Source organism: Rhinopithecus roxellana, chromosome 2, assembly GCF_007565055.1.
Source record: "Rhinopithecus roxellana isolate Shanxi Qingling chromosome 2, ASM756505v1, whole genome shotgun sequence".
In the NCBI taxonomy this organism is placed as follows: domain Eukaryota; kingdom Metazoa; phylum Chordata; class Mammalia; order Primates; family Cercopithecidae; genus Rhinopithecus; species Rhinopithecus roxellana.
Genome location: NC_044550.1, coordinates 169,751,693 through 169,881,073, shown reverse-complemented (window position 1 = coordinate 169,881,073; position 129,381 = coordinate 169,751,693). Strand labels below are relative to the sequence as shown.

At 39.9% G+C, this 129,381-nt stretch overlaps 2 protein-coding genes and 1 long non-coding RNA gene across 6 annotated transcripts; 2 read left to right on the top strand and 1 right to left on the bottom strand.

Moving 5' to 3' along the window:
• The first annotated feature begins 16,198 nt into the window (after nucleotides 1–16,198).
• ZCCHC4 (zinc finger CCHC-type containing 4) lies at nucleotides 16,199–73,184 on the top strand. The gene is made up of 13 exons (XM_010362980.2): nucleotides 16,199–16,359; nucleotides 17,449–17,567; nucleotides 18,718–18,800; nucleotides 36,234–36,509; nucleotides 37,032–37,112; nucleotides 48,400–48,472; nucleotides 52,374–52,524; nucleotides 54,145–54,245; nucleotides 65,321–65,442; nucleotides 65,690–65,765; nucleotides 67,921–67,972; nucleotides 68,486–68,630; nucleotides 72,179–73,184. Exons 1-13 carry the CDS (start codon nucleotides 16,233–16,235, stop codon nucleotides 72,312–72,314), a joined length of 1,542 nt encoding a protein of 513 aa, XP_010361282.2. The 5' UTR covers nucleotides 16,199–16,232; the 3' UTR covers nucleotides 72,315–73,184.
• On the bottom strand, nucleotides 40,217–79,322 carry LOC115894955. The gene is made up of 3 exons (XR_004055171.1): nucleotides 79,262–79,322; nucleotides 78,198–78,273; nucleotides 40,217–41,121 (listed from the first exon to the last, which is right to left on the bottom strand). It is a non-coding gene; the product is annotated as an uncharacterized LOC115894955 (long non-coding RNA).
• A 121-nt stretch (nucleotides 79,323–79,443) lies between these two features.
• On the top strand, nucleotides 79,444–121,088 carry ANAPC4 (anaphase promoting complex subunit 4). Of its 4 annotated transcripts, none has more exons than XM_030924123.1 (29): nucleotides 79,453–79,638; nucleotides 79,728–79,866; nucleotides 82,981–83,086; nucleotides 85,849–85,981; nucleotides 91,162–91,236; nucleotides 91,377–91,403; nucleotides 91,499–91,543; nucleotides 92,617–92,701; nucleotides 93,386–93,490; nucleotides 94,818–94,901; nucleotides 96,304–96,390; nucleotides 96,804–96,868; nucleotides 97,159–97,201; nucleotides 97,316–97,392; nucleotides 99,152–99,252; nucleotides 99,337–99,388; nucleotides 105,694–105,749; nucleotides 108,126–108,175; nucleotides 109,388–109,444; nucleotides 109,754–109,810; nucleotides 112,280–112,373; nucleotides 116,231–116,328; nucleotides 116,910–116,971; nucleotides 117,052–117,090; nucleotides 117,184–117,285; nucleotides 118,066–118,140; nucleotides 119,008–119,181; nucleotides 120,191–120,314; nucleotides 120,735–121,088. In XM_030924123.1, exons 2-29 carry the CDS (start codon nucleotides 79,738–79,740, stop codon nucleotides 120,960–120,962), a joined length of 2,430 nt encoding a protein of 809 aa, XP_030779983.1. In that variant the 5' UTR covers nucleotides 79,453–79,638; nucleotides 79,728–79,737; the 3' UTR covers nucleotides 120,963–121,088. The 4 variants fall into 4 exon arrangements, with proteins under 4 accessions (XP_030779994.1, XP_030779983.1, XP_010361281.1 ...); XM_010362979.2 differs by having other exon boundaries at nucleotides 79,454–79,654; nucleotides 108,126–108,172; XM_010362978.2 differs by having other exon boundaries at nucleotides 79,454–79,654.
• The last annotated feature ends 8,293 nt before the right edge of the window (nucleotides 121,089–129,381 follow it).

Sequence of the window (129,381 nt, the reverse complement as noted above, 5' to 3'; positions counted from 1 at the left end):
ATTTTTGTATTTTAAGTAGAGACAGGGTTTCACCATGTTGGTCAGGCTGCTCTTGAACTCCTGACCTCAGGCGATCCACCCGCCTTGGCCTCCCAAAGTGCTGGGATTACAGCCGTGAGCCACCGCGCCTGGCCATTAAGCTTTTACCATATGCATTAGCTCACTTTTGTGTGTGTGTGTGTGTGTGGTGAGAACATTTAAAATCCACTCCCTTAGCAATTTGCTTTTTGATCTTTTCTTTGTTTTTTTTTTTTTTTTTTTTTTTTTTTTTTTTTTCAAAGACAAGGTCTAGCTCTGCAGCCCAGGCCAGAGTGCAGTGGCGAGATCCTGGTTCACTGCAGACTTGACCTCCTGAGATCAAGGGATACTTTTACTTCAGCCTCCTGACTACCTGAGACTACAAGTGCACGTCACCATGCCCAGCTAATTTTTATTTTTTTAAAAAATAAAGATGGGATCTTTCTGTGTTGTTCAGGCTGGTCTTGAATTGCTGGCCTCAGGTAATCCTCCCACTCCGGCCTCCCAAAGTGCTGGGATCATAGGTGTGAGCCACTGTGCCAGGCTGAGCAATTTTCAAGTATACAATAGAGTATTGCTGGGTATAGTGGCTTGTACCTGTAATTCTAGCACTTTAAGAGTCCAGATGGGGCCGGGTGCGGTGGCTCAAGCCTGTAATCCCAGCACTTTGGGAGGCCGAGACGGGCGGATCACGAGGTCAGGAGATCGAGACCATCCTGGCTAACACGGTGAAACCCTGTCTCTACTAAAAAATACAAAAAACTAGCCGGGCGAGGTGGCGGGCGCCTGTAGTCCCAGCTACTGGGGAGGCTGAGGCAGGAGAATGGCGTGAACCCGGGAGGCGGAGCTTGCAGTGAGCTGAGATCTGGCCACTGCACTCCAGCCTGGGCAACAGAGCGAGACTCCGTCTCAAAAAAAAAAAAAAAAAAAAAAAAAAGAGTCCAGATGGGCAGATAGCTTGAGCCCAGGAGTTTGAGACCAGCCTGGGGAACATGGTGAAACCTCGTCTCCAAAACATTTTTTAAAATACAAAAGTTAGCTGGGCGCAGTGGCACATGCCTGCAGTCCCAGCTACTCAGGAGGCTGAGATGGGAGGATCACTTGAGTCAAGGAGGTCGAGGTTGCAGTGGGCTAGGATCACACCACTGTACTCCAGCCTGGGTGACAGAACAAGACCCTGTTTCAAAACAGAACAGAACAGAACAGAAGAAACAAACAAAAACCAAACAACATAGTATATAACCTGCAGTTACAAGATGTGCAGTAGACCTTTTGAACTTATTCCTCCTATCTAACTGAAATTTTGTGTCCTTTGACTGACGTCTCCCCCCAGCCAGTGCTAACTACTGTTTTTCTTTTTGTTTTTATGAGATCAATTTTTTTTTTTACATTCCACATGTAAGTGGGATTATGCCGTATTTGTCTTTTTGTGCCTGACATATTTCAGTTAGTATGACGTTCTCCAGGTTCATTCACGTCACAAATGACAGGATTTTCTTCTTTCTTGAGACTGAATGGCATTTCATTGTGTATTATGCCACCTTTTCTTTATTCATCTTCCATTGATGGACACTAGGGTTGATTCCATACCTTGGCTATTATGAATAGTTCTGCAATTAACATGGGAGTGCAGATAACTCTTTGACATACTGATTTCATTTCCTTTAGATATATACCCGGCAGTGGGATTGCTAGATCATATGGTAGTTCTATTTTTAAGTTTTGGAGGAATTCCTATACTGTTTTCCATAGTGGCTGTACTAATTTACATTCTCACCAACAGTGTACATGGGTTCCCTTTTCCCCACATCTTTCCATCACTTGTGGTTCTAATTTGCATTTCTCTGATGACTAATCATGTTGAGCATTTTTTCATACACTTGTTGGCCATGTATGTCTTCTTTTGAGAAACATCTATTCAGATCCTTTGCCATTTTAAAATCAGATTGTTTACTTGTTATTGAGTTGTTTGAGTTCCTGATACATTTTGGCTATTCAGACCTTATCAGATGTATTGTTGGTAAATATATTCTCCCATTCTGCAGGTTGTCTCTTCACTCTGTTGATTGTTTCCTTTGCTCTGAAAAGCTTTTTAGTTTGATGGAATCCTTTTTATCTATTTTTGCTTTTGTTGCCTGTGCGTTTGGGGTTACACACAAAAACTTATTGCCTTGACCAGCATCATGGAACTTTCCCCCTATGTTTTCCTTCTGTAGTTTTGTAGTTTCAGAACTTATATTTTAGGTATTTATCCATTTGGAGTTGATTTTTGGTATATGGTGTGAGGTGAGAGTCCACCTTCATTCTTCTTCATTGGATATCCAGTTTTCCCAGTGCCATTTATCGAAGAGACTGTCCTTTCCCCGTTGTGTGTTCCTGGCATCTTTGCTAAAAATCCATTGACCACAAATGTGTGGCTTTCTCTCTGGGCTCTCTATCCAGTTTCATTGGTCTATGCATCTGTTTTTATGCCAGTACCATGCTCTTTTGATTTTCATCAAGCAAACCTACTACTCTTTTCACAATATCAAAAGAATATTGTCATGATTGATACTAATTAAGGATAAAATCTCAGGGTAACAAAATACATAACATGCAACAATGTAGTATTTGACTTCTAATCTGTGAGTTCTCATTCACTAATGTGAGCTATTTTGCTTTTACCCAGTGTTTCTCATAAGAAGATTCCTAAATATTGTGAGCTGATTGCTTGAACAGTTAAAAATACATAACAAAAATGCATTTATCTAGGCAAACTGCATTATTAATCAGCATCATTTTGTTTACTAATTTTTAACCTACTTCAGAAACCATATAAAGAGTTCTTCGATGAAATAAATCCTTAAGCTTTAAAGTTTTTATTCTACCACTAAGCAAATGACAATCGATTTAACTTTTGTCACTTAAAAATACTGTAAACTTACTGTATGTTCTAAATATTGTCTGTCTTCAATAAGTGGATAGAAAGTATGTACAATTCTGTTTTGAGTTTGGGTTTTGGGATAGGTATCTGAGTTTAAATCTTGGTTCTGCCCTTTGTTAGTTTCATATCTTAGAGCAGGTCTTGCAATCTCCCACATCAGCTCTTTCTCCACATGTAAAAGACATGAGCAAATAGCTCATGGCGTTTGTACCAAGGATGAAATGAGGGTTGTTTTGTGAAAAATGTGGCACGAACGGTCTTGGTCTCCACTGAGCAGAGTCTGTGTGTTCACGGCACTTTTGGATCTTTGGTTTTAGATGATAAAATAAGGCGTACACCCGTGTTTATGGGTTTGGATTATTGCATAAAGTGAATATGTGTGCATGCAAATTTCTAGATTTGATGACATCTTTCTTGGAGCATGGTGACAAATTTAGAATCATAAAGCTATTAAAGTTTTCCGTTCCATGGCATATATGGGGTTAATCTGGGGTTAAGAGGAAAAGGCACCTGAGGTCCCAAGCTAGAGACTTATCCAAACCTGACTCCAGGAGAGACCAAGTGGCATTTCCAAATGTATTTGTTCAGAGTCCTGGCGCCTGGGTCTAGCCAGTGAAATGCTAACCTGGCATTCAGTGGCTGGTGCTCTTGCATGCTCTCTCTGGGTTTTTTAAGATCTGGAAATTGAAAGCATGTGATTTCAAAAAGAAGCCGCTAATCTCTGTAAGCAAAGAGATGTGTTTATTTTTCCTTTGACTCCCAGAACGCTGCCTGCCCCAGAAGCTCTGGTTACACAATTCCTACCTGACAGGTAAAGCTTTGGAAACTTCTCAGACTGGCAGAAGCAGCGGAAAAATCAAGTAGACTTGCCTTCCCCCAAGAGTCAGAAAGTTGTATAAACATCTTGGGCTGGGCTGATCCCATAGCCGATGGAACTGGTTTAACCAGGTGCTTCTGCCTGGACGCCAGTCTGGGAGAACAACACTGCCTTTGATCTCAGGGTGGCTTTGGGAACAATCTAGAAAGCTACTGTAGGCTTCAAGTGTTTGTTTTAAATTGCAGTACTTAAAGGTAACCAGGAACTGCATTTAAACCCAAGTACTAGTTTAAATCAGGGAAGTAACTGCCCTAGTACGGCTTCTAAGCAACTTAACATCAAGCTACACTTGCTATCCATGTTGTCTGTGAGGAGTTGGAAATGCTTCATTCCCTGAATTTCTGGCTAAAGTCCTGCTCCTTCAATGGGACAGTATCCCCTTAATATATCTTGAGGACAAACATTATTACCTTTAAGTTTCAGAAGTCTGAGGCTTGGGACAAGTTGTCATGGTTGATGCAGAAATTTAATGTAATCCTTAGAGGAATGAAGTGGAAAATGTCTTTGACTTTGAATGAAGAGATTAACTCGATTCTAGTGGCGGTTCTCCTTATAATTTGGGGCAGGTTATTTGAATTTCCTGTGCACGCATATGTATTGTATGTGTACATGTCTGTGTGTGTGCTTCCTTATTTCTTTCACGGTGCTATCACATGTATCTTGGTATATCTTACTTTACTGGGTGCCAACTGTTGTCCATGCTACACTGGACATCTCCTGTTTTCTCCTCCAAATCTACTCTCCATCCTTCCCTCCTGCCTTGTATTCTGGGAGGCTGACTTTTATGGACGGCACTTTTATGGACACTTCTCACTTCTGGTTGTTTTTTGCCAATAGGAGACACGCAGAAGAAAGATCTGTAGGCAGAAGGAGGAGAGTGAGATTGAAGCATTTATCTCACCAGCTTCTGCCCAGTGGGCTTGTCGTAGTTGGCTGAGGCCCTCTACCAAAGGCCACAGATGTTGTAGAGTTGCGTTTTCCATATACTTATTCTTTTTGGGTTCTAAGAAAGTTCCAGAAACTTCCAGGTCCCTTTGGCCTTGTAGACCTGGGGGTAGAAATGGTTCCCTGCTGTAATAGCCTTAAGATAATGCATGTTCTCTGAGTGGTTTATTTTAACTTGGCCCACAACCTGGCAAATTGTCCCTCTATGAAATGCCCCTCAATTAACCCACTTGAATATGTCATCTGTGTCCTGTCAGCATCCTGAATGTCACACATGTGATGTTACTTAATTCTTTTTTTTTTTTTTGAGGCAGAGTCTTGCCTGTTGCCCAGGCTGGAGTGCAGTGGCTCGATCTCGGCTCACTGCAAGCTCCACCTCCCGGGTTCACACCATTCTCCTGCCTCAGCCTCCTGAGTAGCTGGGACTACAGGCACCCACCACCACGACTGGCTAATTTTTTATATTTTTAGTAAAGACGGGATTTCACCGTGTTAGCCAGGATGGTCTCAATCTCCTGACCTCATGATCCGCCCACCTCGACCTCCCAAAGTGCTGGGATTGCAGGCGTGAGCCACCGTACCCAACCAGATCTTACTTAATTCTTACTGCAGCCAGGAAGAGTTTTGTATTATTACTGCATAGCACAGCTGAGAAAGCCTCAGGGATGTGAAACACCTTGTCTGAAGTGACACACTTTGTACACGGGAGGGCAGGACTCCAAGGGAGGCCCTCTGGCTCAGCTCTCCTGCCTCCTGCTATGCTGAGCTCTGTTGGATTACCTCTGTGAGTCTCACACGTGTGGGTTCACAGCCCCCTTTTCATAAAAGTACTTGGCAAACCTCTTGACTCTCTTAAAATGAAATTAATAAATTATACAATTTATCTAAACACCTAATTTCCAATAAAATACATATATTAAAAATAAAAGGACAGTTATTTATAATAAAATATAGTCATGAACTGCATAATGATGTTTTACTCAGTGACTGACTGTATATACGATGGTGGCCCCAAAAGATTATGGAGCTGAAAAATTCCTAGTCACATTGTAGCCATTGGGCTGTTGTGGTGCAATTTCTATTTGCCATTTCTTTTTTTGAGACAGGATCTGGCTCTATCACTTAGGCTGAAGTGCAGTGGTGCAATCACAGCTCACTGCAACCTTGACCTCCTGAGCTCAAGTGATCTTCCCACCTCATCCCATCCCTCCTCCCCATGACCCCCCACTCCCACCCCACTGCCCCCACAGTGGAACTGCAAGCGCATGCCGGCATGCCCAACTAATTTTTTAAAAAAAATCTCAGCGGAGATGAAGTCTCACCATATTGCCCAGGCTGGCCTTGAACACCTGGGCTTAAAGCAGTCCTCCCACCTCAGCCTCCCAAAGTGTTGGGATGCAATTACTTTTTAAAAAGTAAAATTTGGCATAGCCTAAGTGTACAGTGTTTACAAAGTCTGCAGTAGTGTACAGTAATGTCCTAGGCCTTCACATTCACTCACCACTCACTCGCTCACTCACCCACCCAGAGCAACTCCCAGTCCTACAAGCTCCATTTGTGGTAAGTGCCTAGAGTGGTGTAGCTTTTTTTAAATCTTTTTTACGGCATTTTTCCTTTGCCTTTTCTATGTTTAGAGATGCCTAGATATACAAATACTTCCCATTGGGTCCCAGTTGCCTTTAGTATTCAGTCCAGTAACACACTGTATAGGTTTGTAACCTAGGAGCAAGAGGCTATCCCCTGTAGCCTAGGTGTGTAGTAGGCTATACCACTGAGGTTTGGGTAAGTCCATTCGATGATGTTCTCACAGTGATGAAAGCGCCTAGTGATGCATTTCTCCGCATGTATCCCTGTCATTAGGTGACACATGACTGTCTGTATTTTGTATGTAAATAGTCATGACCACGTGGTTAAGTTATAATGAAATCATCAGAGGCATGGACTTTCTTATCAGAGTACGTTAGTACTGGAGATATGTAAGGCAAAATGGGCTTTTTTTCTTTGTCTATGACATTTTGAGATCAGGGCTAAATTAAGACAATCAGGTCAAATCACCAAGATAGGTTAGATTTTTGCTCAAACATATTTACTCTCTTTCCTTCACCTCCATGGCAGGCATGTGTTTTTACTTTTCCACGTGTTGACTTCAGGCTTGGCGATGGGGCCTGCTTTGGCCACTTGGGCTAACAGCAGACAAGACTGAACGAAAGCTTGAAATGTGCTGTGCAGGGAGGCTCGCTTTCTCCTGCCTCTGCCACTGTCATGAGAAGAGCATCTCCCAGGAATCTGCGGCCCCATCTGCCTGGGTCCCACAGTGAGATACTAAGAACAGACCTGGGTCCAACACAAGCAAGGGGCCAAGCCAAGTTAACCATGCTTGAGGCAGGACTGCTCAGCTGAGCCCAGCCAAGACCAACCAACCCCCAGCAAACCCAGCCATGCATGGGAGAGAATGATGGTTATTTGCCTTGGAATGGCTTATTATGCAAAAATTGCTGACAGACACAATGATCATGAATGTAGTGGCTACAGATGCAGATGATACAGGAAGGTTGTACTGGGAATTCAGATACCATGGGCCCAGGTGCTATTGCTCATGTGATTTTTCCATGATAGTGAGCATTCTGGATAAAACAGTGTCATTTTCCCTTCATACACACAGTAGTTGCGTTTCTGAAATATTCAGATACATTAAAACTGTACAAAAATAGTTTGTTTTTGTACAGTGTAAATCAAAGCTGTTATAAATTATTCTAGGCTGAAGACATTATAGCAGCTTTTTGATCTACATAAATGTGCAGACAATAAAAGTATGTGGGACATTAGGTGGAACTGTCCTAACTATTATAGGTCACTCAGCACCCAGCTGCCCTCCAAATACCAGAACTGTCCCCCAATTCTTGTGAAAGCCAAAAACACCTCCACACATTTCCAAAATTCCCCCAGGTGGCCTTGGTGGAAACACTAGATGAGATGTCTTAGTGGTCCCTTCCAGCTCAAATATTTGCAGATTTAAAAAATCTGATTATAGTAGTAATTTAATCAATACATAGATAGTAAATATTATGTGCCAGTAATTTTTTTCTGAGACAGGATCTTGCTCTGTTTCACAGGCTGGAGTGGCACGAACATGGCTTACTGCAGCCTCAACCTCCCAGGCTCAAGTGACCCTACCACTTCAGCCTCCCATGTAGCTGGGACCATGGGCACACATCACCACACCCAGATAATTTTTTTTTTTTTTTTAATTTTTGGTAGAGATGAGGTCTCACTTTGTTGCCCAGGCCAGTCTCGAACTCCTGGGCTTAAGCGATCCTCCTGCCTTGGCCTCCCAAAGTACTGGGATTACTATGAGCCACTAGCCAGTACTGTTGATATAAGAAAAATACGCAACCATTGTTCTCAAAGGGCTTACAGTGTAGAGGGGAGCGCAAGTCAGCAATTAGGCAATTATAATGTGGAGTGATAATTCATACCAGGAGTGTACATTCAGGATGCTGCAGGAGCACAGCCCAGGAGCATCTAACCCAATCTTGGGGCTCAGAGAACGCTTCCCTCTCCTGGGGGACGAGTAGGTGTTAATCAAGCAAGCAGCGGTGAGAGGTGGAACAGAGGCGAGGGAGCAGGCAGCACGCTCCATCCCATATAGAAAGGGTCATTATAATGCATCTACTGAGACTACAAAAGGGGCAACAGCCTCAGCCTTGGATAGATTTCCGTTCAAATTCTGGCTCAACTCTAATCCTGAGCCTTTATAATGACTAAACTTTATTAATTGCTTCTTATGTTCCAGGCTCTGTGGGAAGTACTTTATATGAATTATTACTCTTAATCCTCCCAACGGTACCTTAAAAGGGTAGCTACTATGGTTATCATCCCTGTGTTACAGAATAAGAAACTGAGGCACAGAAAGAATAAGTAACTTGCCTAAGCTAGGAGTGGTGGAGCTGTGATTCGAACGAAGACAAAAACAGAAAAATAAACAAAGAACGAAGACAATGTGACTTGAGAGCCAACATTCTTTACCACCGCCCCACACGGCAACCTTCTCTGATCCTACTTCCTCATTGAGATGAGTGCAATCACAGCTCCTGTGAATTTATACATGGATGAAGTGGTTTCTATATTTAAAGCACCAGACACTTTGGTAGAATTAAAAAAAAAAAAAAATTTAAATGACCCAAGTTCTAATTCTTCCATTATTGGTATCTTAAAAAATTTTTGCCTGTATTTTTAAAAATGTGGCTACTGAAAAAATTGAAATTACATATGTGTTTCATGTTATATTTCTTTTTCTAATTTTATAGATTTAGGGGGCACAAGTGCAGTTTGGTTACATGTATATATTGTGTACTGGTGTAATTCTTCCCTTTTTAAGGGAGGAAAGTAATCATTTGGAGAGTATACAGTATATATAATTTTAGTTAGAAATCACACTTTTTTTGGCTTTAAAAAAACCCAAGCCTATATTGGGTTGCATGTAACAGAAAACACAAAATACAAGCGACTTAAATACACAAGGGTTTATTTTATTTTTTTTTTTGAGATGGAGTCTTGCTCTATCACCCAGGCTGAAGTGTGCAAAGGTGCGAACTCCGCTCACTGCAACCTCCACCTCCCGGGTCCAAGTGATTTTCCTGCCTCAGCCTCCCTAGTAGCTGGGATCACAGGTGCCTGCCACCACACCCAGATAATTTTTGTATTTTTATTAGAGACAGGGTTTCACCATGTTGGTCAGGCTGGTCTCAAACTCTTAACCAGGCAGGTGACCTACCTACCTTGGCCTCCCAAAGTTCTGGGATTATAGGCGTGAGCCACCACGCCCGGCTGAACAACGGTTTATTCTTATGTCAAAGAAGCCGAGTTAGGTAGTCCAGTTCCTCCTATCTTTTTGGCCTCTGTCTCCAGGTGACTTTATGATCCAAGGTGGCTGCTAGAGAGCTTCAGTCCTCAGATCTGCATCCACACTGCAGGGAGGAGGAGAGGGGAAGAACAAGGAGATAGACCTAGTCAATTCCTATAAGGGGCTTCTCTAAAGTCCCGTGCGGGATTTCTGCTTACTTCTGGGATTGTGACAGGGAGACTCACAGCCTGTGACTGACTGATAGAGGTTTATAAAAGCCCCAGCCTCAAAGAAGGCAATACTGCAGTGCCCAGAGCCTCCTGTGTGAGCAGGCTGAGGCTGGAAGCCACACCTTCAGCTAAAACCACCTCTTGCCTCTTTCTTGCCTCAGTGTCTAGAGGAACTCTAGAAGCTTCTAGAAGCCTTTGCTTCTGGAGACCTCAGGCGTACCTTGATTTGCGGCAGATAACTCCAACCTCTGCCCACCTCTATCTTCATGTAGCCTTTGTCTCCCTGTGTCCTTTCCTCTTTTTTATAAGGACACCAGTCATTGGATGTAGGATTCACCCTAATCCAGTGTGATCTCATCTCGAGCATTAACTGATTATTTCTGCAAAGAGCCTACTGCCAAGTAAGGTCACATATGATGTTCTGAATGAACATGAACGTTTGGGGAACAACCCACTACACATGGTATTTTACTTTTCAGCGGATTTATTTATCTTTCTTTTTTCTTTTTTGAGATGGAGTCTTGCTCTGTTGCCCAGGCTGGAGTGCAGTGGTGTGATCTCGACTCACTGCAACATCTGCCTTCTGGCCTCAAGTGATTCTCCTGCCTCAGCCTCCCAATAGCTGGGATTACAGGGGCCCTGCCACCATGCCCAGATAAATTTTATAGTTTTAGCAGAGATAATGTTTCATCATGTTGGCCAGGTTGGTCTCAAACTCTTGACCTCAAGCGATCTGCCTGCCTCGGCCTCCCAAAGTGCTGGGATTACAGACGCGAGCCATCGTGCCAGCCAGATGTATTTATCTTGAGGTTTAATTTCTATGCGTTTACAAGAAGCAGTCATGTACACACACACACACACACACACACACACACACACACACACACACACGTTCTCTCCTGCACTTCATTCCCAGCTTTCATGCCAGAGAGGCATCATATTCAGGCAGGAAGACAGGGGACAGGGCAGCATCTTGAGATGTGGATGGAGGAAGTCCCAGGAGTTCCATGCCACAGGTCTTTATTGGCTTCTGAAAGGCCCATTCCATCGAGGCTTCTGTCCAGCACAGCAGAAATGACCAGTGAATCTCAATAGCTTATCAGAAAGCGTCCTTAGTTTCAGGGTGTTTGGTTCAGCAGTGTTGTGGCTGTTTTTCAAAGATCCAAGGAAGGCTACACAGAGTCCCTTTGTATCCAAATCCTTTCCCAGCCAAGTTTTCACAGTTGAGACTTTTCAGGACTGGAAAAAGGTTTGGTGAGCTTTACTCTTGGAAATGAGAGAGATGAAGTCAAGGGGATTGCGGGGCCATCTCAGCAGGGGTGCCGGGATCCAGAACTGAAAAGCAGAGGCTGCTGTGGTAGGGTCTCTGCAGGTTTTATTCTTGTTGCTGGTCTTCCCTGATCGCTTTCCCCTTAAAACAGAACAACAGCAACAAAAAAACAGTTGTGAGTGCTTACTTTGGGGCAGCAAGATAAAAAGCACCAAGGAGTCCAGGTTCCTCCACAAAGGCCGGAGAGGATGGAGGGAGGAAAGATGGAGGGAGGGAAACAGGCAGGTCTACAGGGAGTGTGGCAGGGAGAAGGAAGGTCAGAGTAACCTTGACTGGAGATCTTGACTGGAGAAGGACTTCAAGGACAGATACATCCATCCAATAGTATGGCTGCAGCCACAGAACATTAATCAGCATTCTTGATTATAAGAGATAGAACCAACCCCATCTCAAACTGGCTTAAAGAGCCACTGAGGAATTTATGAATTGTGTAACTGAAAACTTCAGGCTGGTTGGGTGCAGTGGCTCACGCCTGTAATCTCAGCACTTTGGGAGGCCGAGACGGGCGGATCACCTAAAGTCAGGAGTTCAAGACCAGCCTGCCTAACATGGCGAGACCCCGTCTCTACTAAAAATACAAAAAATTAGTGTGGTGGCAGGTGCCTGTAATCCCAGCTACTTGGGAGGCTGAGGCAGGAGAATTGCTTGAACCCAGGAGGCGGAGGTTGCAGTGAGTGGAGATCGTGCCACTGCACTCCAGCCTGGGAGACAAGAGTGAGACTCTGTCTCAAAAAAAGAAAAAGAAAAAAAAAAAAAAAAAAAAAAGAAAAGAAAAAAAAAGAAAAGAAAACTTCAGGCATGGCTGAATCTAGATGCTCACATGGTGTCCTCAGACCTTCCTGTCTCCTGGTTCTGCTTTTTTCTTATTGGCTTCCTTATAAGGCAGGTGCTCCTCAAGGGGTAGGGAACATTGCCACTGGCTCCTTGGTCACCCTTGTGAAGAAGGCTTATGTGGTCGATTGTGTCATGGACCCTGATTCTTCACCATTCTCTGATCACTTTCCTTGCCATGTAACTTTGCAATGCTTGGTCCATGTGACTTACTTGAGCCAAAACTATGAGATGGAAGTGAGAGTGGTATAATTCCAACCCCAGGCCTCACGGAACTTGTCTGCTTCTGCTAGTTCTCTTGTGCATCTGACATCCCCGTGAAAAAGATACGCCCAGGCTGTCCTGGTGGTTCCAGGAGGAGGAGGAAAGATACACAGAGCAGAGCTGAGTTATCCCAGCCCCAACCCATGTTTGACTAGTGCTGCATTATTGGAACACTAAGCATGTGGGAGTTATTTATATCCTAATGCTCAAGGTCATCGCCAAGGTCTGATTGCAAAAATTCAAAAAATTGCAACTTCAGGCATAAATGGGTTAAGATGATCCTGGATGAGCCAACCACTAGACGTGTGACTCAGCCCAGGTAACACTGGAGAGCTGAACCCCTCGGACACATGAGGAATCAACATCATGAATGCCACGGAGATGAAAACATGTAACCAAGACACCTTTTTTCTCAGCCATTCCAGCAGAAGCTGCAAGCCACCTGCCCAAATCCAAGCCAGTCCCTGCCACCTTTTACACCTCTCACAACTACATAGGCTAAAATCGGGAGGGCGGGCTCCCCAAAGGAAAACTGGGGTCCTGTTACCAGAAGATAGAGAAGATGGTCAGAGCTCCACTACAGAACTCTCCTCTGGCTTCACCATTTTCTCTGAAGGAGGTTTGGGAATTGAAGATTTTCAAAAGACACTGATTTGTTCTGTTGATGAAGCCAAGGAAGGAGACGACCAGCCCTCTTAGAAAGCTCACCAGTTTGGGCTGGGCGCGGTGGCTGATGCCTGTAATCCCAGCACTTTGGGAGGCCGAGGCAGGTGGATCACAAGGTCAGGAGTTCAAGACCAGCCTGGCCAGCATAGTGAAAGCCCATCTCTACTAAAAACACCAAAAAAAAAAAAAAAATTTAACTGGGCATGGTGGTACGTGCCTGTAATCCCAGTTACCTGGGAGGCTGAGGCAGGAGAACTGCTGTAACTCAGGAGGTGGGGGTTGCAGTGAGCCAATATTGATCCACTGCACTCCAGACTGGGCGACAGAGTGAGACTCCGTCTCAAAAAAAATAAAAAAAGGAAAGAAAGCTCACCAGTTTGACCAGACAGTCTGCTGGGAGAGTAGCTGAGTTCCAGCAATCTTAGCAGCCCAGGATCACGCTCTGTGTGATAAGTGTAATCTAGGTCTCTCCTGGTGCTTAGGCCTCAACGGACCTATTTTCAGTTATGTCTCTGGCTTCCTTTGAGAACCTTGCTGAATCTCTCGGTATGTTTCTACTCAAGCATTTTCCTGTACAGACTCAAAACATTATCAGGAAGTTAAATGAAACATTTATAACTTACTGGTCATATTCATAACCCCATCAGTAATATTTAACACAGGCTATTTACCATATATATCTGAAAATAAGGTGAGTTTTTTTCTCCCCAAAATTATCCCTCTGCAAAGAAAATGGCCTGTTTGAAACCTTCGGCAGCTCTCACATTTTGCAGTGCCTTCCCATTTACCATATTTGGATCAACCTTTGTTGTATTTTTACTGTTTGGGGAAGCTTATCTGTAAAGGCTGCACATCCATACTGGTTTTGGCTGTTTAGAGAGGCTGCCTCACAGAATCAGCATTATTTAAAAGAGAAAGAGGAAATATGGACTCTAACTCTGGTTTTATGAGTTCACAAATTCAGTTGCAAATTTTATAAACAAGTCTTTTAAGATCACAAATTTGTACATCTAAAACAAATTTGTAAATAAAAGTGCTAGAGTTCGTGTGAGTAGGTAGTTAGGTCTCTTAATTTTTATTCTGCCTGGGGCGCTGTCTCAAGAGGTCCTGAGCACATGTGCCCAACTAGTTAGGTCTTGAGACAGTATCCAAAAGTATCACCTCATAGCTGTAGAAAATTGCCTATCTCAAAAGACCAGACATGTGCAGATAATATACACTGAAAAAGTGTGCTGGACAACTTGAAAAAGGGGACACTGGTACATCAAACACACAGATGCTACTGGTGCAGATGGAGAATTTGAGTAAAACCGTTACATGAAATGTGAGAGAAAAACAGCCATGTTTTTACAGTAATAAACCATAGCATCAATGTGTGATGTTAACTAGGCACATGCCCCAATGGTTCTTTAAATAATATAAGGAGACTATTTCATCTACAATCACAGACATGTGGATGCATCTTGATTACTGTACTATAAGACTTGAAATTGGCCGGGCGCGGTGGCTCAAGCCTGTAATCCCAGCACTTTGGGAGGCCGAGACGGGCGGATCACGAGGTCAGGAGATCGAGACCATCCTGGCGAACACGGTGAAACCACGTCTCTACTAAAAAAATACAAAAAACTAGCCGGGCGAGGTGGCGGGCGCCTGTAGTCCCAGCTACTCGGGAGGCTGAGGCAGGAGAATGGCGTAAACCCGGGAGGCGGAGCTTGCAGTGAGCTGAGATCCGGCCACTGCACTCCAGCCTGGGTGACAGGCTGTCTCAAAAAAAAAAAAAAAAAAAAAAAAAGACTTGAAATTGAGTAGATTGATTCCTCCCACTTCATTATTCTTTTTCAAAATTGTTTTAGCTATTTTAGTTCTGTCGCCTTGCCATATAAATTTCAGAATACTGTCTAAATCTACAAAGAAATCTGGCTGGGATTTTCATAGCAATTGTGCTAAACCGTATATGCATTAAACCTGGGGAGAACCAATATCTTTACTATGTTGAGTCTTCTGATTTATGAGTGCAGCATGTTTCTGCATTTGTTTAGTTATTCTTTGATTTTTTTTTTTTTTTTTTTTTTTGAGACAGAGTCTCGCTCTGTCACCCAGGCTGGAGTGCAGTGGCGCGATCTCGGCTCACTGCAAGCTCTGCCTCCCAGGTTCATGCCATGCTCCCGCCTCAGCCTACTGAGCAGCTGGGACTACAGACGCCCCCTACCGTGCCCGGCTACTTTTTTTGTTTTTGTATTTTTAGTAAAGACAGGATTTCTCCGTGTTAGCCAGGATGGTCTCGATCTCTTGACCTCGTGATCCACCTGCCTCAGCCTCACAAATTGCTGGGATTATAGGCGTGAGCCACCGCACCCGGCTATTCTTTGATTTTTAAAAAACTTTAACAATTGTTTATTTATTTTAGAGATGTGGTCTCGCTTTGTTGCCCAGGCTGGTTTCGAACTCCTGGATTCAAGCAATCCTCCCATCTTGGCCCCCCAAAGTGCTGGGATTACAGGTGTGACCCACTGCACCCAGCCTTGATTTTTTTTAATCAAGCATTTTAGAGTTTTTAGCATACATAAAACCCTGTACATATTTCGCTAGATTTACACCTATTTCATTTGAATGATTGTAAGTGGTATTCTATTTTTGAGTGTTCTTGTGATTATTGCTAATATTTAGAAATCCAGTTGATGTTTGTATGTTTATCTCATATCCTGCAACCTTGCTGAACTCAGTTTAAATCGGAGGTGTTTTCCTGATAGATTCTTTGGGATTTTTTAAAATGTGGACAATCATGTAATCTGCAAATCGGCACGGTTTTCTTTCTTCCTAATGTATAAGTGTCAATGAGTGTGCAACTATGATGTGCAACTTTCAGCGTTGTCCAAAATTTACAGAGGATGATGCAGTGACTGTGACTCTGAAACACAAAGAATGGTCCATCAATCGCAGCTGCTGCAGCCATTTCAGCTGTTTGGCAGAGGTGGTAATGCTGCCTTTTGGACCTACAATACAACCAAATCTTTGTTCGAATCATCTCACCTCCTGGCTATATTCTTAAGAAAAGAGGGTGCTTTCAGGCGCTGAGCTCATGGCACAAGTCCCACGAGTGACCTGCGAGCCCCACCGCTAGGGGCCGCTTAGGTGCAGCCCCCAGGTGAGCGGGAACTGCGTTTCTGGGCGTGGCCTCCGCTGTGGCAGCCCCGCCCCAGCTCCTCCTAAGCGCCTGGGGGCGCTGTCGGTCGCTTTGGGTCGCGGGGGCGCTCTTTCTCAGCATTCTTGGTTCGTACTGAGGCTTTCGGGACGGCGGCGGGAAGATGGCGGCCCCCAGGGATGGGTTTGAAGCCGTGGAGGCAGAGGGCAACGCAGGGTGCCGGGGGAGCTCGGGAATGGAGGTGGTTCTTCCCTCGGATCCCGCCGTCCCCTCCCCGCTGTGCCCTCACGGTGGGTCAGAGTCTGGGCTCAGCCTAACTGCCGGGCGCTGAGGGTGTGAGTTGGCTTGGAAGTGGCTTTTGGGGCTCCTATATTTTTATCAGCCTCTTTTCCCTCACCAGTGTGCAGTCTAGAAAATAGTCCTTCCTCGGAACGTGGTGTTTTTCAACTTATTTGAGAAACATTCAGAGCAAGTCTCCACTCTTGTGGTTTTGGCTCCAGGACTATTTCATCTCTTTTTGGGGGGAAGGGGCAGAAAGGTAGGCAAAGAGAAGGATGCATGGTATTGAATAGTTCTCGTTGACAAGTACTTGGGGATTTCATTTGTTGATTTGCTGTCCCTTCAAAAATAAAAAATTAGGGAGAAAGACAGAGTGTAATCCTTGCCTGCAAACTAGACTGTTTTTGTCTAACTTACATAAAGTGGGCGTGTCTAACTCAAAGCTCAGGTTTTCGCTGCAAGGGTAAACGCGCAAGAGATGTCAAAGTCCTCAATTCTCTGAGTCCCTTCCCTGTTTTAGTCTCAGGTTTTTAACATTCACAACGTAGACAGCAGCTATACTGACAGTAGCATTTTCTTTCTGGAGAGACCTGTTTTCAAAAATTATTTAAGAGTAGTCACTGCCGGAATGTTGTAACAGAGAGAAAGGAACATTCATTAAACAGAGAAGCCGGCGTGGTGGCGTGCACCTGTAGTCCCAGCACTTTGGGAGGCCGAGGCAGGCAGATCGCTTGAGCCCAGGAGTTTGAGACTAGCCCAGGCAAAAATGGTGATACCCTATCTCCACAAAAAATAAAACCAGCTGGAGACACGCAGCTGTAGTCCCAGCTACTCGGGAGGCTGAGGCGGGAGAATCCCTTGAGGCTAGGAAGCAGAGATCGCAGTGAACCATGATGTTGCCACTGCACTCCAGCCTGGGCGACAGAGGGAGACCCTGTCTCACGAAAACAAAACAAAAAACAACCAACCAAAGAGATGGATTTAATTATGATAAATTGTGCATAAAGCTCAAACAAATTTTATTTAAGGGCGGTGAAAACTAAGAACTTGACGTAAATGACCGTTGACACTTTTTGTTTTTTTTTCTATTCTGGAACTAGGACCCACTCTTCTGTTTGTAAAGGTGATCCAAGGGAAAGAAGAAACTCGGAGGTTTTATGCCTGTTCAGCCTGTAGAGATAGAAAAGACTGTAATTTTTTTCAGTGGGAAGATGAAAAGGTATATCAACTTTTTGGATATTTATTTTTTATTTTTGGTATATGTGACAATTTTGTTGAGAATGTGTAAACCAATAAAAATATGCGGTCTGAACATATAAGATAAATCTCTTAAGAGAGATGGAGATACTATGTTTGTTGGTTCAGAAAACCGGAGTTCATGCTTACTCTGAATACTGATACCTTAAACTACTGTCTCAAAGTCTTAATTCCCCATAAGACTCTGAGGCAGTAATATTGGGTGACTGATCTTCTGTGTCTTAGCTGGGGCTTCTATAACAGAAGTACCATAGGCTGTGTGGCTTAAACGACAGACATCTGTTTCTCACAGTTCTGGAGACTGGGAAGTGCAGGATCAAGATGCTGGCAGATCTAGTATCTGGTGTAGGTCCTGTCCTCTTCCTGATTTGCAGAGGACCATCCTTTCATTATATCCTCATTTCCCAAAGAGAGGAAGCAAGTACTGTCTGTCTTAGAAAGACACTAATCTCATTCAAGAGGGCTCTACCCTCTTGACCTAATTACCTCCCAGAGGCCCCTCATTTAAATACCATCACATTGGGGTTAAGGCTTCAACATACGAATTTTAGGGGGCACAAGCATTCAGTCGATAGCACTGTTGGCAAATATGGATTTCTCACTAAAGAGAAATCATGATCATTCCAGAAAGTGTTAAAAAACACTTTTTTTGAACATTTGCACTGAACATCCCTTATACAGCTATTAGATGACCAATGAAGACATTTAGAGATATAGTTATGAACTTGGTATTCTCTTGAACTCGGCTCCAGTTGAAGTTTCTGAAAGCTTTGGTGAGAGAATTTTCAGTTTTGTTAGGTTTATGGTAAAACAGTATCATATACCACTCTTCTGCAAACCCATTAAGGTGAATACTTGGCTTATGTCCACCTTTTTGCTATTGTGGATGATGCTACAGTGAACATATGTTAATCTCTTAGTGCTTTAATATGCTGGATACTGCTTCAAGCTGCTCTAGAATTTACCCAGTTTTCACTGTTTTGTTTTCCCCTAAAATGAATGCCTGTTGAATTGGTTGAATTTCTGGCTTCTTGATGTCAGAATGTGTTGCCAGTTCTTCTAGGATGATAGAGATTTCCAGTTTATTCAATGGGTTTTGTACTCTCTTTCAGTTGTCAGGAGCTAGACTTGCTGCCCGAGAAGCTCATAACCGAAGATGTCAGCCTCCCCTGTCCCGAAGGCAGTGTGTGGAAAGGTACTGATGGGGTGTCATTTTTCTTTATTAGTTTAGCTGTCATGTTTCTTTGTTGTTGCCTTTTTCTGTGCCTTTAAGTTTAATTTCTTTTATTTATTTTTATTGTAGTTATATATATAATATAAAATTTGCCATTTTAATCATTTTCAAGCATGCAATTCAGTGACATTAAGTACATTCATGGTGTTGTGTAACCATCGTCCCTATTTGCAAAACTTTTTCATCACTCCAAGCAGAAACTGCCACCATTATGCTGTAACTCCTCATTCCACCTCCTCCCAAACCTTGGTAACCTCTGATTTATTTTTGTGGTTGTTTTTTTCGAGACAGGGTCTCACTCTGTGTTGCCCAGGCTGAAGTGCAGTGGTGCTATCACGACTCACTATAGCCTCAACCTCCTGGGCTCAAGCAATCCTCCACCTCAGCCTCCTGAGTAGCTGGGACTTAAGGCACACGCCACCACACCCAGCTAATTTATTATTATTTTTCATAGAGACAAGGTCTTCCTATGTTGCCCAGAACTCCTGGTCTAGAACTCCTGGGTTCAAGGGATCCGCCCACCTCAGCCTCCCAAACTGCAAGGGTTACAGGCATGAGCCACTGTGCCCAACTATTTTTGTTGCTATGAATTTGACAGTTCTGTGTACCTCATATAAATGAGATTATACAATATTTGTCCTTTTGGGTCTGGCTTATTTTATGTAGCATAATATCTTCAAATTTCATGCATGTTGTAGCATGTATCAGAACTGTATTCCTTTTTGTAACTGAATTATATCCATTGTCTATACCACATTTAAAAAATCTGTTCATCTGTTGATGGACACTTGGGCTGTGTCTACTTTTTTGCTGTTGTGAATTATGCTTCAATGAACATTGGGATACAGTTTGGGACCCTGTCTTCAATTCTTTTGGGTATATACCTAGGAGTGGAATTGTCAGTAATTCTGTGTTTAGTGTTTTGAGGAACCGCCAAACTGCTTTCCATAGTGGCTGCACCATTTTACATTCCCACCAGGAGGGTATACGTGTTCCAATTTCTCTGCATCCTTGCCAACATTTTTTATTGCTTGTTTTTCTGATCATAGCCATCCTAGTGTATGTGAAGCGGTATGTCATTGCAGCTTTGATTTTTGTTTTCTACCAGATTACTAATGATGTGAATCATCATTTCATGTGCTTATTGGCTATTTATGTATGATCTTGGAGACATGTCTATTCAAGTCCTTTTTCCATTTTTAATTGGGTTATCTTTTTGTTGTTGAGTCACAGGAGTTCTTTATATGTTCTGGATATTACACCCTTACCAAATATATGATTTGCAAATATTTTCTCCCATTCTGTAGGTTGTTTTTTCACCTTCTTGATCTCCTTTGAAGCACAAGAGTTTTTAATTTCAATGAAGTTCAGTTTATCAATTTTTTTGTTGTTGCTTGTGCTTTTGGTGTACAGATCAGAATCCATTATCAGATCCATTGTCATGAAGATTTGCTGTGATGTTTCTTTTTTGAAATACTAAACCAAACTTGAAAAATCTCTAAACATCTATTTTAAAAAATCTACATTGTTGAAATGTTTTATTGGGTGGATTAGAGTCATAGATTTAATTTTTCGACAAACTTGTGAAAAGAATTTGTCTCTCACCTGTGTCACTGACATTATACAGTATGTGCTGGGAGATGCTCCTTAAAAAGCCTCTTCTCTAGGTTACTGATGACAAATAGGTTTTCACTTTTATGGCAGCTCCTTCATTTTACCTGGGCTGCTGTGTTCAGAAAGATTGTGAGGCCTCATTTAGACTAAGCACAGAGGAGTACTGGGGTCTATTTATAGTATTTTTCCTGAGCTGTTTAGTAGTAGATTTTAAAGTCCTTTGATACAGGAGGCATTTCTCAAGATAATTTGATTGCCCCTTAACTACACTGGTTAATCAGAGATGTCTATGTATTTACTGTATGGGAATTCAGTCATCACCCAAAACATCTTGAAAAGGGAATTAAGGAAAATCGAGGCCAGGCACCGTGGCTCACACCTGTAATCCCAGCACTTTGGGAGGCCGAGGTGGGCGGATCACTTGAGGTCAGGAGTTCAAGACCAGCCTGGCCAACATGGTGAACTCCCATCTCCAGTGGAATCACAAAACATAGCCAGGCATAGTGGCGGGCACCTGTAATCCCGGCTACTTGGGAGGCTGACGCAGGAGAATCGCTTGAACCTGGGAGGCAGAGGTCGCAGTGAGCCAAGATCATGCTACTATACTCCAGCCTAGGTGACAGAGTGAGACCCTGTCTCAAAAAAAAAAAAAAAAAAAGAAAAGAAAATGGAGCACTACTGTGAGGTAGGCACTGTGCTGCTAGGTGTTTTACATGAGATATTATTTAGTCCTGCAGAGGTGGTTTACTTAGATGAGAAAATTGAGACTTGTAGGAGTTATACTTTATCATGTTCACTCTATGAGAAGTACTAAGCTGTGATTCATCTTATGCCTGATTCTAAAAGGTTATTTTTAAATGTAAAAGCAGATAGTAATATATGATGCATATTGATTTAATTTGAGGATATTTAAGGAGAGAAAAGGTAAGGACTTATGTAGAGATCTATCATAGTGATTATTGAGAGAAAATAGAGTATTGAAGATGGAGAAAGTAGAAACACAGGGCCCGTGGTTTCTTCCTTTGAAGTCCTCACCTTGGTCATTTTGTATTATTTCCTTCTGGCTTTTTTTTCCTATGCCAGGTTTGTTTGTAGCCATAATGTATACATAGTTTTGTATTCTGTCCTTAACACTTTTATCTGATAAGCATGTTTCTGTTAGAAGGATATTGGTGATTTAATTAAACTCTGTAAGAAAATCTAGGTGATCTTATTTCTATGCATAGTAAAATTTTAGTTTGGAGCTAAACCACATTGTTCTTTTTTTTTTTTTTCCTGAGATAGAGTTTCACTCTTGTCACCCAGGCTAGAGTGCAGTGGCGTGATCTTGGCTCACTGCCACCTCTACCTCCTGGGTTCAAGTGATTCTCCTGTCTCAAGCCTCTGAGTAGCTGGGATTACAGGCACCTGCCACCATGCCCAGCTAATTTTTATATTTTTAGTAGAGACGAGTTTGCACCATGTTGGCCAGGCTGGTGTCAAACTCCTGACCTCAGGTGATCTGCCCATCTTGGCCTCCTAAAGTGCTGGGATTATAGGCATAAGCCACCATGCCAGGCCTAAACCACTGTTCTTATCTTTGTTGTACCAGAGTATGTTTTTTTGATAAAAAAATTGAAATTCATATTTCATATTAATTAGAACATAAAAACTGGGTAAAATATGAATTATTAAAGAATTTCCAAAAGGTTTCTTTTGGGGGGGTCCATAATTTCATCTTTTATCTAGTGCTAATTCTTGCCAGCATGTCTCAATAAAATGCTTTTCAATATCTTACCCATCTGTGACCCATTACCTTGGATTTTGTTGCCAGAAGTCTCTATCCAACCATCTGTCCACCTAGTCAGTCATTCCCTCATTCATTCATTCAGCAGGTATTTATTGAAGGCTCAAAAAACATTTAAAATGCTAGTAATGGGTGGAGATATATAGATAAAGATTATTTAGTGTAAAGTAAGGTGCGTTAAGTATCCACAGTATTCGTAGAAAAGGCTAAGTGCTTTGGAAGTCAGAAGTCTTAGGGGTAACTTGTGGCTTAGGTGATCAATACAGGGTAAGGAGAGGGCATCTGAGCAGGTTTTGGAAGATGGGTAGAAATTTAGTATCATTGATTTCACTGTATCAGTTTGTAATCAATGTTCCTATGCTTTATTATATGCTTTCTATGGAGCAAACAGTTTGAAATCAGTCATTCTTCTGAAAATATTCAGTATCTTAAGATAAAGAGTCCTATTTATAATTTTGGCTTTTTAAAATCAAAGGCATAATAAATAATCTATTCTCTTTGTCTTCAGCTTGAGACTAGCAGTTCATTCTTACGTGTGAATAGACCTAAGGATGTACTATTGCTTGAGAGTATAATTATTTTCTAATGTGGATAATTTAATTTTGTGTAACTCATTTATAAGTTAGCTTATTAAACAACTATTATATTTGAAAATATTAAACTGCATTTGAACTTTATACTGATTCTTTTTTTTTTTTTTTTTGAGAGGGAGTCTCGCTCTGTCGCCCGGGCTGGAGTGCAGTGGCCGGATCTCAGCTCACTGCAAGCTCCGCCTCCTGGGTTTACGCCATTCTCCTGCCTCAGCCTCCCGAGTAGCTGGGACTACAGGCGCCCGCCACCTCGCCCGGCTAGTTTTTTGTATTTTTTTTTAGTAGAGACGGGGTTTTACCGTGTTAGCCAGGATGGTCTCAATCTCCTGACCTTGTGATCCGCCCGTCTCGGCCTCCCAAAGTGCTGGGATTACAGGCTTGAGCCACCGCGCCCGGCCTATACTGATTCTTTAAAAAATTGTGCATATTCTATAAAGCAAATTTTTCATGTTTTTGTGTGGTTACAATAGCTTTTCATTGACTAATTTATTTTAAAAATCTTTGTAAGGACTTATGGTAGCTAGCAAGATAAATTGACCTGTTAGCTGATTTTTATTACGGGACTGGTAGCGCTGCACAGATTTCTAGGTTTACAGAATAGGATTTGATTTTCATTTTCCTAATCTCACTCTTTGAACCATGCTTTATGTTTCATATGTGTTCAGTTGACATATTTACATTTCATGCCTGAGATTTGCTTTTTTTTATAGTTTTTAGCTGCCTGTTATGCTCTGAAATGTGTTATTATGTTTATTATGTAGTATGTTTGCACCCTTGTTGTGACCTATGAAGTCTCAGGGAAGATATTTAAATGCTAAAATCAGCATTAATTTATGTGCATCCAAATAGTTTTGTTTCGTTGATATTTCATTTGGTTATTTTTTTTCAGATCTCATTTAAACTGAGATTTTCAAAGTCTGCTATTAGAGAAATGCCATAAACATAATTTGTGTACTCCAGGAAAGGCAAATGGAACATCAAATGGAGATCAATAAAAATGACATTTCAAAATGCTAGCCTGCAATTTGTGAATCATGCTGAGCCATGCAGCAGAATGAATTTCCCTCCCCCTGGGGAATGTGTTGTAAATACGAATAAGGGGGGAGAGCTGAGTAATCTTGAGTGCTTCACATTCTCATGTTCTGTCTACCAAACTTTTAGAAGGCCGTGTGTCTGAATGTTAAATTTAAGGCATGATAGTTGCTGATTATGTTGTGATTTTGAGTAGAGAGAAATATGCACAAGATCTCAGTTTATCTTTTATCAAGAAAAGGTTAATAAACTAGCAGTGAAGCTTTCTGAAGGGCAGTTTGGAAATATGTAAAGGAAAGAGGTAATTGACAAAGCACAAAGATGTATCATGTAAGTGGAGGTTCATTTTCAGCGTTCTTCTGTTCCTTCTTTTAAAAATCATTAAACTCAGCTCCTCATGGTGAGTGAATCATCTCCACATCAGCCCCTCATTGCTTTGAACTTTCTGTCCTCCCTTCCTAGTGATTTTGCAACTTGGGCCTTCAGCTGGTGTTACTCAGTGGGTGATAGGTAGTCCTTTTGACCATATTTGAGTAACAAAACCCGATACAACTTCCTCTACTTGTGGCATTTTCCTTTCTTAGGTCCTCTAAAGGCCTTAATTGTTGTTGTTTTTCTTTCAACCAGGAATATTTTTTCGTTCTTTTCTCTCTCTCTCTTTCTTTCTTTCTCTCTCCCTCTCTCTCTTGCTCACTCTCTTTCACTCTTGCTGCCGCTCTTTCTTCCTTTCCTTTTCTATCTTTCTCTTCTTTGCTTTCTTTTCTTTCTTTTTTTGGAGACAGTTTCATCTGTTGCCCAGGCAGGAGTGCAGTGGTGCATTCATAGCTCATTGTAGCTTCAAACTTTTGGGATCAAGGGATCTTCCTGGCTAATTTGTTTGTTTGTTTGTTTGAGATGGAGTCTTCATCTGTCGCCCAGGCTGGAGTGCAGTGGTGTGATCTTGGCTCACTGCAACCTCTGCTTCTGGGGTTCAAGCGACTCTCTTGCCTCAGCCTCCCGAGCAGCTGGGATTACAGGTGCCCACCACCACGCCCAGCTAATTTTTGTATTTTTAGTAGAGACAGGGTTTCACCATGTTGGCCAGGCTGACTTGGCCTCAAGTAATCTACCCACCTCAGCCTCCAAAAGTGCTGGGATTATAGGTGTGAGCCACTGCGCCCAGCTCTGGCTAATGTTTTAAAATATTTTTAGAGTTGGGGTCTCAATATATTGCCCAAGATGATCTGGAACTCCTGGACTCAAGTGATCCTCCTGCCTCAGCCTCCCGGGTAGCTGGGATTATAGGTGTGAGCCACAGTACCTGGCCAAGGGATATTTACTTCTCTAATATCAAATGTATGTCCTGTTGCTCTGTTCTGGTGGCTGACTGAATGTACATGATGTGTTTCAGTAATGAATCACAGGGTGATGGCAATTAACTCTCCACCTGTAGTTCCAGCCATGCACAACACTTGCCTGAACACATGACAGCTTCAAGAGCGAGGACCAAGTTTTCACGAGTTCTGAACTACATCTTGGCCTCTGTCTGGCTGACAGCAATTATAAATCTTATCTCCATATTGCAGATGCTAAAATATGAAAAAATATATACCTTAGAAATGATGAAATAGGGTGGTTGGATTTTGCTTTGTGATGCAGGCTGACAGGCTCTCTTTTTATTTATTTGTTTGTTTGTTTTTGAGATAGGATCTTGCTCTCTCACCCAGGCTGGAATGCAGTGGCATGATCATGGCTCACTGTACAAAGATGTACAACTATCACAATCTATTTCCAGAACATTTTCATCACCTCTAAAGGAAACCTCATGCCTGTCAGCAGTTACTCCCATTTCCCCACTCACCACCCCAGCCTCTAGAAACCACTATTCTACTTTCTGTCTCAATGGATTTGCCTATTCTAAACGTTTCATATAAACAGAATCATACAATAGCCACATACCATTTTTGATTTAACCTTTTTATAATTTATAAAAGACTTCTGTTTAAAAACCACTGAATTGTATACTTTATTTATTTTTATTTTTTTTGAGACAGAGCCTCACTGTGTCACCCAGGCTGGAGTACAGTGGCGTCGTGATCTTGGCTCACTGTAACCTTCGCCTCCCGGATTCAAGAGGTTCTCATGTCTCAACCTCCCAAGTAGCTGGAATTACAGCTGCACACCACCATGCCTGGCTAATTTTTGTATTTTTAGTAGAGATGGGGTTTTGCCATGTTCATCAGGCTGGTCTTGAACTCCTGGCCTCAAGTGATCCACCCATCTTAGTCTCCCAAAGTGCTGGGATTACAGGCATGAACCACTGCACCTGGCCTGAATTGTCCACTTTGAAAGGGTGAATTATATGGTACATGAATTGTATCTCTGTTTAAAAAAATCTATATGTGGTAGGAGAATCAAATCGTTCTATGAGAGTGCATTTTGCAAAGAGCAATCAACACTCCTGTTTCCACCTCTGCATTTCTCCTTCTCCAGTAGCAACTATAGTTGCCTCTTAAGGCTAATTCTTTGCATCACATCAAAAGGCAGATAATGTTTGGTTTTTCACTTTTTGTGATATTAAGGTTAATCACGTGTTCAGGTATTAGCCAGCGATAAAGCATCCATTACAAAGCTCCCCATCAGCCCTTTGCCTAATGATTTTAGTGGTAACTGATGATCGTTGCCCAGAGGTTGTAAAGGGTTTTGGAATCTTGTCATTGTTTATGCATTCATTAGCTGTAATTCTTCTATAAAAAAGAACTTGGTTTCATCAACTGTTAGCATACTTTGTTACAGTTCATGTGGGAAAGGAAAGATAAATGTTTCATCCTTCCCCTCCTGTCCTTTTTAACTAGTTGTTAGAAAAATGATTTGGTACTGCAGCAACTTCCAAAGTTGACTAATCAGGATCATTTTTTTAAAAAAAAATCACTATGAAAACATGTATTTTTAAAATCTGGTGTTTTGTAGTTCTTTGAGATTATTACTCTTTGTGATATAGCACTTTTGGAATTTGATTTAATTTTCACAATATTATGGGGGTTGTATGTAGGGTGACTGTAGAATTTAAATCCAGACCTAGATACTTTTTGAGACTGGAGGGGAAGGAGGCAATAACCAGGTGGAACTCCAGGATGGAAGATGTCAACTGCGACTGTCCTGGGCAACCAGGGATGTGTGGTCACCCTAGTGATAGGGGGATTGTTAGTGGAAAATTCACTTTTCCCCCAACATTTTTACCTTTACTAAGGTACGATACTTTACATATAATAAATTGCACATATTTAAAATGTACCATTTGATGAATTTTGACATATACATCTGCCCATGAAATCATCACCACAGTCACAATAATGAACATACTATTACCTCCAGAAGTTTCTGCCTCCCCCCCATTCTATATCCCTGCACCCCTAGGGTCCCCAGACATCCACTGATCTGCTTTCTGTCACTATAGATTAGTCTGCATTTTCTAAAAGTTTATATAAAGGTAATCATACAGTAGGTACAGTATGTCCGTTTTTTTTTTTTTTTTTTTTTTTTTTTTGAGACGGAATCTCACTGTGTTGCCAGGCTGGAGTGCAGAGGTACGATCTCAGCTCACTGCAGTCTCTGCCTCCAGGGTTCAAACGATTCTCCTGCTTCAGCCTCCCGAGTAGGTGGGATTACAGGTGCATGCCACGCCTGGCTAATTTTTTTTTTTTTTTTTTGTATTTTAGTGGGGACGGGGTTTCACCATGTTGGCCAGGATGGTCTCTATCTCCTGACCTTGTGATCTGCCCGTCTCGGCCTCCCAAAGTGCTGGGATTACAGGCGTGAGCCACTGTGCCTGGCCAGTATGTAACGTATGTACTGTTTTTTAAGGGCAGGTGCATTCATTTATTTAGCATAAATATTTTTGATATTCATCCATGTGGATGTGTTTGTCAACAGTTCATTCCTTTATTCATGAATAATGTTCCACTGTATGGATATTTCCATTCACCTGTTTGTAGTCATGTAAGTTTCCTCCAGCTACTGACTCTTAGAAAAAAGCTGCTATGAACATTTATGTATGTGTCTTTGTATGGACTCATGCTTTTATTTCTCTTGGGTAAATACTAGGAATAGAGTGGCTGGATCATATGGTGGATATACGTTTAATTTTTCCAAAACTGCCAAACTTCTCCAAAGTGGCTGCACCGTTTTACATTCCTATTAGCAGTGTAGGAGGAATCAGATTTTTTCCTGTCTCCTAGAACACTTGTTATTATCTGTCCTTTTAATTGTAGCCATTGTGAAGTGATATTGAATTGTGATTTTAATTTGTGTTTATGGCATAGAGCATCTTTTTATGTGCTTACTGACTATTTTTGTATTATCTTTGGAGAAATGTCTATTCAGTTCCTTTGCTATTTTTGAATTGGGCTAATTGTCTTTTTATTGTTGAGTTATTCCTTATATATTGTGGATACAGTTCCTTTACCTGACATATAATTTGCAAATATTTTCTACCATTCTTGGGTCGTCTTTTCATTCTTTTTTTGGCAGCGGTGCCATCTCGGCTCACTGCAACCTCTGCCTCCCGAGTTCAAGTGATTCTCGTGCCTCAGCCTCCTGAGTGACTGGGATTACAGGCGTGTGCACCACACCTGGCTAATTTTTTTTTTTAATAGAGATGGTGTTTCACCATGTTGGCTGGGCTGATCTTGAACTCCTGACCTCGAGTGCTCTGCCTGCCTCAGCCTCCCAAAGTGCTAGGATTATAGGCGTGAGCCACTGTGCTGTCTTTTCAGTTTCTTAATGGTGTCCTTTGCTGTGCAAAAGTTTAAAGTTTTTTATTAAGTCCAATTTATTTAGTTTTTGTCACTTAAGAGTATCTTTTGAAGAAAAAAATTTTAAGTCATGACGAAGTTCAGTTTATTAATTCTTACACTTTGTGCTTGAGTCTTATTTAAGAAAACTTTGCCAAACCCAGTCATTATTATTTTCTAATATGTTTTCTTTAAAGTTTTCTAGTTTTAGGTCTTAGAGTTAGGTCTATGATCTATTCGGGGTTCTTTTTTTTTTGTATGAAGTGAGGTCAGAGGCAAGGTTCATTGCTTTGCATACGGCTTTCAGACTTTTCCAGCACCTTATCTGCTGTGGGATTAGAGTGAAGAAAAAAACAAAAAACAAAAAACTTTTCCAGCATCATTTGTTGATAGTATTATCCTTTGCTCGCTGAATTGATTTGGCACCTTCATTAGTTTTCCTGTTGCTGCGGGGACAACTTATCACAAGCTTAGTGGTTTACAACAACATAGATTTATTTTTCCAGTTCTGGAGGCCCAATGTCCAAAATCAACTAAAGCAGGTTAAAGTATAGCTGTTGGCGGGGCTCGTTCCTTTTGAAGACTCTGAGAGGAGAATTCATTTCTTGCTTTTTCGAGCATCCGGGGCCACCTACATCTTTTGGCTGTGGCCCCTTGCTCCGTTTTCATAGCACATCACTCCAGTCTCTGCTTCTGTCACCACGTCATCTTCTCCCTCATTCCACTGCCTTTTGCTTATAAGGACCCTTGTAATTATGTTGAGTCTACCCAGATGACCCAGGATAATCTCCACATGTTAAGATTCGTGACTTCATGACATCTGTAAATTCTCTTTGGTCCTATACATGTATTCACAGGTTCCATATTGTCTTTGGTAGGATGTGGGGAGTGAGGGGGCATCATTCAGCTTACTGCAGCACCTTTCTCAAAAATCAGTTGATTTTATATGTGGGTTTTTTTCTGGACTATTTTTTTCCCTCGACCTATAGGTGTATATCTTTACATAAATACCATACTGTCTTGATTACTGTGACTTTATAATGTCTTCTTGAAATAGGGTAGTGTAAGTCTTCTCATTTTGTCCATTGTTTTCAAAGTTGTTTAGGCTATTCTAGGTCCTTTTTATTTTCATATTCATTTTTTGAATGAGGTTTTCCGTTTCTACAAAACATCCTGCTGTGATTTTGATTCAGAGTGTGTTGATTTTATACATACATTTGGGGAGCATTGACATCTTAATAATATTGAGTTTTCTAGTCTGTGACTGTGGTGTATCTCTTCAGTTACTAAGTCATCTTTAATTTTTCTTGGTGATGTTTTGTAATTTTCAGTGTAGTACGGTTACACATCTTTTGTTAGATTTATCACGAAGTATTTCGTGTATTTTAATGCGGTTATAAATTGTTTTAAAATTTCAGTTTCTAATTGTCTATTGCTAGTCTCTAACAAGACAGTTGATTTTATATATTGATCTTTTATTTTGAAATTTTGATAAGCTTACTTACTAGTTCTAGCAGGCTTTTTGAAGATTTCCTTAGGATTTTATACATGTATGATCATATTGTCTGTGAATACATAAGTTTTAATGTTTCCTTTCCAATTTATGTCTTTTTTTTTATCTTGTCTTATCAAACTGGCTAGAAACCCTTAGTCAATATCGAGTAGAAGGCCGAGAGCAGACATCTTTGCTTTGTCCCAGTCTTGGGGAAATGCATTCAGTCTTTCAGCTATATGGTATTAGTAATAGGTTTTCTTAGATGCCCTTTATCAGATTGTAGAAGTTCCCCTCTATTCCTAGTTTTTTGAGAATCTCCCTCCCTCCTTCCCTCTCTCCCTCCCTCCCTCCCTCCCTCCTTCCTTCCCTCCCTCCCTACTTTCTTCCCTCCCTCCCTCCCTCCCTCCCTCCTTCCTTCCCTCCCTCCCTCCCTCCTTCCTTCCCTCCCTCCCTCCCTGCTTCCTTCCCTCCCTCCCTCCCTCCTTCCTTCCCTCCCTCCCTCCCTCCTTCCTTTCCTCCCTCCCTCCCTCCTTCCTTCTTTCCCTCCCTCCCTTCCTATCTTTTTTTCTTTCTTTCTTTTCTTTCTATCTGTCTCACTCTGTCACCCAGATTGAAGTGCAGTGGGACAATCATGGCTCACTGTAGCCTCTACCTCTTGGGTTCAAGTGATCCTTCCACCTTAGCCTCCCCAGTAGCTGGGACTATCGGTACGTACTACCACACCCAGCTAATTCCTTTACTTTTTGAAGAGATGAGGATCTTACTATGTTGCCCAGGCAGGTCTCAAACTCCTGGGCTCAAGCAGTCCTCCTGCCTCAGGCTTCCCAGAGTGCTGAGATTATAGGCATGAACCACCATACCCAGCCTGAGAATCTTTATCATCAGTGGGTGTTTGATTTTGTCAGGTGCTTTTTTGGGGGGGCACCTAATGAAATTATCTTTTTTTCAAAAAAACCTGTTAATATGAATTACATTGATTGAATTCAAACTTTTAAACAACCTTGCTTTGCTAGGATAAACTGTATTTGGTCATGATGTAATAACCTTTTTATATATTGCTGGTTTTGATTTGCTAACATTTTGTTAACAATTTTTGAGTTTGTGTTCATGAGACATGTTTGTCTGTAGTTTTCTTGTATTTTTTCCCCTGGTTTTAGTATTGGGATAATGGTGGCCTCATGAAATGAATTGGGAAGTGTTCTCCAGTTTTTTGAAAGAATTTGTGTAGAATTGGTATTGACCCAATGTCATCTTGCTTGTATTGTTTTCATTGAGAAGCCTGATGTCATTTTTATCTTTATCTCTGTTCCTCTGTACATAATCTATCTTTTTTTTTTTCCCCAAGACGGAGTCTCACTCTGTCTCCCAGGCTAGAGTGCAGTGGTGCGATCTCGGCTCACTGCCACCTCTGCCTCCCGAGTTCAAGCAATTCTCTTGCCTTGGCCTCCTGAGTAGCTGGGATCATAGGCACCCACCACCATACCCAGCTAATTTTTGTATTTTTCGTAGAGAAGGGGTTTCGCCATGTTGGCCAGGCTGGTCTCGAACTCTTGACCTCAAGTGATCCGCCCACCTCAGCCTCCCAAAGTGTTGGGATTACAGGCTTGAGCCACCGTGCCCAGTCCACAATCTATCTTTTTTCCTCTGGTTTCTCTTTATCTTTGTTTAGAGAAAGGATCTTGCTCTGTCACCCAGGCTGGAGTGCTTTGGCACAATCACAGCTCACTGCAGCCTTGACCTCCCAGGCTCGAGCAGTCCCCCCACCTCAGCCTCCTGAGCAGCTGCAACTACAGGTGCTTGCCACCACACCTGGCTAATTTTTGTATTTTTTGTAGAGACAGGGTCTTGCCACGTTTCCCATGCTGGTCTCAAACTCCTGGGCTCAAGCGATCCTCTCACCTTGGCCTCCCCAAGTGTTAGGATTACAGGTGTGAGCCACTGCATCTGGCCTACCAATGATTTTAAGTAATTCTGGCCAGGTGCAGTGGCTCATGCCTATAATTCCAAGACTTTTGGAGGCCAAAGGAAGTGGGTCACTTGAGCCCAGGAGTTTAGACCAGCCTGGACAACATGGCAAAACCCTGTCTCTACAAAAAATACAAAAATTAGCCAGGTGTGGTGGCAAGCACCTGTAGTTGTAGCTGCTGAGGAGGCCGAGTGGGAGGACCACTTGAGCCTGGGAGGTCAAGGTTGCAGTGAGCTGTGATCACACTACTGTACTCCAGCCTGGGTGACAGAATGAGACTCTGTCTCAAAAAAAAAAAGAAAATAAATAAGTAATTTTATTATGATGTGCCTTGTAGTTTTCCTTCATGTTTCTTGTACTGTGGTTCTCCGAGCTTCGTGGATCTTTTGATGTAATTTTGAAAATTATCATTTATTATATTTTCAAAATCCACCCTCCCCTTTATTTTGAGGGCTTCATTTCCACATATTTAGGCCCCTCAGTTTTTCATTTTATATCTTTCTGAGACCATGCCTTCAAGTTCACAAAGCTTTTCTCTTTAGCCCCTGAACTACTGTTATTCCCATGCAGGGTGTTTTTTTTTAAAATAAATACTTTTAACAAACCTTTGTAGATTTGGTCTTTTTATATTTTCCTTTTATTTTTTTTGAGACAGAGTCGCGCTCTGTCACCAGACTGGAGTGCAGTGGTGCGATCTCGGCTGCAATTACAGGCGTGAGCCACCGCGCCTGGCCGGATGTTTTTCTATTTTGTATGTCTTTGCTTAACAGGCTCATGCTTTCCTGCAGCTTCTTGAACACATGGAATTTAGTTACAATGAGTGGCTTTAATGTCTCTACCAATATCATCCTATGTCATTTCTGGGTTTGTTTAGACTTTTTGATTTTGATTTTTTAATTTTTTATATTTTTGAGACAAAGTCTCACTCTGTCACTGAGGCTGGAGTGCAGTGGTGTGATCTCAGCTCACTGCAACCTCCGCCCCCTGTGTTGAAGTGATTTTCCTGCCTCGGCCTCCCAAGTAGCTGGAATTACAGGTGTGCTCCACCACGCCCGGCTAATGTTTTTATTTTTAGTAGAGACAGGGTTTCGCCATGTTGGCCAGGCTGGTTTCAAACTCCTGACCTCAGCTGACACTGATTTCAGCCTCACAAAGTTCTGGGATTACAGATGTGAGCTACCACACCTGGCTAATTTTTTTTTTTTTTTTTTTTTTTTTTTTTTTTTTTTTTTTTTGCTGCTCATGAGTCATGTTTTTCTGTTTCTTTGCATATCTGGTAATATTTTATTGGATACTAGTAGTGTGGAATTTACCATGTTGTATACTGGATATTTTTAATTCCTTTATATATTTTTTATTTTGTTCTGGGACAGTTACTTGTTGTAGTTTGACGTTCTTGAGCAGGATTTAGCAAACTACTACCTGTGGCCAACTCTGGCCATGCCTTTTCACTTGACTGTGTTTGCTTTTGTGGTATCACTACAGAATAGTTGTGACTGAGAGACTTTATGGCCTGCCAATCTCAAAATATTTATTATCTGATCCTTTGCAGAGAGTTTGCTGACCCTGCTTTTGAAGGCTTGTCTTTAAGCTTTTTAGGCAGGACTGAGCAACCTTTCATGGTTCTAGGGCTAATTTTTCCTCCCTACTGAGGCAGTGCTCTTCTGAGTACTTGAGTACTTGTGTATTGTGAGGCATTTCCACTTTGGCTTGTTGGGAGACAAACCATTCTGGACCTGTGTGTGTTTTCCAGTGATGATTCCACCTGCTTCTGGCCAGTGGTTCTTTCCCTCGCCTTGGGGAGTTTCTGCACATGCGTGTGCTGCTCAGTACTCAGCCGAAGACTCGAGGGGAATCGTCAGCTAGTCTTGGAGCATTTTTTCTCTCTCTCAGTGTACAGCTTTCTGCTCTCCTGTCCTCCCTGGTTATCCCCCCAGTACTCTTCCTGTGAATTCTGGCCGCCTAGCCTCCTGGAGTGCTCAGCTCTGTCTCATCAATTCCTTAGGCTGTGTGTCGGTTCCCCATCCCTGTGCCGCCGGCTCTCCGCAGACAGGAAGCTGGGCAGCCATACCACTCACCTCTGTTCCCTTCCCTTGGGGTTCACTGTTTTGGGCTGCTAGTTGTCCGATATCTTAAAACTGCTGTTTCCATATATTTTGTCTTTTTAAAACTTCTTTTGAAGGCCAGAATGGTAAATCTGGTCTCTCTTACTCCATCATAACTGTCTGTGGAAGCTGTCAACGTTTTTTTCTTTTAGAGACAGAGCCTCACTCTGTTGCCAGGCTAGAGTGTGGTGGCGTCATCATAGCTCACTGCAGCCTTGAACTCCTGGGCTCAAGTGATCCTCCTGCCTCTGCCTCCTAAGTAGCTGGGACTACAGGCATGTACCACCACACCTGGCTAATTTTTAAAATTTTTTGTAGAGATGGAGTCTCAACTATGTTGCCCAGACTGCTCTCGAGCTCCTGGTCTCAAGTGATCCTCCTGCCTCAGGCTCCCAAAGCGCTGGGATTTCAGGCATGAGCCACTGTTCCTGGCCTGTTCAACATTGTTAGTACTTAGTGATGAAAGGTAATAGTAGTAAATTCAGTGTCTCTGTTGTCGAAGAGTGTTTATTGGTTCTTTCCCTTGCATTTCATGTCATAGGGCCCTTTCTTTTACTGGCATTCTCACTTTGAATTACTTAGAAGTTTCTTCTAATATCCCTCGATCTCTTTTTTCTTTCTAGTTTTAGATAAAGCTGTCAAAAGAACAGTTATCGTAGAAATAGAAACATTTAAATTACTGGCATGATAGTTTATTTCTTGCTGCAGCCATTCAGAATATCTATTTGTCACTGCCTTGGGTGCTTTGAAGTGAAACTGTGCTTAGATATAAAAAATTTAAAACTCACTTTGATTACATATTAAGTTCACAGTTTTTATGTTGCAGTTCCTGAATTTAGTTCCATCCAAACTGTATGACTAGGCCAGGCGTGATGGCTCATGCCTGTAATCCCAGCACTTTGGGAGGCCGAGGCAGGTGGATCACCTGAGGTCAGGAGTTTGAGACCAGCCTAGCCAACATGGTGAAACTCTGTCTCTACTAAAAATAGAAAAATTAGCTGGATGTGGTGGTGTGTGCCTGTAGTCCCAGCTACTTGGGAGGCCCAGGCAGGAGAATTGCTTGAACCTGAGAGGTGGAGGCTGCAGTGAGCCAAGATTGTGCCACTGCACTCTAGCCTGGATGACTCCATCTCCCATCTCAAAAAAAAAAAAAAAAAAAAAAAGAAAAAAAATGATATGACTCTTTCCAAACTATAAGGATTGTTTAGTGCACTATTTATTTTCACCTGCTTAGTTTTAGACATTTCTGACTCTCCACGGTCCTCAATCATATTATTTATTTTTCTTTTGTTTTGTTACTCTGGTATCATAGCTGGCATCACATATATAAAACCAGCAGTTTTTAAACATACTGACCATGATTATTTTCTCTCTTCAATAATCTCTAATAAAGTTTAAAAAAAGAAAAAAGAAATGGTGACTTTGAAATAGGATATAAGGGTGACTTGGAAGAAATCAAATGGGATATTCAGTGTAGTCTTTTTTAAGGCTTTGAATATTGTCTTGCTGTTTTGGAGATGAGCTTATAACTCCATCAGTACTGCTAAGAACAGAGGAGCTTTGAGAAACATCTTTTCTTTTAGGAGGTGATTTTTCTTGCTAAGTATGTCATAAGAACTTGAAGAATGATCTTAATTTCTCATTTTAAAATGACTGTCAAGTGAGCCAGAATGTTTAACAGATAAAAGTTAGAACACGTGGATTTGTCAATAAATTTAAACTTGATAGTAGTTGTCATTACTACTAAGTTGTTTGAGTAATATATTATGTTCACATTTTAAATGGATATTGATCTTCATTCAGTGACTAAATTGGAGCGTCTCAATTCTTATGAAATTGCTGATGCTTTTCCTGTTTGCAGGTATGCAGCCAGACATAAATTCTAGCCAACATTCCACAGATTTCTTCCTTTCTTCTTTATGCAGTACTCTTTAGGAAGTAAGAATACTTTTTGGATGCTAAAAATAGCAAAACACGTTGTGTTTACAAAATAAATTTAAAACATATTTCTTTGTGTTTTATTTTGTCTTGAAGGTACTTGAAGATTATTGAGTTGCCCTTGACTCAGAGAAAGTTTTGTCAAAGATGTCAGCAGTTGCTGTTACCAGATGACTGGGGGCAACATAGTGAGCATCAGGTTCTGGGTGACGTGTCCATCACCCAGTTAAGAAGACCCAGTCAACTCCTTTATCCACTGGAAAACAAGAAGACAAATGCCCAGTATCTGTTTGCTGATCGGAGCTGTCAGTTCTTGGTAGACTTACTTTCTGCCCTTGGATTCAGAAGAGTACTGTGTGTTGGAACACCAAGGTATGTGATATGATTTTTTAAAGAATTATCTTCTCTGCCCTTGGATTCAGAAGAGTACTGTGTGTTGGAACACCAAGGTATGTCATATGATTTTTTAAAGAATTATCTTCTCACCGCGATTGAAACTGTATGATTTTATTAAGTAGTTATTTGCTCTATGCAAGGTATAGCATGAAGCATGAGTATTTAAAATGTAAAGCACGGTCCCTCTTTTAAGGAGTTTGCAACCTGTATTCCATTTGAGAAAAATCTTCATAGATTTCTTTCTGATACATGGGAGAAGATTCTTTCTGATTTAACTCCTATATTGTTTATAATTTAGACCTCTCTGTTTCAGTTAAGTTCTGCTCTTAAAAGAATGTTTGCAAAATTGAAACCTTGATTATACCTGCGAAATTCTCTTCAGTGTTTCATTGAAATATCATAAATACCAGAAGAACATTGATGGTTTTGTTGTTTGTTTGCTTATTATGTATGACATTTGTAATTTCTTATTACATTTGCTTTCACTAATTGCTTTAGGTTGCATGAGCTGATCAGGTTGACAGCATCAGATGACAAGAAGTCTAACATTAAAAGCCTTTTATTGGATATTGATTTTCGGTAGGTTTACAAAATACAATATTTCCTTTCATTGTCTCCTGTTTCTTTTTAATGTTTTTCTGTTTTTAATTGTTATACTCTGTTACAACTCTTTACATTTAGAAGTAGTAATTTGTTATGAGGAAACTTTTTAGTCAAATAAATTCAACATGTAATCTGTATTTCAAACAGGGAGGCAGTTGATTTCTCATTTTGCTGGCGTGCTTCCTAGATTTTCGCTATGAATGTGTCTAGTTTGTCTTTGGCTTATAATCTAGAGATGAATCCCTATTGAGTGAGATTTCTTCTCATATATTGTGTTCGAAGATAATTCTAAACTGCTTCATACTTAATCAGACTTCCAGGATTTTTGTTTCATTTTATCTTTGAAGTGTGGGAACTCAGACATTTCTTTTAGTATATTTTAGTGGATGTTGTACATACTGTCTTTTACTGAACGTAGCCTGGAGTGAAGGGAGTGCTAAGCAGGGGATAGGTGCCAAAGCAGAGGATTAGCCATCAGATAGACTTTATGAGAGGGTTGGAATTAAATGGCATCTGATGATTTGTGAGTTGACACAGGGGAAGGAATAGGTCTTGAATCTCCCCTCTGGTGGTAATTTGGAAGATACAGACCTTTAACTTATAACATGGATGGTAAATACGTCATCCACTGTGTCTATAATTCTCTAGATTTGAAGTACTCTTCTCAGTTTCTGTAATTGTTTAATACCAGGAGTTCACATTGAATTTATAAGACACAATGTTCTTAGTATTTTTAATGTGTTCTTGAAGGTATTGAAGGAATCAGGCTTTGTGTTTCCATTTATTTAGCTCTGCTTCCTAAAAACAAAGCAGGCAGATTTTTTTTTTTTTTTTTTTTCTTAGACAGGGTCTCGCTCTGTCACCCAGGCTGGAGTGCAGTGGCATGGTCATAGCCCACTGTACCCTCAAACTCCTGGGCTCAAGCGATCCTCTAGCCTCAGGCTCCCTAGTAGCTAGGACTACAGGCCAGCACTACCACACCCAGGTAATTTTAAAAAAAGAAAGTTTTGCAGATTTGGGGTCTGGAACTCCTGGCCTCAAGCAGTCCTCCTGCGTTGGCCTCCCAAAGTGTTGGGATTGTAGACATGAGCCACGGAGCACCAAACAGATTTTTAAAGTGTAAAATGTCACTTTAAAAAGTGTAGTTTGGGTAGCTGCGGTGGCTTATGCCTGTAATCCCAGCACTTTGGGAGGCCAAGGCTGGCAGATCACTTGAGGTCAGGAGTACAAGACCAGCCTAGCCAACATGGTGAAACCCCATGCCTACTAAAAATAAAAAAAATTAGCTGGGCATGGTGGCTCACGCCTGTAATCCCAGCTACTCAGGGGGCTGAGGCAGAAGAATCGCTTGAACCCGGGAGGTGGAGGTTGCAGTGAGCTGAGTTCACGTAACTGCCCTCCAGCCTGGGTGACAGAGCAAGACTCAGTCTCAAAAAAGATAATAATAATAAAAGTATAGGCCGGGCGCGGTGGCTCAAGCCTGTAATCCCAGCACTTTGGGAGGCCGAGATGGGCGGATCACGAGGTCAGGAGATCGAGACCATCCTGGCTAACACGGTGAAACCCCATCTCTACTAAAAATACAAAAAAAAAAAAAAAAAAAAAAAAACTAGCCGGGCGAGGTGGCGGGCGCCTGTAGTCCCAGCTACTCGGGAGGCTGAGGCAGGAGAATGGCGTAAACCCGGGAGGCGGAGCTTGCAGTGAGCTGAGATCTGGCCACTGCACTCCAGTCTGGGAGACAGAGCGAGACTCCGCCTCAAAAAAAAAAAAAAAAAAAAAAAAGTGTAGCCTGGCTGGGTGCAGTGGCCTATGCCTGTAATCCCAGCACTTTAAGAGGCTGAGGCAGGTGGATCACCTGAGTCCAGGAGTTCAAAACCAGCCTGGGCAACATGGTGAAACCCCATTGCTGCTAAAAATACAAAAATTAGCCGGGCGTGGTGGTACATGCCTATAGTTCCAGCTACTCCGGAGGCTGAGGTGGGATGATTGCTTGAGCCCAGGAGGTAGAAGTTGCAGTGAGCTGAGATTGCGCCACTGCATTCCAGCCTGTGCAACAGAGTGAGACCCCTGTCTCAATAAAATAAAATAAAATGAAGTGTAACTTTAATGATTTATTTTCCTTTAGATTTCTGAGTCAACTCTAAGTTGTCTAACATACACAAGCACATTACTCAGAAATTACCTATACTGTCTCATTCCTTATGAATAGGTCTGGCCTGGTAACCACTCATCCCTTGTTAACAGGACTAGCACACTTTACTAACATCTACTTAACATGAGTGATCCTTGACAAATGATGATATAGACTTCTTAAAGATAAACTCAATTTATTTTTAATTGGGTATAATTCATTTAATAGTCACCATTTAAAAGTATATATTTCAGTGGTTTTTGTTGTAATCACTGTGTTGTGCAACCATCACCACTGGGTACTTCTAGAACATGTCTATCACACTGAAAAGAAACCTAGAGTTCACTTCCCCTCACGAGCACTTTCTGTCTCTCTTTTCTAGATTTACCTGTTCTGCACGTTTTATATAAATAGAATCATAAAATCTGTGACCTTTGTGGCTGGCTTCTTTCACTTAGCATCATGTTTTCAAGGCTCACCCATGCATGTAGCGGCACTTCATGCCTCTTATAGCTGGCTGTATGATATTCCATTGTATCATACATACATACTCCATGAGTATGCATGGAGATAGCAACCTCTTTTTTTAAATTCTGTGTTCCTTTCCTAAAGTATTAAATTATTCTAAATGCATGATTTTAAAGGTAGAAGTTTAACTTTTGGGTTCTTATAATGTATTATTAATAGCGGGTATTTTTGTTTGTTCCAGACGGAGTCTGGCTCTGTCGCCTAGGCTGGAGTACAGTGGTGTGATCTCAGCTCACTGCAACCACCGCCCCCTGGGCTCAAGTGATTCTCCTGCCTCAGCCTCCCCAGTAGCTGGGATTACAGGTGTGCACTGCCATGCGTGGCTAATTTTTGTATTTTTAGTAGAGAGGGGATCTCACCATGTTGGCCAGGCTGATCTCGAACTCCTGACCTCAAGTGATCTACCTCCCTCGGCCTCCCAAATTGCTGGAATTACAGGTGTGAACCACTGTGCCTGGTATAGCTGGTGTTTTTTGAGTGCCTGTTATATTTCAGGCCTTGCCCTGACTCATTCCTCACATTAGCCCTGTAAGATAGATGCTATCATCATCCTCATTTTTCCAGATGAGAAAACTAAGGCATGAAGAGGTTAAATAGCTTGATCAAAATCACAGTTTATAAGTGCCCAAGCTAGAATTCAAGCCAAGGCAGTCTGGCTCCAAAAACTAAGCTATCCTTTGGAAATAACTTTGCTTTTGAACTTGTATATGTGCCTTTCTCATATAGTCAGTTTCTTTCTTGTCATCCTTCCATCTCTCCCTTTCTCCCTGTATCCTCCTGCCTTGTTCTACAGAGATTTCTAGATGAATCAAAACTAGTTTCTAGGTTATTTATATTTTTAGAATAAGGCACTCAGGAATTTTTCCTTGGAGACCTGGAAATACAATTACGTAAAAGAGAATTTATTGGTTCACATTACTGAGGTCTGGGATATAGCAGGCTGTAGTCTAGTTGAGATAGTGAGCCTCACACAGTGTTGCTAGGGCTCCCTCTTTCTCTTTCCACCTCTCATTCTGCCTTTCTCTGCGTATTGATTTCTTTCTGCAGACAGCTTCCCTCCTACTGCCAGGGACGTTGGTGGCAGCAGCTTTAAGCTTATCTAGTCTTCGGCTTAACTGCCCAGTGGAAAGAGGCAGTTCTTCCTGAGAGCTCCAGCAGCAAAACTCCAGAGAGTGTTCTGATTAGCCTGGCTGGGGTCACTTGCTGATTCCAGAGCCATCACCGTGGCCTGGCAGATGGGGTACTCCAGCCAGCCTCTCACCAATCACATGGAGTCGGTTCTCCACAGGAAACAGGTGTTCAACTTAAAGAGTAGGGATGTAGGTGCTGGAGAGACAAAAAACCAGATGTCCATAACTAAACTATTCAAGACAACCTATACAGTTGTCAGCAGCACTCATATTCCTACCTTTGGCACTTTTACTTCAGTGAAAATGGTACAGTGTGATCTTTCTAATAGTACGGTTTTGAATTTACATTAAAAGTTATATAATGATTCTAAGTTATTAAAGACAAGCTTTTTCAAGCTAGTTTTAGTGGACTGATTTATACAGAGTAGGAGATATTATTCTGTGTCTTCTCAAACAACTTGTTAAAATTGCAAGAATCCCTTGGTTTACTTTGGTTTTAAAAAAGGAAAAATGATCTTTAATTCTGCCATCCAAAACATTATGGGTTTTGGCTTAAACCTTTTTTATGTATACAAACACTTTAAAAAGTAGATATAAAACCTTGAAAACTTTTCCTGCTGGTGATATTTTAGGTATATATATATATATATATATATATATTTTTTTTTTTTTGAGACAACTTCTTGCTCTGTCACCCAAGCTGGAATGCAATGGCATGATCTCAGCTTACTGCAGCCTTGACCTCCAGGGTTCAAGCGATCCTCCTACCTCAGTCTCTCCCAAGCAGCTGGGACCACAGGCATGTGCCACCACACCCAGTTAATTTTTATATTTCTTGTAGAGATGGGGTTTCACCCTGTTGCCCAAGATAGTCTTAAACTCCTGGGCTAATGCAGTTTGCCTGCCTCAGGCTCCCAAAGTGCTGGGATTACAGGGTGTGAGTCATCATGCCCAGCCTGTTTCTTTTTTTAAAACTGAGATATATTTTACATACGTAAAACAGTTTTCAGTATATTCACATGGTTGTGTAACCATCACCACTATCTAATTCCACAACATTTTCATCACCTTCAAAAGAAGCACTCTCCCTGTGGGCAGTCCTTCCCCATTTGCCATGCCCCAGCCTTTGACAACCATGAATCTGCTTTCTATCTGTATGGATATGCTTTGCCTATTCTAGATATTTTTTATATAAGTGGAATAATGTACTGTGTGGCCTTTTGTGTCAGACCTCTTTCACTTAGCGTAAAGCTTTCAAGGTTCACCCATGTGGTAGCATGTATCAGTACTTCATTCCTTTTTATGACTGAATAATATTGTACTATATGGATATACCAAATTTTGTTTATCTTTTCATCTGTTGATGGACACTTGAGTTGCTTCCACTTTTTGGCTATTACGAATAACACTGCGATGAACATTTGTGTACAAATTCCACATGAACATAGGTTTTCAGATCTCTTGGGTATTCGTTTGTTAGGGCTGCCATAACAAAATACCACAGACTATGTGGCTTAAACAACAGAAATTTATTCTCTCACAGTTCTGGAGGCTGGAAGTCCAAGATCAAGGTTTCAGCAGATTTGGTTTCTCCTGAGGCCTCTCTCTTTGGCATGCAGATGGCCACTGTCTCCTCATAAGGTCTCTTTGTGTGAGTAGCCCTGGTGTTTCTTACTATGTCCAAATTTCCTCTTAAGGACACCACTCAGATTGGATTAAGGCTCACACTAATGGCCTCATTTTAACTTAATTACCTCTTTAAAGACTCTGTCTCCAAATAGCCACATTCTGAAGTACTAGTGATTAGGGCTTCGACATAAGGATTTTGGGGGTGAAAGAGTTCCATACCTAGAAATGGAATTGCTAGGTCATGTGGTAACTATCTTTACCTTCTTGGGGAACAGCCAAACTATTTTCCAAAGTAGGTGCATCATATTTTATTCTCACCAGGAATATATGAGGTTTCTAATTTCTCCATGTCCTTGCCAATGCTTATTATCATCTGTCTTTTTGAAGTGTGGTATCTCCTTGAGGTTTTGTCTTGGATTCCACTGGTGGCTAATAATGTTGAACATCTTTTCATGTGCTTATAGGCCATTTGTTTATCTTATTGGAGAAATATCAATCCTTTGCCCAGTTTTTAATTGGTTGTTTGTATTTTTGTTAAATTGTGAGAGTTCTTAATATATTCTGGATACTAGACCCTTATCAGATATATGATTTGCTAATATTTTCTCTCATCTTGTGGATTGTCTTTTCACTTGTGATGAAGTCCAGTTTTTCTTTTTTCTTCAGTTGCTTGTGTGTTAGGTGTCATATCTAAGAAAGTCTTGCCTAATCTAATGAGTATGTATACCCATGTTTTCATCAAAGAGTTTTACAATTTTTGCTTTTACACCACTTAGTCTGTTTCGAGCTTTCTTTTTTTTTTTTTTGAGACACAGTCTCACTCTGTCACCCAGGCACCCAGGCTGGAGTGCAGTGGCACATCTTGACTAACTGCAACCTCTGCCTCCCAGCTTCATACCATTCTCCTGCCTCAGCCTTCCGAGTAGCTGGGACTACAAGGGCTGCCATGACGCCTGGCTAAGTTTTTATATTTTTAGTAGAGACAAGGTTTCACCGTGTTAGCCAGGATGGTCTTGATCTCCTGACCTCGTGATCCGCCCACCTTGGCCTCCCATAGTGCTGGAATTACAGGCGTGAGCCACTGCGCCCGGCTTGCTAATTTTTATTTATTATATGAGGTAGTGGTCTAACTGCTTGCATGTGGATGACTAGTTGCTTTAGCACCGTTTTTTGAAAAGACTTCTTTTCCCATTGAATTGGCTTGGTACCGTAATGAAAACAAAAGGACCACAAATATATAGGTTTATTTATGGACTTTAAATTCTATTCCATTGATCTATCCCCATCCTTATGCCACTCTCACACAGTCACGATTACTGTTGCTGTATAGTACATTTTGAAAATGGGAAGTATGAGTCTTCCTATTTTGTTCTTTTTCAAGATTGTTTTGGCTGTTCTGGGTGTCTTGCATTTCCATATGAATATTAGGATCAGCTTGTCAATTTCCGCAAAAAAAAAAACCCAGCTGGGATTTTTACAGGGATTATATTGAATTTGTAGATTAATTTGGGGAATATTGCCATCTTAATATTAAGTTGTCCAGTCCATGAACATGAGATATCCTTCCATTTCTTTAGGTCTTCAATTTCTTTAAATGATATTTTGTAGTTTTCAGCATATAAGTTTTGTGCTGCTTTTATTACATTTATCTCTAGATGTTTTATTATTTTTGGTGCTATTATAATTTAAATGGTTTTCTGAATTTTATTTTGTGGTGTTTATTGCTAGTACTCTGATTTACTTTAAAAAATTGTTCAAAAATACAATTAACCCTTGAATAACATGGTGTTGGACTGCTCAAGTTCACTTACAAATGGATTTTCTTCTGCGTCTGCCACTGCTCCTCTTCTTCCTCCTCCTAAGCCTACTCATTATGAAGATGAAGACCTTTATGGTGACGCACTTCCACTTAATGAGTATTAAATAATATTGTCTCTTCCTTATGATTTTTTTTTTTAATAGAAACGGGTCTTGCTGGTTGGCCAGGTTGGTCTTAAACTCCTGACCTCAAGCAATCCTCCCACTTTGACCTTCCAAATGACTTTCTTGATAACATTTTCTTTTCTCTAGCTAACTTTATAGTAAAAATACAGTATATAAAACATATACAAAATATGTGTTAATTGATTGTTATCTGTAAGGCATCCAGTCATCATAGGCTATTAGTAGTTAAGTTTTCGGGGAGTTGATGTGGTTTGGAGTTGGTATCTCACGTTGAAGTGTGATCTCCAGTGTTGGAGGTGGGCCTAGTGGGAGGTGTTTGAATCATGGGGTTGATTCCCCATGAATGGCTTGATGCTGTCTTTGTGGTAATAAGTGAGTTCTCATTCTATTAGTTCACACAAGAGCTGGTTGTTTAAAGAGCTTGGCACCTCCTCCTTTCTTTCTTGCGCCTTCTCTTGCCATGTGACATGCCAGCTCCCCTTTCCCTTACAGCATGAGTAAAAACTTCCTAAGGCCTCAACAGAAGCCCAGCAAATGCTGGTGCTATGATTGTACAGCCTGTAGAACCGTGAACCAAATAAACCTCTTTTCTTTGTAAATTACCCAATCTCAGGTATTCTTTTATAGCAGTGCAAAAGGAACTGACACAGAAGGTAAAAGTTATATTTGGATTTTCTGCTGCGCCCCTAACCTCTATGTTGTTCAAAGGTCAACTATACATAAAACATAACATTTAACCATAGTAGCCATCTTTAGATATACAACTTAGTAGGGTTAAGTAAATTCACATTGTTTGTAACTGATCTCCAGAACTCTTCATTTTGCCTGATTTAATTTGAAAGATTTATATGGCCCCTTAACTATTTCACCTTTAATGCCATGCCTTTTAGTTTTCCTTTTCTTGCACCTGTAGTTGTAATGTCCTGGTCAGAGTAGGGGTTAGGGGATGTGGATAAAGTTATTTTATAATGTATGGAATATATTGATACTTTTTTTTCATACTTATAAACTTTTGCGTGTGCCTTGCAAACAAAAACTGATGGTGTTCTATTGGGGATATCACAGCTCAGTTTTTTTGATAACGTAGTCTGTTACTGAGTCAGTTCTATAGAAAGTCAACACTAAAGAGAGAGCTGGTTTATTGAAACATATAAGTTGCTGGAATTCTTTGAGGCTGTTACCTGTATTTTCAGCATGGCAGAGTGTGTGGTTGGTTCAGATTTCTCATCAAGACCACAGTTAAATCAGAAAAAAAATTCTGCATAGTATAGAGTGACAATGAGCAGTTTTTTGGGACTTTGACTTTGGTTTCTTGGTGCCTTACAACAGGTTTATCCAAGGTTGGAGAACTGCCTCAAACTCCAGTGTTCTCTATAGATGTGCTATAAATGTTTTTTAGGGGGTAGAAGATACGAAGTTCACATTTGCTAAGATGGATTTCTATATGCTCTAATTTTAGCATGAAAGATGTGAAACTCTATTTGGCAAACTATTATCCAAATAAAGTTATGTCAAAAAATGAATTTCTTAGGTTCATTTCATGAACTAATTTTATTCAGCTCTTGATTACATTTCCTGTGTGTAGAGCGTGTTTCACACTTGGTAACTGACTCTCATTTAAAGAGAATGAATGGCCAAATGAATGTCCTTTTGAGCATTTTTCAAGTGCATGCATTTCTGATTGGTTTTGTTTGCTTTATTCAATGGAGAGAATAATTCTTTGTGGCCAATTTCATTTTAAGAGGGCAATGTTGAGTGATTTTTCATAATTTAAAATATGAATAATTATGCTCTCAAATTATGTATTTGATGGAAACTTAGAACTGAAATCTTCGCTTTTCTTTCTCTCTGCCTCTGCACACTGCTGCCCAGAATGTTTTGGACAGGTGTGCTGTGCTGAATTTCATGTAAATCAAATTTTCTTTTTTTAATTTTTAAAAATGACTATTGTATCTTTGTGAAGGAATGAAAACAATAGAGATTAAGTTAAAAAGGGATTGTATTTTCCTTTGGTCATACTCATAAAGCAGTGGAAGAGAGAAGAAAACCCTCAAATGATACCATGTTTACACATGGCTATACTAGTACTACTACAATCTAGTATCCATCTCCACAGAACAAGAAGAAATAGGGTTGGATTATTTTTGGTGAACATAAACATAATTTCTTAATATTAGGGGCATTAAGGCATAAATATTTACAGCTGATAATTATTAAAATAACAGTAACAGTACTTAACATTTTAGTACATGCTATGTAGCTGGCATTGTATTAAGTACTTTACATACATTATCTCATTGTTATCCAGTCCTATGTGGTAGAAATTATTACTTTTACCATTTTATGGATGGAGAAACTGAGGCTCAGAAAGGTTGAATAACTTACTAAGGATACCCAGTCAGTAAGCGAGAGACACATAGTTTGAAACCAGACCATCTGACTATGGAGCCTGTGCTGTTAACCACAGTTAATGGGAAGAGGATAAACCAGTGCTGCCCTTACATTAAGTACTCACCATGGGCGACCAATCAGTTACAGACAGTAGTGGATAACTGAGTAGAAACACAAGCAAAGAAGTTGCCAGTATCATGATTCGGTTCAAGAAGTTGTAGTAAGTAAGGATATGTCTCAGAATTTTTTCAGTTTTTTCACCAGGTTACAAATTCCCAAGAAGGATGATGTGATTCATATGTAAATTACGTGTAATAAAATAGTTGAAGTTCAAAATCCTATTGAGATAACAGAGGTTTCTATATTATATGGAAAACTGAGAAATCAGCAATACAGACATTAAGACCCAGATACATAAATGGGGAAAACATATGGACAGACAGTACAAATACAGTTAAGAAATATAGAAAGTTCCGCCTTGTAAGTAATCAAATGCAGATTTAAGTCATAATGTGATATGAGTTTTTCCTGGTAAATTAGCAGGAATTTATAAAATGTTAATACCCAAAGGTGGTACTCTCATTCACTGCCAGTGGCTTTTTAAAATACTGTGTTAGCAAAACAAAATAATTCAATCAATCAATAAATATTCCTCTTTCCTCACACTAATTTAGTAAATATGAAATCCATATGTTTTTCCTATTATATTGAAAAGCATATTTTATTAAGCTAGCCTGCATTGGACAAAAAAAAAATTTGTAATTTGTATTATCTTTTTTTTTTTTTTTGAGACATGGTCTGGCTGTAGCACCCAGGCTGAAGTATAGTGGTGTGATCTTGGCTCGCTGCAGCCTCCGCCTCCTGGGCTTAAGCCATCCTCCCACCTCAGCCTCCCTAGTAGCTGGGACCGCAGGCATGCATCACCACGCCTGGCTAATTTTTGTATTTTTTGTAGAGACGGGGTTTTGCCATGTTGCTCAGGTTGGTCTCAAATTCAGTAGCTCAAGCAGTCTGCTTGCCTCAGCCTCCCAAAGTGCTGGAATTACAGGTGTGAGCCACTGTGCCTGGTCTGTATTAAATACTTTAAAAAAATCACCTACAGAAGAAAATAACAGCTGTTGAGCAGAAATGTTGATTTAGTATTCTCCTTAAAATTATTAACCATGAGAGATGTATCTTAATTGCCAACCCATTGGAAGCTTAAATTGCATAATCATCTGTCAGTAACCTCATTGTTTATGTATAACCTCCTGGTACATAGGAACATGTGTGTTTTATATATGAGTATTCTGTAGTTTTACTACTGGTTAATTAAACATGGGAAAATCATTTAAGTTTGTTATTTATTCACTGTTAAAAATTACCTGAAATTTTTGGAAATTATTCTTTATTTCAAAAAACTAAAGAATGATGAAATTTTTAAAATAAAGCTGTGATATTTAGTTTTAAAATTTAGCTTATATGTGTTTATAGCTGTGACTGGGCAAATAACTCTGTAATTATTTTACAGGTATTCACAGTTTTATATGGAAGACAGCTTTTGCCATTATAATATGTTTAACCATCATTTCTTTGATGGAAAGGTAAGAGTTGTGACCATTATCTCATTGTTCTCTTATTGTGGAATAACAGATTCCAGAGTGCTTCCCTTGTTCTTTTGCTAAATTCCCTCAAGGTCAAATTGTGACTGTTCTACTATTTACTGGTATTTATTTTTGTTCTTTCACTGTTTATTGAGCACCTAGAGGTGATTTTATTATTCCCTTGTTAAGACTTCTCACTACTTTTTGGATGAAGGCCCACATTCTTAGAAGGCCCATGGGGCTCTGTGTGATCTGACCCCGATTTCCACTCTAGTCTCCCCTCTCCCTGTTTCCCCTTTGCTGTCTGTGCTCAGGGCACAGGGCTTTCATCTGGAACTGGTCAGACGCCTTTGCACCACAGGGAAGGCCCGTGCTGTTCCTGCTGGTTTCTGCTGTCTTTTGCCTTGATAACTTCCACTCATGTTTTAGAACTTTGTTCCAAATCACTTCTTCCAGCCTTCCCCGACTCCCACTCCTCAAAGGGTCAAGTTCTCCTTTGTAGACTTACCACACTGTAATTAAATTCATGTGTCAGGGCTGGGAGTGTACGGAAAATCTCTATTCCTTCCTCTCACTTTTTCTGCGAACCTCAAACTGCTCTAAAAACTAAAAGATCTTTAAAAATAAAAAAGGACAGCAGCTTAAAAAAGCTCCTTTCAATATGAGGCTAACAATGTCACTGAGAATAAACAGCATAGTAGAGCTGATACATTTAGTTTGAGCTCTGTGTCAGGCCTATTATAAAATAAAATCTGTAACCAACCAAGTAATCACACCTGCCAGGAAGCTGACCAAAAATATTGTGAAATTATCAAGACACTTTGAAGCATACCCATAAATATATGCATATATATCAATTTTGTAAAAATTGTGAACCATGCTTGCTATGTATTGTGCTTTGAGATATTAACTAATGATAGGAGGATGAAAACCAAGCAAGACTTTATAAAAGTCAGCATTCAGGAAATGAAAGCAAATGTTGAATTGTTGGTTGGGATTGAAAAATGAGTCCCCTGATTTAGTAAGTACAGCACTCCTTCTATTTGAATCAATTTAGCATTGGGATATATATTAATATTTTTCAGCTGTGAAGCCATTAAAACAAGGTATTGAAATAAACAGCAGTTATAATTAGATGTATTTCAGCTGTTTCCCAAAGAGTTTATGTGGTTGGTAATCACTAAGAATTGAGAACTGTTGAGGTGAATGTGAAGGAAAGTGGGAATTGAAAGTCACTTGCCAGTGGATGATGAGGGACTTCTCAGCTGCGACAGTGGCAGTGAGAAAAGGAGAGGAAAGAACTGGGTTGTCTAGGCATTCATAGAGGCAGTGAGAAGACTGTACTGAGGGGGAAGGAAGTCCAAGCTGACTTGGTGGAATGGCCTGGATTTGTATTTTTTCATCTAAACAGAGGGAAGTGAAGTTTGGAAAGGTTGAGTTTGTGGGGCTGGTAGGATATTGATGTGGCGGTATCCAGCCTGACTACTTGAAACCACAGGACCTTGACGTCAGGTGAGGTCAGGGCTGTGTCGTAGTAAATGAGGAAGTAATCGAGTTTGAATCACTGCTTGATGCTACACTAGTGAGTTAGGATTTTCTTGTTGTTTGTCTGTTTTAATACCATACTATGGTTTTGCTTTTTATTTTGAACAATAAATACAAAATAAGGATAAAATTAAATACCTAAAGGTTGGCTAGCAATTTTTTATTTTTTTAAAGAGTAACAGGTAATTAGGATTTTTCTTTGAAACTCTTTGTAGCTTATAGGAAGTGTACAGCATTACCTTATAAGTTTCTACAATAATGGTTGGAATAAGCTGCCAAGATTGAGCTCCACTTTATCTTTCCTGAAGAAAAGAGTCGTCCAGCTCAGGCTTTTCTTACTCTGTATTTCAGCAGCAACCTCTAAATAGCACTGCAGCTATAGAGATTGATCTGCAGAAACCCATTGTTTTAATGATTTTACTATCTGCCTTTTTTCTACCTACTCCTGGAGTCAAGTTTTTCACTAGAGAGTTACCATCCACTAATCAATCACTAAGTATTTAAGTGTCCACTCAGTGCCTGTGAGGCTGTCCAGGGTGCTTAGGAGAATAGAAGACTCTGCTAGTACACCTCAGCATTTTACAGTCCACTAGATTCAAAAGTGGGAGTTCCCCACATAGGATTTCTCATTGCAAATCATATAGTATTTAAAAAATGTCATCAGCCTTAATGGCAAAGTCAGTTAAAGTATGTAGAAAGGATGGCTAATTAAATTGCCGGGCACTTTTTAAATGATAGAACTGAGATAAAGAGTCAAATTACTGTGAACATTGGTGGTGCAAGCAAGTATCTATTTCCTGTAGAATATCAACATTAAGACAATCAGCAACTCGTGCTGGACTATGATGCCATTGATTCTCACCTGGAAAAAAAATCCTTTAAAAATATTTTTAAAGTTAGGTTAGGAGCTAGACATCATTTCCTTGTGTAATTTCTCTTTTCTACTTTTAACTGTAAGGAGTTTGAAGATTTCAATATTATCATCTGTGCTTTCAGTCCTTGTTCTTGTAAGCAGGTTAAGGAAGTGCCAGACAGCACTTGAAAAATGATTAACCTTCTTGACAAGTCATCCTCTGCTATAGCAGTTCCAGTAGGAAATTAATGAAGACTCTCCTAGGGAAAAAGGTTTTCCTCTTATCAGTGGGGTCTTCTAAATTGATTTAGCAGTAGAACAAAATATATTTTATTATAAAGCACATATAGGCTTATTAAAGTTTAAAATGCCATTAAATTTTTACATCTCATGTCATTTTGTATACTGTGTTGACTTATTTTTGTAGATGAGTACAGTCAGCTCTCCCCATTTGTGGGTTCTGCATCTGTGGATTCAACAAACTGCAGATCAAAAATATTTAGGAAAAAAAAAGAGGGTGGTGGTGACTGTACTGAGCATGTACACTTTTTTCTTGTCATTATTCCCTAAACCATAGAGTCTAAGAACTGTTTATGTATCATTTACATTGTATTAGGTATTATAAGTAATCTAGAGATGGTTAAAACTATATAGGAGGATGTGCATAGGTTAAGTGCAATACTACAATATTTTATATCAGGGACTCCAGCACCTGCAGATTTTGGTATATGCGGGTGTCCTGGAACCAATCCCTCAGGGATACCAAGGGGACTGTACTTGAAAGCTACTTGCAAGTCAGTTGACTGGAGATACTGTTACATGGTATCTCTTAATAACTTCACCCATAGCAAAAACCGTTAAATATCCCTGTTAATGTTTACTTTGCAATTACTAAAAAAGCTTAAATTAACCTTTGGGAAAATGTGTTAATAGCATGGTTTCATGGACCAGATATGCTTTGTCATTTGTGAACTTTCCTTTTTTATTTACTTACAGTGCATGTTCAAATATGTCTGCCTGATACTCAAAAACATGTGCATGTTTAACTGGTAATTTGTAGCTGTTATTAAACAAACTCATGGCAGTGGACAAGCCAGATAGGAAAACAATGTCTTCGTCTTTGTGTCCCTAGTGCTTAGCACCATCCCGGCTTCTGTTTGTTGAATTGAATTTAATGTTTTAGATGGTTTTCATGGGTAATGAGTTTCTTTTAGGACACTAAATTTAGCCTTTTAATTTAACCATTTGAAATGTGTAGTCTTCTGATAGTGATGGTGTTTGAATTTGCAATTTTAAAAACCTGCTTATCAAGGAACCCAAAGATAAAATCTTATGGGGGCAAAGAGAGGCTCCAGAATGTCACTGAGGGATGCTGCGGTGGCAAGATGACTCGGTAAACTTTCCAGTATTAAGAGTGAGACTGAGTCTAATGCATTCTCCTCCAAATAGGATGAAGTGCCTCTCTCTAGTCCTAATTTAGAAATGAATTTTTATTTGTTCCAGACTGCCCTTGAAGTATGCAGAGCATTTTTACAGGAAGATAAAGGCGAAGGAATCATTATGGTGACGGATCCTCCGTTTGGTGGCTTGGTTGAACCTTTGGCTATTACATTCAAGAAGTTAATTGCTATGTGGAAAGAAGGTCAAAGCCAAGGTGTATAATTTATTACTGCAAAGTAAACATGTATCTATGTATCTACTTCCTGTCAAATATTAGCTGAGCTCAGTGAATCAGAGCACTGATAGAATATACATGTCTTGAGTTCTCTTTTTAAAAACAGGTTTATTTGATGTTGCAGCAAACTTCATTATCATGATATACTTTGTATTATTCTAATCATGTGGATTTTTTTTAATGGCTTATAGGAAAAATACTATGTTTTTGATGGGGATAATGGGACATTATGCAGAAGAGCAGTGAACTGCTGTCATTCATTCAGTAAATATTTACTGAGTAGCCACTGTGTGCCAGGCACTGTTTAGGTACTGGGAATAGATTTTTGAACAAAGCCAACACATACCTCTGCCCTGTGGACCATACATTCCCTGTTCCTAAAGCCTGGCCCAGAACACTAAGAGGGCACTCAGCCTGAGGTCCAGGGCTCTACACTTTGCCAGGATATGAGGTTGGAGGTTGGACATCCCATAGACTGATTGTGGTTATCAGTGACACAGATTCCCAGCCCTAGAGGTGGTCTAGTGGCTGGGGGTTATTATTCAGTTTAAAGTGACTTAGGGCTTCAAAGTATTTTATAAAATTATCTAATTAGTTGGTATATTCATTTTTTAGAAACATTTTCTAGCTCGCAAGTTGATAAATTTGTTAAGAGTGTCAGGAATTTTGTGATCATGCTTCTCCACTAATAGTGCTTTGGGGGACAGAATGCAAATGAAATATAAAATGTGACTCATATTGTTAAGTATTTCACTTATTTGCTGTTTTTAAGTCCACTAATTAGAGTGGATAAAGTCAGTGTCATTGGGGAAGCAATAAAGAGCTTTGTGGGCTTGAATTCCTGTTCTGCCACTTACTAGCTGCATTGGACTTGATAGCTTATGGCTTCAGTTTCCCTATCTGTAAAATGGGATAATATCTAATTCTAGGGATTATTGTAAGGAGACAGTACATAGAAAGTACTTATTATAGCTTAGTGTAAGCACTATGATAAGGCTTACCTCTGAATGAAGGCTTTTCAGCCTGTTGGAGTTTTAGCTGTAATAGTGCTGTAATAAGTACTAGCCTATACTAGGTGCTTTGTAAGTAATAGCTGTGTTCCCTGTTTCTCACAAACACTAATTTTGGTAAAACTGTTTTTAAGAATCTTCCGTGATGCAGTCAAGGTTGATTCATCCCTGAAAACTAAGATAAAGAGTTGTGGCAGAGCTGGGATTCACACCCAAGGCCTACTTACTGCCTTCTAGTCCAGAGGTCCTTCCACTACGTCATGACTACCTTTGTGCCTCAAAAGTGACACTCCTTTTCTATTTTCAACTTTTTAGGTAACATCTTTGCCTTACCTAGACAATAGTAATATACATATGGGTTACTTTTACATACTCTTAGTAGCTATATTTCGATATAAAGGAATATTTCCACTGACCTTTGGGAGTAGTCAGGTTTGAAATGGCACTCTGGTAAACATTTTCTGTTTTTGTATGAGATTTAAATGTGTTGAATCATTGCAATTTCTCATGCTAGCAGAAGTTTTTCTATTGTAACCTTCTATTTTTTTCTTTAATTTACTATTATTTTTCCCTTTTTGTGATCCATTAGATGACAGTCACAAAGAACTACCCATTTTCTGGATTTTCCCCTATTTTTTTGAATCCCGAATTTGTCAGTTTTTTCCAAGCTTCCGGATGCTGGATTACCAGGTAGAGTACAGATTCTGTTTTCTGGCATGGTTGGGGAATGGAGATTCTACTTAAATAGGTATAAGACTATTCATTGATTTTAGTAAATTAAAATACAATGAACTGTATTAAACACTAAAATTTTACCATATGTAGCTTAGTCCAGTGGTTCCTCAATGTCTGTAATCCCTAGAGTGCATGTTGAAAATGCAGATTGAGTACCAAAATAAACCCACTAAATCAAAATTAGAGGACAAAGCCCCAAGAAAAAATATCTCACCAAGCTCCTTGGGTGATTCTCAGTGTGCTAGGTTTTAGAGCGGCTGATTTAATCTTTCATCATCACTAGGAGATTGTGCAGCCCCCCAGGTTCATCATTATGAATGTTGGTTTCCTCTGTTCAGAGGGTAGAGAAAAGTAAATCACCTTTCTAGTTGGTGAAATGCCGTGCATACTCTACTGCGTCACTCTTGGGATGTCAGGAGTGTCGGAGAAGGCAGAGATGGCTCTGTGTGAATGTGTTGATTCTGGGAAGAAGTTACTGCAGTAGACCTCCTCCTTCACAGCGATGCCTATGGAATTTTCCCCATGCCTGAAATGAGAATGAGGCTTGTGTCCACAGTAGCTCCACCTGGTCTTTTAAGTTCATTCTGCTTTAAACTCCACTTTCCTGTATTTTTTTCCCTTGTGTTTGAAGTTAATCCTGTTGTTGCCATCACCGTGTATGGTCTTCAGGCAGGTACTGCTTCCTTTTTTTTTTTTTTTTTTTTTTTTTTTGAGACGGAGTCTCGCTCTGTCGCCCGGGCTGGAGTGCAGTGGCCGGTTCTCAGCTCACTGCAAGCTCCGCCTCCCGGGTTTATGCCATTCTCCTGCCTCAGCCTCCGAGTAGCTGGGACTACAGGCGCCCGCCACCTCGCCCGGCTAGTTTTTTGTATTTTTTAGTAGAGACGGGGTTTCACCGTGTTAGCCAGGATGGTCTCGATCTCCTGACCTCGTGATCCGCCCGTCTCGGCCTCCCAAAGTGCTGGGATTACAGGCTTGAGCCACCGCGCCCGGCCTCCTTTTTTTTTTTGAGACAGAGTCTCACTTTGTCACCCAGGCTGGAGTGCAGTGGTGCAATCTCGTCTCACTGCAACCTCTGCCTCCCAGGTTCAAGTGATTCTTCTGCCTTAGCCTCCTGAGTAGCTGGGACTACAGGCGTGTGTCAACATGCCCACCTAATTTTTTTTCCCTGTATTTTTAGTAGAGACAGGGTTTTGCCATGTTGGCCAGGCTGGTCTTGAACTCATGGCCTCAAATGATCTGCCTGCCTCAGCCTCTTAAAGTGCTGGATTACAGGCGTGAGCCATTGCACCCAGCCTGCTGCCTCTTTTTGTAAGAGGTTTCTATTTGAGTTTTCTGAATAATCGACTGGCCTCTGATTAAGGCAGAGTTTTAGCCGTAAATGTCTTCACTTGCTTTTGCAAGCTAGCACTTGGTTCTAATCTTTCTAATCTTGAAGGTATATACCATTATGAAAATTATTTTAAAATTCTGAAAGAAACTGTTACCAAAAATGAGGGTAAAAGACTCTGTGATTCCTCTCAAACAGCAGACACTATACTTTCAAAGTGTTCACTTTTAATCTTTTTTTTTAAAGTACTTTTTACAGGTTTGTAATCATAGAAGGCAATTTTGAATTCTGCTTTCTTCACTATGTCTTATAAGTATACATTTTTAAACATAGCTACCCAATCTTTATGCTTTAATAACTAAATTATTTCATATGCAGGCTATTTATTATTCCCTTCTCTTTGGACTATAGGTTGTTTTTAAGTACCTTTTAAGGTACTATAAATAACACTGCTATAAACACCTTTTATGCTTATAGTTTTTTCATGTTTTATGTAACTTGCTTAAAATAGATTTCCAAAACTGAGATTACTTTATCAAATATAATGGATTTTTTTTTTATGGCTATTAAGTAGTATTAACAGGTTTTGTTCTAAAAGTGTGTAGCACAAGCCATTTTAAACTTGACTTCTTGAGCTCTGCTTTGGGCAAAATTTATATCGTAAGTTTTCTCAGAGCTCATTTAACTCCTTTTTGGGGCATCAGGTTTCCTGTTTCTTGTCTGAGGGATGCTTCTAATATAGACATTTGCAATACAGAGATAGCTGACATATTCTAAAAATATTAACTGCGTAAACAGGTTCTAGTTTTCATTTCATTTCATTTCATTGCCTTTGGCAATGGATAATTATCTAGTGCAATGTTTGGCACACAGTAGGTGCCATGTGTATGTCAAATGGATAATTGAGTGAAAAAGCATGAACCCTGGAGTCAAAAAGGATCGGAGTTTTAATCCTGGTGCTGGCACTTAACCCCTCTGAAGCTTATCTTACCTGTTAAATGAGTATGGCAATAATATATCTGTCTCTTAAGGTTTTAAGGATTTTATGAAATAATGCATGGAAAGGCTTAGCCCTGTCCTTAACACACAGCAAGTATTAAGTTTAGGTTCTTGCTGTCGGCATTGTCATCACCATCACTGTCACTGTCATCATTCAGATAGTCCCAAGGTAGGGGTAAAACTCTTCCTCAGGTCCTTTTTTGATACATCTGAGAAATTAAAACTGCATAATTGTATAAGTTGGTGCAAAAGTAATTTTGCCATTAAAAAAAAAAAAATGGCAAAAACCGCAGTTACTTTTGCACCAACCTAATAATTCATGCCCTTAGAAAACTGTTGTATCCATATTTAGAGAGGAGTTCCCCGCCCCCCCCACTATGGACAAGAGTTTGAAATGGTGAGAGGGCAAAAGAAGACAGATCCAGAATACAGCAGATGAGAGAGGCAACTTTGGAGTAACCAGCCATCACTTGCTAGGCAGTCTGTGTTACTAGGAAAGAACTTTTGGAAATATTAGGGTTATGGTTTTGAGAAGTAGTTGCAAGGTCCAAGTGTGGACAATAATTATACACTTCAGTGTATTGATGAAGAAAGGTTCTGATTAGGTCACATGTGTCTGACAGGCTAAAAAGCAGTCTTCTCAATAAAAAGAAAGCCAACCTTTGGAAAGAAAAATGAGAATAAAATCTAAAACAAAGCAAATTTGTTTTTCCTGATTCCTGCTAAAGGGAAGAACAGTACTGTGATTACATGCTTATGTTGGAGAAACTGATTTTGCCATATCTCCTCATGTATTTATAAACATTATTTGATGTACGTTCTTGGACAATTTTTCTAGGTTTTGAAAATTTCTCTGGACCTATTACTCCTTTCTGAGCATTTTGCTTTCCTCTTTTTTTTAATGTTACTTTAACTTCATTAAATTTTTTTTGTTGTTGTTTCTTGTTTTTGAGATGGAGTCTCGCTCTGTCGCCCAGGCTGGAGTGCAGTGGCACAATCTCGGCTCACTTCAAGCTCCGCCTCCCGGGTTCTCGCCATTCTCCTGCCTCAGCCTCCCGAGTAGCTGGGACTACAGGCGCCTGCCACCATGCCTGGCTAATTTTTTTGTATTTTTTTTTTTTTTTTTTTAGTAGAGACGGGGTTTCACTATGTTAGCCAGGATGGTCTTGATCTCCTGACCTCGTGATCTGCCCGCCTCGGCCTCCCAAAGTGCTGGGATTACAGGCATGAGCAAAAAAAATTCTTTTAAATAGAGATGGGGTCTCTCTATGTTGCCCAGGCTGGTCTCAAACTCCTGGGCTCAAGCAATCCTTTCACCTCAGCCTCCCAAAGTGCTGGGATTACAAGTGTGAGCCACCATGCCTGGCCTAACTTCATTTTGTGGTACTTTTTTTTCTTTTATATTAGCCTTCATTGAATGAAAACTTTGAGTCCCCTCTCCTCCTTCACAGATCTTTTCCCATAGACCTTGATTAGGCCTTTTTTTTTGGCGGGTGGTTAGGGGGGACATCACCTGAGATGATTATAAGCCCTCAAACCACAATGCAGTAAAAATCCCCAAATCACTAAATCTATTTTTTTGGAAATACTTCCCAGGTAAGAGGAAGGCAGAAATGCTGCAAATCTTCATAAAACATAAATTATGTAGACTCTTCAGTGATCAAACACTTGATGAATACAGAATAAAACAGTCATCCAAGACCTAGAAAACCAAGAGTTCTGTTAACAACAGATTAGAAAGGAAGGATGTGATGATGAAAGGAAACTCTGATTTTGAGTCAGAAGTCTGAGTCCTGGCACTGCCTTTTAGAGGCTACTTAATCTTGGGAGAAGTCACTTTATCTCTCCAGGTTGTTTCCTTACCTATAAAATAAAATGATTGAACCAGAAAAGAGATGGCAGTTAAGTTTCTCTTTTGGTACTAAGCCTGATAAATTGCTAGTGATTTTCTGGAGAATTTGTTGAGAATACCAGGTTCAGTAGCAAACAGTAATGTGATTAGTGGTGTCCGCCATGGGGGTGGGGTCAGGGAGTGGTGGTGTTCATGTCCTGAATTTTTTGTGTCTGAATTAGATGATCTCACCTCCTTTCCACCTGGGACATTCTGTTGTCTCTTGTCTGTACTTAATATGGGACACTTGTCTGGGGTGTTAAAAGTATAGCTCTTTGCTTTTGTCAAAGCTATCCTTTTTAAACATCAGCCTGTTAGGACACTGTGTTTTTCAAGATTAGTTTCACAGTCAGAAATGAAGATATTTTGGCAGCAATTTCTGGAAAATTATTGCAAATTAAAAGATGGCTACCAAAATTCCTAAAATTTAATCTATAATAAACATAAAACATGTAGTGGGTTTGAAGTAAAAAGGGGTATAAGATGTCCACGTTACTTTTAAATAAGAGGTAATGGGATATGGGGATTATGATAGACTTTACTGCTGTGGTAGAAGCTGGTTGCTGGAGCAGAAGAAGGTACTGGGGACCTTTTGTGTGTGCTGACAATAGAAGACAATCCTTAGGGAGTTACGGAAATGCAAGTACTCTGTCTTATTTAATCTTTCTTTCCTGACCTGATACCTGGAACATAGTAGGCACAAAATAAATGTTGACTTGGATGTCTTGGTCTCCATTTAACTAGTTTCAGTCTCATGTTACAGAAGACATTTGCGTATAGATAAAATTAAAAATTAGGAATTGCAGAGATTTTGTGCTTTCCCTCATTTCTATACAGTACTTCATCACATTAATCAGTTCCATGAGAGAAATTTTCTATTTGAAAATGCCTCTCATCATCATTGTGAGTGAAATGTCAGGGATAATGATGGGAAAATGGTGTATCAGTTCTACTACTAGTGATAGGCAATTTGCAAAATTGTGTTTGCTTTATAGCACTTCCATAGGAGGTTTATTTGTGTGGCTGAAGCTATGAAATATGGATGTATGTTAGAGGTACATTAATTTACTCTAGCAGTATGCATTTTACATACCATATGTTTATAGTTAATTAGCACAACAAACCCGCATTTAAAAATAATAATAATCTCAATTAGGTTATGCAAAATCAAGCAATCAACCACCTTCCTGACACATACATTCTCTGACTCCTTGGGTAACCATAAAGAAATTGTTCTTTTTTTTCCCTCTCTTCCATCTGCTATCTAGTTTGTTGCATAGAATATTCCATGTACTAGAAATCTTTCTAAAATATTATTCTCCAACATTTGAAAAGCTTCATATGAATCTCTTGGGAAGAATTTTTTTCTTATGACACTCATAAATGTTCAAAATGTCTTTGTTGGTTTAATAAGGTACCATATATTTATTGAGTACACAGAGGAGTGCATTAGGGGAAACATTATGAATTTAAATGATTTTAAAAGAAAATGACTTATGGTACTATTTTAAGGTGATATTGTAGTAAAATCTATTTTTGTATCCCAGCCTCTAATAGATAACATATATTCATAGAATTTTCAAAGTTGGAAAGAAACAGAGGTAACCTAGGCTGACTTCCCAACGTAATAATCCTCTCCACTAAATTCATGACCAGCCGTCATCCAGCTTCACTTGAATGCTTCCAGTGAGCAGAGGCCTACAGCCTTAGAAGGCAATGCAATTTATTTAATAGCTTTAATCGTTAGAAAATTTTCTCATATGAAGATAAAATATGCTCCCCATTAACTTCCAACCATTGGTCCTAGTTCTATTCTCTGAAGCAATAAAGGGTAAGTCCAATTTCTATTCCATATGACACCCCTTCAGTTAGAGAATAGCTATCAGATCCTCCCAGTCATCTCTTTTCTGGATACACATCCCCAATTTGTTAAGCTATAAATTCTGTTCATTCCCATTATTTTTCAAAGAAATGAACTAGTTTTATCAACGTCTCTCTTGAAATGTAGTGACTGAACACGGAGCTTCAAATGTGATCTGACCTGAAAGTTTCCTTGTTGTGGTACTGTACTTCCAAATAGGCCAACTGTGAGTCCGTGCCAGCTTTTACAGTTTATGCTGGACTGCAGACTCACCATACTGACAGCCAGAAACCCTTAGGGGCTTTTCCACACTGTCCCTTGGCTCTCCTTATCCTGTGCTACAGTGTACTTAGTTTTTCCCACTGCTGAAGCTTAGCCTTAAACTAGACAGGGCTGGAGAACAAGCCTGGGAATCTCCCCTTAAAGGCCTCTCTTTCCCTTGTCCTCAATTTCTTACATTTTTGTGATTCACTTATTAAATAGCTAGCTTACAAGCCAGTTTTGTTGTAAGTTCTTTCGTATTCTTGTTTATAATAGAAACAATTCAGTACATAACTTATTTGAATATCAGGCTTACCTGTACTGACCTCATAAAAAACCTCATGGTATTCTCGTGGATAATCTAAACCAGTGGTTCTTAAACTTTAGTGTGCCAGGAGGACTTGATAAAACACAGATTGCCAGGCCCTACTCCCAGAGTTTCTGATTTATTAGGCCCTAGGTGAGGTGAGAATTTGCATTCCTAATGAGATCCCAGGTGACACTGATATTGCTGATCCAGACACCACACTTTGAGAGCTACTGATGTAAAGAAAGATGGATTTAATGACCAGGTGGATTCATAGCAGTCTTAAAACCAAATTGAGAATGCTTGTGGATAATAGGTTGCAGGAGGAGACTGAAGCAAGAGGCTAATAGAAGTCATACTTACTCACTTCGGTTTGCTTTCAAGATAATCTGCTGAAACTAAAAGTTGAGTTAGGGACCTTGAGGAGAGAGGTACATGTTTGAAATAATCACTGTGGGGAGAATAATTGTGAGCCTGTGTGTTCATCTCCATTTTTCTGCCTTATGCCAGGCCTTGAACAAGTGTTTTACAAACATTATCTCATTTAACCTTCACAGCAACTTTAAGTACTGGTACCCTCTTCTTACATAAGATGACACAGAGCAAATTTCACACACAAAATGGGAAGCCCTGACCAAATGAGCACACATTTTCAAACGCTGAATTTTTTAATGCCAAAAGCTAAGTTCTTGAATACATGATAGACTTTCTTGTAAAGTCTGTTGTATTAGATAAAAGCTTAGAGTTGTTCCTTTAATACTAGACAATGTAAATTTGCCATAACGTATCTTTTTAATAATGAAATTTTACTGCTACAGAAGCTGTTGGTTTGTAAGTGAACTCTTGCTCTTGAGAATTTCATGTTAAATACTATAAGGGAGATGGTTGTGCTTTAGTCAGGAGTAGGTCAAGGCAGCTTCCAGTGCAGCGTGACTCAGCGGGTTTGGAGTGCAGGTGCACAACTCTGCATATTATGTAACCACACTGCAGGTGTATTAGGTGATCACTCATGTGAGCTCGTGCTTGGCCTGGAGCCACTATTGTCTGTAAAAGGTATAATTAACCTGCTAACGCTGTACATATGGCCTGTGCCTGGGTTGGCTCATGCCCGGGCTCACTTGCACTCAGAGAGAGAGTAAAGCCATGTTGAAACTGTCTACAATTCGAGTGTTTTTCCAGTTACCTGCCACTGGTCTACCTACTCCCCTTGGTCCTCAGCTTGGGCTGAGACCTGACACTTGGTGTGACAATTGACATCATGAACAGGATACTGAGGAGAGTGAGCCTTTATTCCCTGGTGATGCTGGGTCAGCCATGTGGCCACAACATGGGTTTTGGTGCCCAGTGTCAGCTGTACTGCTTGAATGGGCTCCAGTGGAAACCTGGGCAGCGGTAGATGGGTCCCCTGCAAGCATGGAGAAGGCACTGAAGCAGCTAGAAATGCAGAGCACTGAGAAGGAATGAGCTTTTGCCAGCAGAGTTGGATGGGCATTTTTGACTGTGCTACAAGAAGTACACACCCAGTCCCTGAGGGATGCAGTAGAGGTAAGGGCCCTCCAGGTACAGATGGGGCACCTGGAGGCCTGGCTGCACAACTCAGAAAAAGAGTTAGAAGCTGCCATGAATGGGGACCTCCAGGCACAGGCAGGGCGCCTGGAGGCCTGGCTACAGAGCTTGGAAAAGGAATTAGGGGCTGCTCTGGATGTAGGCCTGGGTCTGTTGTCTTGGCCAGAGACCCCCACCTGGTCTGATACCAAGGAGGCTGTTGGCGGGATCGAGGGCTCTGTGCCATAAAGAAGGGAAAGATGGGCCGGGCGCGGTGGCTTAAGCCTGTAATCCCAGCACTTTGGGAGGCCGAGGCGGGCGGATCACAAGGTCAGGAGATCGAGACCATCCTGGCGAACACGGTGAAACCCCGTCTCTACTAAAAAATACAAAAAAACTAGCTCGGCGAGGTGGTGGGCGCCTGTAGTCCCAGCTACTCGGGAGGCTGAGGCAGGAGAATGGCGTGAACCCGGGAGGCGGAGCTTGCAGTGAGCTGAGATCCAGCCACTGCACTCCAGCCTGGGCGACAGAGTGAGACTCCGTCTCAAAAAAAGAAGGGAAAGATGCCCCGCCTGCAAGGGTGCCCCCAATGGGAGAAAACGGGGTCCCAGTGAGTGACATGCTCACAGATGTGGATAGATTTGATTTTGGCCAGGGTGGAGCAAGAGAAAATTGATAAGGAGCCCAGTGAACTTTGTGGAGACAGCTGTTTCCAGAGCAACAATTCTAGAAAATACCCAAGCAGGAGAAGAACGTTTCTGCGTGACCTGGTGCCACCCTGGCACTCCAGCCCAAAGACTATGTGCTGCAGCCAGGTGGGGGTGTAAAGTCTTCTGTTTGATGAGGGAACTGGCCGAGGTGCCCCTCCCGAGGAGGCCACATGTGAAATTAGCAATCCACTGGTCTCCCACCAATGTACTGCAAGTGCTGGTGCTGGTAGACACCAGCGCAGATACATTCTGGGGTTGGATATTTTACACGACTTGATGGAACTGGGATAGTATCACTATATAGTGGAGTTGGCTAATGCATTGTTTTCCAGAGAGCCAGGAACAGTTTGCCTTCATGGGAGGATGACATTGGACTTTCACAGGTTGCCGCAGGGCTTTTTGCATAGTCCCACCATTAGCCATGGTCTTGTTAATGATATTATGCCCACCTCTGATTCTCTTGCAGATTTAGAAGCAGCAACACTCCCCTTGCCTAGAATTAAGATGGTGCGGCTGAGACCGCCTTCCTGGCAGCCAAGTGGGCCATTTAGCAGGCATAAGCCCTATAGGTAGTTGACAGGGGCGCCCATTTGAGCTGGATGTACATGTGACCACAGATAGTTTTGGCTGGGGCCAATATCAGTGCATGGAGCACTTGAGAACACCGGTGGGCTTTTGGTCGCAGCTGTGGAAGGGAGCTGAGCCCCGTTGTTGATTGATAAAGAAGCAGTTAGTAACTCATATGCTGCCCTTCAGATTCATGAGAGCGTGGCAGGACAGGCTACAGACATTGTGCGTATGACTTGCCTGATAGTGTGATGGGTGTGTTGGTGGATAACAACCTCCCAAACTGAGACAGCGCAGACATCCCCTTTGGCAAAGTGGGGCACCTACTTGGAGCAGCAGAGTATGCTGAGTACAAGTCCCTTAGCATCTGAGTTGCAAAATGTCTTGGGACCTGTAGTCCTAATGCAAGATAAGGCCATGGGGCCTAAGGCATAGCCTGACGCAACCCTACACCTTGAGCCATTGCTGTTTAAGGAAGGGCATCCCCCCATTCCTGATGGGGGGCATGATACACAGATGGGTCTAGCCAAGGTGCTACTGCTGCCTGGACTGCTGTTGCAGTCCAACCTAGTACTGATACTATATGGTTTGGAACCGGGCATGGGCAAAGTAGCCAATGGGCTGAACTTAGAGCACTGTGGATGGTGATCACCAAGGAGGTGACACCTATGGTAATCTGTACTGATACCTGGGTGGTCTATTAAGGGTTAACCTTGTGGTTCACTACCTAGAAGTTACAAAGGTGACTAGTTGATCACCAGCCCCTGTGGGGTCAGGCCATGTGGCAAGACCCTATAGGAGGAAGGATGACCTCCTCTGACCAAGTATGGGGACAAAAGGTAATCTGTTGTTGCCTGCCCCAATGCCTTTAAAGGTAGGGGAACAAAAACCTGGCTTAATGTATAAAGCAACATTGGGGTGATGTCACCATGAGGTGGTTGCCTGCCATAACCTGGAGCTATTGCTTTCTGTGGTATTGTGTGTTATGAATTCAGGGCTCCACCCTATGGGCACATGTCCCTGCCCAGAGGACACCCTCGGCCTAGGGGGTGGAGTGTAAGAGAGATGGCTGCGCTTTAGTCAGGAGTAGGCTGAGGTGGCTTTCTGGCACAGCGTGACTTAGCAGGTTTGGAGTGCAGTTGCACAACTCCACACGTTATGTAACCATGCCATGTGAGGCTCATTAGGTGATCACCCACATGCGCTCGTGCTTGGCTTGGAGCCATTGTTGTCTGTAAGAGGTATAATTACCTGCTAACGCTGTACATACAACCTTCACCCAGGCCAGCTTGCACCCATGGCTTGTGCCCAGTCTTGCTTATGCCCAGAGAGAGAGTAAAAGCCATGTCGAAATTGTCTATGATCCTTGAGTGTTATTCCAGCTACCCACCACTGGTCCACCTACTCCCCTCGGTCCTCAGCTTGGACTGGAACCTGACACTTGGCATGGCAAATACTTTAACTCATATATTGGCATCAGTTTGTTCATTTATTGGTTAAAGAATCTTAATGTTGACTAATTTGAGTAAATTTTCTTTCTGTTTTAATTTTTAACTTTCTAGGTAGATTATGATAATCATGCACTTTATAAACATGGAAAGACAGGTCGAAAACAGTCTCCCGTGCGTATTTTCACCAACATTCCGCCCAACAAAATAATCCTTCCTACTGAAGAAGGGTACAGGTAAGATCAAAGTGGAACTTTGAAGTACACAAGTCACTGAAAATAAAGTTACATATATCTATCAGTCAAATGCTTTCAGTGTTGAATCATGTTATTCTTCTATTACTTTTAAATTAGGTCCATAATTTCATACTGAATTGAATTCAGATTGCACTCAGTTTTTGTAATGAGTGCTTTGTAAAGTTTTATCTACTCTGTAAATCTCAATAAATGCATGCAGCTGATTTCTCTGTCCTTTACTCTGTAGATTTTGCTCTCTGTGTCAACGATATGTTTCTTTAGAGAATCAACACTGTGAGCACTGTAATTCTTGCACATCCAAGGTATGGTGTTCTTATAGAATGTATTTTTATTTAAATATTTTCATTTTTAGCTTACTAGTTTTATTACCCTTTAAATGTTATTTTGTTAATATGATTTGTATTAATATGTATTATCATTTATTAATTATGCTATAATACAATATTTTAAATTATAGAGTACAACAGCTTTTAAAAATACTTAACTGCCTTCATCGTCACCAACAGTCATTTGAATTCATCTTCAAATGGTACTTGGGACTGCTAAAATTATCAGTGTTTCAAATAAGGCATAAATGCATGCTCAATTATGTGTATGTTGAGGGAAAAATTATGGTATTTCAAATAAGGCACTGACCTATTAGGTACCATCATCATTCTGGTGAAATAATTAATAACATGTACTGTGCACTTTTAATATGCCAGACACTTTCCTAAGAGCTTCACATGGATGAACTCATTTAATCCTCACAACAGCCTTATTAGGTACAGTGACTCCTTGATTTTTTACAGATGAAGGACTGCAAAGGGACATACCTATTTATTTATTTAGGTATTATTTTTTCTTAATAGACTTGGTTCTTTAGAGGAGTTTTAGGTTCACAGCAAAATCGAGCAGAAGGTACAGAGATTCCCCATATGTCCCCTGTCCTGACACATGCACATTCTCCCCAACTGTCAGCATCTTCCACCAGAGGGGTGCATTTGTTACAGCTGATGGACCTGCATTGACACATCATTAACACTCTGAGCCTATAGTTGACATTAGGTTCACTCTTGGTGTTTTACATTCTATGGGTTTGAAAAATGTATAATGACATGTTTTCACCATTACAGTGTCATACAGAGTGGTTTCACTGTTTTCACTAAAAATCTTTTGTGTTCTATCTATTCATCCTTCTTCCTGAAGGGTGTCTCTGGCTACCACTATCTTTTTATTGCCTCTATAGTTTTTCCTTTTCCAGAATGTCACACAGTTGGAATTATATAGTATATAGCCTTTCAGATTGGCTTCTTTCACTTAGTAATAGGCATTGAAGGTTCCTTCATGTCTTTTCATGGTTTGATAGCTCATTTTTTGTTAGCTCTGAATGATATTCCTTTGATGTACCACAACTTGTTTACTCATTCACCTACTGACGGACATCTTGGTTGTTTCCAAGTTTTGGCAATTATAAATAAACCACCTAATTTTTTAGGAAGGCAGGGTGACCCTTAAGTTGTTTTGTTTATTTTAACTAAATCTGGTCAGAAAGGGCATGTGAAGTTTAGTTTGGCTCATAAGCACAAATTATTCTCTAAAGAAGAGGCTGCATTTATATAAACATTAGAAAGTACATTTTTCATGATTATAGAATAGTATTACTGGTTATACTTGTTTTTAACAATGTTAATACATCTGATTGTTTATATTTAGTTTTTATTAGTTGAGACATGATGTGTATTCTTCATTTAGAAAAAATTATGCCCAGATTGTATAGTTTAAAGTTGAGGAAAACAAACTTATTATTTAGAGATGCACACAAAGGTGGTAAAAGGAAGCAAGAGCTAGGAAATGACAATCACACAAATTGAAGAGGTGTTATTTGGAGGGGACGGGAGGAATGCTGTAACTGAGTAGGGGCATGGGGCAGTTTCCAGAGGGCTAGTGGTATTCTTTCTTGACCTCGTGGGTTTTATCTGTGTTTACAATACTCATTAAATTGGATATATTTTATGCACTTTTCTAGATATTTTTATTTCATAGTTTTAAAATTAATCAAACACTAACCTATAATCTATCTTTCTAAATTATGTAAAGTTCTCAAATATGAATTTCATTAAGGATTATGCAGTATAGACACATAAAATTATGAATCATTAATTCTCTTGAAATTTTCATTTGAGTCCTTCTTTGTGCAGATTGGGTTGCTTGAACTGGAGTGGATTTTCAAGATCATTTAGATAAATCTCCTAGTTTTACAGTTAAGGAAATTGAGGCCCATCAAGGAGGCATTTGAGTTGAGTGGAGAAATGCATAAATTAAAATCAAAGTATTTAATTGTGAAGCCCAGAAAAGGCAGAAATAAGGAATGAATAATTTACACAGATTTTAATAAGACATTTTAATTTTTAATTGTAGAACTTGATTTTTAATAACAAATTAAATATAATTTAAAAATTGTTTTTTTTTTGATAGGATGGCAGGAAATGGAACCATTGCTTTCTCTGTAAAAAGTGTGTAAAGCCTTGTAAGTATTGAGACTTAATGTTTGAGATCCTATGAACACATTTTAGAGTTTTTCTCCATCTAAGTAGGATTTTTCATTGGATTTATAAAGGAAAAAGCAGGGTAGAGACTTGTAATTTATTTGCTTTTTAATTTTATAGTTATCAACATGTATGTTCTGCCTTGTTCTGCCTTGCAGGAGAGATGATTGCTAACCTGTTTCATTGTGGTGTTTGGTTTGACTTATTTTAATAAGGCATTGTGTCACTCATCCAGCCTCCATTGTGACAGTAGCTGTCAGCTCATAACTTACTGGAGAAGGGCTGAATTTGTTGCATGTAACAGAAAGAAGTTAGCTAGTTTATGTGGAATTCTAACCTCTTCTCCCTGGTCTCTTTAGCCAAACTAAAACTAGCTGTGCAAACTAGCCACACTATTTCAAGTAAACACTGTTCGTATATTCTACCTTAAAAGTTAATAAGATGAAAAATTACGTTACATGAACTTCTTTTAAAACTTAATTTTTATTTTACAGCCTGGATCCACTGTAGCATTTGCAATCACTGTGCTGTTCCAGATCATTCTTGCGAGGGCCCCAAAGATGGCTGCTTTATTTGTGGTGAATTGGATCACAAACGCAGTACTTGTCCTAACATTGCTACATCTAAAAGAGCTAACAAGTCAGTCGAATACTTAACTAGAAAAATGTATTCCATCTGTGTTTTATACAGGGTAACCCATAAAAGCATGCAACATTCGGAGGATCTTAAAGTGCCAGGTTAATTGTCACTTTCACTATTATGTACTGGTTGCATAGATGGATGGAGAGAGGAGAGAAAGATGATTCGAAGAGCTTGCTTTCAAAGAGCTTACAGTTCTACAGCTTAGACATGAAAATAACCAAAATATGAGGTAGAAAGTGGTTAACTTTACCTCTCCTTAGCTTTACGTCTCATGTGTAAAGTTATAGGGCATGACAGTTCATGCTTTATTGAAGGACATGATATTTAAGTCAGGCTTTGAGGAACAGATCAGATCTAGACACACGATGGCAGGAAAGGCTGGAGAAGGCACTTCAGATTGAATAGCAAGTAATTCCACAGTAGGCATATTGTAAGAAAGCTATTTCTTTATATCAAATTTTAAGAAAAATATTTAGACATGCTTAATACTTAAATATTTGAAATTTTTATTACTTTTTTTCCTGTGATTATTTTCACATCTCTCACCAATATTTGGTTACAGTTATGGATTACAACTCAGAGTAAAGGGAGAGCAATGACAATAGCATATTTAGAAAAGGCATTGCTTCTGGAATAGTTATCCCCGAAATAAAACAAAACAAAACAAAACAAAAAAAGAAAAACACTGCTATTTTAACCAGGCTAATTTGAATGATTATACTTTTTTCCTAACTAAAAGGAATGATAGCGATTAAATGCTCTTGCTTTATTGCTAAGAAAACTAATGTCACACAGTTATTAATTGGAGATTACCAGATAGCTAAATTTGACATTATATGACATTATATGAAATTTCAGATTGGGCTACCATATGACTATGACTTGTAATTAAAGAAAAATTGATTCTTATTAGAAATACCTGATACTTTAGTAATTATTTATGATAATATTAGAATTCTTTCCCATGTGTTTTATTTATCTGTGGTCAGTGAAATTTTTTTTTTTCCATTGTGGTCCAGCCACTTGAATTCTGGCTACCATTACAACTGCCTCGTTCCTACATTTACTCTACTTTAAATAATTATTTCCACTGAGTAATCCAGGATAAAGAAAAGTTTTAAAAACTTAATTAAAGAAGCTTACTGAAGAATCTTATAAAATATTTCCCTTAGAATAAACCTTCAAAAATTGAATACAACTTCATAATCATATTGGTCTGGGATTGCTGTACCATTGTCAGTGTGATTCTGGGTGGTAGTCAGTAACATGCTCAGCCTTTAATTCTGTGAACTTACATGGAAACTGAATTTGCATTTTGATACTCTATTGTAAGCCCTTCATTGCTTCCTAAATGTTGGGCACTAATATACTATTTCATTAGGGGAAATCATCTAGTATCTTTCAGTACTAGATCTTATCAAGTTTAATTCCAAGAGCAAATCCTTTGAGATGTGGATGCCTGATAATTCTTAAATAATACTACTTTTTTTTCTCAGAGAAGACATCTAAACTCCTATTAATAGTTACTGCTTTAAAAAAAAATTATTTTGAATTGACAAAGCAAAATTATTTTTTTCTTTACAATAGTGAAAAATAACAACCTTTTTAGCATACATGACATAAAAGGTCTTTCCATCTCAGGCTTTTTACAGCTGTCTTATATAAATTTATTTTTCCTTGGTGTTAATTTTTCTTTAGTTGCTAACTGGAATGATGCTGGCTCCCTCTTGTGGTTAAAGCTCATTTTATCAGTTACATAAATATCTATAATTTAAAGGACAAATACTAGGTCAATTTAATGTTAAGACAAAATAAAACTGACTTATAGTCAGTTCATCACCATTCAAAGACTTTATCTCTGGAAAGTTTTGTATATTCATATTACAAACGAATATTTTCAAATATTTTCCTCCTGTTTTTGTTTACCGTATCCCCTAGTGAAATTTCATTCATTTTTAGTCCTGCTTATAAGTGGATGAGCCAAAGAGAAACTTAAATTTTGTGTACAGGCACACATGGCTTCATTGACTTTGCCATTAGAGATTATACTGTATTTCATTAAGTTTGCTAAATCATCACTTACCAAGGAATTATTCTACTTTAAAAAAGTGGGGAAGTAGATTTATCTAGTATGCATTAATCAGTATAATACTATAAAGATAACTTTTTTGTTTAAGTTTTCAATCCTACTTCTTCTGTAGACTGTTCTATTTTGAACTGATAAGGTATCCCTAGTCCACAGTGCAAAATTTAAATATGAAAAAATTTAAGGTTGTCAAGCAAAATTCTGCGTAATAGTCACGTGGAACTAATAATGGCTAATATTTATTGAGTGATTATTATATGGTTAGCAGTTTGCATATATATAAATAATTTAGAGTATATAGTACAGCACAGGTCCTGGAATCAAGCTGGCTCTGCCAGTTCCTCATGGAATGTTCATTGATTTCATAGCCTCAATATCTTCACCTAAAAAAGTAGGGATAGAGAGGGGGTGACTATCCTCCCCCTTATATCTCTGTCTGCCAGCTCCTTGAAGTCAAAGATTATGCCCATTCATTTTTGTATTCTCAACAGGTAACATATATGCTGAGTAAACAAAAAGTGAGGCATAAATTGAACCCACTGGGGGATACATTGTTCATGAAGCTCTTTTCCCTGGTTTATTCCTGACAAGATCACGAATAAGCCTTTCCTATGGAGAAGCTTATGAGAGGTGAACCTAACAATTGATATTGCTGGGTAATCAGGGGAAGAGTCCTGGTTTGGTGGTGCTATAGCTCTGGCCCCTTCCTTGGGTCTCGATGTGATGAGCGTCATGACATGATTCAGCTAGCTTGGAGAAAGTGAATGGTCAGTAATTTTTTTAGCCACAGGTCGCCTGTAACTTAGTGCGGAGAACACCAGAAACAAAGAATCTGTTTTGTCTGGTGTGGGTCAGTGTTTTCAGAGGGTGAGTTCCAGCTTGTTTATTTTGAAGCTAATCTTCAAGATAAGGACCACAAAATGCTGATACTCTGCGTGGCACTTGTCAGGACTTTTAGATCCGCTGAGGAAAGGAAAATCTGTAGGACTTAGGAAACGGGCCCTTTCAAGGCTTGTCAGGTTTTTCCATTGTGCTGTTTCATTCTTCTACGACTGCTAACTGCCCCATGTATCAGCTCCTCTCGGAAAAAAATGGCACTCAAGGATTTGGAGATTGAAGTGCTGAGTTGAGCAGCACAGATGTACAAAAAACTTTTTTAAAAAGTCCAATCTCACTGCCTTTGCATTTACCTCTGTGGCGTGTTTGCCCCAGACAGCTTGTTCTAAATCCATAGTAACCATCTTTTAAAGAATTTTTTTTCTCAAACATTTTGCTTGGTCAGGCCTCTGACTCTTTCCTTGTTGTTGTGGTTAAGAGAATGAGGATTTATGCTTGCAATACAGTAGATTCTTTCCCTTCTTCTATTTTCTTATTTGGTTAGCTAGTTAATTAAACTTCAACATAATTACATAATTCACTGTACTCATTCTGTGAAATAATTTAGCACCTTGTTTTCCAGAGCTGTCAGAAAGCAGAAGCAAAGAAAAAGTAATAAGATGAAAATGGAGACCACGAAAGGACAATCCATGAATCATACATCTGCTACAAGGAGAAAGAAAAGGAGGGAAAGAGCCCATCAATATCTTGGCTCTTAAATGTCCAGTGACTTGAGAATAAGAAAGATTTATGGTCCAACCTTTGATGCCATTTTCTGAAAGTGCCACACTGGACTTAAATTCAGCCGCTTCCAGAGGTATGCACCTTTCTGAGCTAGATAACAGGCAGGTGGCATTTGCTGGCTTACAGTCCCTTATCTGCCTCTCTGGAGACTTGGGAGTTGTTCCATCTTCAGCCGGTTTACTAGTTCTTTCAGCATTCATTTTTCCTCGCTTTAAGTCTCTCCCAGTCGCATTATTCTATTTTTATTTTTTTTGAAATGGAGTCTTGCTCTGTCTCCCAGGCTAGAGTGCAATGGCATGACCTCAGCTCACTGCAACCTCTGCCTCCCGGGTTCAAGCGATTCTCCTGCCTTAGTCTCCTGAGTAGCTGGGATCACAGGCACATGCCACCGTGACTGGCTAATTTTTGTATGTTTAGTAGAGACGGGGTTTCACCATGTTGGCCAGGCTGATCTCGAACTCCTGGCCTCAAGGGATCTGCCTGCTTTGGCCTCCCAAAGTGCTGGGATTACAGGCATGAGCCACCTCACCCAGCTCCTGTCACATTATTCTAGCCTCTTTAATCCAGAAAATGCAGACAGCATTCTTTTGCAGAAGATGTCAGAAGAAAACGAAAGTGAAAACCTATGAAGTTTGTCTACCTTGAACATAAAAGTATGTTCATTTAAATAGGAAAATATTTTATGTTAAATATGAAACAATAGTTTAAACCCCACTTGAAAAGTACAGTGTACAATTATTTTTAGACTGAATTTGAAGATGATGGAGAGTTTTTACAAAGGCACTGTATAGCTATAGAGATTGTAATTATAATTACATTATTATTAAATATTTATTTTCCATGTACTTTTTGCAGTTGTCCTTTGATGGTCTAGAATCACTTAAATGCTTGTTGAATGAGTGAGATGTTTAGAACTAAGACTTGCTCTGTCATTCCAGTGTCTTTTAACCTATGCAGTATAAGTTTCTCTCTTTGTAAAAGTAGTTCGGAGCAGAAGTCAGGATAGTTTAGTAATGAAACTCCTCATTCCTACCCTTAACATTTCCTGGCTGTGTGATCTTGGCCAGGCCACTCTCTCTCTAAAAGCCCTGGTTTCTTCATTATTATAATGGGGAGAATAACAGTTATACCTGAGGTTTGTTTTGTGATTAAATTTTAAATGAGACCCAAGTGCTTGGCTCTCAGTTCTCCTCTGTCATTGGTGAGTTATGTTAACAATGAAGATTGTTACTGGGGTCTAATGGTGATTATCTTTTGGCCTGAAAACAAAGCACTTAACGCAGTAATTTGAACTCCCAGAACAAACAGTTCATCTCCCCATTTCTCTGCTAGTTATTATCTCCTTAAGACTGAATTGTTTTGAATGACTTATATTTGCATAATGACTTTTCTCTTGTTTCCAAACAACTGCTATAAAGCAGATTTGGAGGCATCTTTGTTTGGAGTTAGCCAGAGCCCTGTAAAGAAGGGTAGAGGAACCGCACTCTACCTGGTATTTAAATTCCAGTTAAGTTAGGACTGATGCCTGGTGTAGAATACTCAAGTGTGGCCCAGATCAGTGTGGCAGTGGTGTACCTCAGTTGACATCAATAGATGAGTTATACCCCTGGACTTCATAAGCATCAGAAAGCTCTTCTCCCCTTTGTTACATGGAGTGCTATGATAGGAGAGACACATTTGGAGGTGACTGGGTGAGATATGAACTTTGTAAAACCATTGTGAGAGTTCCCCTTTCTGATTCAAGCAAGGATAGGGACATTGCCTGACTTTATGGTGTTCACCATTCCATGATAAAATCTATTGAAATCTCCTCTAAAACTAAGACACCTGAGGGACTGTGACTACTGAAAAATTGAGTTCTGAAGGCCAAAGTTATTCTCATCACTATATTTCCTTAGTTTTAAGATACCATCAGTTGTTAAATACACCACTGATTTTATCATAGCTTTTCAGGGGGAGAAGAGAAATAATACTTCATTAATTAATTTTTAGATTATCTGATTTCAGAAATACTGAAATGCAAAAAAAAAAAAAAAAACACATCTTAGAATTGAGGAAATAGTTATAATCAGGAATAATGTACTTACTTACTTATTTATTTTGAGACAGAGTCTTGCTCTGTCAGACAGGCTGGAATGCAATGGCGGGATCTTGGCTCACTGCAACCTCTGCCTCCCGGGTTCAAGCAATTTTCATGCCTCAGCCTCCTGAGTAGCTGGGATTATAGGTGCCCGCCACCACACCCAGGTAATTTTTGTATTTTTGTAGAGACTGGGTTTCGCCATGTTGGTCAGGCGAGTCTCGAACTCCTCATCTCAGGTGATCTGCCCGTCTTGGCCTCCCAAAGTCCTGGGATTACAGACGTGAGCCACTGCACCCAGCCAGGAATAATGTACTTTAAAACTTTATTACTGTCTTAGAAAGTTAAAAATAGGAAATCTGGTGATTTTACACTTACATTCAGTTAATACTAATTTTAAGGACTTAATCTCGATTCCTTTTTCAGAGAATAAACTAATTAGTAGGCTGTAAAAATGTGTCTCTGGGAGGTAGAATGTGAAGCAGGATGAGGTCATTTATTCTTAATAGAAATCTGAACATCTGAACATTAAGATACCTTTTCAAAATAGCAATAGAAGAAAATCCCTGACATTTGACAGATAACATTTTCTAAGCTTTTTAAAAGGATACTTTTAATAAATAATTACAGCTAAATTTCATTCTTCTTCTTATATTATGAAATTTAATCAGATGCAAAGTCTTTTTGTAGGCCTGATTTCATGTTTTTTTTTCCTACATTAGTCCAGTACCTAGACTAGTTTATTACTCCATATGCCCCGTTCTTTTCATCTGATACTGTTCTTTCTGCTTGGAATATGTTCCTCCATGTGGCCAGTCCGTTCTCGTCTGGGAATCTTCCATGAGTCCCTGATACTGAAACCTTCTTTGGCCCCTTGGCGTTCTATACCACATTTAAGGCCTTTCACATATTATTCTGTGATTATTTTTACAGATTTTATTTCCCTCAAAGATTTAGGTCTCTTAATGTCAGCACCCATTTCATCTGCTCTTGTGTATCTTGTGCCTTGTTGGTGCTCAATAAAAATTTGATGTAAGAATGGAATTTTCTAGAGTCTCTGAAGTGGTAGGCATGCCTGAAATACGAACTGGACCCACTCTATTACGTTTCTTCTAGGGACTGAAAAAGAAAACAGATTTATATTAGGAGGGACTTAGAGTCAATATGAGGACCACCCTAACACTGAAGTTTTAAACGTGAGGATGTGCTGTGTGAAGATGAGTAGCCTTATCTGCAAGGCCCCTTCAAAGTAATCTGCAAAATACTAGGCATCTGGGAGAAGTTTGACTAATCTTGAAATACAAAATCACAACCTACATAGGGTCCTGGTCTGCTGCCACTGCCTTCACAATGTCCCTGTTGGTCTCTCCACTGGAGTAGTACATCTGTTGCCAGAGAAATAAAAATGTGTGTGTTTGTGTGTTGTTTTTATACTTCTTTTATGGTACTTAAATCATGCCCTGTATAAGAATGACTTTACATACTTGTTTAGCCCTATACAGATTAGAAGCTCATTGATGGCAGTGGCTGTGGACATCATTGTGTTTGCTTACTAGGCACGAGAACTGTGCCTTTTCTACAGTGATAGAGATTACCAGCCGCATCACCTGTGACCTCAGTTAATGGGAAGCAGACAGCCAAGCTAACACATTTCTTCACCCTCTAGGTAGTAGGTGTTCATAAATACCAACTGAGTGAATGGAAATGCCATTTAATATCCTGCTTTATGCCTCACACCCTAACTATGCTATGTAAGAAGCAGGTACACTTCAAGCTGTCTAGGTAGGACAGCTTCCACAAAATCGAAAGGAAAATCCAGTTTTACTTATTTTATGTGATTTTAATTGGACCCTGAGGGCCTGGGTTGAAATTACTTGAGGGTCAGCTAAGAAGGTCATTGCAATAAAGTAAAGATAAGATCTCTGCTATTTGATTTCAGGCAATAGTATAAATGTTAACTCAGCAAGATGAGGCAAATAGCACCGACACTGAGCAACAAGATCTCAGAGCTCTGAGAGGTTGAGTTTTATCTCAATTGTCTTTGGCGGGACAGTTAGTTACAAGATCCCTGGTTTAGCTGCTTGATACCACCGGATACTAGAAGAGGTGAAACAGCCGGTGATCTCTAAGATGGTAGGCCTGAATAGATGGGCCACTTTCTTCGTCTGCAAGTGTGGAGAGGAGGAGTGGGAGAACACTAGAGGAAGTCAGCCCAAACATTCCACATGCTTAAAGAAGACAGGCCAGGTGCAGTGGCTCACGCCTGTAATCCCAGCACTTTGGGAGGCTAAGGGGGGTCGGGGGGAGTGGATCACCTGAGGTCAGCAATTCGAGACCAGCCTGGCCGACATGGTGAAACTCCGTCTCTATTATAAATGCAAAAAAAGTAGCTGGGCATGGTGGCGGGTGCCTGTAATCCCAGCCACTCGGGGCAGGAGAATCGCTTGAACCTGGGAGGCAGAGGTTGCAGTGAGCCGAGATCACGCCATCGTACTCCAGCCTGGGCAACAAGAGCAAGAGTCCGTCTCAAACAAACAAACAAAAAACAGGAAAACAAAGGTTGCTGCTTGTTAACTTTACAGTTAATACATGAGCCAAGTAAATCAAGGAAAAATAGAAGCATCTCTAACCCTACCACCCAGAGATAACCACTCTTGTAACTTCCCTGTCTACTCCTCCAAAGATAGGTTCTTGCATAAATAGGTTTACAGACACATGCACAAATTTCCCTCAAGAAAATGGAATTTTAATTACATACTGTTTTATGTCCCATGCTTTTTCGTAAGTATATTGTGAACATCGATTTATGTCTGCATAGTATTCTTCAGGATAGATATATTTTTCAAAAATCTATGATGGGACATCTAGGTGGTTGCATTTTTTCACTTTCGTAAATAACCTTATAATGAACATACTTAAGCAAATATTTATTTCTCCTGCGCTTGCCTCCTTAAAAAGCACTGATGCCTGATCCCTGAGCCTTCTTCCCTTTTTCTCTTTATTCTGTGTCACCAATGCACAAATGAGCCAGTTTGACAAAGCAGTATTTTCCTAAGGATGGGGGAGGCAAAAAAACAGAGGAGGTAAAGCTAAAATCTTTATGGGGCAGTGGGAAGAAGAAAAGGCTGGAAACACGATGTGTTAATATTTCTTGCCTTACGGCTACTTTGGATCATTTCCAAGAACAATTCCTGCCCCCTACTGCCTACCAACACACATACTATAGCAAGCTTGTCTAACTCGCAGCCTGCGGCACAGGAGGGCTTTGAATGCAGCCCAACACAAAGTCATAAGCTTTCTTAAAACATGAGTTTTTTGTGTGATTTTTTTTTTTTTAGCTCATCAGCTGTCATTAGTGTTAATGTATTTTATGTGTGGCCCAAGACAATTCTTCTAATGTGGGAAGACAAAAGATTGGACACCCCTGGTCTATAGCAGCATAAAACTCTGCTGTTTCCTGCCCACACCTGGAACTCCACACCTATGCTGTTTATTTTGCTGTAAGGCTTAGGAAATTCATATTCTGTGAAGACTTAATGTGCAGGTGGTTATACTCAGTCCTTTGCAGTACGGTGTTTATGCCTCTGGGAACAGTCATTTTCACGTGCTGTGTGGGTGTTTCTATTCAGGTAAGTTCCAGGAATATGGACACTCAATTTCCATTAGAATATCAAGTGCATAGATACTGGACCCCCACCAGGTGATCCATTATAACTGCCCCAAAACATTAACACCTGAAAATGCGTTTTGTGAAAAACAAAGGCAGATGCATTTTTACCTTAGAAATGTTGATTCTGGAAGAGTTGGGGGCACATGCTAAGTTGTCTGCGGCAAAGGCAAGGGTTGCAAAGCCCCTGAAAGGAAACAGGGTAGGTATAAACTCAAGGGCTAAGAACAGTACTTGGCACAAAATAGTTACTTGATGCTGAATGAGTCTCCCTCCGTCATCTACTTCCCAGGGGCTAGATCCAGACAGAGGTCTAGAAGATGGGGCCTGTTCAAAGTTAAAGGTCCTGCGGTCTCTTTCTTCTTTGAACAAGTCAAAGGTAGTGAAAAGTAGACTTTCTACCATAGGGTTTAAGTTTAAGAACCCTAGGATGACACTGTCACATTCTCTTAGGGAGGTCATAGCTGTGGGAACTGTGAACATGTTGACTCATTTACATGTGTCCTACATAAAGCAACATCAGATGAATTCTGATGTACAAGTCTGCCAGGCTGACCTGTGAGCCTCCGGGCAGAGTTCCTGTCCCATGCATTCGTGTAGCCTCAGTTCCTCCACATAGTAAATGCCAAGAAGAAATCGTATGTGAGCCTACACTCTTTATTCGTTATGATGGGGCTGCAACTATCAATACGTTTTGAGGGTTAAATGGGATGAGGTGTCACAGTATTATTTTCCTGTTAGGGAGGTTTTAGGGCAGGCGCTTCTTCTCTCTTCAAACTGGAATCACCCCAAGAGTTTTAGTAAATACTGGGCCCATCCAGGGTTTTCTTCTAATTGGTTTGGGGTGGTGCTTGGAGAGGGGGACTTTTAAAATTCTATACTGACCCACCAGGAATGACATGAGAACTACTTGCTTAGTAACTGTCAGAGGAGGCTCCAGTTGATCAGGGCCTAAAGTTCTTATTCTTTATCATCTCCCCGTTGTTGCTGAAGCCTACCCCATAAACCCCTAACGTCCCGTCGCCCACAGCAGCGAATTTCCGGGAAAACGGGAAACATATGCAAGCATGCCCACACACGTGCACAAACGCGTTCCCAAAAGCCCCGCGTGTGGCCGCAGGGGCCCGCCCCGCCCTTCCCGGGCCCTTCCGGGTCCCGGCGCCCAGATATCCCACCTGCACCTGGGTCTGGCGCTCCGCTCCCTCCCTCTCCGCGGCACTCGGGGCTCCCTGCCCCGCCCACGTGCCCCACCCTCCCTCGCTCCGCCCCTCGCTGCTCCCTGCCCCGCCCACGGGCTCCATCCTACCCCCACCTCGCTCCGCCCCTCGCTGCTCCCTGCCTCGCCCACCGCGCCTCGTCCCCGTCCTCCCCGTCTGGCTCTCAGCCCCGCCAAGGCCGGTGCGCGCCCCGCCCCGCCTCCTCCTCTCGCGAGGCAGTCTCGACGCCGGAAGTGCCTGGAGCGCGCGACAGCGGCGGGGCGGGGCGGTCTGGAGGCTGTGGCGCGCGGCCGGCAGAGGGAGGGGTGAGGTCGCTGGGGCTGTGTTAGTCGCCGGTGAGGACTCTTGCAGGTACAGCCGCGGTCGGGGCTCCTCGTGGAGGGCCGGGAGCTCCTGCCGGCCTCTTACTGGGGTGTCGTTGCAGGGCCGTCCCCATGTTGCGTTTTCCGACCTGTTTCCCGTCCTTCCGGGTGGTGGGAGAGAAGCAGCTCCCACAGGAGATTATTTTCCTGGTCTGGTCGCCCAAGCGGGATCTCATTGCTTTGGCCAACACAGCGGGCGAGGTGAGTGAGCCGGCGGGAGCCCGCCTGTGCTGGGTCTGCTCCCGGGGTCCCAAGAACACCGAGCCCGAGCCTGTTCTTTCGGGCCACAGGCGGCCGGAGCCTCAGTTTCTCCTTCTGCAGACATGGCGGGCCACCTGCTACCCCTCCCTTGCCTCCCAGGACGACAGCAAACTTTAAGTATAGATGCAAAAGGTGATGTCTGTGCTATTTTCGGTACTTTTATGGCCAAAGTAACAGTTTTCACACAGCTTAACACCTCACGCAATCCTACTTCCCCAAGTCGTCTTCACTCATTGGTTTATTAATTAAATGAACTTTTAAAAAAGCCCACGATGTGCCACTCATGAGCTAGACATAGTGGTAGATCCAGGGACCCTGCCCTAAGTTTGCTTACAGTTTTAATGGCAGAAGGAAGAGTTATTATCAGACTTCAGCTGCAGAAGTGCATGCATGTAGCTGCCACAGAGGATATATTTAAGAATCTGGCTTCTCTTGTCCACGTTTTATACTACGGGTTGGATAACCACCACTAAAAATACCTTAAAGTTGGACAAGGAAGGGATACATTGGATTCCAGAGAGAACGTGCATGAGTGTTATCACCATTTCTTGTTCACATTAAACTTCATCGAGTATAAGCCAGTTGTACCCAACTTTCTGCTGAAGAGTTATTACCTGCCAGCCATTTTGTAAGGAAACCTTCACCTGTGCATCTTTCCATCTCTGGCTTGAGAGTTATCTGGCCAGGTGAGAGTTGTATAGAGCCAAATTTGGAAACTAGGTGATAAGGAAATCGTAGCACACTGCAGACTACAGCACCATGTTATCTACCATGATCCAGTCGCCGGGGTATTGATGACTAATTTTTCAGGGCCCTCCATGAAATCTCGTCTCCCTCCACGAAATCTCGTCTCCCTCCACTGCCAGGATGCTTTGAAACTCTGTTGTGGCTCTAGAGAGCAGCAGGTGGTACAGCCAAAGAAGTAGGAGGGAAGGTAGACAGGAGGCACATCCGTGCAATCAGATGGGTAGGTGTGATAGAGGGCACTATTATATCAATTTTCTCAGTGAAGGAAGAAGCAAGGGTATTGTCTATGGGTGAAGATGGAGAAGAATATATTGGAAGTTTGAGAAAGAAGAGGTATGAAAAAGCTAACAAGGCAGGTGGACTTGGGAAGCCTAATAGGATTGCTCGTCAGTGTTAAGAGCCACACAAGATCGGTGTTGTTATTTGAGAGACACTGGTTGAATGAGGTTGTATGTGTCTCTCTCCGTTCTCTTTGGCTGTGTGGGTGCAGGCATCGTTGGGTTTAATCAGGATTGTTGTTTTGCAAGTATGACAAAGCAAGAGAAAGATGAAAGAGAGTTGAAGTTATGTGTAAGGGGAGTGATTGTGTTTCTGAACTTTGGGTTCTAACCTGATGAAGGAGGGAAGCGAAGGCAGGGGAGAGGAACAGTAAATAGGTGGTAGAATCAATAGACTGTATCCTGGTGAGGTCAAAGAATTGGAGTTGAGTGTTGTAGAGATGAGCTGGAAAGAGGGGCGGTGGATGGAAAGTGGGAAGTTTGAAATGGAGATTTTGGTGGCCCTGCAGTTGCTGGTAATGACCAGGCTAGGGGTGTGACCCTGAGAGTGGCTGAGTGCGGTAGAAGATGTGATCACTGGAGGAGAGGTAATTGAGAGCTAGGACATCATAGCTCTTGAAATCACCAAAAATGAGGATGAGTGTGTTGCTAGAAAGCATGAGCGAGCCAGGCATCCAGATCTTCAAGGAATGAGGGGAATGGCCTAGGGGTCTGTAGAGGACTGCAGTTAAGAGGGATAGCGGTGGTATGGTGTGATTACATGTGATTCAAAGTTAGGGTATTTTCAAGAAGAGAAGAAATGGCATCAGGCATCAAGGAAGACACCTACTTCATCTGCCCAAGATTAGCAGTACAGGGGCTGTGGGATACAAAATGACTACCATCTAGCAAGGCTGCAGGGAAGCATTGTCCTCAGGTGAGAGGCACATTTCAGAGAAAAGTATGAAGATATTAATTTCATGATGACACCTCACCGTGACCTATAGAAAGCACAGAGGAAGAGTTTCAGAAGTAAGTATGGCAGGAATGGTTTCAGAAAAGAGAGGGTCAAGTCCAGGAGTGATGTAACCCGGAGTGAAGGGTGCTATGAGCTGTGAGATAAGGCAGGGTCATGGTGGTGAAGCTGAGTGTGGAGATGGGGAGGGGTCTTGGAGGAGCATGTGCATTTTGTGAGGCCTTTTCTTCCTGACTGTCAGTGGTTGTATAGCAGCTGCTACAGGGGCAGTCGTAGAGCTCTTGGGCAACATTTTGACCTTCCAAGGTGGGAATTTACTGGTGTGGCAATGGAGATTTAGAATGGTTAAGTGATTTGTCTAAGATCTATGGCTAGTGAGTGACACAGCTGAAATTAGGTGCCACGTGGACGAATTCCAAGCTTAGTATAATTTGACTATATTACAGCTAGCTACCTTTTTAGTGGTGTTTGTGTTCTTTTTTTTTTTTGGTTGTCACCTTGGACAGCCTTCTTCTTTATAAAAGGTAAGTCTCCCGTTGACATAAAAGATTAGGTACAGGGCCAGGCGCGGTGGCTAACGTCTGTAATCCCAGCACTTTGGGAGGCCGAGGCAGGTGGATCACCTGAGGTCAGGAGTTCAAGACCAGCTTGGCCAACATAGAGAAACCCCATCTCTACTAAAAATAAAATATTAGCCGGGTGTGGTGGCATATGCATGTAATCCCAGCTACTCGGGAGGATGAGGTAGGAGAATTGCTTGAACCCAGGAGGCGGAGGTTGCGGTGAGCTGAGATTGCGCCACTGCACTCCAGCCTGGGCAACAAGAGCGAAACTCTGTCTCAAAACAAAACAAAACAAAACAAAAAAAGATTAGGTACAGGATTAAATTAGACCTTGTTTCACCCATTTGTTTTAAAAGACCTTGTGTTCATCAGACACTATTGTCTTTTTCTATTCTTCTGATACCTAAGTGAGAGATGGTCATTTAAAAAAAATTTTTAGTAAGGATCTAAGTTTATTTTATTTTTGGAAATGGATTTTTAATTTCCTGCCATTATATCTGCTTTGTCTTAGGTTTTACTTCATCGACTGGCCAGTTTTCATCGAGTTTGGAGTTTTCCGCCAAATGAAAATACAGGAAAGGAGGTGACGTGTCTGGCATGGAGACCAGATGGCAAACGTAATGATAATATTACAAAAAATATGTTTTTATTTTCACAAAGAGTATTCTGTAAAGCCCATTTTCAGAAAGGATTTATTGTTCTTAGTATATGTTAGAGTTATAAATATCAGTTTGAGAACTTTAAAAAAAAAAAAAGCCTTAAAATATTTTTATAGAACTCAGAGTAATTCTGCTATCTTGTTTCTTGGCAAAGATATTTCTTAAATGAAATCTAGCTTCTCGGCAGAGATAACCCCAAAGTGAAATCTGATGGAATATACAAAATGTTTTGGTTTTGTTCTTTCCACTGTCATCTTGTCCTGTATTATTTGGCCCAAGCACCACTTGCCACTCACCAGTCAGTTAGTTCAAAGCCATCATGGCCTTTTTCTTTCACAATATATTTTCGCACGAAATGGGTGGCACATATTCCCTTGGTGCATGTGTGTTTGCCTCACCTGAGGCACTATCAGCTTTGGCCCCATACCTTCCATTTCTGTGTGTGATCTTTCTTCTGGCACCCTCTTATGTTATAGCCTGTTATGGCTCTGGTGACTGAACTCTCCTTCATGTAATGTTTTTACAATGACAGTCCGTATTGGAACTGTTGTACACGTACGATCAGTGCAGTAAAATGCTGTAAATTACAATTTAAAGTTCATTTGTATCATTGGTACTTTAAGAAAAAAGCGAATTGTTTTTGTAAAATATGTGTTCTTTGCTTAATTTTTCTGTAGATAAATATAAACTATTTAAAAATTTTATTGGTGCTTTAAGAAAAAAGTGAATTGTTTTTGTAACATATGTGCTCCTCATTGCTTTTTTTTTCCCTCCCCCAGGCAGTGTCTCACTCTGTCGCCCAGGCTAGTGTGCAGTGCAGTGGTGCGATCTTGGCTCGCTGCAACATTGGGCTTACTGAAATCTCCGCCTCCTGGGTTCAAGCAGTTCTCCCCCCTCAGCCTCCTGAGTAACTGAGACTACAGGTGTGCACTATCATCCCTGGCTAATTTTTGTGTTTTTCAGTAGAGACAAGATTTCACTGTGTTGGCCAGGCTGGTCTCAAACTCTTGGCCTCAAGTGATTCGCCCACCTTGGCCTACCAGAGTTTGGGGATTACAGGTGTGAACCACTGCACCTGGCCCTCATTGCTTAATTTTGTCCCTAGATAGATATAAATAAGTACTTAAAAATTCCCTAGGCTGAGTGTGGTGGCTCATGCCTGTAATGCCAGCACTTTGGGAGGCTGAGGCAAGTGGATCATGAAGTCAGTAGTTCAAGACCAGCCTGGCCAATATGGTGAAACCCCATCTCTATTAATAATACAAAAATTAGCCAGGCATGGTGGCAGGCACCTGTAATCCCAGCTTCTCAGGAGGCTGAGGCAGAGAATTGCTTGAACCCAGGTGGTGGAGTTTGCAGTGAGCCGAGATCACACCACTGCACTCCAGCGTGGGCTACAAGAGTAAGACTCTGTTTCATAAAAAAAAAAATCCCTGAAAGCAGATCACTTAGAGATGACAATTGTTCTGTTTTGGTGAACATCTTTTCCAATATTTCCCGATAAAATACATACATGTAGAGATCTGTATGTAGTTTTACAAAAGACGGTTATTTGGTGCATGCCATTTTGTTGTATAGCTTTTTCTTTTTCCCACTCACTTTTTCCCATGTCAGTGTGGATAGATTTACCACATTAATGTTAATTGCATACTAACCCACTGTATTTATCTACTAAATTACTAAATTTACTAAACCTGTTCCCAGATGTTTAGATGGTTTTCAATTTTTAGCTTCGATAAACAATGCTGTGTAAACATTCTGAACACTGGGAGGAACTTTGCCAGTAGCTCCTTAGATTAAGTCCCAAAATGGAATTTCCAGGAATGTCTTAAACATTCTATGCGTGTTCTGTAGTCATTTTGCTTGGAGTATATGTAGAATATGTGTAAGATTAGAGGACTTTTATAAGTAAAGTTATGAGATCTTGCTCTAAATCATTCAAAAACATGGAATCTCAAAGATAAATCAAAAAGTGTGTGTTAAAATGTATTTAAGTAGTTGTGTTATTCATTTTTTAAAAATCTCATGTTTTTGGACAGTAAAATATGTTTTTTGTTAGATAATGATCAAGTTTGTTTTAAATTGTTTTTAAGAAGGCTGGGATTGGTTCACATCTGGCAAAGTTGCATGTGATGGTGATATGCGGTGAAACTCACTGCCCTCTTTTTGGAAATTCTTAAATTCTTAAATTGCACGTTAGGAAGAAATAATGACTTGCGTACAGAAACCATACTAGAAAATTCAGCCACACTCAAAGGAAGATTTATGTGTGTTTAATGGCCTCGTTTCCCACCATGGTTTAGAAACATAAAAGAGGAATAAAAAGCATTCCAAGAACAAAGCAGATGGAATCACCGCTTACCTTTTAGACATGTGATAAGATATAATTGTTTATTTGTGGAAGCCTCTTTTGTGTTTTCTGCCTGACAACAGGGTTTCAGTGTGGAGACTTTGATGTGTAAGACGCTAAGTGTGATACGTGAGAAAGTAGTAGATACCCTATAAAGTTTGAGCACTTGAAAATAAGCTTAGATAATAATGTAACTACAATATATGCAAATATTTCTTTTTTCTTTTTTAAAATATTGAAGGATGTTTAGGTCAAAAATTGCCATGATTAAGATGAACTTAAAAGAGTAAAACTGGGCAATAAGTGAAATACCCATTTATTTTTCTCAGATGTTACACTAATTTATTCTGATTGTTTTTTCTTATTTTAGTTTTGGCCTTTGCTCTTGCTGATACCAAGAAAATTGTTTTGTGTGATGTAGAAAAACCTGAGAGCTTACACTCTTTTTCCGTGGAGGCTCCAGTTTCCTGTATGCATTGGATGGAAGTGACAGTAGAAAGCAGGTAATCAGAAAAACGTATGTAGGCATAGGATATTCATGAGATTTTAATTTTTTTAAATGGAAACAGGAGTATCTGAGTATTAAGTGTATGTGTGTTGCATTTACATTTTGGTTTCAGTTTATCAAGATGAAATTTTTTAATGCTTTCTTAGATTTTTTTTTCCTTCTGATAAACATGTATAGGCATACCTCAGAGATACTGTGGGCTTGGTTCCAGACCACTGCAATAAAATGAACATTGCGATAAAAGCAAGTCATTTGAATTTCTTGGTTTCTCAGTGCATGTAAAAGTTATGTTTGTACTATGCTATGGTACATTTAAGTGTGCAATGACATCATGTCTAAAAAAATTAAGTATGTACCTTAGTTAAAATATACTTTATTGCTAAAAAATGCTAATGATCATCTGAACTTTTAGTGAGTGGTGATCTCACTGGAAGTGGAGGGTTTTGCCTTGGTGCCGATGGCTGCTGACTGATCAGGGTGGTGGCAGCCGAAGGTTAAGGTGGCTGTGGCAATTTCTTAACATCGACAACGGTGGAATTTGTCACATCAGTTGGCTCTTTCAGGAAAGATTTCTCTGTAGCATGAGATGCTATTTGATAGCATTTCACCCAAGGTAGAACTTCTTTCAAAATTAGAGTCAGTAGAGTCTCTCCAACTCTACTGCTGCTTTATCAACTAAGTTTATGGAATATTCTAAATCCTTTGTCATTTGAACATTGCTCATAGCATGTTTACCAGCACTAAATTCCATCTCAACAAAGCGCTTTGTTTGCTCATCCATAAGAAGCAACTCCTTATCCGTTCAAGTTTTGTCATGAGATTGCAGCAATTCAGTCCCATCTTCAGGCTCCACTTCTAATTCTGGTTCTCTTGCTATTTCCACCAGATCTGCAGTTACTTCCTCCAGTGAAGTCTTGGACCCCCAAAGTCATCCATGAGTGTTGGAATCAACTTCTTCCAAACTCATGTTAATGTTGATATTTTGACTTCTTCCCATGAATTGTGAATGTTCTTAATGGCATCCAGAATGGTGAATCCTTTCTGGAAGGTTTTCAGTTTGCTTTGCCCAGGTCCATCAGAGTGATCACTATCTATGTCAGCTCTAGCTTTATGAAATGTTTTTCTGAAATAATAAGACTTGAAAGGTGACCAGGCATGGCAGCTCATGCCTGTAATCCCAGCACTTTGGGAGGCCAAGATGGGCAGATCAGTTGAGCTCAGGAGTTCAAGACCAGCCTGGGCAACATGGTGAAACCCTCTTAAAAATTAGCCAGGCATAGTAGCTATAGTCCCAGCTGCTCAGGAAGCTGAGGAGGGAGGATCACCTGACCCTGAGGAGGTTGAGGCTGCAGTGAGCCGTAAGTGGACCACTGCGCTCCAACCTGGGTGACAGAGTGACCTGTCTCAAAAAAAAACAAAAAACAACAAGACTTGACAGTCTACTTAACCCATGTAATGCAGAATGGATTTTTGTGTTAACAGGCATGAAAACAACATTAACTTATATCTCTCTATCAGAGCTCTTGGGTGACCAGTCATGAATGAGCAGTAATATTTTGAAAGGAACCTTTTTTCAGAGCAGTAGGCCTCAGTAGTGGATTAAAACACTTAGTGAACCATGCTGTAAACATATATGCTGTTGTCTAGGCTTTGTTGTTCCATTTATAAAACACAGATGGGATAGATTTAGCATAATTATTAAGCACTATAGGATTTTCAGAACAGTAAATGAGTTTTGGATTCAACTGAAAGTTACCAGCTGTGTTAACCCCTAACAAAAGAATCAGCTTATACCTTTGAAGCTTTGAAGCCAGTCATTGACTCCTCTCTAGCTATGAAAGTCCTAGATGGTGCTATATTTCACTGGCTTTAAAATACGTATATATAAACACACACAGATACACATATATGCATATATATCATATATATACATATATATGCATATATGTCATGTGCATATATGAGATATCTATATATTTTAATAAATAAATAGAAAATCCTCGATGGCATCTTCCAATAAAAGGCTGTTCTTCTCCGTTGAAAATCTGCTGTTGAATGTAACCACCTTCTTCAGTCATTTAGCTGGATGTTCTGGATAACTTGTTGCAGCTTCTTCTCAGCACTTTCATAGAATTGAAGAGAGTCGGGGCCTTACTCTAGATTAGGTTTTGGCTTAACAGAATGTTGTGGCTGGTTGGATCATCTGTCCAGATCACTAAAACTTTCTCCATATCAGCAGTAAGGCTATTTCACGTTCTTATTATTTTTGGATTTACTGGAGTAGCACTTTTAATTTCCTTTAAGAACTTTTCCTTTGGATTCACAACTTGGCAGACTGGCAAAGAGGCCTAGCTTTTGGCCTAATCTTGGCTTTCGATGTGTCTTCCTCTCTAAGCCTAATCATTTCTAGCTTTTGATTTAAAGTGAGACAGTTGAACACTTAGAGGTCATTGTAGGGATATTAACTGGTCTGGTTTCAATATTGTGTCTCAAGGAATAGGGAGTCTTGTGCAAAGGAAGGGAGAGAGGGAACGGCCAGTCAGTAGAGCAGTCAGAACACTCACATTTCTCCATTTTTAAAAATTTATTTTTATTTATTATTTATTTTTGAGTTGGAATTTCGCTCTTATTGCCCAGGCTGGAGTGCAGTGGCGCCATCTCGGCTCACCACAACCTCTGCCTCCCAGGTTCAAGTGATTTTTCTGCCTCAGCCTCGCAAGTAGCTGGGTTTACAGGCATGCGCCACCATGCCCAGCTAATTTTGTATTTTTAGTAGAGATGGGGTTTCTCCTTGTTGGTCAGGCTAGTCTTGAACTCCTGACCTCAGGTAATCCGCACGCTTCAACCTCCTAAAGTGTTGGGATTACAGGCATGAGCCTCAGCGCCTGGCCTTATTTATTTATTTTTTTGAGACACGGTTATCATTCTTTCATCCAGGCCAGAGTGCAGTGGTGCAATCTTGGTTGACTGCAGTCTCTGCCTGCAGGGTTCAAGTGATTCTCCTGCCTCAGCCTCCTGAGTAATTGGAATTAGAGGTGTGCGCCACCACGCCCAACTAATTTTTATATTTTTAGTAGAGACAGGGTTTCACCATGTTGGCCAGGCTGGTCTCGAACTCCTGTCAAGTGATTTGCCCTCCTCGGCCTTCCAAAGCTCTGGGATTATAGGTGTGAGCCACCACACCCGGCCAAAGCTCACCACTTTATATGGCCATGGTTTGTGGTACCCCCAAAACAATTGCAATAGTAACATCAAAGATTACTGACCTCAAATCACCATAACAAATACTATAATAATGAAAAAAATTGCAGTATTGCAAATATTTCAAAATGTGACACAGAAGCACATGTGAGCACATGGCTGCTGGAGAAAGGACTCCAGTAGACTTGCTTGGCTGATAGACTTGTTTGACATAGGGTTGCCACAAGCTTTTAATTTGTGCAAAATGCAGTATCTGGGAAGCAGGATGAAGGGAAGCACAGTTGAAGGAGATAGGCCTGTATTTTCTTATTGGAGCGGTAAACCTGAATAGCTAAGAGTTTTCTCCTCTTTCTAGTCATTTCATACTACAAAAATAGTTACTGAGACAAAAAACAAAGCTCCATAAAATGGTGAAATGGAAAACAACCTCAATTTGCCAATCAGTAATTTTAAAGTTATATTAATTAATATATGTTAATTTCCATTTCATGATTTATATCATCTGAACTTTTTTTTGTCTCAGTAAGTATTCTTAGAATATGAAAAGTGCTAAGTTGAGCCTTCTGTTCTAATGCTGGACAGGTTTTTTCTTTGTCCATGGTCCTGATAGTTTCCTTGTTTCATAAAAATAATTCTGCCTTAATCTGTATAGTCAGGTAATACACCAGGGTTACAGTGAAGAAGACTGGAGGAATCAGTGGTTTTGGCTGATATTGAAAACAAAAATTGTTTTTCTTTTTTGGGGAAATATGGTAATTTTCTTTTATTAACTTTTTCTTTCTAATTAAGTTATACTAAGTTAGTAACAAATGAATTTGTAAATCCTGAATATTAATTGCCAGCTTTCCTAAGGGAAGCCTGAAAGAATTGGATGACAAGGGTTTGACCTGGGGTTTGAAATTCACTGCAGATAACCCAGAGTGATAAATCCATCATCAGATCATGAAGGATTACAAATGGTTATGTGAATCTATAGAAGGTTAGAGGGTCAGAGCATACCATGTAAGTCCTATGCCAGCCCAGTTATCTGCTATGTGTATTCCCAACATACTTCCTACTGACAGTTTAGAAATGTTATGTGGAGATTCCAGGGTCTCTTAAGACAGCTCCTTTTTGTTAAAGTAGAAAAAAATACTTGCTAAATCACGACTTTTTTACTTGCTCACTCATTTATTTCCAACCTTATTTGGAGTTAGAATTGGGAAGGAAAAGGGGGAAAATAAGACTATTTCAAAAGGCATGGTGTAGTCTCATATACCTGTTGGAGTCTTAAATCCACAAGTGTATATAAGTCATAGAACCAATAATTAAATCATACGGTAGGCCATGCACAGTGATTCATGCCTGTAATCCTAGCACTTTGAGAGGCTGAGGCAGGAGGATTGCCTGAGACCAGGAGTTTCAGACCAGTCTGGGCAACATAATGAGACCCCCACGTCTACAAAAAAATAAAAAAATATTAGCTCGGTGTGATGGCTTGCACCTGTAGTCCCAGCTATTCAGGAGGCTGGGACAGGACGATGACTTTAGTTCAGGAGGTGGAGGCTGCAGTGAACCATGATCACATCACTGCAGTCCGGCCTGGGTGAGACCCTGTCTCATAAATAAAAGATAGAGTAATTGCAGTGTTCTTTAAAATTACTCTTAGTAGTCATATGTTTAGTGTGAGTTCTTAAATGAGAGTTAAGAAATCATAAATTCTCAGTATCTGAGTATGAATGCATTTGATATGCTAAGAAAAATGTTTATTATCGTGCAGGCTGATTTTTTTTCCCCTAAAATAACAAAGAAATTCCTACTTTTCAATTTCTCGTTTGGGACTGTTAAACTGACTATAACTGTATAGTATTTGTGGCATCTATTTACTTGATAATGTTGTAAAACTGGGTATCTTTTTAAAAAATTGGCATTTTTAATGGTAAGAGCAGTAAAATCTTTGGTGTTTTTATAATACTTTCATTTTTTCCTTTTTAGTGTTCTCACATCATTTTATAATGCTGAGGATGAATCAAATCTCCTCTTACCTAAACTACCTACACTGCCAAAAAAGTATGTATCACTGGTTTCTTTGAAATTAATCTTGCAGATTTCTCTTTCTTCTGCTTTTAACACTGACAATTTTCTCATACATTTTAAAATATGTATTTTTGCTAAGAGTATTTTTTACCTTAATCTCTGTTTCCTTCTAGCTATAGCAACACCTCAAAAATATTTAGGTAAGATAATGCCTTTTCTTGTTTTTAAGTAAGATAATCTGTTGTTATTTGAAAGATAGAATTGAAAGATGACCCAATTTATTTGTATATTTTAGTGAAGAAAATTCTGATGAAATTATTAAGCTCTTGGGAGACGTCAGGTAAGTCTTACAGATAAATAAGTCTAATTTCTTAAAGTTATTTCATATTTGAGGCAGTTTTCAGAAGCTTTAAGAGCAAATCCTTTATATGCTATTTTATTTCATTGTTTTTTTGTTTTTGTTTTGAGATGGAGTCTCTGTCACCCAGGCTGGAGTGCAGTGGCACGATTTCGGCTCACTGCAACCTCCGCCTTCCTGGTTCAAGTGATTCTTCTGCCTCAGCCTCCCGAGTAGCTGGGACTACAGGCGCCCGCCACCAGGCCTCTCTAATTTTTGTATTTTTAGTAGGATCGGGGTTTCATCATGTTGGCCAGGATGGTCTTGATCTCTCGACCTCGTGATCCACCTGCCTTGGCCTCCAAAAGTGCTGGGATTGTAGGCGTGAGCCACTGTGCCCGGCCTAATTTTTGTATTGTTAGTGGAGGTGGGGTTTCACCATGTTGGCCAGGCTGGTCTCAGACTCCCGACCTCAGAAGATCCACCCACCTTGGCCTCCCAAAGTGCTGGGATTACAGGCATGAGCCACCACACCTGGCCTCATTGTTGACATTAATACCTTCAAACAATATATAGATTTTAATATTTATTATTGTTTTTATTGTGTGGCCTTTCGTTTTATCAAGTTCTAATAATAATATGCACGTATGTTTAATAAATAAAAGGATATAAGTACTAGAGTTTCTAAAATTTAAGTATTCATGTTTTTAAAGCCCATTTAATGTATTTAGTAGCATCATAACGATGATAAAACTGATGACACTTTGTATTAGTTAGTAAAAGGATTGTTTTGTTATTGATGGTGCATAAATATAGTTGTTATTAAAATAACATATTCTTATTTTACCATAAGCTGATTTTTTTTAGGCTAGAGGAAATTTATGTTCTTTGAAAAAAGGAATAAACCTGATACGATTGAATATTGAGTGTGAGTGGGTTTGATGTTTCACTTCCCTCTGCAGGGGAGCTTTAGCATGTAGATTATATGAAAGCAGTAATAATTTATATCTTGGTTTAAGAATGTAATCATCTGTGTTGTTGATTCGTTCTCAGCTTGTTGCATTATTTTTAATTAGGCTTAATATTCTTGTCCTTGGAGGAAGCTCTGGATTTATTGAGCTTTATGCTTATGGAATGTTTAAAATTGCTCGAGTCACGGGGGTAAGATTTCTTTAAAATTTTCTCTTTCTAAATTATTTCTCTTAGAATATACTAGGTACTTATGGAAAAAGAATAAAACACCAGGTTTTTTTTCAGTCTCGGTTTTTAGAATTAAATGTTCAGAGAATAATTTTCTTAGTAAGATAAAATAATTGTGATATGTCTATAAAGATTGGGAGCTATTTGTGTAATTAGTCAAGTTTGTTTTTTTTTTTTCTTTAACAGAAAGATTAGTATGATACACTTGATTATGATTTAATGTTTTTCTAGTGTGAGATGTAAAAGAGCTTCAATGTGTGATTGGAGTGTAAATCTTCAGAAGCATTCTTAAGTCCAGTACTGAATCTACTATAGTTGCTACATCTCGGTCTTCTCCATAGCTTTTTCGTCTGACTCTTGCCACTCCGAAAAGGGGTAGAAAAGATTGCAGGCTCTGTGGAATATGTTGTTTCTCCAGCACTTGACTTGAGACTCGGGTAGGGGTGAGGGAACCAGGTTGTTTTTGTGGCCTTGTAACTAGAAAGGTCTATGCAGGCAGACACCTACCTTCATCTGCTCCATGTGTGTGGCTGGAGCTCGGAGTGTATGCTTCTGCTTTTTAAAGCTCTGCATTTTTGCTTTCTGCATGATAATCAGATTCAACCTAGCAATGATAATATACTAAGGGGTTTGACTCTTTTACAGATTGCTGGAACTTGTCTTGCATTATGTTTATCAAGTGATTTGAAATCATTATCAGTGGTCACGGAAGTCTCTACCAGTGGTGCTTCAGAAGTTTCATACTTTCAGGTGAGTATTGGAACTTGATAACAGTAGAGAGTAAATATGTATTTAACAGGTTTTATATAGGTTTTTATCCACATCTCACTGTATTGTAATGATCATTAAAATAATACAAAAATATCGACTTGGAATTTCTACATCCTAATATATTGAATGTTATTATAGTGAATACCGTATTATTCTCCCCATGCCCCAATACAGTTTTCATAAAAAGTGTTTTGATGGTCTATTAATGACCATATTAATTTGTTGCTCTTCCAGTTTGACTTCGTACCAAGTGTTTGCTTAGTACGACTGTCCCTGATAATAATAAAAGCTAATATTTATTGATTGTTTAATATGTGCCATATACCGAATGCTTCAGAACAATTGATTTGAATCTTTACAGCATTGTAATAGGCAGATACTGTTGTTATCCCCATTTTATAAGTAAGTACCTGGACACACAAATACTTCAGAACTTGCTTGATGGCACAGGATGGGAAAGTGATGCTAGGCAATCTGGCTGCATAGTCTGTACTCTTAACTAGCACATTGCATCTTGTGTAAAATGATCACTTAATATTGGGAAAACACTTTATTGTGTGCTATCTGCATTGTAGGTTGAGGAAACTAATTGGGCTCCCATAGAGTATCATAGTCTTGCCAAGAAATCGTTTCAAAGTTTTCATCTTAAATATCCCAGCCACTTAAGTATGTGTGAACTCTCAAACAAAAGTAGAAGAAAAAAGATGCAAGATGCAATGTGTGTGATGCCTTCCAACATTCTCTTTTTGTTCAGAGCATCAGAGAACTCTTGATTTACTGTTCACTATAGTAATGGTTGTTCATATTTGCTCATCATCTTAAGGTTATGTGAAACTATGACCACCAGAATTGCATTTGGGTTATAATAAAATGATTCACTACTACTGTGAAGTTGGTAACAGATAATTTTTGATGACAAATTTATTGAGATACAATTCATATACCATTGATAGATATTTTCCCAATATTTATCAGTAGCCTTTAATTCCTTATACATCCTTTAAGTTTTTACATATATTTGTGATTAAAAAATTTGTTTGTAATACTGTTGCAAAATATGTTATATTACATTTATTCTCTCTACACGGAAGGGGTTGATGACCCAGAGAGAGTGATTTGTGTATGGTTGTGTGTAGGTTAGGAAATCCTAAGGCTATGTGCTGTTAGTTTCCAAACCGTTCTGCTTGAAGAGGGCACAATTCTGACATAGTCTTTCTGATACATAGTTTGACCTACATTCTTTAAATTACATACTTTGCAGCAAGTGCATCTGATGATGACTCACTTTACTCTTTTGATTTTATAGCTTGAAACCAATCTGTTATACTCTTTCTTACCTGAAGTAACTCGGATGGCCAGAAAGTTTACTCATATTTCAGCTCTGTTACAGGTATTTATTTAGAGCTTGTTTTGTGTGAATATGTATTATTGGCTTCTAAGGTTCTGTAAGTAAAACACTTCAAAATTTTGTTTTGTAAAGCTGTCTGAAGTAGGGGTGTCTAATCTGATAGATAATCTTATAAGGTCTATTAAAGCAGGAAAAAGACGTTTAATTGAGAACCTACTTCCACTCCACCCTATTTTCCACCTCCAAAAGAGTTTAAATCTTTTAAAATATTCCTGTAAATAAAATACCATTTACATTATAAAGTATTGTGGGAAAAACAGTCTTCACATGAGTTTACATTTGTTCATGATAATCTCACCCCAAATTACCTCCCAATTCTGTAGATTGGTGATTTAGGCTGAGCTCAGCCAAGATGTTTGGGTGACCTGGGGAGGTTCAGCTGATCTTGAGTAGACTTGGTTATGCCAGCTGATATGTGTCCCTTGGCTATGATGTCTTGTCTCTACTCCACATCCTTCATACTCCAGCAAGCCAGCACAGGCTTGTCCACATGGTGGTGGTTAATGGAGCATCGAGGGTACAAGTCGAAGCCTACAAAAACGTTTCAGGCCCTGGAGTCAACAGTGTTATTTCTGCTGCATTCTGTTAGTCAAAGCAAGACTCAAGGGCTGAAGAAATTGACTCTACTACATCTGACTGGAGGAGCTACAAAAAATTGTGGCCATGTTTTTCATTCTACCACAGTCATTAATTTATTTGATATTAAAGATTTCTAGAGATCAGTATTTTTTTAAGGATCCTATTTGAAAATTGAATAGTTGACCAAACCAGTATTTTGACAGTTAGTGTAGATAAGACATATCTTATATAAAAAGCTTTGGAGATACTTGTTTTAACAGATAAAAATTTAAGAATGTTTTATTATGAAATTCTAAGAATCAGTGGAATGTTTCATTGTTAAGTGATGACCAAGCTATAGTCTTTTTCTTCATCTTAACTGAGTTAAAAGAGTGATTGAGGCTGAGCACAGTGGCACACAACTATAATCCCAGCACTTTGGGAGGCTGAGACAGGCGGATCACTTGAGGCCAGGAGTTCAAGACCAGCCTGGCCAACATAGGGAAGCCCCGTCTCTTCTAAAAATACAAAAATTAGCTGGGCATGGTGACGCGCACATATAATACCAGCTACTTGGGAGGCTGAGGCAGGAGAATCGCTTGAACCTGGGAAGTAGAGGTTGTAGTGAGCCAAGATGGCGCCACTGCACTCCAGCCTAAACAACAGAGCAAGACTGTCTCAATAAATAAATAAATAAAAATAAAAGTGATTGAAAGTAAATTCTAGATTTCTTTGAAACACTTGATCATAAGTACATATTATTTAGATAGCAAGTTGGTTTAAATATTTTTTATCATTTCAATTTTTTTTTCTTTTTTGCTAATAGTATATAAATTTGTCACTAACATGTATGTGTGAAGCATGGGAAGAAATACTAATGCAGATGGATTCTCGTCTCACCAAGTTTGTGCAGGTAAAGCCGCTGAAGTTTCCCATGGAGAGAGTTAATGCATTATGTATGTATTTACTTTGAGGTACATGAGAAAAATGTTTGATTCATAAAAGGTTAAGATCATGATTTCTTTCAAATGGCTTCGTCTAACTTCAAACTGCTTTCTCAGATTTGCAAAAAGGGCTCTTTTCCCATTGGTACAACTTAAGTGGGGACAGGATTGTGAAGTGGAGCTGGCGGGGCTTTGACAATAAGGGCAGGTGTTAGAACAGCTGATTGGCTGTCTTCTAGTCACTGATGTTCAGATGATCACTTTATGGATTTGATGAAAGTTTAAGGCAAGGAAAGGGAGTCATGCTCCTATAATTTTGAATAAATATGCTTATAATTTAAGAAATACATATATCACAATTTTTTTTTTCACTTTTTTCTAGGAAAAGACCACCACCACATCAGTGCAAGATGAGTTCATGCACTTGCTATTATGGGGGAAAGCAAGGTAGTAAACTCAGATTAGGTGTTCCTGCTTCTGCTTTTTTTTAACAGTAATTATTTATTTGAAAAGTAGTTGATAGTCATAGCATGTGATTTTTTTATTGATACATAATATTTTAATTGATATATAATGTTTTACATATTTATGGGGTATATATCATGTTACATGCATAGAAGTTTTTGTTGGGCTATTTATTTTGTTTCTTGTTTGTGTTTTGACATTTAAAAGTTGTAAGTGATGCATTCGGATTTCCAGTAGAGAAGTGACTAAAAATACTTTGTTTTTCATTGTAGTGCTGAACTTCAGACTCTCTTGATGAATCAGTTAACAGTAAAGGTGCAGTTAATGTATCTATGTATTTAAATGGCTATGAACACATTCTTAATTTTTTTTTCGAGTGGCATATAATATCCTGATTTTATGCTAAATATGTTTTCTTCTTTTAATTAGGGCTTAAAAAAGCTTGGCCAGTCTATAGAGTCATCATACTCCAGTATACAAAAATTGGTCATAAGTCACTTACAGAGGTATGAAGGTGACGTAGAATTTTTTGATATTGTATCCACACGTACCTGGCATTGGCCTTCTTTCTGCCGCCTTCTCTTCATCTATCATTCTCCTTTTAAGCATCTTCTAGCTAAAATTGTTGCATGGCATTTGAGAAGAATCTTCCTGTACCCAAGATTGAAAGAGTCAATAATAATTCTGCTTTTCGAAGTAATTTTCCAACATCTTTTCACCAGGCTAGACCCTATCTGGGTTTTTTTCTTAATCAGCTAAGCATGAAGTATATTTTGAAATAAGGCATATATCCCTTTTTTGAACAGTGAGATTAACATTTTACAGTTTACCAAGAATATTGTATATTTATGTATTTAATATCTTGGCAAGGTGTTGGTGATTTTACACAAGAGGAAGCAGAAGTTTAGAATCGGTTATATGGCTGGCCCAGTTACTAAGTGTCGGAGCCAAGACTTCATCCTAGATTTTCAAATCTCATGCTTTTTCTATCCATAGCTACTTCATTGAAGCAGTTTACAAGTGGATGCTGAGCGTTTGATTTATTTTGTTTGATTTTTGTTTTTTTGTTTTTTCAAGATGGAGTCTTGCCCAGGCTGGAGTGCAGTGGTGTGATCTCACCTCACTACAACCTCCGCTTCCTGGGTTCAAGCGATTCTCCTGCCTCAGCCTCTCAAGTAGCTGGGATTACAGGCGCGAACCACTATGCCTGGCTAATTTTTGTACTTTTAGTAGAGGGGGTTTCACCATGTTGGCCAGACTGGTCTTGAGCTCCTGACCTCAAGTGATCCACCTGCCTCGGCCTCCCAAAGTGCTGGGATTACAGGTGTGAGCCAGCACACCAGGTGGTGGTTGGTTTAAATTTTGATAAATTCCTATATGCTGAGTCCTTGGCCGTAACTACATCACCCCTCCCTTGGACCACTGTAGCACCCTCTGGACTAGTTGGGCTCTTTCAGTACACATTGTCCTTTGAATGTTTTCCCCAGTGGAGCTAAACATATTTCTCTCTTGCCTAAAAACTTCTAATGCCTTCCCCTAGAATGGAGAACTTTGTGTGGCCTTTAGCATACCTGCCTCTCTGCCTCGCCCACACTGGTGGCCTTTTAGTTTCTCCAGCTTGACGTTTTATCTCCCACCTAGGGCTTTTGTGTATTCCACTTGTCCCACCTTGTTCTTCACATGCATTCTTCAGCTCTCAGCTCACATTCATTCCTTCAGAAAAGCCTTTCTGAATCCCAGATTAGCTCAGGTTCTTCTATTATGCCTGCACCCTGTGTGTTTCCTTCAAGGCATTTATGGTAGTTGGAATGGTACACTGCATGACTGTGTGGTCATGACTGTCTTCCCTGTTATACTGTCAGTGCCATGAGACCCTTTGATTGTGCTCTCCGTTATGTCCCCGGTATCTAGCACGGTACCTGACCTAAAATGGGAACTTAAGAAATATTTATTGAACATTGACTGTGTAGTAGTTGGGTGAACAAGATGGCCATACGACTATCTTAAAAGGGTCAGGACTAACTGTGGAACACAATCTGATCATCTTACTAAATTTGATCTTGTCATTTGTTTATCTCTGTAGTCACATTGACCAGATGGTTCTGCTGCACTTTTTAGGAACAGTTTTGAGAAATAATTATTTCTCATGGAAAGAAAATGAAAGTTACTTTTCAGTTTTTATTTCTGAAAATTTAGAAGTATTCAGGCAAGGTACTCACTTGATGATTGTCGTGATACTAATTTATTTCTGCTCTGTTTGGATAGTGGCTCGGAGTCTTTATTATACCATTTAAGTGAATTGAAAGGAATGGCTTCATGGAAGCAAAAATATGAACCTCTTGGACTAGATGCTGCAGGAATCGAAGGTAGTGATGTAATTTCTCAGTGGAATACATTAAACACAGTTTACTTAATTTGACAAATGACATTTATTTATTTTTTCCCTTTAGATGCTATAACTGCTGTGGGTTCTTTTATACTCAAGGCAAATGAACTTCTTCAGTAAGTATTGGGAGTAGCTGGAATCATTGACCTAAGAATATATCACTTTTGACCTAAATAAGAACCTAGTAAGCTATTATGAGTCTCTTAAAATCATTTTTTAAATTTTTATCACAATTCTGTCTTTATATGATTCCAGTAAGCCAGCAGCACAGAGATTTTATAAAGTAAAGCTGTATTTTCCTGTCCTGGTCATCCTCACCTCAGGTCTTCTCCCCAGAGGGAATCATTTTAACTCTTCTATTTTTAGTTCTTCTATGGGTTACCTCCATATTTCTAAATTGTATGACTGTGCCACGTTTCTTTTGTCAGTTTTTAGAAATTAACTGTTTGTTTTGTTTTTCTTAGACTGTTTGGCTTGCTTGTTTTCTTGCATTGTCTGTCTTTTCTGTATCCTTCTGTCCTTTCCCTTCTGAAGGGTGGTATAGTACCTCTGGAGTCCCCTGTTCCAGATGTCTTCTTTAGCCTCCCACGCCTCTGCCTCAGCCCACAGTTGTGCTCCAGTTCTCCAGCACGGCTACCACCCAGGCATTTTCTTCATTACTCTCCTGGGTTAGACCCAGAACTGCTAGGATTGCCTTTGTTTCTTGGCTTATTTAATCATTTTGCTGGAAAACATCCTCTAGTAACTTTCTCAAAAAGCAGACATAGAAGGTAAACTTTATCTCCTTTTGTGTTTTTTCTCCTACCCTCACACTTAATTGACAGCTGGGTTTAGGATTCCCTGAGGGTTATTGATTTTCACATAGAACTTCAAAAGCAGAGTTCCATAGGATTCTGTGCTTTTTGTTGCTGATGGAAGGTCTGGTGCTTCTGATTCTTAGCCCTTTATAGTTGCTTTTTTTTCCTTTTGAAAAAGCTGTAAAAGCATTACTGTTTATTTTTGATCTGTTGAAATGTCATAACTGTTTTTAGGTGTGGGCCTTTTAATTCATTGTGCCATAATAAGCCATTTTAACCTGAATTCTCTTGTATTATTCTTTTAATAATTTCCTCCTCCCTCTTTTATTTACTTTATTGTTATTTATTTATTTTTGTGGCAGGGTCTCTCTGTGTTGCCTGGGCTAGACTTGAGCTCCTGGGCTCGAGTGATCCTCTTGCCTCAGCCTCCCTAGTAATTGGGACTACAGGAGTATGCCTTTATGCCAAGCTTTCTCTTTGTTTTAAACTAGATTTTTGTTCTAGAAATTCGTTTGGTCAAATATTAGAATTTGTGGTGGATTGATTTCTGTGTCTCTTCTTTTTCTCTTATATTTTTCATATCTTTGTCGTTTTTATTTTCTGAGTTTTTTGACTATTGTCAAATGTCAGTAAATATTTGTTGAGCACTTAACTATATTTTAAATACAGTGATAAGTAATGTTGAGAAAAACCAAGCAAGAAACAAGGACCTAGAGCATGATAAGGTAGGGGATTCAACTTCATACAGGTGGTCAGGGAGGCCTCACTGAGAGGGAAGGAGACAGGAGGGAGCAAGCCCTGTTGATGTTTGCAGGTGGAAGGGGCAGCAAGTGTGAAGGCCCTGAGTTTGGAGCATGGCTGGCATGTTGCAGGGACAAGGGCACTGTAGCTGAAGTGGATTGAATGAGAGTAAGGTAGGGGGTAGATGGACAGGTGATAGAGGGTGGCCAGGTTGCATAGAGCCTGTGGGGCAGTTGTTAGGACTTTGGCCTTTACTCTGGATGTAAAGAGAAGCTCTTGGGGAGTTAGGAGTCGTGGAAAGGATATGATTTAGGCTTCAGAAAGATCCCTCTTGCTACTCACAGTTGAGAAAAGCTCATAGATAGGCAAGGACAGAAGCCAAGAGAGAAATATGGTGGTCAGAATCTGAAGTGGTCAGGATTGGGATATATTTTGAGAGAATAATTAACAAGATTTTCTCAATGCTTATTTGTAGAAGGTGATAATAAGGGAGTCATAGATAATTATGAGTGTAGGGCCTTGGTACTTGAAAGAGTAGAATTGACATTTACTGAAAGGGGGAACAAATGTGAGGGCAGGTTTAGGAGGGGGAGTGTGGAATAAGATCAAGAGTTTGGTTTGGACATACTGGATTCTTCTTTAGAGTTAGCATTTTGAAGTAATTTTACATAAAAATTACAAGAATAATAAAGACAACTCTGGTTGTACTCCTTAATTCATCATTTTAAAATATTATAGTATATTTATCATATACTTTGTTTTCTGAAACGTGAGAATATGTTGTTTCTATCAGGTGCCTTTTCCTTGGAATACTTTAGTGCATATTTTCTAAGGATAAAATTATTTTATTTTTTTTTTTTTGAGACGGAGTCTCGCTCTGTCACCCAGGCTGGAGTGCAGTGGCGCTATCTCGGCTCACTGCAAGCTCCGCTTCCCGGGTTCACGCCATTCTCCTGCCTCAGCCTCCCGAGTAGCTGGGACTACAGATGCCCGCCACCTCGCCCGGCTAGTTTTTTTTTTTTTTTTGTATTTTTTAGTGGAGACGGGGTTTCACCGTGTTAGCCAGGATGGTCTCGATCTCCTGACCTCGTGATCCGCCCATCTTGGCCTCCCAAAGTGCTGGGATTACAGGCCTGAGCCACCGCGCCCGGCCAAAATTATTTTCTTACATAACCATAGTACAATTAACGAATTTAGGAATTTTAACATTAATACAGTATATTAGCCTATAGTTCAATTTCCCTTTAGCAATTATCCCAACATGTCCAGTATGATAAGATGCAGTTCAGGATCACGTATTCGTTTTAGTTGCTGTATCTTTTTAATTTTCAGCAGTTTCTCAAACTTTCTTGGTCTTTTATAAAAGTTGACATTTCTTTAAGAAGCACATCGTGTATGTATGTATATGTATGTCTGTATATCTTTATTTTATGTTTCTCATTTTAGCGTTATCTGATTTTTTTTAAATGATTATATTTAGGTTATGCATCCCTGGCCAGAAATACTACATAATTGGTATGTCCTTCTCAAGTTACCATATCCAGCAGCACACACAGTGTCCATCGTCCACCCCTCTCAGTGATGTTAATTTTGGCCACCCTGTCAGTGTGTTAGGCGTGTGGAATTTGAAATTCCCATTAGATCTGCAGGTGGAGCCGTCCGGCACAGTGTTAGTTATGTGAGACTAGTGTTCAAGGGGGAGGGGTCCAGGCTGGAAATGTGCATTTGGAAGCCATCAGCACATTGGTGTTATTTAAAGCCAACTGGGACTGGATGAGGTAATGAGTGTGCGTAGAGAGCAGGAGTGACCTGATTTCAGAATGGGGACAATGAAGAACTAGCAAAGGAGATGGGAGAGACAGAACAACCAGAGGAGTAGGCGTCCTGCAGGCTGAGTGAAGAAGGCATTGCAAGAAGGAATGAGGGATTGGTTGACAGATGCTAAGTCAAGCAAGGAAAACACCAAGAATAGAATAGAGTCTTAGAATATTATTAGGATAGTGACCTTGATAAGAGCCACCTTGGGGAGTGATGGGAACTGGTACAATACAGAATAAGCAGATGCAGAGAAGACAGCAAGTATAGCCTCTTGAGGAGTTTTGCTGTAAAGGGAGTGGCCAGTAGATGGAAGCAGAATTGTTGGGTTTTTTTCTTCTTTTTATCTTGGGAAGAACTGGAGCATGTTTATGGATGGAATGATCTAGAAGGTAAAAAATTGAGATGAGAGAGGAGAGGCTCTAAAGAGTATGAGAGAGGTGGGACCTAATGCAGAAGGGGAAGGGTTGGAAAAGCAGAGGCAGGAGCTCATCAGTTGTGGGAGGAAAGGCTGAGAGAGGAGGGTCACAGAGGCCAGTGTATGAGCAGATGGGAGCTGGGGGACGTTCTCTTCAAGGTGCTTTTATTATCTTAACAGGACATCTGTCATCAGCTAAGAGCAAGGATGGAGAGGCAGTGTTGGAGGTTTAAGAATACAAGGAGAGCTGTGAAGCAGCTGTCTAGTCCAGCAGGAGGTCCAGGGCACTAATGGAACAGGAGGGCTCTGGGAGTGGGAAAATGAAGCCGGCCAGCGTGACTGCAGGTCTGCTGCAGGAGTGGGGCATAGAGCAGGGGAGCAGTTAGATTCACCAGTCTTCATGAGCAAAATGAAGCAAGAGGAGCAAGGGAATTGAAGCAAGTACCAGATTAAAATGATGGCCCTTGAATCTGAACTACTTTAGGAAGGAAGTGAGGACATGTAGAGGCCGAGAGACGGTGAAAGGCAGTAGAACCAGTAGATGATGCGTCTTGGTGGGAGGAAGGTGGGGCCCCTGGAGAGAGACTGGACAGATAGGAGGGGGTGTTTGGTCAGCGGGATGCTTGAAATTGAGACTTAGAAGGGTTGCAGTTGGTGATGATGGGGTCTGGGGTGTGAACTTTGGAGTAAATGTCTAAGGTCGGGTTGGAGGACAGGATCATTAAACTGAACCATTGTCTTCAATTTCTTATTATAGCAGTCCTTTCTTTTAATTTCTCAAAGTGTTCTCCTGTTTCTTTAATCCTCGTTCAAAACTTCGCTTTTGTTTTGTGGATGTGACGTGTCACATCTTTCTGAGGGTATTAATTAGATTGCTGTTCCCTGAATTATCTTCCCTTGATGGGTCACTTTTCTGTTTATCTTAGTCTCTCCTTGCAAGGTTTCTTTAAATACCAGATGCTTGGTTGCTTACTCGTGTTTATTCAGGAGGCAGTTAAAAGTTGCTTGGAATCTCTGTAGGTTGGGGCAGCAGGGAGCAGGTGCCAGAGTATGTGGAGCTTTGCTTCAGGCTACTGGTGCCCACGTGAAAGTGCCTTAGGTCTTCCGGAGAGTAGCCCCGTAAGCATTCTTCGTGTGTTGGAGGAAAGAACATATTGACCACTCTGTGTTGTATTTCCAGTTTGTCCCCCTGTGTCCAGCCCCACACATCACCCTGAAGTCTTCTGTTAGAGCTGACATTGCTAAGGTCTGAGCATCCCTGGGCTTCTCCAGGGCAGGGGCTCCTTCCCAGGTGCCCTCTCCGTGCACTGCCTGGCACGGGGCCTCCGCTCTTAATCTGCATCAGTCACTTTTTCTGTTGAGCTGCATCAGTCCTCTGTCACTTGTAACGTTTCTGAAATTTAATTTCTTTTTTATTGTTCTTTTTGTTTTTGTGAGTTTCTAACACATGTACCCCTCTCCTATGGCCATTTTCATGGTATTTTAGAAGGTAGAGGCTGTAGATGTGTGTGCTCAGAAGACGAAAAAACACAAGGAGAAATGGCATTGCTTTTCCTGTGTTTTGAAGTATTTTTTGGTTCACCATATTTGCAGAGAGCAAATGTGAAATATTATGCTTTCTGTGATCACTTCTCATATGAGTGAAAGGTAGTTTAACTTATTGTTCTTTCAGGTAAGTAGAATTATTACAGGTTCCAGATGGAGAAACTGAGGCATCGAGCATTTTGATGTTGGTCTGGTGGCCTGGGATAGGGTTGAACATACTGCACAAAGGAACTTTTTTCTTTCTTTTATCATTGCTGCAAGAGGGTTTTGATTATATTGCTTAGTAACATAAGAGATGTTTCAGTCTTTTATTCCGGGCGTTTTACTTTGTACCAGAAGGTTAATGATACTGACCTACCTCTCCAGTGGTGTTATGAAACTTAATGCGTGGAAAGGGCTTTGAGATTTGGGAATGAAAAGCACAGGTTTTTGTCTAGAGTAATTATCTTACACATGTGAGCTTAAAGAGATAGTTTAAAAAGCGATAACCCATCTCTCTCTTCAGAAGCAGTTTTATCAACATGAAGATGACTTCCATGTATAACACTTAATTTTGGGGGTACATTTGTGTAAAGCCAAGGGAAAGTCAACTTTTGAGATCTCAATTGTTAGAATAAAAAATCAGCTTCCAAAAATAATGGTCCATTGATATCAGAGGTAATGACATAGCACAAATTTGTAATAATGGTTTTCTGTTGAAGTTGATGTTTTTTCTTCTTACTGACCAATGAGTATTTTCTTTTAAAATGAGAATAATGCTGAAAACTGTTTTTTTCTGATTTCTTTTATTTGCAAAGTTAGAAAAGGAGTTCATGCTTTACTGAATAACAAGAAAGACTGTTACACAGTTTGTGGCAAGGCTGTTGTAACCAGTTAGAATCTAAGTTATTTGCTTTATTTTTAGAATCAGTGTTTTCTTTTTTGAAATTTTATTTTTAGGTATGTGTTCGATTTGTAACATCTGCTGTTCTAAAGACTTAAATGTCACCCGGATAGGATAAAATAGAACAGTAAGGAGTATGATATTTCATGATAGTTGAGCAGTGATATATGAACCCCCCACATAATGATCTTATTTCTGATTTTTTTGTTTTTATCTCTTTAGAGTTATAGACAGTAGTATGAAAAACTTCAAAGCATTTTTTCGGTGGCTGTATGTGGGTAAGTTGAGTAAAGCATTTTTATTTTAATACTTTAAAAAAACTATAGGAGTATTAGATAGTTTCAATAAATCTAGTACAATTTCAAATACTTTGAGAGAATTGTATAATGATCCCTGTTATACCTTTCACGTAGCTTCAGCAGTTATCAACACATGGCCAGTCTTACTTTATTCATACACCCACCTCCCCACAGAAATATTTATTTATTTTTTTATTAGTATATAATAAATACACATTTTTGGAGTACTCGTGATAATTTAATATATTCATATAATTTGTAAAGATCAAATCAGTATAATTGGAATATGTATCACCTTAAACATTTTTCCCTGTGCTGGAAGCATTCCTCACAGAACTATTAAAGCTAACTTGTAGCCCGTGTTATCCCTGTTTGCTCACTGATAGTTCACATTTTTTAACTTTGTAATGTCTCCATAGGTTAAAATAACATTTTTAAAAATTTTTGTAAGTATCAGGCACTGTTAGGTGCTAGATTTTAAAAGTAAAAAAGAAAAAAATGTGAGTCTCTGTCCTTGGGTAGCTTATCTTCTGTTTGATTATTTGTTCTTCTATCTTTAGATCTCTACTGTCCACTATGGTAGCCACTAGCCACATGTGGCTATTTAAGTAGATTGAAATCCTGTACAACTGTATATTTGGTTCCTTAGCCATACTGTCCACATTTGAGGTTCTCAGCAGCCACAGATGGTTATTGACTGCATAGAAGTAGAACATTTCCATTACCACTTCTATTGTGTATTGATGCTCCAGCTAAATAGAATGCAGACCACTTATAGCCTGTCTTTGTATCTTCACAGTGTCTTTACATTTGGGCAGGTAGTTAATAAGTATTTGTTGACTTGATATGAAATGTTTTGTATTCACTCTGCAGTATATGCATATTTTATTTAGGTCCATTTATATTGCTATTTTTGTGAACTCTCAATATCCTTAAAATAATCCAGCATATATTTCCCTCCAGCATATGCAAAATTTAGTTTTAATGTAGTTTATCTCGCACTTGTTGACACTCTAAAGAGTAAAATAGAATGTAAATTACCTGTAATGTGCTGATATCCTTTAAACAAATGTCCAGATCTTCAGTTCTAGTATTGTAAAAACAGACTTTATATTTTTCAACCTAACATAATTGCTTTTGTTTAAAAACTGAATGTGATCTGCATATGTTGATACTTTTTGATGTTTCTGAAAACGGTACCAATACTAACCAGAATGAAGAACCAGAGTGCTTATCAGGCGGGCCTGTTTAAGATCCATGTTGTTAATTAAAATAAATTATAATATTAAAACTGAATGAGAACTTAGAAGTCTTTTTTTTTTGCAGAGGTAGTTTGGTTTTACTTATAATTATTGGATGTAATTTAGGCAGTGTCTATCCTTACTACACATTCTAACTGTAGTAAGAATCAGGATTAGAAGAGAAATGACTTACCGCTCAGTCCTTCTCATTAGAGCAGGATGTTGTAGAAAGCACACTGGATTGGAGAAGTGGAGATCTACTTGTAATCCTGGCTCTGTCCCCAGTAGCTGTATAACCTTGGTTTTCTTTTTTGTAAAATGTGATCTCCATGAAGGCAGGGATATCTTTTATACTGATGTATCGCTAGCACCTAGGGTACGCTCAATAAGTAGTGTTTTTGGATGGAAAGAATGAGTGGAACTAGATTTTAGCTCCCCTTTCAGATAACTTAGACGTTTAAATTAATTAAAAACAGTTATGTATTTGCAAAAGTACTTCTGACTTGCTTGTTACTGACCAACTGCAATTAGGAACCATGTTCGAATACCATGCAGAAGTACATGAAACATACTTTGTCTTGACTGAGGTGGAACATAATACAAAACACATAGTACTGAGGAGGACAATCCTGTGAAAGGACAAAGTCAACTACAGATACTAGATCAAAGAAAAGTACATAAATATACTGTGAGTGCATAGCAGAAAAGACCAAGGGAAATAAACAGATTTCTTTGGTATCGTAAGACTTTGGAGGAAAGGATGGCTTGCAGATTTTAAGAGCAGAAACATCACCAGGTTAAAAGGAGGGATCCTTACACACGTAGTCTTAGCCCAGACAGCAGTTAGATTTGTCTGGAGAGGCAACAGGTTGAATTGAAGAAGAAAAAGAATAGTTTAGAATGGTTAGACCAACAATTTTGAACCTGAAAATATGAAGCAAATTAAAGTTCTGGCACCCCTTAGTTTTTAGAAGAAAAATGTTTTTGTTGGTGAAAAGCTGTGTAAAATTGAAGATTTAGTTCAGTCAAACACCTTGTCTTTGAAATGTATTTAAAATTAAAATTATGTTTGTAGTTTGCTTTTAAAGATAGTTTTTTAACTTTGTATTTCCAGCAATGTTGAGAATGACAGAAGACCATGTGCTTCCCGAGCTGAACAAGGTAGTATGTACTAGTGCATTTTCACAGTGTTCACATTGTCCTGTTTGAACTCAGCTGTGCTGGTCATTTTGGTACTCTTCTTCAGTTATTAGTTAACAGGATGTCAGGATGTAGACATTAGATCCCTTAAGCACCACCTTTTTAAAAAAGAAATTTGCATGTTTTGTGTATTGTTTCATCTCATAGAATACCTTTATTACGACTTTCTAAATTTATAGTCTTCATGTTTGGATAAGGTTTTATAATCCATGTAAGACAGCATTCTTGTATTCCTTACTTTGACTTCCTTAAATTTTAAATGCTTCTTATTTTCCTTGGAAATCAGCTGCTTAGATATTAGTCCCTGTGTTGAAGTCTGGTAAGCAACAGTTTCTTTCTTAAGAAAGAAAGGAAGGGTTCCTGTAAGGACTATGACAAGCGGTGGTGGAATCTCCTTCCAGGGACGTCTTACAGAATAGGGCGGAATTTCCACTTGATTCCTGCAGCTCACTCTTCTTCACCCCTGCTGAAACTGTTTAGATAGGTTAGGTAGTTTTGAGCCTGAAAAAATGGACAGCATTAAAATTAGGCTTGTGAACTAGATGAGAAAGGGATTCTCCACTGTCTACAACTCATTTGCTAAGTAGATCTTTTGCACTGTGGGGGACTGGCCTTGCAAACCAGGAAAGTTTCACAATAGTTGTTTTTCTGACATCACTGTTAGCTTTATTTTGGGAGGTAAAATATGTCAGTTGTTGGAAGGGATCCTAAGGTATAATTTTCTGAGGGCTGAAGAACTAAATTGGGATAAATGCAGGTCATCACAAGAAGCAGGGGCCTGCACTGAAGCAGACAGCACTGTTTGCCTGTAGCCCTTAACTAAGGGTGACACATCTTATCTGGGGTCCAGTGCCCATTCCCAAAGGAGGAACCTCAGCACATGTGGTCTTAGCACAAGGCCTGAAATAATAAATAACCTTAGGCCATAAAGAGTTTTGTAACTATTGGATTAACTGATTGGAAGATGAGTTCACATGTTTAATTACATTCTTGGAACCCCAGACGTTCATATTTTCACAGTCGCATAATCTATATTTCTTTGAAAGAAGTTAGCCGGTTTTCCCATGGCCTTTAGTAGATGGTGAAAATGTCACATTTATTATTATGTACCATTTCTTTTATTGAGCAGCTTTCTTTTATCTTGATTTGTTTTCTTTTTGTTCCTTTTGTTGATAGATGACTCAGAAAGATATCACATTTGTTGCTGAATTTCTTACTGAACATTTCAATGAGGTAAGAAGTTGATATTTCCGTAATGCAGTTTAAAAAAAATTGTAGTAAACCTGGGTAATGACGAGACATAATTAAATTTAACCCAATTTAATTGAAGTCCATAGCAATTACTTTTTTTAAACTGTTGAACTAATTATGTTTCTAAACATAGTCAATAAACCAGACTTTTGTTTGTGTGTCTTATAATCTACAAAAGAAAATAATAACTGCCACTCACAGCTCTCTTGAAAAGGAAAGTTTGGGGTTTAAATTTAAGATATTTTTCTTTGTGAGTTGACTTAAGAATTAAACTGTGTTTATTTTTTCCAGGCTCCAGACCTTTATAATCGAAAAGGAAAATACTTCAACGTTGAAAGAGTTGGTCAGGTATGGGCTTTGAACTCATTTTAAAACCTTAGCAGTGTTCGTCTTTGTTATCCAAAGTTTCTGGAAAGTAACACGATACCAAGTAATACAGGAGCTCTGCCCTTTTAGTAAAATTACCAAAGAGCAGCAGTTTTGAAACATTTTGATTTGAGAACCCTTTTACATTCTTAAAAATTATCGAGGACTAAAAATACAAAAACTAGCTGGGTGTGGTGGTGCACACCTGTAATCCCAGCTACTTGGGAGGCTGAGGCAGGAGAATCACTTGAACCCAGAAGGCGCAGGTTTCAGTGAGCCAAGATGAAGCCACTGCACTCCACCCTGGGCGACAGAACAAGACTACGTCTCAAAAAAAAAATTATTGAGGACTAGAAAAGAGCTTTTGTTTATGCAAGTTATCTATTGCTGATAGGCATTATTAGGTATTAAAAATTAAACATAATAAAAAATTATTCCTTAATTCACTCAAAAATAGAATATAACAGCCGGGCATTGAAGCTCACACTTGTAATCCCAGCTACTTGCCAGCTACTCGAGAGGCTGAGGCATGAGAATCACTTGAACCCAGGAGGCGGAGGTTGCAGTGAGCCAAGATTGCATCACTGCACTCCAGCCTGGGCAACAGAGTGAGACTCAGTCTGAAAAGAAAAAGAAGAAAACAAAAAGAATATACCCACTTACTGTTACATGTTAATATAAATACTTTTAGTGAAAAAGGATATTTTACAAAATAAAAATAATTTAGTGAAGAGTGGTAATGTTTCATATTCTTGCAAACCTCTTTGATGTCCAGCCTAATAGAAAACAGGTGGATTCTCATATCTGCTGCTACTTTCAGTTTGTTTTGATATGTTGTTTCTATAGTATCAGTGTATATGAAAAAGTCTGGCCTCACACAGGTGTGTATATGAAAAGGGAGAAGTATTCTATTAGCTTTTTCAGATAATTGCGACTTTGCTTTATTACATCAAATCTGGACAAGTGATAATATCTTAAAGGTTCGTTTCAGCGTGGAATCTAAGGTTGCATCAGTGAACGTTGTTTACATTAAAATTCATTCATCTCCCTCGCACTTTGAACGGATCTTTTGCCCATGCATAATTTTGTAACATGCTTTGGTCATTTTGGAAATATTGGTTCCCTGAGTAATGCAGCTGTTCTAAATGCTGCCACCTATAAATAGCACCACCAATTTAATCAGAAAAGTCTTTGTGTTGTGAAGCACACAGGGGCAGATGCAGGTTTTCCAAAAAAAAAAAAAAATTCTTTTTTTTTTTTTTTAGACAGGGTATTTCCTCTGAGTACAGTGGTGCAATCATGGCTCACTGCAGCTTCCACCTCTCCCACTGGCCTCTTGTAGCTGGGGCTACAATGTAGCACATACCACTATGCCTGGCTAATTTTTGTCTTTATTTCGTAGAGACCCGGCATGTTGCCCAGGCTGGTCTTGAGCTCCTAGGCTCAAGTGATACGCCTGCCATGGCCTCCTAAAGTGCGGGGATTACAGGCCTGAACCACCGTGCCCAGCCTATTTTTGCTTTTAACATAAGTGCTTTTCCTCAAGATAACCACCATGTTTTTGTGTAGCAAAAGTGCCTATGTATAACTCTCAGTTCTGTCACACAGAATAGTAAAGATTTGTACTCAAAAGTTGAAAATAAAGTTCAACTTTATTTTCATAAATAAAATAATAATTTAATGACTTCGTTAAAGATAAATGAAAGTATGAGTATGTGACAGAAAAAGAATACAGTGACTGCTGGTATGATTTGGAACCGCTACTGTGATTCTTGGCTGAGACACAGTTTTCCCCACCATCAGTGCAGATGTTAGCCCAGTGTAAAGGGCAGGTGACATCTACATTTTTATAAAACTAGTATTGACTTTGTGGATCCCCAAAAGCATCTTGGGGATTCCCAGGGGCCTGTAGACCTCATTTGGAGAACAACTGCCATAGAGTATATTGACAGTATATTGACAGTTGATAACTTATGAAACTAATTAATAACTTGCATATATACAACTAAAATATGTTCATGAAAAAGAAACACAATTTAAGTTTGATTTGTGTTCTCTACATCTACAACATAGTAATCTTAATATATTGCAGTTTGTTTAGTTGCTTGACTAAACCAACTACAGACTGTTTAGCAATTTCTTTAATTTTTAAGATAGTAGCTAGGTAACATTTATGGCTGGCTTAATTCTGCCACATACACATAGCAGATTTTGGCTACCTCACTTAGAATAATAGTAATGCACTTTCAGAGGACTTGGCAGGAAAACAAAGTAGCTTGTTAAATTAGAAAGTGTTAAATATAAACAGATTTTAGACCGCAATTCTTCAATTTACTAAACTTAACTTTTTTTTTGTTTTTTACTTTTTTTCTTTTTCCATTTTTCCTTCTAGTATGGAAGGGAAATAAGTTTATTAGAAATAAACTTAAATTTCTAATTCTGTATTTCTAGTACTTGAAAGATGAAGATGATGATCTTGTGTCACCCCCTAACACAGAAGGAAACCAGTGGTATGACTTCCTTCAAAATAGCAGCCACCTTAAAGGTATTTCATGAACCAACCAGATTTGGGCCATGTTTATTTTTATTTAAGACTAGATCTTGAATAGTTCTGCTAACAGTTTTGCTGAAAACTTGCTGAACACTTATCTAAGTTTATTAGACTTATTTTTATTTAATTATAGGAACAGCAAAATAACCAATCGTGTATGACATCATCATGATAGATAGACACTCTGAAGTTAACTATGCTGTAGCAAGATTGCTTATTCCTAAGTATTCTTATTTAAGTGTTTTGCACCCTGTAAAAAATAGGATTTTGAGGAGAAACTATAGAGCCAAATAGTGAGAAAAGTCTTTTTTACCAATTCCAGTTTATTATCTTCTAAAAGTACAGTGATGCTCAACTGTATTGTCGGGTTGTAGTTTCGTGTGTGTGTGTGTGTGTGTGTGTGTGTGTGTGTGCGCGCGCGCGCCCGCGCGCGCATGTGTACTGTTATGCCTTTCATTTTCTAGGATGTCAGAATGTTAATACAGTAAAGCTATCCAGCATTATGAGGGATGCAGCACATAATAGCAACCATTAAATATGCCAGCACATCTTACTATTTTAGATGAAAATATTTTAAATCTTGTATTTCTTTGCTGTCTGAAAGAAGAATCTGACCAGATTTAGCAATTTCTTAGATCTTTAAGGTAGTAACTAACATGTATGGGTTGCTTAGTCTGCCGTATATACACACAATACCTGCTTCAGTCTTCACAGGATTCTGTGGGTAGCTACTTAGTATCCCCGTTTACTAATGAGGACACAGGTGGTTAGAGAAGCCCGGGATCACACAAGCTGGTTAGTGATGGAGCTAGGATTCTGTTCATGTGAAAGCCTGAGGTTTTAACTAGACTAGCAGTACAGGTTGAGCATCTTAATCCAAAAATCCAAAATCTAAAACTTCTTGAGCACCAACATGACATCACACATGGAAAATTCCCTACCTGACCTCATATGATGGGTCCCAGTCAAAGTGCAGTCAAGACTTTGTTTCAAGCACAGAATTGTTAATTATATTGTACAAGATGTACATGAAGCATAAGTGAATTTCATGTTTAGACTTGAGTTCCATCCCCAAGATATCTCATTATGTATATGCAAATACTCCAAATTCCAAAAAAATCCAAAACACTTCCGGACCTAAACATTTTGGATAAGTGAAACTCAACCTATAGTAATTTCTGCCACTTCTATTTGGTTGCTGCTTCTGTGAATGAATGAATGAATGAATGAGGGAAAGAATTCTTTGATGCCCAGAACTTTGCATATGGTCCAAATTCTTTTTCAAAGCAGAACCTATTTTGTATTGCCGGAGAGTCTTCAGGTCAGTAGGGAGATGCATTGGTGCAAGTTGGCTATTGAATGGAGGGAGGATACAAGTACAGGAGATGCTACTCATTTACTGTATTTAATCAGGATGCCCAGGGAATAAGGCAGGATGTCTGTGGAGGGCAGTGGCGGTGTGTCAAGAGTAGTGGCACCTGGACCCTGTTGCTGTTTTGGCTATTATTGATCTAGGGAACTTTGCCAGGCTGAAAATAGGTCCTACCCTCTTTTTTTCCCCCTACATCTTATGTGTCTGGATAAGAAAGGCCTGATCTTAGCTACAGACCTAATGGAACTCACTATTGAGTTCCATAATGAATTCCAGTGAGGAAATATCAGTGCAACTGTTTTCTTACACTGCAAAAATCAAGTGCTAAATACTTGATCTGTGTACTTTCTTTAGGGTACATGGGTCAGTATTGTGTAATGGGTAAAAGTTGGTGCTCTGGAAGCTGGATTGTCTGGGTTGGAATCTGGTCTACTGCTTCCTAGTAATGCGGCTGAGAGCAAGTTGCCTAACCTCCCTGTGCCATAGTTTCTCATCTGTAAAAAGAAGAGAAGATGGTAATAATGCCTCCCTCAAAAAACTGATGTGGAGATTAAATAAATTAATCTGCATAAGCACTCAGACTAATGGCCCGGCACTTAGCACAGAAGCAGTCTGTAGCTTTGCGTCTGAGTGGTTTTTACTCAGTGTTTCTGACAACAAAATGAGAGAAATTTTTTTCCTCCTGACACCAACCAATTTTGACACCAATGGGGTGTCCTACAATTCAATCCCAACACTAATTACAGACAGTGCAGACCTCACAGGATAAGGGTGCAGTCCCAGAAGACTGCCCTCGAGTCAGATGTCAGGTCTCTAGATCACCCACATCTCTTGGGTAGCCATGCTTGTTGTCAGACTTGGCTATAAGGTCAAGAGTTCCCAGAACCTTCCTCCCTTCCAGGTTGGATAATTTTGCTAGAATGACTCACAAAACTCAGGGAAACATTTAATTTTTGTTTACCAGTGTGTTGTAAAGAATGTGACTCAGGAACAGCCACATAGAAGTGCTGTATCAGGCAGGGTATAGAGGGAAAGGTGCAGAGCTTCCATGCTCTCCCAGCACCTGGACATATTCACCACCGAGAAAGTTCTCTGAACCTCATTGTCCCAGTGTATTTATGGAGGTTTCATTATGTAGTCATGATTGATGAAGTCATTGACCATTGGTGATTGAACTCAACCTCCAAGCCCCTCTCTCCTCCCTGGAGGCCGGCAGGTGGAGCTGAAAGTTCCAAACTTCTAATCAAGGCTTGGTCTTTTGGATGGCCAGCCCCTATCCTAAAGCTGTCTAGGTGCCAGCCAAGAGTTGCTTCATTAAAACAAAACATGGTAGTCCTAGCACTTTGGGAGGGTGAGGTGGACAGATCACTTGAGATCAGGAGTTCCAGACCTGAGCAACATGGTGAAACCCTGTCTCTACTAAAAATTAGCTGGGTGTGGTGGTATGCACCTGTAGTCCCTTTACTCGGGAGGCTGAGACAGGAGAATCGCTTGAATCCGGGAGGCAGAGGTTTCAGTGAGCTGAGATTGCACCATTGCACTCCAGCCTGGGCAACAGAATGAGACTCTGTCTTAAAAAAAAAAAACAAAATGTTCCTGTCACCTTTATCACTCAGGAAATTCCAAGGGTTTTGGAAGCTCTGTTCTAGGAACTGGAAACAAAGATCAGTGTCTTTCTGTGATACCATAGCATCTGTCACTTTGAGAACTTAAAATGTTAATGTGATTATAATTCATTTTATCCAGCATGACTTTAAGGGAAGGCCTACAAAGCACAGTGGAAGAGGGTGGGCATTAGAGTCAGACTTGGGTTTGATTGATAGATCTAGATACTTAGTTATTTTCACACTGGGCAATTGCCTAAACCTGTTGAGCTTCATTTTTTTTTTTTTCTTCTTCTGTAAATTGGAGAATATGGTGTTTACTTCATGTGGCTATTGTAAGCAATAAAAAAAAAAAACGTATTTTAGAAACCTAGCACAGCAGGGGTAAGTGCTAAATTATATATTACTTTCTCCTGATAAAGTAACCTTTTAAAAAGTAAGAGCTTATTTATATAGAGCTAGTTTCCAGTCTCTTGTTTTTGAGACTCTTAAAAAACAGTACTGAGCAGTACTGGACTGCTGTTGTCGTTTCACTGTGGCAAAGAATAGAAGAATGAACTGTATTTCATCATATATTTGATGGTTCCCAAATCATTCCTTTCTTCTTAGAGCCAGCAGAGACCTACAGTTGGATTTTGGTGAGTCTAAGCTTGTAGTGAGAGAGATTGTTTTTAGTGAGCTGTCAGTGGGGATTAATGAAAGGCAGAAGGCCATGGTCATTTTTAATGAGGTTGTGTGAAAATCCAATGAAGTGGTCAGTGGAAATTCTACCTTGAGATAAACTGTGCAGACTGGCTCTAATGTTAGATTATTTTCTTCTAATTATAAGTTTGCTATAGCTTCTTTTATTTTTGTTTCTTTTTGTTTGAAACCAGAAAGTCCTTTGCTGTTTCCTTATTATCCTCGAAAATCATTGCATTTTGTGAAAAGGCGGATGGAGAATATTATTGATCAGTGTTTGCAAAAGCCAGCAGTAAGTTTAACAGAAATGCATGTCTTTATGTAGGAGCAATAGTGTCTACAGTATGTGGCTCACTTATGTAAACGATCTTAATTTTTAGAATGAACTATGAAAATGTTGATACTCAACTGTTTTTGGTTAAGAAAAATAACAATTTCATATGGTTCAACCTAATACTCCAACTTAAGTTTCTTACACACACGTGTGTGTGTGTGTGTGTATAAAGATTACTAAAGGTGTTGACATCTTGAGTATTTTATTTGTTCCCAGAAGAAATTCATTGTAAACAGTCTTAGTTACAGAGCTGATGTGTCTCTGTTTACTACTGAAGGATGTGAATGAATGGTTGTTATGAGACCAGAGGGAGGTGATCTTAAACCTGCCATGTGCTTAGCATCAACGTCTTTTTTAGCTCAGAATTTTCTCTCTTTTTCCCTACTGTTACAATAGTCATTAAAGTTTTTTATGTACAAGGTTTGGTGATATAGGTGATTTTTTACTACATTCGAACAGTGATGGTCAGTCACTTTCTGTAGAGTTATCTGTGTGCATATTAATGCTCTAATTATATTTTAAAATCTTATTTTATATAGGATGTAATTGGAAAATCGATGAATCAAGCAATCTGTATTCCATTGTATAGAGATACCAGAAGGTAATTCTGTTTACCTATTGGGTGGTATAATTCAGCAGCCAATTTAAATTTTTCTCATTTCTTTTTCCCTTTTATTTTAGTGAGGATTCTACACGTAGATTGTTCAAATTTCCTTTTCTGTAAGTATATTTCTTTTCTATCTTGAGTGAACAGTACAATTTTGTTTTATCCATCAATAGTTAAAAAATATTACGACAATTTTTTTTTCTTAGGTGGAATAATAAAACTTCAAATCTACATTATCTTCTTTTTACTATTCTAGAAGATTCACTTTATAAAATGTGCATCTTAAGGAGACATACTGATATTTCCCAGTAAGTATTAATCTGAAGTTTGAATCAGAAGAGTTTATTATTTTTAAGAATAAAGCATACAGCCTTCCAGCATTTCAGATTTTAAACTACCTTGTGACTTTTAGATTTGTCATTTAATTGTTAGTTTTCATGTCATTAAGAGTAACACTGAATTAGGAAGTTATATGATCTTGTTCTAGATATTTAATTTTTATTGGCATATAATCATTGTATGTAGGACTTTTTTTTAGAGTTAGGAAAAATATGACAGCTCAGGATATTATATCTCATTTTTTAGAAGTTAAAAGCTTATAGAAAGTTAAAAGTTAAAGAAGTTTTAACTTTTTAGTAGTTAAAAACTTCTAAAAGTGGCTGCCTTATAGAAATGATTTTTGCCTAGGGTTAAGTATGCTTTTCATTAAACAAGAGGCCTTGCCTAACAGAGACTTACTCTGAAATTCAGAGTAGAAGTTCTGAAAAATAAATCATATTTAGAATTCCATTGGTATCTTAAAAATGGTTTTAAATCCGAATTTGAAGAAAATGTTGAGACTAAGATGTAACCAAAAAGAAAGAATTTGGTTATTTCTATTCCAAATGTCTTTGGCTATATCTATTTGCTTTGGTGACTGTATGATTTTAAACCAAGTTGGTTTATCTATCTAGGCGTTTAAACCAGTTCTCAGTGTTCTAGAGAAGTAAATGTACTGACCCTGACAATCATGTTCTTTTAAGTGTTTAGATTATTGACTATCCAGGTTGTTCCACAGAGTCTTTTTTTTCCCCCCTTCTTTCTTGGAGATCTGTGAGTAGTGGACTAATTGCTATTAAATTTGGGAGCTTTACATATGCCACAACGGAAAAAGTCAGAAGAAGGTAAGTCTTGAGTCTTGTTTGGGTGATGTGTGTATATATTTAGGAATAGGGCCAGACTCAGTTACGGTGATAATATAGGTAAAAGGGCTTTGTCACTTCCCACATTGAGGGCAGGATTCTTTGTGTATTTATCCATAGAGAATGATTTGACTTGCGATTGAATAGAACCTTACTGCCCTGCAGTTTATATCATATGGTTTCGTATAATTACTCCCGAGCTCCCTGTTAGCAAAGAAAGTAATGTGGTTCCCGTGGGCAGATGGCCTGCGGGGCTGAAGTTCTTGTTATGACCAAAAAAATAATGAGGTGATGCCATTCTCAGTGATGGGAGATTTTCTTAGGATTCAAAAGGGTAACAGTACCTAAGCCATCCCTGAGGCTTCGCAAGGGAAAGAAGTGACTAATCATAGGTTGATCTTTTTCTCACTTGTTTCCTCACATAAAAGAAGTTTTTTTATGATAAAGTCTTTGGAGTTGCTGTGCCTATTTTTCATGTGTAGTATCTTATTTTTATTTCTCAGTCTAGTCAACTCTGTTTGCTGAATGTGTATATAAGGTGTCATTCATAGAATTTCTACAGGCTTAAGGCCTAACCATCGATGGCCAGGGGTTTTCTAGAACTGAAACAACTTCACAGATTTTGGGGGGTCATGATTACCCATTTTTAAGATTTGGTTATATATGTGAATAATCAGTACAAAAAGTAACTGATTTTAATACAAACCAATGGTATATTTTACATGTTACTGTACAGAATGTCACTTAATTTTTAAATTTTTTTCTGCTTGCTGCCAGTATGACATGCATACAGCATTTTCTCAGTAGTCATGATCATCTTTTATATAACAAAACTTATTTTAATTCTAGCATCTACAGTTGTTTAGATGCACAGTTTTATGATGATGAAACTGTAACAGTAGTTCTTAAAGACACTGTAGGACGTGAAGGAAGAGATAGACTCTTGGTCCAGCTGCCATTGTCTTTAGTATATAACAGTGAAGATTCTGCAGAATATCAGTTCACTGGGACTTACTCTACAAGGTAACTAGTAAAATTGTCTTTTTGATATTACAGTTAAATATTTTTTAATTCACATTATAAATTCCAACCTTTCAGGTTTACTAGATAATGATTATTTCATTACTAGGGGTAACCACAGAGGTAGCTGAGCAGAAATGCTCCAATTTTTCATTCAAAATATGCTGGCCTTAATAGCTTTTTTTATCCCTTTGCTTTACTAGTAAATCAGGAAGTATTTGCTGGAATCAAGGTGGGGAATTATTTGGAGTGGAGAATGGGACTTCTTTTAGTTACGTTTTCAAGGATAGCATTAACCCTAGTTGGTTGGAATTAGTTATTTTTGATTTGCCTTCAGTATTTTCCTTCCAGAATTAAGACCTCAGTACCCATGTGGGAAGTATACTGTCAATTCCAAGAGATGGCTTTAATTGACTGAGACTTAAGTAAGCAGATCTCTAATTTAAAAATGTATCCATTTGCTTTCCTTGAAAGGGAGTCAGAAACCTTGCTAAAATGATATTCTGCCTATTTGGAATTGCAGTATTTTCTTTTTTTTTTTTGAAACAGAGCTTCTCTCTGTCACCCAGGTTGGAGTGCAGTGATGCAATCATAGCTCATTGCAGCCTCAAACTCATGGGCTCAAGTGACCCTCCTGCCTCAGCCTTTCATAGCTGGGACTACAGGCATGTGCCACCTTGTCTGGCTAATTTTATTTTTTACAGAGATGGAGTCTCACTCTGTTGCCCAGGCCGGCCTTGAACTCCTGGACTCAAGCAGTCCTCCCACCTTGGCATCGCAAAGTGCTGAGATTCCAGGCATGAGCCACTGTGCCCAGCCAGAATATAGAATATGGAATTTTTATAGAATATTATATCACAGCTCTTTTTCTAATACAACAGTTGCTGAAATTATATTGGAAGTAGAAGTATGAGTAGAAGTCAAAGCCATAATTGACCCTAATACCACCTGTAGTAAACGAGGGAGGAGAAGATCCCCTTTTCATTCCTGGGTGGGTTTTTTCCCTCTTTAGGCTAGATGAACAATGTAGTGCTATTCCCACCCGTACCATGCATTTCGAGAAGCATTGGAGATTACTGGAAAGTATGAAAGCACAGTATGTTGCTGGGAATGGTTTTCGAAAAGTATCCTGTGTGGTAAGTGTTTACAGATCGTTAAGCAACTAAGAAATTATAAGAAGTAACATTGCTTCTTTGGAACTTTCATCAAATACATGACATGTAAGGTCCTTTTGTGGAAATATTTTTGCTGTGATTTATAGCTTGTATTGATTATGGTCATGTGGACTTAGCTCTTCAGTTCTCTCGTTCTAATAAAGCTTACTAAGCAGTTAATAATAATTCTAGATTTTAATCTCACGAAATTGCCACTGTTGTTATGTGGAGACCTTTTTATACAAAATGAAGGCTGAGTTTATTGATTTTGTTGTAAATTGATGGGAATGTCTTTCCTATAAAACCATTCTTTGATTCAGACTTCTGATTTCTAATTCCTTATATATGATATGTTACTTAAGCTATTAATTTAAAAGTGCTTTTATGGCCTTTCTTTTTTAGTTAAGCTCAAATCTTCGTCATGTGAGAGTATTTGAAATGGACATAGATGATGAATGGGAGCTCGATGAGTCTTCAGATGAAGAGGAGGAGGCCAGTAATAAGCCTGTAAAAATAAAGGAAGAAGTGTTGTCGGAGTCAGAGACAGAGAACCAACAAGCTGGTGCTGCTGCTTTCGCTCCGGAGATAGTCATTAAAGTGGAAAAACTTGACCCTGAGCTAGACTCTTAATCTAGCTTGCCATTATTGTGTGTGTAATTATGGCCAAAAGGACATAGGAGATGGACTAAGATGTTTTGGACCACCTTTAATTTTCTTTGTGTAACAAAGAAATAAACAGTAAATTTTATTTTTTCATATTCTGCTTCATCTTCTCTTAGTGATACAGTCACTATGATAGACTTTATTTTTTCTGAGATTTCTCTTTAATGCTATGTGCAGAACTAGTGTTTAAAGAAAACAGGGCCAGGCATGGTGGCTCACACCTGTAATCTCAGCACTTTGGGAGTCTGAGGTGGGTGGCTCACTTGAAGTTAGGAGTTCAAGACCAGCCTGGCCAACATGGCAAAACCCTATCTCTACTAAAAAGACAGAAATGAGCTGCGCGTGGTGCACACACCTGTAATTCCAGCCACTTGGTAGGCTGAGGCATGAGAATCGCTTAAACCTGGGAGCCAGAGGTTGCAGTGGGCTGAGATTATGCCATTGCACTCCATCCAGCCTGGGTGACAGAGTGAGACTGTGTCTCAAAAAAGAAAGGAAGTGAACAAATTGAATGTGAAGAAAAAGTCTAATATTTTCTGTCAGAAGGGTAGGTATCAGGAATTGTTTCTGTATCAGGAAGAAATTACATTGAAATAGTCGTTTGTCACTGGAAATTTTAATGCATTTAGTATTTAAAAACTATAGACAACATTCCTATTTTTCCAACTCCCCTTCTAGTTCATTTTGGGTCTCCAGAATGATTTTAAAATTACGTTTTCAGAATAAATTATACTGATTTACAGTAATGCTAAACCAAAGGATGGATCCTGTCTTTTATGGTTTAAATAACATAAACACTGATTGACACCTACATGGTTATCTTTTCTCATTCTGTCCCTGCATTTGAACTCTGAGTTCTTTGAATCAGCAGTGCTTAGATGTGCCCTTTTCCCTTTTCAGACTCGGTCAAGGACATACAGTAGCTGTCTGTTTGGCTGACTCCTTGAGAGTGTGAGAAATAACAGGGCAACTAAATGTTATCTAGCATTAGTGCAGATAAGCTACTGTGGATTTCCTAATGCTCATTCATTCCTAAAGTACAATAGTATTCTTGTGTGACTTTCAAAGAGATTAATTTTTAATGGATGAATTCCACTATCAGTTCATTGATAGTCACTTTTTAAAGCTTAAGTATCTTTAAGCAGGAGGATATACTATAACCAGGTTAATGGGTAACTGCAGGGTTGCTGTGTCATTTGTCTATTTAATAGGTAGCTGTCTCTGAGTACTCCAGGGTACCTCTGTGAATGGAAGCCACTGTTGGTTGACGCAGTATTTAGGACTGTGATCAGGAGGCTGACTATATTGGTCTGTAGCCTTGCATATGATAGGCCTTAAACTCGATTAACAAATGTATGTAAATGTTTACTGATGGTTGAGCATTGTTCCTGGTATAGTGCAGAATGTCTTGAATTAGCTTTTGTGAGCAAGAAAGGTGAACTGTCATATGACATTACTGAAAAATTATAGGTTGTGGGTATGTAGAGCATTTTTAGAATGAATGCATTGTGCAAATTTACCATATAACATTTAAAGAGCTTTAATGGATTTTAGGAACCAATAATTATAGCCTGATCTTAGAAAGAACGACAATTTCACAATCAGCAACGAGTTATTTATTAGTTAGTAATTTGTCCTTTGTGACCCCAGCATTAGATATAAAGATTTTTTGATACATACACATTTGCTTTCTGTGGTTCCAGCGTAGACATAAAATATGGGAGAATTGGTTTTTCAGTAATGGTTTTAATATGTATAGCAAATAGGAACTAGAATTGTATTAAAGTGAAAAAGTTTAAATTGACATCTGAATCTCTTTAAGTTTTAATAAGATGCATAGAGCAGAGAATTTTATTGTATTTTTAGATATATGCTCTAGTTCTTGACACCATTAGACATTTTGCTTTTTTAAAAGCAATTTAATTTTTAATTTTTGTGGGTACATAGGTGTATATATTTATGGGGTACATGAGATATTTTGGTACAGCATACAATATAGATACTTTGCTTTTAATATTTAGAACAATTTGATCATTATACACTGACTACTTTTAGTATGTTTACCTGCAGATGCTGAATTTGAGCTTTGAATTCAGTGAGCAGCAAGTGAAGGGTGGGAATATGAGGCCCCTGGGAAGAGGAGCCTCCAGGTCCTGGCTCTTGTGGATCTTGGCACTTTGTCTCCATAAAGTGGGGTAATTGAGTGCCTCTCAGGGTTTGAGGACTAATGAGGGGTACTCATAGAACACTGTGGTTAGCGCATGTGAGATACCCAATAAAGACTAGCACTTCTATTTACAATATTCTGTTCTGTTTTTTGCTGACATAAATTGTGTTGATTTTTTTAGAAACTTAACTAGCCTCTTTTTTGGCCAGACTTGATAGAACTATAATAGAATTCTAATTCTCTGGCTTAGTAGGGTTTTTTGTTGTTGTTCTTGATTTTTTTCCAATGTAAAAATTGTACACTTAGCAAAATGCTAAAATATTCTGTCTTCTTAATTTGGAACATTTGAATGTAAATGTGAAGAAAACTATTATGGTATAGCCTTGAGTTTATGATGCCGTAACTAGGGGAATTTATATATATCTGAGTTGATCTAAATATTTTCCCATTCTTGAGGGAAGTCCAGCAAGCAGACATGCGCTAAACACTTCTTTCTAAAGGATGCTATAATTGAAATCATGGGTTGCATTTCACCAGGAGCAAATCAGTTTCTTTGACACCTCTTGAAGTTGCAATGTTGTGATTATCTACAGACTGTTTACATTTACTAGAACGTACAGTTGACTATCCAGCAGAATATTTTGAGTCCTCACTGAGCGCAAGGAGATAGTACTTAGGATTATACTAAGTCAAGGTCACAAAAACCTTATAATATGAGAGCAAATAATATATTAGCATAGAAATGATCTCTTATGGGGAATATTCAGTTCAGAAACTCGATTGTTAAATGGGCCTGGGAAATGATTTATTAATGTGGTTGATAGCCAATGTTTACTTTCCACTTCTTGTTCTGAGGAAATGAAAATTTCTAGAACAGGGTCTCTCATGAAACACACACTAGTACGTTAGAAGTGCCAAAGCCAGTGATGAAAAATGTATGGATTTTACCCTAAGCCTACTCAATCAGAAGCTGAGGGTGAGGCCAAGACGACATTTTTAACCAACTCACTTGATCATTCTTACACCCACCAAGCTTGAGAAGCATTATTTTTGTATGAAAGCTGTGTTTTAGAAATTAGATGGTTATAATTTCTTAGTTGTAGGTTCATAAGCTGTTCCCTTGGATGCAATGAAAATTGATGTATTTTTTTTCTTTAAAAATGACCCTAGCTGGTGGTTAATTACACATGCAAGTTGCTCACACTTCAATAAATCTGTTTAAATGATGGTGAGTATAATTGTACCCCAACTCCCTCTCTGCACTACAGCATTGTAGCAATGGATCCCTTAGGCCCACATGTCAGCCCTAACAAGATTATGTTCAGCCAAGTGGGAGATAGTTGGGTATGTATGGGCTGTGCTGGTAATCAGCCATTCTAGTTAATAAATGTCATCTTTCCTCTGGTGTGTGCAGTCAGACTGAACTCAACTGCTCGAGGTATGAGGTGTAATGTGTAGTTACCACGGTACAGATCATAAATCTGTCCCACAACATGGCTGTAAGTGAAACTTAACGTTTACCGGCTTGTTATGTTTTAAGCAGTAAAACAAGACAAGTTTGTTGTTTGTGCTTCCTGCCATCAGATTTATGACTGAAAACTTTAGGGACTGTTTTTCTTCATTTCTGCGTTCCTGATTCCTGTTACAGAGTGAATATTACTCTTTCAAGTGATATTTCTGTCCACTGTTGGATAGTAAAACTGAGTGGAGCCCAAACTGGAAGAGTGGCCCGCTTGCTATAAATGAGCCTCGTGATTGTCAACATTTTCATGATACTACAAAACTTTCTAACCTTGAGAATGTGTTACTTGCCTTTTTCCTTTCCACCACTTACTCTGTCCTGCCAAATTGTTGCAGGAAGAGATTCAAGGATTAAAAATATTTATGGGCCTGGCATGGTAGCTCACGCCTAAATCCCAACGTTTTGGGAAGCTGAGGCCAGTGGATTGCTTGAGCTCAGGAGTTTCGGCAATATGGCAAATCCCGTGTCTATAACATACAAAAATTAGCTGGGCATGGTGGCGCATGCCTACAGTCCCAGCTACTGAGGAGGCAGAGGTGCGAGTGATTGAGCCTAGGAGGTCGAGGCTTCAGTGAGTTCTGATTGTGTCACTGCACTCCACCCTGGATGACAGAGACCTTGTCTCAAAGAAATTATATGTATGATATATATATATTTCCTTGTTCTCTTGGGATGGAAGGTTAAGATCTAGCGGCAGAGTGTGGATAGCAGAGGGGCTGAGACCATTGTTCTGGGGTCCTGCAAAGTGTAGGGCCTATTTTCTCCACTGGAGAAGGAGGAGACTAAATGGCCCAGGTGGCAGGAGGACACCCAAGCGACCAGTTCAACGGACACCTTTCAGGCTAGAGAAGTCAGGCATGTCAGATGCTGCGGAGAAACAGCGGGATGGAAAATTGCCTGTGACTTCTGAAAAGCTGCCCATCAGTTATGACCCTGGTAGAAACTTGGAGGCATGTTGAGGACAGGAGCCCTATTGAAATGGGTGTAGAATAGATGTGAGTCAGTGGAGGCCAAGTGGAGGCAACTCTAGAGGATTTTCCTGTCAGGGGCACAGAGATGGAGTGGTGGCAGGGGAGGGAAATGGCACCAGAGAATTTTTTTTTTTAAAAAAGGATGGATACTAGGCATCTTTATTCATCAATACGAATGAGCCACCAAAGAAGGAGAAATTGAGCATTCTAGAGTAAAAGAAGATGTGTGAAAGATTCTTGAGAAGGCTAAAAGGGCTAGGGCCCAGGGATCAATGCAGGGATCGGGTGTAGGGTGGTGAAATATGACTTTCTTCCACCCTAATGGGAGTCTGGGGACAGATGCTGGCAGGTGCAGCACTGGGTGACAGGTGTAGCATTTTTCCCTCGGAGAGAGGTGTTCAGGTCTTTATGGAGAGTGATGAGGAGAGGAGAGGTAGAAAATAGGTGTCTCAAATTGGAAAGAGAATTGTGGAGTTTTAGAGGGATAGAAAGAAAGAGGCTATGACTAGAGAAGGAAAATTGGCAGTCTTAGGTGGTGAAGTCCCTGATGACAGATATAACCATGGCAGTTGGCAGCTGTTACTGGTGTGAAGGAGAAAGTCACGAGCCAAGTAGACTCAGAGCTGAGTGACCGGGATTTTGTATGGCTCATCTGCGTGGCTGTTAAAGTTGCAAAAAAGATGGAGACGATAACAGTGAGTTGGATCCTGAGGTCACCAGTGAATGAGGAGGCATCAGTGGGGGTTTGAGAGGGGAAGGAAAAACTGTGCTTCCAAGACTCTTGGTACCTTGAAAGACCCAGAGGAGGGTCAGGCACCTACCTAGTCAGTTAGTAGCGAGGCTGGGATCTAAGCCCAGGTGGACTGGACTGCCCTAGAGGAGCTCCTAGCAGACACCTGTGGTTAGAAAGGACATGGGAACAGGATAAAAAGACTAAGCCAACCTGCAAGCCTGGCCACTGCCTTTGAATCCCTGTCTACTATAGGTTAGTGCTCCCCACACCTGGGAGGTAAGACTAAGGGCTCTAATGGTGGTGGACTTTTTTATTTTATTTTATTTTATTTAGACAGGATCTTGCTCTGTTACCCAGGCTTCAGGCTGAAGTGCAGTGGCATTAACATAGCTCACTGCAGACTTGACCTTCTGGGTTCAAGCAATCCTCCTGAGTAGCTCAGGTTAGCAGCATGTGCCACCGTGCCTCGCCTTTTTTTTTTTTTTTTTTTTTTTTTTTTAAGTGATGGGGTCTTGCCATGTCAGCCAGACTGGTTTTGAAACCCTGGGCTCAAGCAGTTGTCCCACCTCAGCCTCCCAAAGTGCTTGGACTACAGGTGTGAGCCACCACACCTGGCCTTCTTTCTTCCTTTCTTTTTAACCCCAAGGCAGGGAGAAGTGGTCGTTTTTGATTATTTTAAATCTGGAACCAGTAGCAATCCCCAGGCGTTCTAGGAAGGGGGTGTTTATGCTTGGTATCCTGCCTCATTTTGTCTTTAGTGCATTGCTGGTCACAGACACAATTATGTGTGTGGCACAGGGAGGAGACAGCCCAAGATGACTGCGTGGAGAATGGGCCTGCGTGAGTCCCTGCTCATAGTCCAGGGCAGGAAGCTGGGTGAGGCAGAACGAACTGAACAATCAGTCTCCTGCACTTCACAGGTACAGTCCAGGGCCTTCCCAGCTCTGCGCCGATGTGGTCCATATTGCCAAACCTTTCCTGGATAGTCTGAAGATTTTCTTAAGAGAAACTGCCCAGTCCAGGCACCTCTGGCCATTTGGGGAATGAGGCAGGCAAGTCTCGGCTTGGCCTTGGTTCCCAGGCCCCTAGGAGTTGGCTCTGGGCTTCAGCTCACTACTTAGCAGGTCCAGGAGGGCCCAGACCCAGCTGGACCTGGGAGCCTCTGGAGCTGCCAAATTGTACATGAAATTCCTGTGCGCTTGGCCATACAAGTTCATGATCGAAGGGTTACTACCTGCACCTGCCTCTGCGCCTCCCCCAAATTATTCCTGTCTGCATTTGGCTTTTTCAGGTTCTCCTATGCAGAGTTGGTTGTGGAAGAGAAATAGCATGGGAGAGATTGCAAGGTGCTTTTTATATACATTCTCACAGAATTCTCTGAACAACTAAATCTGCAATAAAGGGATTGTTCATCTTATTTTACAGAAAAGTTGAGAGATTTGGTTTGACATGTCCCAAATCACACAGCTAGTAGGTGGAATGGCCCAGATGCAAAACAGGTGGTCTGACTCCAGATAAGAATAATTGCTAACATGATTATTTAGTAAGAGTCAGAAATCATGCCAAGAACATTCCATGGATAACTTATCTAAACGTCATCACAGTCCTACAAGGTAAGTGCTATTATTATTAGCATCATTTCACAGATGAAGAACTTGAGACCAAGAGACGTTACTAAGTTGTCCACAGGAATTACACGGGCAGCAGAGTGGAAGTGGGATGGGAAACCAGGCAGTCTGGCCGCAGGACTCATGACTTCAGCCACTGCACATGTTGCCTTTCTGGGGCCTGGATCCTTTGGCCCCCAGCTGCCTTGCCCATGGCCGCACTCACTGAGCTCGGTCTTCCTGCAGTGGCACTACTTGAGTGGTTTTGTGGCACAGGCCAGCAGTGATGGCCAGGCTTGCATTCGTGATGAGCTTTGTTTTTCTCAAAGCTCCTTCATTCGTAGCCACCATCAGCTCTGCGGAAACAGGCCGTGAGGAGTCATGCTTTTTCCCTGCTGACATGGGAATGATGTCTGGTAGACCTCGGACCAGAACCTGGGCTTCTGACCCCGTAGTTTAGTGTGCCTTCCTCCAAGACAGCACTTGTGCAAAGCCAGTGTTACTTTTGCATGCTTTTGTCACCTTAAGAGAGTTTTTTTTTGACAGAGTCTCACTTTCACCCAGGCTGGAGTGCAGTGGCACAATCTCAGCTCACTACAACATCTGCCTTCTGGGTTCAAGCAATTCTCGTGCCTCAGCCTCCCAAGTAGCTAGGATTACAGGTGCACGCCACCACACCTAGCTAATTTTTGTATTTTTATTAGAGATGGGGTTTCACTGTGTTGACCAGGCTGGACACCTTAAGAGATCTCTTCTGTGTCTTCAGGTCTCGCGGAGACAGAACTGTACTCTCCCCAGAGAGGCTACCAGCTTTCTAGGCTAAAAGAAGGGAGAATTCCCACTCCGGAGTGTGCGTGTGTGCATGTGTATGTGTGTATGTATGTCTTAGGGTCTTGCTCTGTCACCCAGGCATGATCACAGCATTTCACCTCAGCCTCCTGAGTAGCTGGGACTACATGTGTGTCACTATGCCTAATTTTTTTTTTTTTTAATTGTAGAGATGGCGTCTTGCTTGTTGCCTAGGATGGTCTTGAACTCATGGACTCAAGCAGTCCTCCCACCTTGGCCTCCCAAAGTGCTGGGATTACAAGTGAGAGCCAACATACCCGGCCTCCTACTGTATTTTTGCCATGTTTTCTGTCCGCTTTCCCAATTTTTTGGGATGATTTTGCATTTTGTTGGTCTACAGACTTCTATTGGGTAAAGCTTCCAGGGGAGATGGCGTGCTTGGGAAGAGGGAGAGAAATCATCTTAAGAATGAATACATGGGTGAAACAGATGGCAAATTTGTTGTTTGCAATAGAGAAACTATTAAAAAATCATAGAATGCTAAGCCCTGAACACTTTGAGGAATACTGTATGACTCTCTGAAATACAGATCAGCAA

What these genes read in the sequence shown, in the direction of transcription:
- ZCCHC4 (XM_010362980.2), top strand. Translation starts at nt 16,233, where the DNA reads ATGGCGGCCCCCAGGGATGGGTTTGAAGCCGTGGAGGCAGAGGGCAAC. An exon ending in TTCAGTGGGAAGATGAAAAG is followed by an intron (nt 17,568 to 18,717) that starts GTATATCAACTT and finishes ACTCTCTTTCAG; the next exon opens with TTGTCAGGAGCTAGACTTGC. An exon ending in CTGTGTGTTGGAACACCAAG is followed by an intron (nt 36,510 to 37,031) that starts GTATGTGATATG and finishes TAATTGCTTTAG; the next exon opens with GTTGCATGAGCTGATCAGGT.
- ANAPC4 (XM_030924123.1), top strand. Translation starts at nt 79,738, where the DNA reads ATGTTGCGTTTTCCGACCTGTTTCCCGTCCTTCCGGGTGGTGGGAGAG. An exon ending in ACGGAAAAAGTCAGAAGAAG is followed by an intron (nt 118,141 to 119,007) that starts GTAAGTCTTGAG and finishes TTTTAATTCTAG; the next exon opens with CATCTACAGTTGTTTAGATG. An exon ending in TTCGAAAAGTATCCTGTGTG is followed by an intron (nt 120,315 to 120,734) that starts GTAAGTGTTTAC and finishes TTTCTTTTTTAG; the next exon opens with TTAAGCTCAAATCTTCGTCA.